The sequence below is a fragment of the Magallana gigas genome, chromosome 4 (genome assembly GCF_963853765.1).
Source record: "Magallana gigas chromosome 4, xbMagGiga1.1, whole genome shotgun sequence".
Taxonomy (NCBI): Eukaryota; Metazoa; Mollusca; class Bivalvia; order Ostreida; family Ostreidae; genus Magallana; species Magallana gigas.
The window spans coordinates 25582972-25724501 of record NC_088856.1 but is presented as its reverse complement, the minus strand read 5'-3'; the positions used below and the strand labels follow the sequence as shown (position 1 = coordinate 25724501).

Sequence of the window (141530 nt, the reverse complement as noted above, 5' to 3'; positions counted from 1 at the left end):
ACTAACGACTCTCAAGTTTAAAAAGAAAGTACCAATTTGCTTCTTATGAATAATGAATTTCAAGCGAACGGAAATGTTCAACGTCAAAATGTGACCTTTAGTTAAAAAATAAATAAATACAACATTGTTTAAACAAAACGAATTCAAGCGACAAGGTTTTTTGTATACTGCGCCTTTAAGAACCCCCCTCCCCCCAACAGAAGAGAAATATAATGAACGATGAAGCATTTGAAATCAAATGGAAATGTGTACAACGGCTAGAGTGTTTTAGCTGGACATACAGGAAAAACACCTTTAGAACTGTGTTTGATCATAAATAGGCAATGAATGCGAGAGTACACAAACGGTTTTCAGCTGCATTGTATTTGTTAAACCTTGTGTCGATACAAATTTAAAGTTAAAAAAATCTCATTGCTGCTACCTGAAAGCCTTCTCCGTGGCAGAGCTGCGATGGATATTCGATACACAGATGTACTGTGCAGTGCAATATTTTTTCTTTCACCGTTTTTAAAAACATCTTTTGACGCATGTTCAAGCATACCCATCTCAAATTAACAGTAAAGCCCGAATGACAAAAGGCGCTCTTAAGTCTTTTAAGTTGCCTTTTACAAGAATTGTATACAAGATGATAAAAAATTGGAACCAATACCATTGCCGTGACATAGTTACATGTTTGTTAAATTATCTCATTATGCAATTAATTGCTAAATAAATTGGAAAAACGTATTCTCTGAAGAAAGATCCCAAACAGAAACTGTAATAATTGCATTTAAAATGTCTAAAGGTCGACATAATTCAGAAAGAACTTGAACCAAAAAATAATGAAATTATCTAAAATAGAAAACATTTTTATTCTTTAAACAGGGTGAATTGCAGGAGCAATGATCATATATATGTACAAATGTAATATAGATAATTGTTGATCTCTACAGTTTACAACTATATCAATATATCCTGCTTATCATTGATAAAAAACAAAACTCACTGTATAGTCATGATCAAGTAATTGGTATACCAGGACCATAGGGTAAGAAATAAAGCGTCAAAGTTCTGCAGCGATTAATCAAGAGATCGAGTTAGCATAATGTAATCTATTTGTTAATCTTTTTTAATCCGCTAATATAATGTAGTATTTTTCACCTCAGGTTAATCATCATTTTTAGTTTTGTTGATTTCACTAATAAAAAACCACTTGATGTTTCATTTAATTCAACTAAAATGCTTGTCCAAAATCACGCACTGTAAATTATTCAGAATGCATCATTTGTAATGATAATTTATGCTATGATATCAATGTTTGATTACTTTAATTATATGCTCATGCAGGTTATTGGTTTTTGGAGGGTTTTTCTTATTCTTATCCGAAATTATAAAACATTTTATTGTTTAAAGATACCAATATTAATGTCTTTAACTTCCGACTAAAGATATGGCTATGCCATAAAGCGACAGTTATAAAGAGATATAATTTGAGCTTTGTTTATTTTCAAATAGAAATTTATTAACCAGATATTAATGGTGTGAATGTGAATTATTTTTATCTTTACCCCTCCTTATATTAAATCCATAAATATATGAATTTGTCATCTGCAGGCATGTTCACGAAACTTTCCTAAGAAATGACCTAAGTGTGTTCCTAAGATATGACTTAGGAAAAAAGTTAGGAACATCCTAAGATCAACTTAGGACACGTCTTAAGATGTAGCTCGACGGTTACTTAGGAACATCTTAAGTTAGGATATCCTAACCTTCTACAACCATTCTTATTTTTCACATTTATTCATTCAGATCGAATTTGAGAGACTTGTGTAGGGATGAATCATTATACATTTTGCAGGAGAAAATTGTACGTCTCGGTAGTTAACACAAAAGGCCTAAAACCAGTAATTTTTATTTATACATTTTAATAATTTTACATTTACCTTAATATAAATCAGTTACCAATAACAATTTAGTTTGTTTTGTTTTTTTAATGAACCCCCCAAAGAAATATTAAAATAAAAAATGTCACAAGCCCCAAAAAATTCAAATAACTGTTCTTTTTTTTCTTTTTCTTTTTTTTTCTTTTTTTTTTTTTAGATATGTATCTGGACAGAATTGGCTTACAAGCAGATAATTATGTAAACAACACTTGTGTATTGTCATTTGATAATTAACATTTGAGAATCTTGTCATTCAAGTATATGTAATACATATATAAACACGCGATTTTCATAGAATTTGAAACGTTACATGGGGGAACACATGTACTCGTACAAACACTACCAGTTTCCCTTTAATCTGCAATATATAGAATACACGAACATGTTGAATAAGAAATAAGTTGTAATATACCTCGAAAATATATAAATACTATTCATTCAACATTACACATTTTTTAAAGATTATTTTTTTTTCAGAATAGAGTGATAAAAATTAGGAATGATCACGCATGGCTTATATAACCCGATGTAAATTTACTTTTTATAGAAAAGGGCATTTAAATAATTGTCATTAAAAATTATTATAATCAAAACAATGAATGTAAGTCATTTAGTGTACAGTGTAGATAAAAAAAAATAAGTAAATAACTTTCATTCGTCAAACAGAGATACTATTTGCGAAAAAAATAATTCTTAATTTGTCAAGTCCCTGGCAGGCATGTAGCAACGGGGAAGTGGTGAGAGTTCGGAGTCCCCCTCCACATCATTTTGTTAAAATGAACATATATGATAGAATAATTGACTATGCCCCCCTCCTCCCGGATTAGGAATTTGATGTTTGTCGAAAATGCTGGAACTGTGGAAAATATTGCTTTATTCTACCGGTCTTAAGGAAAGGCTTCACAACATCCCAATATCCCCAAAAACGTAATTTTATAGCTTTAGGATGGTCTTAGGACAAGGTAGGTGATGTCTTAAAGTTAGGACAAAGTTATGGCGGTTCCTAAATTTAGGAGAGCTTCGAGAAACAGACTTAAGACTAAGACGTATCCTAAGATGTACTTAGGACACACCATAGTCATAAGACAGCTTCGTGAACATGCCTGCTGGTTCCTAAAACTCGCTATGTGGGTCATATTATGTGTGCTATAATTCATTAGATCAATTCCTTTGACTTCCATATGTGAAAGATTTAAATGGATGTAGGTAAAATCAATACCGAGTTCTGCTGGGATGACCCTCTATTTAAATACACGAATTAGATCAAAATAGGCATACAAAATAGATCGTGTCTAACATGGCGGCCAGTCAGCAAGGTAAACAACCTACAAAGTATCCCTTTTCCCCTTTTAACCTTTTTGAAAGTCCTGATTTCTTATTTCAGATCGGTTTCATTTGTTTTTGCGGTGAAGTATGTTTTTGTTTTTTTTTAATTTTATAAACCTTCTTAATTAGCGTATACATGTACTTTCGTTTTGAAAATAATCAATCGTTTTATCACAGAAAGTGTTGTTTCTGTTCATTTTTATCAAGTATAATTATACTCCTGAAATAATTGAACCACATCTTTATAAATATTGATTAAATCGTAAAAATTGAAAAAAAAATAAGTTTACATCTGCCTAATTGAACTAAAAATATTCTTTAAAAATTTATAACGGAAATTTATCTTCAAAAACATAATTAAATATTCATTTATTTCCGTTTACTCATTTTTTAGCGAGACCAGGAGGTCATGACATTTTTATAGTTTTATTCTAAGCTTCAAAAAGGAAATTGCGATAATCCCAATCAAATTAAAACAATAACCTATCAGATTATATGAATATTTTATCGACCCTCTGAGTCTCCTATGAGGTATTCTATTTTTTATCTACAAAATTTTGAGCCACATTACATTTGATATAGTGCGTACACTTTAACATTCAGATCAGTTTTACAATTGGACAGAGACGTTTGTTTTTTCTTTCATAGCAAAGCATCAACCGACCGTACCTGATACTAGTACACATTCAACAAAAAATAAGATAGTTGTTGTGTCCATAGATGTTGGAACCGCGTACTCTGGATATGCTTTCTCATTCCGCAACAGACCTCAAGAAGTATATGTGAACAATTGGAAATCGCATGCAGGAGATGGCTTATCTTATAAGGCACCATCTTCGATTCTTTTAAACGAAACTTACAACTTTGTAGCGTTTGGATATGAAGCCGAGGAAGAGTTTTCTAAAATACTTCAAAATAGAAATAAGGATAAATTTTTCTTTGTAAAGGATTTCAAAACACAGCTTGCAAACGACCAGGTACATAAAACTTTATCATCACTGTTGATTTACAACTAATTACATATTAAAGTTTAATGCATATTACAAAAACTTCTTCTTAGTTTATTTTGGTTAGTTTTAAAACAGGTATGGGACACAAATATCAGCGTAGATAGCAAAGCAAACTAGATATAGGTACATTGTAATCGAAATACTTTTGCTGAGAGAAAAATAATAAAAGCCCTGGCAGGATTCGATCTAATGACTAAAAATGTGTAGCGGACGCAGTAACCCATTGCTTTACGCTCTTATGACGTTGTTTACTCAGGGTTTGAGTTTTCAAATCGGGATTGTTAAAAAGTTCAATTTCATGAGTAAAATTTGTTTTAAATACAAAAAGTATTTATGAAATGAATTATTATTGACATAACGATCGATATTCTTACTAAATTATGGAATAAAAAATTAGGCTCTGACAAAGTTTGACTTTTAGCAAAACAGAGGAAATTCGGACTAAATTTTTCAGATTTTGTTTTCCTCTGAAATATTTTTGGTAGTGCTATAATGTTTAAAGTTCAGATTTTATTTGTTAGTCAACATAATTTTGCATATTTTCTGTTGGTTTTATCTTGCTTTTTCGTTTAGATAATCGTATGGCACACACTACAAAAATATATGAAAAATGCTTAAAAATGATAAAAGACACCATATCTCAAAATTTTGATCATTGACCGCATATAAACTTTTTGCCAGCAGAGAAGGGTCAATATACTACATTTTTGAAAGTGAAGAATAACACTACCATGTAAGGTCTATAACACACAATAGTTGGTTTTTCATTATCATCAGTGGAATTTTTTTAATTCTGAGTAAACGTCATCCTTAAGTAACATTTCCAAGCAAGTAAAACTGTAAAAAAAAAAATCATAATTGAGTTGTTGTTTTTTTTTGTTTTTTTTTTTAGTTTTTTTTTTTATTTGTTTATTTGATATGAAGTGCGTCACAATAAAGAGGTGTACCATTGTACCTTATCTTTTTTTTTTTTCTTTTTTTTAAAAGAAGGTCATTTTTTCATATTTTAAAATTACGTCTGTTTTTGTTTTATTTAAATACAGGGTCTTGAGAGGCATTTGTTGGTTCAGGATATTTTAAAGCGATTTGTACCAGCCCATGGTCTTTTCATGGAATCTATCCGCTTCTTAAGGAAACACTTCCTGGAAATCGTGAAAGCAAAAGGGTTTGGATTTGAAGAAAATGATATTCATTACATTTTAACAATACCTGCCATTTGGTCAGATGTTGCCAAACAAATAATGCGAGATTCTGCATGCATGGTAATTGAAAATTAGTAAAAAAAATTAAAAAAGTAGAATATATTTTCATTTACTTTCCCCCTATTTAACTGCATTGATTGATTTGAGTGATATTTACGCATAAGACAGAAGACCCAATCACCAAATTTGGTGCGTATAAATACACTATTTCTTCCTTCATTTTTTTTTCAAACTTGACTGACTCTCCTGTCCACTTCAAACCTTATCACGACCAGATATTGTACATGAACTAACGCTGATTAATATTTCATTGATGTAAAAATTTCTAACAGTTAAGTGTGAATTTGTCAGCATAATACGGCTGTTCCAATAGCTCTATCGTTAATTTTGCATTGTACGTTGAATAAGGTAGAGTTTTTTCAAAATGAATCATATCTGCAGAAAGGAAATAAATGTTAAAAAAAATTAATTATAAGCATTGAATCAAAACGCACGTTATCTAATTTGTATGCACACACCGTTGTACTTATGGGACAACAATGCTTAGATACTTTTATCAACAGTATTGTTTATGGTGAAAATGAAATATATTTACATTATCCAGTGTCTTTGTCTGTGATAACACTACGTATCGATTTTGTACTATATAACCCATAATACAAATGACGCCAAATTGAGGCGCTGGCGGGGTTTGCTTATTTATATTTAAAGATTTAATCGTACGATGGCCTAAAATTATATAAATAGAAGTAATAAATAATCATTCTTTGAATATCATGTGGTGATAATTTCGGTCGGGGCGTGATCAAATCTACCATAAAGCCCGATCACGCCCCGACCAAAATTATCACCTCATAATACTCGAAGAATGATTCCTTATTCCTTATATAACATCGGCCTTTGCCTCGCCAGTAAATAAAGTTGGCTAAATGAACATAAGATATTATTGTTATCTTCGAGAGCAATTATTCCCTCGGCTCCAAAGCCCCGGGAATCTTATAGTATCAAATGTCTCCATAGCCAGTAAATACGCATAAAACATTAACATTGCATATAGGCTGGCATCAAACCAAACAATTTGGAACTGGCGTTTGAACCAGAAGTAGCAGCGCTTCATTGTAGAGCAATTCCATCAGAGAATCTAAGTGGGTCAACAAAGGAGCTAGAAGAAATGTTTAAACCGGGAATAAAATTTGCTGTTCTTGACTTGGGAGGTAATATCGATTTCTTCTTTCCGTATCTGCTTATCTGTAAAGTTGCACAAGATATTTTATTCTTTTCAATTAAATTGTTGGGGTTTTTTTCTCAGACATAGCTGTTCATATGATTAATATTAACCTAGTATGATGAAAGCAAAAATATATTTTTTTTATCACATCTGTTGATGTCACTGGGCTTTTGTCAGTAACTTTGGCGTTAGTGGTTTTACATTTCTTTTTCCTAAATCACCGTTTCAATCAAAAATTTGAAAACAAAGTATCCTAGCATAATGACTGAAGTTCTGTAGTTTGTTTGTGCCTGTTTTATTGTGTAAGATATAGGAAATTACTTAACTTGGATCCAATTTTGTGGCATTCAATCATGCTTGAAATACAAATGTATTTTGTGGTTAAAAACGATTAGTTTTTCCTAATTTCAGTGTCTTTGGGTACTGCACTACGATTCAAATTGGTTACGTGTACTTCAATACATTTTATAAATGACGTAAATGAGGCACAAGCGAGCACAAGCAGGATTTGCCAAATTATAAGAATTAAAAATAAAGTTAACAGGTCAAAAAACTAATATCTACTCGTACAATTCCTTAAAATTATAGAAAATGGGTTCAAAAATAAAAACAGAGAAACTTTTTAAGTAAGAAGAAATCATTCTATTATATTATGAGTTGATCATTACAGTCGGGGCGTGGTCAATTTTATTATAAATTCCTTCGGACTTTGCTGGATTCGATCACGCTCCGACCAAAATTATTACCTTATAATACACAAAAGATTCCTCATTCCTTAAATGCATGTATCATTGCTGTAATATCATTTCTTTGGTAGTCTGATATCATCACGAATGGCGTCTAAAAGAACTATATATAATATGAGTCAAATGTAACCCCATTTTTTTAATGTGTTTCAGATACAGTAAATCATTATGTATATGTGACTCAATAACATTATATGCACTCAAAAGTGACGCTATTTTTATAATCAACATTAGTCAAAATTCATAATTTTACTTTTTTTTCAAATGGGAAATATAAAGAGACAAATTTTACAAGGACAATTTTATTTGGTACATATTAGTCGTGGATAGATTCTTTGCTGAAAATGTTTTGTTTGCAATGTTTTTTGACAGAAAATTGCTTAAAAACAGGCCTTTGTATGTTAAAATTGCAAAAATAGCGGGAAAAGGTTAAATTTCTGATTACTTATCTCTCAATTATGGGCTCTTGAGGCAAAATGAAAATTATGAAACACCTTCAAATGTATATTTGTAAAAAGAAAACAAAGAATTGCCATTAAATGATAATGTTCATTTTGGGAGGCCATTTTGGGCTTAAATAATGCATAGTCCTTTGACTAAATACTAAACTTTTGAAGTTCTGATATCATTCAAAATTAGATTGTGTCAATTATATTAAAAAAAATAAATAATGAAAGAATGAGGTGAAATTTGGAAGTTCTCGTTCATTTTGCGTATCTTTATCCTTTCGTGTATGTACTTTTATAAAGCTTTTTTTTTTTAATTTAAGTTAATACAATCACATTATTTATTATTATTTATATCATTTATGGTGAAGTGGTTCACTGTTTACATTGCATTCGATCCACGTAGATGTATTGCATCGCCCCACTTTTGAAAGCCTTTAAAATACACATGCGCTATTAGGTGCATTCTTTTCTTTTAGCTGTTCAATTGTGGAGTGTAAAATCATGTATAACCTCTTTAAAAAAACAATTTTTGTGTGATCCGATATGACCTTGACACTTGATCTGCAAACATCATTTAAGATGACTGCACACCCTGTGAATCAAGTATGAGCCAGATTGGGCCAAGGGGAGAAACGATATGCCCAGGACAAGCGATCTCGGACGGACAGACGGACGGAAAGACGGAGAACGGACGGACGGACTGATCACTATAAACGCCCGCAGAGCGGAGCCCTTATTGTGTTAAGTGATATTATTCTTTAATGGTGATGTTTTAATTGCGATTCATTTCCAATGTATCCATTTAAGACGGTTTTAGGGACATTGACAAATTATCTTCGTCAGGTCAAAGATAGGTAATGTTATAATTACTATAGTTGTAAATATGACCCATGATCCTTTTGCTTTCTTTATGTTAATAGGAGGAACGGCTGATATGACAATTGAACAAAATACACTTGACGGAAAATTAAAACACGTTCACAAAGCAACAGGCGGCTTATGGGGCGGAAACAATGTAAATCAAGAGTTTTTCAAGTTCATCTCTGACGTAATCGGCAACGATATTTTTCAAAGCTTTGTAGAAGAAAATTTAACTGATTACTTTTTTCTTAGCGGTCAATTCGAAACCAAAAAGCGTTACATTGGGAAATATACAAAAGAAAAAATAGTTATACAGCTACCAGTTTCCTTTGTTGATATTATAATGGATAAAACTTGCAAAACTTTGGCACAGACGATAAAAGGGTCCATTTATAACAAGGACATCGATGTAGAAAAAGGCCGGCTTGCAATATCTGCTGAGAAATTTCGTTCATTTTTTAAAAGAACAATTCAAGGAATTCTAACTCACGTAAAAACGATTCTAAACAAACGAGAATGCAAAGATGTAAAATATATTCTTATGGTCGGCGGGTTTTCTGATTCACCTTTGGTCAAAGATGAAATGCAATCTAATTTCCCGGACATGAAAATCATAAACCCCGTAGACGCAGGATTGTCTGTTTTAAAAGGAGCTATCCTGTACGGTTTTAACACTGAAACCGTCACAGCTCGTGCCAGTCCACTTACTTACGGAATATCGCTGTACGATAGCTTCAATGAAAAGAAACATGATTTCTCAAAAACAGTAACGGTGGGAGATGAAAGAATTGTTCTTGGTTGTTTTGAAAAATTCTTCACGATAAATGAACTGGTAGAGGTTGGAACAAAGCGATCCATTTCTGTCTATGAAAGTTACGAAGGAAAATCCGATGCCATGAGAATGATGAGCAAAGAAATTGAAATTTTTTCGTCATATGAAGAAAATCCCAAGTACGTAACTGAGGAAAGTTGCTCTCGCCATGGACGTATCATTGTTTCTCCGCCTAATAGAAGATGGCCTGATAAAGTTAGAGGTAAAATTGAGTTCGAGTTTGGAGGAACAGAGCTAATGGTTCGTTACATAGATAAAGCTACTCAATACGTAGTCACTGGAAGTGTAGACTTCTATCAAGGTGACAATCAATTTGACTTATTGCGGTCCTCTGTTCAAAAGCAGTGAAAGATCAACGAAGAAACTGATTTACATGTATGTCGTCACATGCCCCGTGTTCGTACACTTATATTGCCCTTATATTTAAAATCGTTTTTGATTAAGAAGCATGCATGTATCTGGCATTTATTTTCATTTATTTGTATAGGATTCAAAGAAATTACTTATCGAAAGTTACGTGTATATTTTACAAAACATTTATGTGGACTCATAATGTCGTTTAAAAAAAATCAATTTTGAAAACAATTTCTTTTATTTTATTTTTTTTTTAGTTGTTTTTGTTGTGTTAATATTTTTTTTTTTTGCAGATTCTTGCCATACATTTGATATTTCAAATTGCAGAAGTTTCAAATTGTATTTTCTTATATTTTATAGATAAAAACCAAAATCATGCAAATCGAAATCAATGAAACAAGACATAATTGCATGCATATGATAATTTTATTTAGAGCCTTAAAGTTAATAAAGAACGAAATTGTTTAACCTGCGATTAATTAAAAATGATTTTGGTATGTATTTTTCTATGATTATATTTTGTTTCAATATCAGTTAAATATTTACGAAGGTTTTTCTTCTAATGACACAACATTTTTATCGATTTAAGTATTTGTTATTATTTGTTTATTCATAAATATATTGTTAAATGTAACCTAACAAAGATATCACGTTTTCATAAACAAGAATATTTTGTAATAAGGAATCTGCAATGATATTTCAAACGTTTTTTGTTTCTAAAATATGATAATAAGTTGTATATTGTCATTATGTCAATATTTAGGGGCATCTTATTTCGTGAATTAATTAGTATTAACATTTTCGAGGAAATATATTTGAATAATTACAACATTTAAGCATTTTATTTTCACAGAATATCATCATTCTTTGCTTTTATATTTATTTTTTTATCCTTTGTTAACTGTTTCATTTCAGTCAGTGACGTAATCAATCATAATTAAATATCAACGAATTTCAATGAAACCACAATATACTCATTTATGTGTAAAACTATATGCCTTGAGTTGTTACATATAGTTTTGCTTTTGAATAATAAAAATGGTGTCAGCAAAAAACATTTGATTAAGGTCTTCCGCTATTATTGTGAAAAATTTTCAGATGTCTTATCATTATTTTTTTCTTGTAGACGCCAACTTTGATCCTTAATATCTCGCTCGTTTGTTCACCGATTGTTTTGAAATTTTTAGGTCTGATAACATGCCGCGTGATGTCCGGGGGGTTTAGATTTAACGATGACTGGCAGAGTCTTAAAGATGGGCTGGTTTGGAAGCTAATACATTGAATTTGTGCGAGATATATTTTATTTATTATTTAAATGCAAATAAAAGGGGTGGTATAGATGTTGAAACAGAGGTAAGAAAAAAAATCAAAAAAATTCGCGTATTTTCCGTGTTAGTTTTCTACCTGATAAAAATTTGTTATAACATGTATTTTAAAAGTTCTTGGTCTTACCCAGACCTTTCATTTGGTATACAGAAAAAGGGGCTGGCTCCTAAAATTAGGGAATAAGAGGCGTCAAAAGTTTAGTAAAATTTAACGACTTCTTTTGTCCAGGAGGTTTAGCTTTAACGATAACTGGCAGAGTCTCAAAGATTGACTTGTTTGGAAGCTGATACATTCAATTTGTGCAAGACATACTTTATTTATTATTTAAATGCAAATAAAAGGAGTGGTATAGATGTTGAAACAAAGGTTAGAAAAAATGCAAAAAAATCGCGTATTTTCCCTTTTAGTTTTCTACCTAATAATAATAAATTGTTATAAGATGTATTTTAAAAGTTCTTGGTCTTACCGAGACCTTTTATTCGGTATACAGAAAAAGGGGCTGGCTCCTAAAATTAGGGAATTAGAGGCGTCAAAAGTTTGTTGTCAATAACTTGTAAAGGAATAAAAATTTCTTATGCATTATTGAAGCAAAGTTGTAAAGAAATTAATTCCAAATCCTTCCGTAGTATTCAATATGATGTTTTCGTAATTTATAGTCAGTATTTGCAGAAACAATTGTTGTCTGTTGTCAGCGCGTAAAGATGATTCCACATAAAATTCCAAAATGTTTTTATTCATATGTACATTTTCATTTCATAAAGATGAACCTCTTTGACCTTATTTTTTGTTGTTTGTTTCGTAACTGTGCCCCTTTCTGTATTTAGATGCATTACGAGACTCAGGTAACCGATCGATGGTTGAATCGCTAGGTATTCAGGCCGTCGCCCAGACGACAGTGCATGTGCTTGTAGAGCTGGACGTACGCATGTTTAACGCCCGACTGTTTTACTGTAACGGAGACATTTTGAATTGTTTCACTACTGGGAGATGTGTTAATAAAATGGTTCCAATGCATGGTAATTAAACTCAACTTTTCTACAATATACGGCCGTCATATAAAGCACACTTGTATTACTGACATGACAAATGTACGCTGGCAATTTAAACGAACACGGGATTGCTTCCGATAGAACCTTTCTTTTAAAGCAAAACAAAACACTGATTTACGATGAAGATAATATTATCATCGTGGAGCTGACTTTAAATAGTGAATTTAATATTCGTATACGATTATCATAATAATTGAATCCAAAGCCGCTTATTTTAAGTTACGGTTATTAGGGATATTAATTATGACTTGCCCCGTGTTTCGCGTTTTTTATTTGCAAAACATCTACAAACAAAAATACCAAACAACCTTCAGCAGCAATTTATAAATTATTTATTACATACACAATTCTAAAGAGGTAATTAAATATATTTTATAAATGCTTTATAATTGTACTCGCTATCTTCTATGGAAAAAAGTGGCATGGAAAAAATGTTGTTCAATATTCATCAAATACGCTGTAGACTTAGCAATCGAAAATAATTTACAAACTGTATATTGATAGATTGACACAATAACAAACATTCAGACCCGCAATGTGGGTTTTTTCTACAAGTTCTATAAAATGTAGACTCAATGACTGAATTCTTTACCGTTTTCCGTCTGGGTTATTTTGAATCACGTGTGTACGCTATGTGTACATATAGATTAATAGCCATATAGATAAACACTTTAAGTGTTTAATTTCAAAAGAAATTGTGTACATGCAAAGCAATGCAATGCTAAGCCAATTAAATTCGAACAATGTATATAGTGAGGGTCGGACAGATACTGGTTCTGCTTGTTCTACAAATAGCGAATGTAAAACGAAGTATTGGGGTGTTATTTTTTCAAACAAATATAAGTATTGCTTTCTTAAAAGCTTGCATTACTAAACAGAGTATTTCATTGGAAGCATTATTAGTTACCTTAGCTGCATATATGTAGCTCCCGTATGGATCCCGGAAAAATTGACTACCATCCGAAATTTTTCATACAAGGGCTACAGACATGCAGCTAACAATACCTTTAAAAATTCATTTTAGAATTTGCCGCTGTTCAAAAATTCATTGAAAAGTCTATTTATATTGTTTTCATTAAAATTATCTCATTATTTCAAGCTTGTGGGTGGAATGAAAACAGTTTCAGATGTTATATGACATAAAGATTAACAAAATATTTAAGGTTTTCCCTCATTTCCAAGCAATGATAAGAAGGACTCTCAAAATAAGAAAATAGACGCAAAGTAAACTGCATTCACGGTATATGGTCACATTGTATGATGTGTCTCAAAAGTTCCTTTTTTGAACTCGTCTACTATTACTGCGAAAAATTAATGAAAGAGACATTCTGGCGCGGAGTCTTGGAAATAAAATTTCCATTGGTCAGAATTAATTCTTTCGTGAGGGTCGGGGTAGGTATAACAACCAATTTAATCGTTCAAAGTTTTGAATTGTTAACAATGATACATGTATATCAGATCGAATGATTTAGAACGATTAATAAGTATTATATAGAGTACTTTTTAACGAGTGTATCTTCAGATAACAGACGAGGGGGCTTGTCCCCCGAGTCTGATATCTGAAGATGAACAAGTTAAAAAGTTAATCTACATGTTTTGTATCATTATTTTCAATGCACCCATGATCTATCAAAATTTTATTATGTACCATTTTATATCACGAATGAAAAAAAGAGCACGTGATTCTAGAAGGTTAGCGCACTACATTTTATGAAAGTTCCATCTACCTCGCCTTTTTAAGCCAGAATGTTGTTGATGACGATTGTGATTTTATGCTCTCGCAATTCTTAAGATATAGTGGAAACCGAATTTCTTAGTTTAATTAGGAATCCTGAACATACTCAATCTGTTGATATGCATTTCCGGAACGAACATCCCTAACGAACGCAAAGATGCTGAATTACCGGTTACGACGCTTTGTGTTAGAGGTACATAAACTGGATGGCAGTGAATAATCCCCCCCCCCCCTCGCGTCCTCTATTCATTCTGTGCGGATTACTGCGTCTTTTGCGTGAAGAAAACATTCAAAATTTGAATTTTCTTGATGAACATGACGACCTCTCTGCCGTTTTCCGCAAAGTTTTAGACGTTTGCTTGAAGGAGTTATTACCAAAGGGCTCAGGTACCAAAGTGTGACAAGTTGATTCGATAATGTCGGAAGATGAGGAAAAAATCTGGACTCGTAGAGTATTCTGGTTAGATTCTTCTCAAGAACGAAAGTATACAAATATTCGGTCTAAGGACAATTGACGAATAACGGATTTAGATAAGTATGTAATTTTTTTTTCGAGGTATAAGTGGCTGTATTAGCAGTGAAAAAATGATCAGTTTTCTTGTAATAATTTTCATAGGTGCTTTAAACATTTCACAGAAACTGTTATGATCTCTGAACTTACTGAATCACATGAATTTGTTAATGATATGTACAATTTTCTTATTTTTTGCTAGTCTTTATTTTTATTTTAAAGTGTGATATATATCAGAAATTATTGAGTGTGATCTATCACAGATACACCACAGAAAACTGTTGTGTATCAAGAAAAATGAATTGCTGACATCAAAGGAAAAGCTTACAAGCAAAGATACAAATCCATAATACAGTCATTTGTAATCGGTTGACGTATGAGCATGATTGCATATTTAGTAGGTGCAGGCATCCTTACACCCTAATATATAGATTTAAGACAAATGAAATCGTCCAGCAGATAGAGAAAACAAAACCCCCTGGCATTTTAGTTCTTCCAGGTAACTTTCCAGACTGCATGTTATGATAAATTAATGATTTTATTTGTAAATAATAATTCAACATCAATTATAAATTAACAGTGAATGGAAACTCTAGTACGCTAGTACACATCTTGTTGCGATGACACCCCCCCACCCCCAACCCCCACCCGGTCATGATACCTATTTCTAAATCAGGATTACACATGTGCTTGCATGTGGCAGAAGACAAGCTGGATCTTAACTGTTAAATGAACTATAAGTTACCGATATCATCTCTTTGAAAATGTATTTCTCCTTAGTAAGTACGGGTAGAAACTGATAGATGTAATTGTGAAAACCATAGAGGAATGCATGCATGATCTGCGCATAATAATTACTTGATACAATATTTCTTTTTTCCAACATGCTTTAAGTCTTTGATAATAAGAAAATATATGCTTGACTTCATATCGGAAAATATGCTTGACTTCATATCGGAAAATTCGGGGAGGGGGGGGGGGTTCCCCTTCTCCCCACTTTTTCTCGCAGCAACTAATTTTTTAAAATTTACAGATAAAAAATTGAATTATCATGGAGTCCCCCCCCCCCCACCACTATTTTGGGAGTATGTAAAAAAATGGTATGAAAATCTTGAAATTAGGAGTGAAATTGAAGTTTTACATTACTAAGACCCCCCCCCCTCCCCCCGCAAAAATTTTTTCAATTACGTGTACATTATAAAATCACCAAAAATATGCCTCGGACATCCCTTGGCAAACTCAAATAACCGCAAGACCCTCAACCCCCTCCCCGGAAAAAATTTATGATCCGCCAATGCTCCCCCTCCTCGAAAAACAAAATTATTCTTCAAAACCCCCTGTAAAATTTCCAGAATCTCCGCATATATACTAAAAGATTCATTGGCGCTTGCGTTCGATAAAAATGCGTGTACAATGTTTGCCAATGGTCTTTTTACCTTTATACCGGGCATAACCACAGTCCCACTCTGTGAATAAAATGCGGCGAATCAAACTATAGACAACGTGTTAAGATCTGTATTTGCTTATAACATGAAGTATAATACTTTGTTTCTTTTACTCAGTGTTTATACATCTAATGTTGTACCTTGGTCAGCTATCAATTTTTTGTATTACGTCACAAGTATGACGCAGCTACGACGGAAGACCTAATCGTTGCTTGCAACGAGCTCGTCTCTAGTTTAATTCGTTTTATAGATCAAATTCACAAGCTCTTTGATCTTAAAAGTATCGAGTTAACAGAGAGCATTACTTAAGGAAGGAGTCTTTTCTGGTTTTCGACTTGTCAAACGTAAATTTGATTAATTGTTCATTAAATCAAGATGAAAGGAAATTAAAATAGTATATTTTTCTTTCTTATTTACTATCATACAACTTGGCATAGAAAAATGTAATCAATGTTTAGAATGGAACAAGGACTATATTTTTGGCGTAGGAAAATATCACATGTTGCGCAATTCAGAATTGCCGCAGATTATATATATATAATGAGTCTGTTTTAGAATTTTAAAAACAATAACAATAATGTTGGATTTTTTTTTACTAATGTGAACTAATAATATGAAACTTGGGTTTCAGAATATGTTTTTAAAATATGATTTGCCTATCAAATAATATTTGTATAAGCTTTTTAATGCGCCCATTCTATACATTGATTTTTGTGAAAAAATCACTAAAATCAGTTTTTCTCTCTTATGAAACGGTCAATATATTAGCTTTTCTGTCAATTTATATATTTATATAAAGTCTTCATAATACATAAAAATTAGAAATATTTTATTATTGGAAGCATAAAAAAATAATCAATATTTCTTCAAAATTTAAAAAAATTAGAGGAAATGCGGGCTAAGCAATATCAATTTTAGTATAAATATTTATTCCAATTTAGTAGTATAACCTGATAGACACTCTCATGGTCTATGATTTGATTGAAGATTTGAATCTTCAAATCTTAAACAAATGTCTACAGAACTATAAAGAGCTACACTCATTTTTATCACTCTTTACGTTGAGGAAAAAAGTAGTGACCTTGACCTGACCTTTATCCGAAAACAAAAAGGTCAAATTTAATTAAACTGATAGAGTCATTAAGTAATATGATCCGTTTGACTGTGTCAAAATTTCATGCATTTCTTATTATAAGAAGTATGTTTGATAATAAAAAGACTCCTTCCTTAATCTATAGAAAAATGTAGATAGTGTAATGTTTGTAAACCACGTTAACAACATAATATCCCGGGTTCTATTAATAGGTGTTCCTATAAGGAATGAATTTATTGACATAGCTGAAACAACGTACTAAATCCCGAAGTGCTTAATGTCTTTTAAGTTCTACAACGCTTAAGTATAAACTGTTATCGATAGGATGTGAGAAATAAAATAAAGAAGGAATAAAACCCTCTGCTCAATACTGTCAATATACCACATCCTAGATCTTCTGCTAAAAACAGCATTCTCATTAACATATACAATGTCGTTAGAATTTCATTGAATTTAAAGCCATGGTAGGTATGCAGTGAAATAAAAATGTTTTAACAAAATTTATTTTTGATTTTTTTCCTCAGATTTTATGAGAGTTGTTGAAGCCAAGGTTAAGCTATTTATAATTGCAAAATAAAAGTTTATTATAAATTCTACTTTCGTTTCAATACAAGCTATTTTATTTTATGAGTTAAAAACAGTATGTAATATATTTTCAACTTTTTTTTTTATTTTTCCATAATTTAGATTTATGAAATTGCATTCATTGCGCCCCAAAACTGATCTTCTAATAATCATCATATGAACATTTCAATTCACTAAGTATACTAAGTATTCGGAAAAATTCTTTTGTAGTCTGATGTACAATTTGTAAGACCAAAAATCTATTCTTAAAAATGTTTAAACAATTATCTTATTGCATTGTTATATTTTTTTAATGCAATGTGAAAAAGGAAAACAATATTAATGAAATTGATTATCATTGCATTGCATTTTTGGTATAAAATGTTTAATGTATCTAATTAAATTGTGTCTCTACAACCACAATACAAAACAAATCCAAAACATTATCTTTGTGTAATATAACGTTACGTATTTTACAAGATTGGACAGAAAAACAGGACACAAAAGCTGTCTTCTACTCTTGAGATTTTTCAGACCAAAGATCTTTTTTTTTCTATCAAAGTAGAACACTCTTTAAAAAGATTCGATCGTTCAAAATCACCCTTATTCATGAGAAGACAAGGTTTAACTAGTTACAAGTAGTAACACGGTATTAGAATTGATAGCTTTGACAAGTTAAAAAAAAAATCTATTCGTTTATTTTCAAAGCACATATTGAAACATGGCAGCTTCGGATAACTGTTAATAGAAATGTTCATGCATGTACGAGCCTGACTGACAATTTTTTTATAGATTCGATAGCTTTAAAAAGATAAAGAATTCAAAAGTTCCCTTTAAGTCAAGTTTGATCAAGCTGAACAGATTCAGGTTGAATACATACATTAAATGCAAGAGCTCTTTTATAGGGACGGTAGGGGGTGATCCGAGTGATGATATAATTTCCAAGGAAGGGGGGTGTTCCAGGCGGTTTTATTTGTCGCTCCATTGAACAGAGATCGCTATCATCGATGGACACAGATTGCCGTTATAAAATTATTTATTTTTTTTTATTTTTTTTGGTTTCGAAATTATTGTAGGGGTGAGCGCAGTCTCTATATCTAAATCTGTGCATGAAATTATATTGAAGCATGCTTGTTTTCTATTATAATTAATAGATGAAATCTCTCTCTCTCTCTCTCTCTCTCTCTCTCTCTCTCTCTCTCTCTCTCAAAAAAGATAAAGCCATTCATACATGAAGATTTTTTTTTCATACATGGAGATTTTTTTTTTCATACATGAAGATTTTTTTTCTGAACTGTTTCACAGAAAATAAATGTATTATGAATTGTCAGATTACTTCAATGATCAACTATTGTACTTATCATAAGATATTTACTGTTCTTATAATTTATTCCATACTATTTTGTAAAGCACTGCCTGGGAAATCATCACATGTACCCTTTTTAATTTTCTCTGCAAATAACAAAGTTTATTATGTGACGGTCAGTTCGAATAACGGCGCCAGATAGCTCAGTTGGTAGAGCACCTGACTAGAGCACCTGACTAGAGATTCAGGAGGCCCGGGTTCGAAACCCGATCTGGTCCGTCATTATTTCTCCCACCCCGTTACAATTATATATTTGTCATAGAGTGCATGATTTTTGCACCCCTGATATGAACAGTGGCACGCGCTTTTGTCACATCACCTGTATCTTCACCCTTTATTACACCTTTCAGGAACACTTTTGCACTTTTAATTTTGAAAAACTTGGATCTTTTTCTCTTTTTGTTTCGAACATATGACGTCATAATCTGAATATTTCATATCTAGATGACGGCACAATACATTTAACCGTCAAAAAAGGGATGCAGTACATGTCCATTTTAAGTTTCTTTTCAGATTAAAAATATAAATATGTATTTAAGTTTTGAATCCTTATTTTTTGAAAGAAATAGTCCCATAACTGCAACGGTGTGTGCATACAAATTGAATTACGCGCGTTTGCGCGTTATGAAAATTTATTTGCACACACTGTAACAGCCACAAGCGTGATCTTTGATTTTCGCTTGTGACGTTGTATTTATCAGCGTTCAACGTTTGTGACGTCACGATTAAAACTCGTCAATTAACCTTTTAGTACCCTTTCTGTGTTATGGTGCTATATCTGCAGTAGCTTTACATGCAAAATATACGTGGAATGTAAATATTTAAGAAATGAAGATAATAATTTTTCTATTGATCGACGTATCAAAGAAAAAATTGACCGGAAAACTTCATCAATGCGCGTAGCGCATTGATGAAAAAGTTTTCCGGTCAATTTTTTCTTTGATACGTCGTTCAATAGAAAAATTATTATGTTCATTTCTTATCATTTAATAAAACATTTTCAAATAAAAAAATGTGAAGTGTCATTGATCAAAAATGTAAATAATGTAAATGAAGCGGCGTGTATGAATACAAAACAACAACAGCAACAATATTCAAAATGGATGCGCCTTAAGCTGATGCAGAGCTATTGAGCTGAATTTAATCGATTAAACACAAATAGTGAGTTAAAATCTGAACCGGCTGAATTGAAAACGAAAGGAAAATACATGCGATAGCTTGTGATATTATTCACTGTGCAGAAAAACTCGTAATAAAACTAGTTTTCATGTGAGATCGCTGGAATATGCAACTGGACATAACCATCCAATTGGCCAAGGAAAGGCAATCGTGGACGAAAATAGCTGGTATGTCGACAAATAATAGTATGTATAAGCAACTTTTGTAAACATTGTGGTAACTAGATAGCCAGTGATGTACTAAATGGTATATCTGCCGCTTGGAATGCACCGAAGGAGTTGATGCATTACTCATAGCTTTTCTTTACGACGCTTATTCTGATGACCGATCATGTAGGCCTACGTGTGTAAATTTAGAAATCATTGTTACCAAATTTGAACAGCAGTGTTACCGTGAAAGTTTATAGGCATATATATGTTCGCTATAATATTCCTGGAAAAAGGAACAGTCAGCTTAGCTGTAAATGTTGATTGATCTCAAGCAGACGAAATCGTGAGAAGACGCTTAATTTTCTATTTCGTGAATCAAATAATGTGTTTTGTTTATTTTTGAAGGTTAAACTTTCAAGTTTTTATATTCACAAGGTTGCATTTTGTTTGGTGACAATAAAACAGACACAACTTTGCATTTTGTTGACAGTGTTTATCTTGGAAATTCCCGTTCTATAAATAGTGTTAGATCAAAACAGTTGAGAAAAGTAGATCCGGCAAAAATTTTATTGATGCAGGTATCAAAGAAATTTTTCAAACAATCAGAAGCGCCGATATCTCATCAAACGAATAAATATTAAATTATATATATATATATATATATATATATATATATATATATATATATATATATATATATATATATATATATATATATATATATATATATATGTAACAACTAATATATATATATAATATATATAATGGGGCGGAGGTGGAGCTCCAATAAGGTGAACTTCTCTGTGCTTTATGTATATCTTTATCATTCACTATGGGCAGGTATATGTGAATTTGAGAGTTATTGCAATGTTTGTGCTTATTATATGTATGTATCTATGCAATGTGTATCGTCCCGATCCTCTCATATTTTCGTTTAACTGCATTCCACCTGTATCTCTAACCACCGTGTAGTGAGCGACCAGCGCCCTACTTTCCCTTAATCGTCATCGAAAGCAAGATTTTTGTCTTGCCTAGATGGCCCAGTGGTTAGCGCGGTGGCCGCTCACTGCTAGGAGAATGGGTTCCAGAGGTCGTGAGTTCAAGCCCCGGCTGGGCGGAGGTGGAGCTTCAATAAGGTGAATCTCTCTTTATATATATATATATATATATATATATATATATATATATATATATATATAAATATATATATATTTATCAAATATACAGTACAATAAAAACAACAAAACACGTCAAAATCTGTATCACACACACCATATCAACCCTCGACCAATATGATATCAAAGTATCGGGTTAATAAGAGATGTGATACAGATTTTGCCATCCATTATTCTCTGGGTATTTATGGAAAGCTTTACATTTTACATGCATGTGTCACAGTAATTTATAACATTCTGTTATACATGTAGCTAGGTCTATTTTGCACGGATGGGTAAAATGACTAGCACTGTAACTGAGTATTTAAAAGTTATACATACACATTCTAAACAAGTATGCATGTAACTGTACTATCATTTAGCCATGACTATGTAGTGTCCTCATTTAGACTAATCAGATGAAGCTACAATTACTTGATAATTGTTTGGCTTATTATAAGTGATACATGTAGTACAGTAAAAATATATAAATTTGAATCCATGTGACAAGTTCTTGTTCTGTTTGACCAATTTTCAACAAGTTGATAATTTTTGTTCTGACTGATATAAACATATTTTCTAATACATGTGGCAAGTTATGGTTTTGTTTGACCAATTTTCAACAAGTTGATAATTTTGTTCTGACTGATATAAACAGATTTTCTTGTTTAATTACATGTAATTTTAAAAAGTGCATTTATATCCTATGTTTATTGAAAATTATGTTTAACTTTTATTATGATATTATTGTGTTGCTGAAGTACCATCGCGTATTACGTCATCAGTTTTTGTGACGACATGGTTTCTACACGTTCACTAAACTTGTAGAGTGTCGTTAGCACAAATGTGTAGCTTTTTACAACAAATAAAATTTTATTGATGAGTGAATGTATTCTTGTGATACATAATATAGATTTTTAAACTTCATTTGCATGAAAATTGATAAGAAATTTACCATTTATTTGGAATTAACTAAATAAATTCATGTCACAAAACTGCGTCGATTTACGTACACGTTTATATCCTACAAGTTAAGAAATCTCAACTGATAAATTACAAAAACGTGTACGTGTAGTTTTAACACGCGTACCCGTACACGTTTTAAATCTCAACCTCTCTATTGTGTCAATATACCAGATGGTATATCTACTGCTTATAGACAGCCTTCTCATGCCCGGGTGTTTGTCATGTATATTAAAGTTAGTAGAACTTCATTGAATTTAAATTCCGTGAGCATATCGAAAAACGCACATCTAACCGGAAAGTTGTCAAGTAGGTATTCACTTTTATAAAGTCAAATTATTTTTTCAAATTTCCGATTTTCATTTTTTTTTTTTTTTTTGGTGAGACCTTTAATTTCTTCTTACCAAGACAACAATGTTTTTAATTTGAAATTTTATGTATAATTCTACTTTCGTTTCAGTGTTAGCTACTTTAATTTTAAGACTTAACAGTATCTCATTATTAAATATTTTCAACTTTTAATCCTTTTTTTTTTAAATATTGTATGCTCAGTTATCAATTTCGTCCTATACAATTTATACATTAACGTAGCTCGCGGGTTTGCTGACGTCACAATAGGATTCGACGTAAAGAGTTGACCGTCATAACAAACTCATACAATTCTTTTAGAAATAACAAATGATCTTTAGAAACATAAAATGAAATATTTCAAAAAGCTAAATTGCAGTTTATAGAAAACATTTATAATTATCAAGTGCTAAAAATTTAAAGATGACATACATTGTCGCATTGAGTTATATAAGGTATGAGTGTGCGTTGGAACTCTTTAATTTGTTGTTTAGACAAGTACATTGTAAATAAATTGAACCGTATGCATTAGCTTCGCTCGTTTCACAATTATGAATTCTGTATTTTCAAATACCGATCTAACTATTAAAATCATTTTGGCTTTAGCTAGTTATCGTAATTATGCGATTACAAACTTTTTTATATGTCAATACGTGTATGGTAATTATTTTTGCATTGAATGCATGACTGACTCATTGAAAAGATAAGTAGGCATATTTCTTCCCTTCACAACCTTACATTAATTTCCTTTATGCATTCGAAAACATTCATAATAATGTTAATTAGATTTGAATGTTCTAATATGTGTAAATCAGCTAGTCTTGTCAACCAGCGCATTTTCATATTTGATTCTCAGACGAAAGAAATTGATAACGTCGGGCTAACGTCGTGATAAGAATATAGGATTTTGTGAAATCTTTTAAATCTTTAAAGTTGTTTTACGAAAAATTGGCCGAGAACACATATTGATTTTTTTTTTATGAATTGATTCATAATAATCTCTTCTGTTATTGTGTTGAGTAAAATTAAGTTCGTCTAGATCGTTTAAAAGTTTGAAGCATAGTTTTGAAATGCGGTTTTCGACTAAGATATGCATTTTACTATATATTTCATTGAAATGGCGTTGCTTGATTTTATCAGCGACACTGTGTTTGAATCACGATAAAATTATTACTACGCAGACGAATCTCAAATAAATTTTAGAAATAAATCATTGAAACCTATCGATCACGCGGACAAATTTTCAGGGTAGGTTTTCTCGCAAGCAGTAAACCCGCGAGCTACCTTAAGTGTTAATGCCAATGTAAAGTAAACAGATCTACTAATATTTATAATCTTCAAATATTTTAATTCATTGCATTATAAAACACCTGTTTGAGGTGAACACTCGTTTTGGACGCTAGTATACTCTGATGTAAAAAAGATTTCCAAATTAAAAAGCTTTCACATTAACTATAATGCATTGTTATAACTTTGATACGATGTAAAAAGAAAACTCCAGTAATCTAATTGAATTTGATTATCATTGCATTTTTTGTGAATAATATTTTTAGCAATTATTAAGATTTTGTCTCTATACCACATAATACAAATATAACGGTAACAGCATTATTAATTAATAAAGAGTCAAATATTTGACCAGACCAGGCAGAAAACATTAATTGTCGTCTACTCTTGATGTGGGGGTTTTTTTCAGGTGTTTTTTTTTTTCCAGGTCATTGATCTTAGTTCGTAGGACACTCTTTTTTCAGCCTTGCTTGTCAAACACATTCCTTATACAACAAATGAAAAGACTATACTAGTTAAGGACATTTAAATTGATCTCGTGGACAAGAATTTTAAAAATCTAATAATAATGGATAACTGGTTCAAAGTTGTTTTTCTTCTTGCATTTAAAAACTTAACGAACAATTATTTTTGAAGCTTTTAGAGCTCTTTAAAAGATAAGGTATTTAAAAATTAGTGCAATGTGGCAACAAATATAGTAAGTAAAAAGTATATAAAAGTAGTGTCTAATTGAAACAAGATGCATATAGGCCACATCGCTCACATGATCAACAATGCGAACATCAATCAAATGTGTTTCCTTGATATTTCTCTGATAGAAAAAACTATTTTTTGGTATCTCTGTATCAATATAATTGACAGTATGTTTTATCAACCAAAAAGCAAATCAAATCAGTAGATAAGATTATCCTGTTTTATCAAATATATTCATCAGTTTTCGATCATATAGAATTACAAACTTTTAATACTGGTACATTTTTTTTTCAAAATAAAAACATTTTAGCAGGTAAATATTACATAGCATGCTAGACAATTCGTTTTGCATGATTTCCAACGTGATATCTGTTACTTTCATAGCATGTTATAACAAACAATGTACCTCTCCAAAACAGCAGACATCAATAGTCTAGTTGAAATAAAGTTTAACGTCAAACTTATTGCAATAAAAGAAATTTTTTGCAGAATTTAAATCATGTAAGTACAATGCATCTACACAACATATTAAAAATCCACAAAAATGGATCGGCTAGTTTTTTTCTTAATATCAATTAAAAATTTGCAATTTGTGTAAATTATGTAACGTAACAGCTGCCATAGAATATAATAGCTCACAAAAGCAATATAACAGACGAATTTGCCGGTATTGATTATCTTTTCAAAAGAATATAATAGAAAAATCAAATAGTATTGTGAGTATGTTTATAGCGTGGTATTTGTCATCGTACAATGTACGTCAGAAGTCCTGGCATGGGTTCGAGTCCCAGTTGAAATTTGACTTTTCAACACCTGTTACATCAGCAATGACAAAGGTTGGTTTGTACGGTCTCTGTCTCTACATTGAACGCCTTTACTCTTTTAAGGCTTTCTAATGCATTAATTTTCATTTACTATTGTAATGCAATGTAGTCTGCGCTCTTCTGTGGAGAAGGTAGACTAGTCACAATGTTGACCTAAAAGTTCAAGTTCGGGCCGAAAATTGCTGTGAGTGTTTTATGTATATAATGTCATTCAATGATTTCAATGCACAAATATTGTCCCATCCTGTGAGTGTTATTTATTAGATGCTGTATATAAAATATCTGAATTTGAATTATATTTTTATTTCGACTAAACAACATCATCATCAGGAATTGTGTCATGGTGCGGTACTTTTTTCTTTGATGTTGCCAATTCTTTAAATCAGACAGAAAGCCTTTGCCATAATTCCAACATACTTTTAGTAGATGGGGCTTAGCTATACAATAACTTCCACAGTACTGTACAATAACTGGCTTGTCACAAACACGAAACCCAATTCTTAAAATCATTTTAATCAATTTAAAGAAAACCCAACAAAAGTTTATTACATGATGAAAATTTCCAGCACCAGTATGTGCATTGAAAATTATAAGACAAAACATTCATGTGCTCAGATAAGACCGAAATATATATACAATACACAAATCAACAAAAATCGAATGAAATCTGGCAATTTTGGATTCTCGGATATTTATTTTAAAGCATTTCCGCTTTGTTGGGGTACAAAACATTTCGGCTTTGCAACATCAGCACACACTTTTGTAACAGACACATTCTCAGCAGTAGAACAGAAGGCGGTGACTCTGGTTTAACCTTTTTAGGTGCTGGTAGATCCGGGACAGAGCTCACTTTTTCTTGTATTTCATCAGATGATCTCTTGTACTTTCGATTTGCTTTTTCGGAACGATGGCCTGTACGCGACATTATTTCTTGTTCGTCGGTTCCGGATAAATACATCTGTGTTGCGCTTGTTCTTTTCCCCGAGTGATTTGTGAAGTTGTCCTTTTAGCCTCCGGCTGCACACATCTCCTTCATCATAGCCTTTAATTTGTAAATTTCAAGTGCTCGGGTACCATATCTACACTCAGGACCGGATAAAGGTCGTCGGTAATTAAAAGTAAGATTACAGTGTTGCCCAATATTTAGGTACAAGTCGAAAATAGTATATATATGCTTCTTTCACCTGTAATTAAATATTATAAATTGAGAAAAAGATTAATGAGAAACCATAAAATTTACATAAACCATGCGCAAATCTAGAGATTTGTTGGGGTGTATGGAAATAAATATATCCCCCCCCCCCCGAAAAAAATTTTCTGGATTCGATATGCATACGAATATACAGTATAAACTTTTCAAAGGGTTAATGGAAAGAAACTTACCTGATGCACAGTAATGCTTGATGTTTTTATTGCTCAGCTGCATCTGTCGTAGTCCTCCCTGGTAGGTTTTTCTTTGTCTGCCCACGAACTGAATGAATTTCCCCTATCGTCGGAGTTGAGAATAAACTGTTTGCACATAAGTTTACGGTGTTCATCACATTCACGAAGACCAAACACTTTATATGCGTAGAAAAACACAGTGTTTTGTATGGACTTAGCGAACCTGCTGCAAAATACTTCTTTTTCCCACAATATGTCCTCTTGTTCTAGCAATATGGGGTCAGCCTGTCGTTTGGTTGTTCGTATTCCTTGAGCGACAAGGCTTTTCATTCTAACGTCGAATATCTTGCGTGTTCGTGCAAATCTATCGTCAATATTTCAATGTCATGCCAATGTCGAAGCAAACCGCATGCAAGATAATATAATAACTTAGGTGTGTATTCACTACCCTTCTGAATTTAAACTTCAATCAAAAACCTTTGTAGCCAGAAATCCGTGCATGCCGCATCTATTTTTGACAATTCAGGAATAATATTTCCAAATAACAGTTGAAAGTCCATTTTGCTCCTCCCGCCATTTTCTCCACACGCCGACGGCCCATCTAGTGTTTGCCTTGGTGTTTTTGCACTCTTGATCCTCGGTGAGAAGATCATATTGTACTCTTCATTCTCAACCTCCTCACATACTTGTGATAATGTTATATTATCGATTTTGTTAGAGAATTCTAAAATGTCAGGCACTGTGTCATTAATCTCCATATCGACCATTTTGTGTCGGCGGCAAAAACTAACTGCGTACTTTAACAAACCATGTGCTGTACAAGTATGGACTTTATAACGTCATAGCGCGTGCATTTATGCAAATTGACCATGAAATGATTTTTTTTCCAAGAAAAAAGCGTTAACTTCGCAAAAATAATGCTTTGTAAAATTTAAAAAAATCTCAATTTACCGTTAAATTTATAATTTTTGACGATCCAAACAGTTAATATTGCTAGCTTAATCTTTTGATCAACAGAGTTCTGATCAACAGAATTTCATGCATATCTTTTACAAATTTATGCTATGCTATGGTATGCGATTTTAATGATATGCTATGAGATATGTATGCTATGCTATGAGATTTGTATGCTATGCTATGAGAAATTGAAATGAAGGGCTTAATGATATGGTATGGTATGGTATGGTATGCTATGCTATGAGATTTGAACAAAAACGCCTCCATACACAGAAAAGTTCCACACATTTCGAAGTAAAATAATAAGAAGCCAAAGTTTAACACAAATCTATTATGTAAACATTTATTTTTTCAAATAAAAATATTTAAAACCGAGTTAAAAGAATGTTGTATGCCATGCAATGGTATGCTATGGTATGATATGACGAATATGATTCTATGAGATTGTATGCTATGGTATGAGATTCCAATGCTATGGTATGAGATTTCAATGCTATGCTATGAGATTTCAATGCTATGCTATGCTATGGTGTATGTTGTAAAAGATATGCTTGAACCGACTATATATATATATATATATATATATATATATATATATATATATATATATATATATATATATATATATATATATATATACATGCAAATATATATACATGCAAATATATATATATGCAAATATATATACATGCAAATATATATACATGCAAATATATATATATGCAAATATATATACATGCAAATATATATATTTGCATGGTACAAAACAAGGAGCAAGTGATGTCACTTTTTAATATTAAGAAAAATAATAATCTCTCGACCAGCACTGCTGACACAAAAAAAATGAAATTAAGGGTATATGTGGCGTATTTGGAGTGAAACATTCTACAATATGATTTTCTGTAATATCTAAGTTTTGCAATTTGATATTTTTATAACTCGATATTTTTTTTTTAACTCATCAACACTTATTTCATTTTTTTCCAAAGAATACCTACATTCTTATGAATTTTACTTTCGTTTCAAAGTTACCTTGTCATTTTTTTTTTTACCAGTGTTTACATGTTCACACATTTTTTTGCTTTTGAAAAACGTTTTTGTTACTTTTTAGCTTACTGAGACGAACCCTGGGTAGCTTCTGTTATACCCTTAGCGTCGGTGCCCTTACCTGGTCAAACTATTTTGACCAGGTCCTGTATCTAACTTATTAATATTACTAGTCTTATTTTCACCAAACTTACATGGATGGTGCATTTTGGCATACAGTACCGACTAGATCAAACCTAACAGAAAGGAGACCCCAACTGCTAGGGCAGACCCAGAGGTGACCCAAGTAAACCTAAAGCTAACGCAGAGCAGACCCAAGGAGCAGACCCCGATTTCAGAAGCAGGCCCTTAAAGCAGACGCGGGGTCTGGTCTAATTAACAGACCTGCTAATCAGGATATCGTGTTGACCAATCAGTGTGACGCTTTATCAGATCTCTAGTTGACTACTCATTTGTAATCTAATTATCGTGCAGGGGAAATCGTCGTTTATGATTAATATTGTACAAAAAACATTAGGAACTTCAAATATTTAAGTAGAGTGTACATAAATTTTTATAGATACACTTTATGTATTTTTAATAAATAAGTATTTGGTTAGTTATGTATGTTTTACTCGGTTGAATTTCACCATAGCGTTTGTACATATAAATATATTTTTATTTTACTACCATAAAGTATCGTGTTAAGTGACCTATTTTTCAGCCAAAATTATGTAGATCAAAAGGTTTGCTTGCGAAATTTACACGAATATTCACTTAGAAACACACTTTAAGCCCCATTTTTATTCAGAGTTAGTTTTTTGATACCGCGGGAGTATGACAGTCGATATCGTGTGTACTGCAAATAGTAGAGATTATTCTCTAAACTGAACTTTTATTCTGCAGCCACATCAACTTCTGACCAGACCGGCCATTGTGATAGCTAATGTTAAACTCAATTTCATTGGTTAATATTCCTGATGACCCAATCAGAATCAGTCTTTCTCGAAGACGTCAAAATGGCTGGCCCTGTCAGAAGTCTATGTGGTTGCAGAATAAAAGTTCAGTATAGAGAGTTATTAAAAATTTTATCGGACTTTTTGTATATAAGAAGCGTGCGTTTGACGTAAGATTTTAAAAGATTGGTGCGAATGTTTCTCAACTTGTTGCAATACTGCTGTTGTCATAGGCAAAATCCCATCGTGTGCCTGGATCGGTAAATGTCCGAGTAAAAATAAACTGTCGATTCCGATAGAATAATGACGTATATCTCCGCTTTTTAAAGACCCATCAACTTGAAATTCGGCATGAGTGTATCTCATACATTACTTTTCTAAAAAAAAAAATACATGGATATTGCGAGTTTTATAAAAAATAAATGATTTATTAGGCTTTTGAAGCTAGCTGGTAGTTCGACCTCTTTATTTATTTATGGTTACATTGAAATTAATGTTAAAACGGGCTTGGTCCCTGTGGTACATCCTATGATACTCTACCACATGACCAGCTTAAATGCTGAATTTGAGCGATAGGTTCCTGTTGATGGAGGAAGTTTTTGGACATGATTGGTGCAGGTTAAAGTTCTTGGAGTAGGTTCCCACTGATGTCCACGTATATGTGATTATTTGTTCTATCTTCACCAAGCTTGGATGGATGATGCATCTTGTGATACTGATGTATTTGATGAAGCTTTGATATTAGATTTGAAATATAGGAAACGGATGCTGAAGGAGGTTAAGATTTTTGGAGGTTGTTAAAGTTTTGAAGCAGGTGCCCTTTGATTGTCATGTCTAAGTAATTATTGGTTCTATATTCACCAAGCTTGGACGAATGGTGCATCTTCTGATACTGATGCAAACGACAGGCTTGGATGCTGAATCTAAAACAAAGGTATTGAATGCTGGATGAGGCTAATTTTTTTTTAGAGCAGGTCATATGTTTAGGTAAATTATGGTCCCTAGTTATTCAAACTTGCATGGTTGATTTAACTATGTTAATGAATCACCGAGCTAGCTTCAGGTACTGAAAGTGATCTTGATTATTTATCCAAATTCTTAGGCATGTTCAAAATTTTAGATCAACTCAAACTTTGTTAGGGTCTTGGAGCTTTTTATATTATAAAGTAAATTAGGTTCATACCAAATCAGACTTCCACAGTTGATATAACTTAATATGTGTAATATAGAGGTAGCTTTAGATATAGAACTCGATCTATATTATCAAAATGCTAGAATAGGTGAAAGTATTTTGAGTAGTTCAAAGCAAATTTCAAATGTTAAAGAAAATGCTGTTCTAATCAACTTTCATAATTTGTGTAACTTTTGGATTTTTGAAACATAAGGTAAGCTTCATGAACAAAATCAGAACTCCATTATCAAGGATGCTTAGGTTATACCTTATTTATATTTACTTGATGGATGCAATTGTTGATATATGATATATCATATGATCATATATGATAGCATATGATTCATGTTTATATGATTTTGCATCATATAAACAGTCTTTATCTTTAAAATCATGTTTAGAAGTTTCACTCGTCAATGAAAATCTTTTGTACAAGAAATACTATATTGTAGCTCATACATGTATGCTGGTATTATGTATGAAAATCGATGAATAGATATAATTGAATAGATGTTTAAAATATTTCTACTGAAAAAAAATCACAAAGCACAAATGAAAGAAGAGAAAATCTGTCAATGTGACAGCAATCGGGGTTTTCTTTTGTGTAAACAGTAACCATAATCTATTAGTCAACCCTTAATTGATAAACATTACATGTATCTATCCAGAGAAATGGGGTACTCTATATGCAAATTTTTGCAAAGAAAAAGTTCAACACTGGTATTTTTGCAAAACTTATCAAAAACCAAGTTGCAGGTAATATGCACATCTCTGATACATGTACATTTGATCTGCAAACAACAACTCCCTATTTTGAAAACTGTAGGAGGAGTTATTCGTACAATAGGAGTACCCTTTTGGCAGCCGCCCGCCATTACTCTACTGGCAGGAAAATAAATAAAGTTGTTGTTCTGTCCGTGCACCAGCAGCCAATCAGCGGTAAGCTGAATCCACCAATAGGAAAAGTTTGTAGGTTAAGGGGCTGATATTTTTTATGCATGAGGTAGCTTACAGAATTAAACGTGACGCTATCGGAAAAAGGTTATAAACAAAGTGTTTGTAAGCAGATCAGTTAATTAGCTACATCAATTGATATCCCGAATGCAGATCTGCACAGTGGTAGTAGATGCAAACCATTTCTGGACCGTAACAGATGGCAGTGCCAAAGATCGTTGTTTCAGTTTGAGACTGATTATGCAAACAGTTTGAATAATGCAAAAACTCCCCATTCTTTAACTTCTTCGAAATTCTCTATCATGGACTGCCCAATTGGGCAAGGTTTTCCCAATCTATGCAAGCGCATTTGAAATATCATTCGTACGTACAGTTTAATGTTGTATACTGTGGGATGTTCATGTTTGAAATTTCCTTAAATATTAAAAGTTAGCTGGCCCACAAAAGCGAGAGTATTGTAAAACCATTTTAATGTGTCAGGTCTCAATTTTAGTGATTTTTTGGATACGAATTATGCAATCAATTCATTTGAGTCCATGAAAACCTACAAAAAATGAGAAAGTTGCATCCGTTTACTACATTAAGAGAAAATATATTATCTCTCTCAAATCCATAAGGTTTAGAATACATACATGTGTACAAAACCATCACTGACAATGAATTTACGTCATATTGTGGTTCGTGATTTCACATAATCAGCATCATTAGAATTGTTCAAAAAACATGTTAATTTAATGACATTTTCTCTACGAATTACCAACATGACGTATTTTTGACGTCATTAATTATTCCTAAACAAAGTTATGATAGAATACGTTATTATTTAGTATTTCTTAAACAAAATCCTGAAATGGAACCCTAATTTATTCAAACTTTAAAATACTTTTGATTATTAGCTTCTGCCAGATGTCACTAAAGGGGTCGAATCCAATTTTTTGTATTCACATTGGGCCTTTGGCTTTTCGTCAATACGTGATTATTGTATATAATAACTTTTATGTAATATTTGCTGTGTATTAATTTGATTACCCCACTTTTTCCTGATTCTTACTACGTTTATGTAAGGATCTTGTGCCTATATTTAACACACCCTTGATTTGTACATCTAATCCAATCAGAAGTATACAATTTGTCATCTGTCACTTATTGATCGGTTTATTTTGGACAAGAAGCCACGCTTTTGCTGTGCAGTGAAATTTGTACCAACTGTCCACCCCTTCTATTTCCATAGATAGTAGTTTATAGCTGAATATTTGGCCATAGTCTTTGCTTGGCCTAATTCTAGTTTATTTTAGTGACTACGTACCTTTTTGTGGGCAGGCATTATTTGATGCTCATTTTACATATGTGTCTAAAGTATAGGGGGTCTGTCATGTATTTTTGGTATAATCTTTCTAGTCCTTTGCCCCCTATCTTGTGTTTTATGAGATATTTATTTTCATATGTGTGTATAATAGGGGGTCATGATTACATTTAGCAATACATGTACATTATATGTACATGTACCATAGTAACATGCTTATGAATGACCCCTAATAATAAATAAATGACATTATTTATTCCTGTACAAGTGATCGGTTTTCGCCTGCTCTGGGCAAAAAAAACAAGGTCAGTCTCATTGGCAAGGTTACACAAGCAAAGGAACATAAATGTAATGGAAACCAAAAGAATTTTCTGAAGTGCACAAAACAGTCCGTATAAAGACTCGGGTATAGCTAGAACTGTACTCAAGTCATCATGCATAAAATCGAGAAGTGGGAGAACGTTAACGTCAAACAAGTTTATTCGTTAAGAGATTTCTCTAAAACTCCACATTGCTTTATTTAATTCTTTATTTATTTTAAACAAAAAGGCATTTAAACGTATCTTATTCAACAAAACAGATACATTTTCTTTTAGCTTGAGCCCTCACAAAAAGACGATAAGACCCCCCCCCCCATTTAAAAACATAAAAGATGGAGAGAATGGTAACCCTGTCAACTCATTTGTGCCTCAGTGCCAATATGTATGGACTAAACTTATAATAGTTGCAGGTCCAAATGTTCGTTCAAACATGTACCAGACCAACGGATCATTAGTCATTTCTAGCACAGTTGAGGGGATTAAGATGGAAATAAATTTGTATTACAAAAAAAATTAACATCAATATGTTTTTATTCAAGTTTGCGTGATTTTGGTAATTATTTTTACGCATTCCATCTTACCTAACTCGGGAACGCACAAAAAATGCCTAGTACATGTATCATACAAATTACGAAAATGCGGATCACAAAAGAGGAGTAAACATAAAATGTCCACAACCATAACTGCTGTCACCAAGCATTTCTAAATTTATGTCAACATCAATCTTACATTGACATTTTATTAACCTGCCTACCCCCATGAATTACCGAAAAAATCGCTATTAAAATACATGTATGAACTGTGTGGATGTCTTTAGAGAAAAAAACATATACTTATTCTTAATAATCCAGTTTTTTATCGTAGTGCCCATAATGATGTCAATCATGAAACTAATGAAAATAATGGAATAGAAATCTAATTTTTTTTTACGGTTCTGATTCAAGTACTTTTATAGAACGGTAACAATCACATAAACAATACCAATAAATTGTCAAGACTTGACTTTTTTCGTAGTCGAAACTAATTTCCCCATATAAATGTTAAAAATTAAAAAATTAATTGTTTGGAAGATAAATGACACAAATACATCTTCTTTAAATAGAATACCGTTTGTTTCCTTTTTAATTTCGAACACAAATTAAAAAATAATAAAAACATTCGTTCCATTTAAAACTTTCTCTTTCGTAAAACTGTTTTCAGCTTTTTATTTGATCGCTTTTGAATTTTTTTTAAATTTATAATTCATTATTTTTTGTGTTAATCACTTTTTTCACATCTTCCATCATTGCGCTCTTTGCCATTCATCGACAGTACATCAATGAATGAGAGGTTTGCGACCTACTCTCTGCACAGACTCAATACTAACCCACTGGCTGTGCATCAATACTATACTGATTTTTAGTTTTTTATATACCATACAACAAAGAAATACATGTATGAATGGTGCAGAAGATTAACATTTAATATAGCTATAGTAGATTTTTTTTAATTTTGTATTTCACACCCCTAAAATTTTTATTTGAACAATCATTCATGATTTGTTTTTATACAATTTTATTTATTGGATATAATCATTTAATATAAATTCTTAAATTCTTTAATTAAAAATTAAAGCCTTCGGCTTTCATAAAGTTTGCATGCGGTTTTTATATTCATTTGTCGATGAACAAATAAAATTATACAGTCAATCCTATATTGATCTTTTTTAACGAGTTTCAGGTTTATCACTACGGAACAAGCTTGTACCACAGAAACATTCCTTACACAAGACTAGAAAACATAAAACCAGCAAGAAATGGCGACTGATCTCTTTGACATTACCTCTGCGTTTATCTTCTGTTTTTTTGGAGAGACATTTCTTCGACAGCCCAAGATTCAGACGGCATACATCAGATTGATTCTTGTTTTTTGTAGTCTATTTATAGAGATTTGCTCCCTTGCGGTTTCATTTAAAGGAGCTATTCTAGACGACGACGTGTGCAAGGCGATGTTTGCTATGATAATCATTTTTTTAATAATAATGTTGTGTTCTCTTTGCATCTGTGGACTTGCAGTATTTGATTCAGTGCAAGATGACCCAGATTGGGCACAGGTAATCATGATCTTGACAAAATTTATTGGATCTTCATCATCTGGATTTCTGTTTGGGTATTCTATCCATCTTCTTGAGAAATATAATGCCGATGTACTTTTGCTTGTATTTACTTCTGTTGATTTTGGCCTTGATTCACTTGAACTTATCATTTTTATTATTATATTATGCAAGCAATGTGTATGTAATGATTAATAAGAGCTTTAGAAATAAACGTTTGTATCATTGATGATAATTTGGTTCCCTGCAAAGTTGCATAGACGATATTTTAGATCAAACAGTAAATTATAACTGTTTACAAATGTAATAGCAACGTGATCATTACTTAACTCTTGTACAAGATGAGCGAAACCTTTTCCCCAATTAAACACTTTGTAGTCAACATTACAAGATGTATTTGATATCTTTAAAACTATTTTAAATGTCTTATTTATCTTATTTATCTTATTTAACTTTGATGAGCAACTGATTCGCATAAAATAAAGGTCTGGCCTGTGGGTATAGTTTATACTATATACTGGTTTATATAGTTTAACATTTTTTGATCGTACATTGTATGTTTAGATGTAGAGGAGTTTATGAAATGAGCAGTCAAGACAACATTCACTTTTGAACAGTGAACTATCTTACGCATAATTTCTGTCCGTTACAATTACAACCACAATCATTTCAATTGAACTAGTTAAAAATTATACGTTTTATGCTATTACATGTACATGCGATGTCACACGGACCGCATGAATGTTTGATAGATCGATCACTGAGGTTTGCATTAAGTTATCATCGCGGCGAATTTGTGAATCTTCAATCATTTTGTATATTCATATAATATAAATCAAAAGACGAAAGAATTTTAATAAAAAGTTATTTACTAGATGTCACTAACTAGGAACAATGCATGTATCGAATTACTTTTACTAGTAACAAAAATGAAGTCACTTGTTGTACATAGTAGATTGTTTGTTTGTTTGTTTGTTTGTTTTTGGGGTTTTAGTAACTATATTTTCCTTAATAGTTATGTGTTTACAAACATATTTGACTTATCAAAATTCGATGTATCAAATGATTGTTTATGTTTCTTTAACTTTAGAATTATTTTACATATCTTTCAAAACTACCATTATGATAGTAGATGACTGTTTTGCTTTGGCCATGCAGGAACGTACAATGAGAAGTCAATAGTCTACATTGCTCATCTAAGACTACTTATATAATTATACAACGTGTATGATATTTGTAGCTTTAAACAATTCAAATTTTTTAATAATTCAATTACGTAATATACATTTTCTAAAAATATTATTATTGTAATTTAAATTGACGATTCCATGAATAAAGTGATTTCCTGATTGTGTGTCCAACCTTCTGCTAGTTTTAAATGATGGGTGAAAAATTCGTCATACAATGAAACTTCAGTTTTAGGAAATTTTGGCATAAATGTAAAGTCTGATGAATATTCTTGTAAAAAAAATATGTAAATCCATTTTTGCAGTTTATCTAAAAAAAAAAATGAGAGACTGATATTCTTAACATCTGAATAGGATAATGTTAAAGGGCCATGGTCACGATTATATAGTCAAATTCTATTTTCATGTTATTTTTTACATTGCTTTAGAAATGAAATTCTAATAACCATATAAAATTTGAGTCATTCGTAGTTATGAGCAAGATACAGGGCTCACAACTCTTTTTCATGTAAACAAGGCTTGTGCCCTGTTTTTTGTTTACATAGGTTCAATATACCAGTCAAAAATCTTTTTCATGCCTATTTGTCAATCTTTTTTATTTATTTTAAGCATAGATAAACAGTTCATAACGTTTAAACATTCGTTTTAGGTTAAAAACTAAAATGTTTACTTCAACGTTCAAATTTGGTTTACTCTTTAAATCCATTGTTTTAATAGTCATAATTGAACTTTATGTTTAACAGGGTATAAATATGGAACTTTGAATTACTTATTTTAGTTTTAAAAAGCATACGTGTTGAATGTTAAATAGAGAAAAAATGGGGGTTTTTTAGTCTAATTAAAATCGTTTTATAAATCAGTCACAAACTCTTTGATTTTAAAAATATCGAGTTAACAAAGAACAAAGATAGTGTAATATTTGTAAACCACGTTAACAACATAATATCCCGGGTTCTATTGATATGTATTCCTATAAGGAATAAATTAATTGACATAGCTGAAACAACGTACTAAATCCAGAAGTGCACAATGTCTTTTAATTTCCAAGTTCGACAACGCTTAAGTATAAAGTGTTATCGATAGGATATGAGAAATAAAATAAAGAAGGAATAATACCCTTTGCTCAATACTGTGTCAATATACCAGATACCTGATCTTCTGCTTAAAAACATTCTTCTCATTAACATATACAATGTTGTTAGAATTTCATTGAATTTAAATTCCGTGAACAGACCAAAAGACGTACACAAGCGGAAAGTTGTCAAGGTAGGTATTCATTTATTAAAACTTTTGATTTAAAATGGACAATTTTTCAATTTTAGTTTTTTTTTCAATTTTATGAGATGTTTCATGTTTAATTTCTTCTTTTTTCAATTTCAAGATTAAGCTGTTTTTAATTGGAGAATATATGCATTATAACAAATTCTACTTTCGTTTTAATATTGGCTTCTTTGATTTATGAGTTGAAAACAGTATCTCATTGTTAAGTATTTTCAACTTTTTCCCTTTTATTCGTATTATACAATTAATAGATTTGTATTCATTGCATCGTAAAATTGATCATTTATAATCTTCAAACAAGCATTTTAATTTATTTCACACTGAGTAATTTTTTCGGATCATCTTCTCTGTTTTGACATTTGAACTGCGATGCAAAATTCGTAAAACCAAAACGATATCCTAAAAAAGCCTATATATTAATTATATTGCATCGATATTTTTTTAATTCAATAAAAAAAGAACTAAATAAATTTTATTATCATTTTATTTTTGTGTAAATTTATTGCATTCAATAAGATTCTGTCTCAACAAACCACGATACCAATATATCATTCTAATGGAATATAGATTCCCGTACTCTGCAAGATTGAACAGGAAAACAGGAAACATAAGTTGTATTTTACTATTGAGATATTTTAGACCAAAGAATTTTTTTTTTTATCAAACAAGTTGGAAGTCACTTTTTTTAAAGTACCGATCGTCCAAAACAATCCTTATTCAAGAAAAGACAAGGTTAAACTTGTCACAAGTACAATGTAGCAACTAGGTTTGAGAACCGATACCTTTAACAAGATTGTCAAAAAAAAAAATATTTGTTGATTCTCAATGCACATATTTAAACACTGCAATTACGGATAACTGTTAAAAGACATTTTTTTCTGTATGTAAAAGCTTGACTGACAATTTGAATAGATTCTATAGCTTTAAAAAGATAGAGAATATAAAATTGGTACATGTACAATGTGTTAAAAATGAATAAGTTCTATCGAATAGAAATAAGATAAACAATCTTGCGTGATAAACTTCTGTCGTCGTCGCCGAAATATCATTATTATTTAACGTTATTGACAATCTTTAGAATCAGAGATGTTTCTAGTTCGGGCAATAGCATTTTAAAATTATATATCATCAACACTTAAAATATCGTTTTTATAAAAAAAAAAATTAAAATTTTTTTTTTATTATATATACTTGTGTTTTGATTTCCAATTTTCATGTGTGAAGCACTGCTCCATACTGTGGTTTTAGTGTAATACATTTATTTTACGACGTTTCATTGTAGAATAAAGTCAATTGGACCACATTTATCAAAATAAACATATACTTTAATGACAAAAGATGACGTAAATGCTTTTTGTTTGTAATCGTAAACAACATTGTAAAATTATTTCAATGTTTAGTACATATAGTGTTTCAATTTTAGTGGAGTTCTTTGATACGATTGAAAACCAAATTCAATCGAGTCCATAGATATATGTTAACAAACACGTTAAACACATTGGTAATACACCGTGGTCCCCGAACATTTAAACTTATTTCAAATACCTTCTGTTCAGACGATCAATAACATTATATACATTTACTTAGGAATTCAAAAACCTGACAGGGTTTTAAACATAGCTAACTGGAAATTTTTTAGAAATATTTCAATTGTTGGACATATATACAAAAAATTAAACCAAGTCTGGCATATTTAATTAAAGGATTCAAATATGTTGTGTGATACAGTGCTGCTATCGTGAAAGTTGACAAAACTATCCTATCCTATCCTATATCCTGTATCCTGCATCCTATCCTGCAAAAAAGCTCTATCCTATCCTATCCTATCCCATACCTTTAAAATATAGGAATGCAGGTTTAATGAAACGAAATTTAAGAATTAAATGATTTAATCAATTAATGTAGTACTCAAAATGAATAATTAAATTTTAAAACCGAATATTCTTCGAGCGGGATAATTTACTTACCTGTGCTACGGTAAAATTAAATCGTACGCGGGATGGACACAATAACGTAAACAAACAGGTAAGCGATTCGATTTTTGATTTTATTATATTTATGCATAGAAAACAGATAAATAACTTCGATGCACTTATTGAGGAACTGTTTAGTCACATATTTTTATCAAATTATTTTCTTATCATATATAACTGAGCGTAATTATCATTATACGAGCGATTCGTTCGGCGATAAACGTAAACGCGATCTGGAAATGAATAATTTTTTAGGAAGTTTATAGTTAAATCACTCTGTATTATTTTTAATGTATAAATTCTTAAGCATTTATAGCTAGCTAACATTTATTAATTTGATATGTTCAGGGTAATATCGGACAGAAATATGCGTCCCTGTTATTGGGCATCGAAGAAATTATATGAAACGTGAAGCAATGTCTGTTTCTTGTATACATGTTAATCTTTTAAAATGCCGAATTGGTCGTTTATAAATTCAAGCTTTAATTACTTTGCAGACTTTAGATGAAGTAAATACAGAAATCTATATCTGACGTTGTCAAATGTTTCATCGAATTCTCGCAGTAACTCCGTACTTGCGTACGAATTGACAAAGGTGTAGCGCCGACATTTTAATGCGCATCAATGTTATGCACCGCGTTCTTGATATAACAATTATTCTTAAATGGTTTAACTTGTAAAACTTATTAAATTGACATTGAAAATACATTGTTACGCCAATTTTCGTTTCGCAAAAAAAACTCTGAAATTTATACTCGAATCTGATTGGCTACAGGATGCAGGATAGGATAGGATAGGATAGGATAGAACTTAACCTTCATATTTCTATCATGTATCGTGCATCCTGCATCCTATCCTATCCTATCCTTGTCAACTTTCAGGATAGCAGCACTGTACTACGTACATGTTTTGCGATTATATTCATATGCTGATCATAATTCATCTTCTGCCTATATTAATAATAATAATAATGTGTAGGTCAAATCAATACCATCCATACGGTACTGTGAACGTATAATTAGCGGGCCTAAAGACATCAAGCTATTTGAATTGATTAGCTTTGTTAAATATTATAATTTCAATTTATTTGTAATTTAATCATTGGATTTGTACACGAAATCAATCTTTTAACAAGAGGTCCATGGGTCACATCGCTCACCTGAACAGCAGTTCTTTGTAACATTCTATTTCGTAGCATATGTTATTTCTATTTTAAACTCCTTTCTGGGGCCTCAGTATTGGTCCGAGGTTTATAGTTGGCTTTAACGACATATATACACCCCTGCGAATGTGTTCGGAATGTTTTCTTTAGCGTTGCTAAGTATGTAATAAATCCAGAGGTGCTCGAATGAAAGTTCACGAGACTTCACCGAGATTTATTCAGTTCCTGTGAAATTTCAAGCGGAAGTATACGTGTTCGGATAATATTCTCAAAATACGTAAGTACTGGTCGATTTTCATATCATATTCTAGCTTGATTTATGTTAAAACATCAACATCTTTTAAGATGTATGTCTTATTTCACCATCTAGCGGTTTTTTAAATTAAACGATGATATTCAGAACAGAGTTATCGTTCGTGTTCAACCACGTGTAGAGTGGTTGATAATATAGACATTGGGTTGCTTCATAAAATCATAGCCATGTTTGATGATTGTGGTGTGCAATACCATGTTTTTAAAAAATTAATGGGTGAATGTTTTGCCTAAAAACTTAGTGTATAGAGCCATTTTCAAGGAACCTTCTGCATAAAATAGTACAGTCTGTTTCACTATTGATATTATTACTAGGTCAGGTGCGGATCGAAAATTAATTCTTAGAGGGGACGCATGTTAATTTTCGCAACAGCAGAAAAAAACTATTTTTTTGTATTGTCTTGTTTATTTCTAAAACATATTTTATCCACCAATTAATGAAGATAAAGTATAAAATCAATAAACCTCTAGAATTTATATTTGGCTACAAGTACCTAGATTCTCCAAAATAGACTATAAACACGAGGCACGATTTTTACTGCGAAACAGAAAGGGTCAAATAAAACCACGTGTTCTAAAATTTAAATGACAATAACATTCGCAGGGGTGTATAGTAACACAAGAATAAAAATATGTAGCACTGCGGCGGGATCACACGTAAACAGCGTGAAAAACTGAACGTAGAAGAGTTCCTAATAAAGAGAAATAACTTTCTGACTGTACAGAACAACATCAAAAAAATTACATTAAAATTTACACTATTTGAGGATCCGTGCATAGTAGTCTCACAAACTGTAGCATTGAAGTTCTAGAGAAAAAAATTTAAAAACATTTTCAATATATCTTTCTATGTTAAACTTTGAACCTCTCTTGGGGTCCCAGTATTAGTCCAGTGCAAAAGCTTTATTGATTTGGAATCTACATTATTTAAGGATGCTTATATAGTAACAAGTCACAATGTCTCACAAGTTGAAGCATTGTAGTTCTCTAAAAAAAGATTTTTAAACATTTTCCCTCTATATTTCTATGTTTAACTTTGAACACCACCTCCTGTGGCCCCAATATTAGATCGAGGGTCACGGCTTTTATAATTTCGAATCTACACTATTTGAGGATGCTTACGTAGTTATCTGACAAATTGAAACATTGTAGTTCTCGAAAAGAAGATTTTTAACATTTTCCATATATACTTCTACACTAAACTTTTAACCCATCTTGGGTCCTCAGTATTAGTCCAGGGGTCACTACTTTAAAACTATCGAATCTACATTATCCAAAGTTGTATGCATAGTAAATTTACAAATTGTAGCATCCAAGTTCTCAAGAAGAAGATTTTTTAACATGTTACCTATATATATCTTTACAAATTTTTGATCCCTCTTGGGGCCCTTGTATTAGTCCGGGGGTCTCTATTTTACAAATTAGGAATCTACATAAACCAGGGATGTATGCATAGTAATTCCATAAACTCTAATAACATCGTGGTTCTCGAGAAGAACATTTTTAATGTTACCTATATATTTTTGAAATGTAAAAATTTTGAACCCCTCTTGGTGCCCCAGTATTTATCCGGGAGTCACGATTTTTACAAATTAGAATCTACATTATTAAAGGATGTATGCATTGTAATATTCCAAACTGTTGCATGATAGCTCTTGAGAAGAAGATTTTTAAACATTCTCCTTTATTTGTTAAACTTTAAACCCCTCCTTGGGACCAACATTTTGTCCGGGGTCACAATTTTTACATTTTAGCATCTTTCTATATATACAACCTTTTGTGTAAATATTGGAATTTCTGGTGCAGTGGTTCTTGAGAAGCAAATTTTTAAACATTTTGCCTATGTATTTCTATGTGAAACTTTGAACCCCCTGGAGCTCTCCAGCTTTGGTCCTAGGGTCACGATTTTTACAATTTAAAATCTTCACTATATATAGCAAAGGCCAGAAAGGCCACAAAGGCGTTGAGCTGACATTTACTTTAATATAGATATCATTATTTAAAATTTCGGTACCAATAGTAGTATATCAATTAATATTAGAATAAAAATGTTTTGTAAAACTAAATTAAATTCGTACATATTATAGTATTTATTGCCAAGCAGACAACATACAAATATACACATAAAACATGGGCTCATCCACAAGAGTTCAAAATAGACCACGCCATGCACCGATGTATAGAATAGGCTATTTTTATACACTTTAACCAGGCAATATAACCAGCATGTGCGCATGCATGAACCAACTTTCCATCGGGATCGGTAAACGATTGGGAGGAAATTCGAAAGCTAGTTGGAGAAACTTCGAACTAATATAAGTACTATTTAAAAACGCGATTTTTATATGAAAAATTCATTAAAAGTGATAAAAATGATATGTACATTAGATTTACACTAAAAACTTAAATAGATAATTGAGAGAACAATAAAAAGCAGTGTTACAGGAAAACAACAGGCACTTAGCATCGGAGGGGAGGGGGTGGAGTGGGGCAGGGACAGGGGGCGGGACTGCCCCCTCCAGCACACGTTTTCTCGCAGCAAACATTTTTCTTGAATTTACTTATAAAAAAGTAAATTAACATAGAGTTGCTACCCCCCCCCCCTCCACCATTTGTTTTTGGGACCATGTAAAAATTGAAATGAAAGGGAGGGAATAAACTGTGAAATTGAAGTTAAAGGTACACTTAGCACCGTACTCCCACGGATTAGGATTTTCGATTTTATTAAATTATTTTGGGGTTGTTTATTTTTTTTTGCAAGTCAAGTTTGGATGAGTCTGTCCCCACCCCACTTTGCTACGATGCTACGTGCCTGAACAAAATATCATGGTTTCATGACATATATGTATGCTAGTATAAAGACTTTATGTAAACCAATATTATTTCGTGCATTGTGTCTGTAACAAGGTTCTACAAACACTTTAAACCAAAAAAAAATAAAAATCCAAGGCTAGAAGGGGGAGAGAGAAAAATATCTATTTTGCTTTTCTTTTTTTTTTCTTTTCTTTTTTTTGGGGGGGGGGGGGGGGAATTAGGGGTAAACATGTCACTGACCCCTTGTAGATCTATCCATGACCTATCATCATGGTCTGTATACACATAACCAGGGTCAGTATACCCATCATCAGGGTCTACAGGGTCAGAGTACGTATCACCAGAGTCTGTGTGTCAGTCACCAGAGTCTGTACACCCATAACCAGGGTCAGTTTACCCATCACCAGGGTCTGTACACCCATAATCAGGGTCATTATACCCACCACCAGGGTCTCCATACCTATCACCAGGGTCAGAGTACGTATCACCAGAGTCTGTGTGCTCATCACCAGGGTCTGTACATCCGTAGCCAGAGTCAGTATACCCATCACCAGGGTCTCAATACCTATCACCAGGGTCATTATACCCATCACTAGAGTTTGTGTGCCCAACACCGGGGTCTGTACACCCATGACGAGGGTCAGTATACCCATCACCAGGGTTTCAATACCTATAACCAGTGAAAGTGTACGTATCACCAGAGTCTGTGTGTTCACTAGGGTCTGTACATCCATAGCCAGGGTCAGTATACCCATCACCAGGGCTCCATACCTATCACTAGGGTCAGAGTACGTCTCACCAGAATTTGTGTGCCTATCACCAGAGTCTGTACACCTATAACCAGGGTCATTATACCCATCACCAGGGTCTCCATACCTATCACCAGGGTCATTATACCCATCACTAGAGTTTGTGTGCCCAAAACCAGGGTCTGTACACCCATAAACAGGGTCAGTATGACCATCAAAAGGGTCTCATTACCTATCAATAGGGTCAGAGTACGTATCACCAGAGTCTGTGTGTTCATCACCAGGGACTGTATACATATAACCAGGGTCAGTATATGTATCACCAGGGTCTGTAAATCCATCACCAGGGTCAGAGTACGTATTACCAGAGTCTGTAAATCCATCACCAGGGTCACAGTACATATCAACAAGCTCTGTGAACCCATCACCAGGGTCTGAATACGTATCACCTGGGTCTGTAAATCTATCAGCAGGGTCATTATACCTATCATTACTGTCTGCGTGTCCATCACCAGAGTCTGAACACTAATAACCAGTGTCAGTATACCCATCAAAAGATCTCAGTACCAAATAGGGTCAATGTTCGTATCACCAGGGTCAGTATACCAATCACCATGGTCAGAGTTCGTATCACCAGGGTCTGTAAACCTATCATCGAGATCAGTATACTTATCAACAGGGTCTGTGTGACCATCACCAGGGTCTTTATACACATCATCAGGGTCAGAATACGTATCAACAGGGTCTGTAAACATATCACCAGGGTCTGTAAACTAGAGTTTGTGTGCCTATCAACGAAGTCCGTATGCCGTTAACGAGGACCAGTATACCCATCATCAATTGGTCTCAATACGTATCACCAAGGTTCGTATCACCAGAGTCCTTGAGCTCATCACCAGGGTCTGTATACACATAACCAGGGTCAGTATACGTATCACCAGGGTCTGTAAATCTATTACCTGGGTCAGAGTACATATCACAAACCTCTGTGTATCCATCACCAGGGTCTGCATACGTATCACCAGGGTTTGTAAATCTATCAGCAGGGTCATGATACCCATGATTAGTGTGTGCCTATCACCAGAGTCTTTATGCCCATAACCAGGATCAGTAAACCAATCATCAGGGTTTCTATACCTATCACTAGAGTCTATGTGCCCATCACCAGAGTCTGTACACCCATAACCAGGGCCAGTATACCCATCACCAGGGTCTCCATACGTACACCAGGGTCAGAGAACGTATTACAAGAGTCTGAACACTCACAACCGGGACCAGTATGCCCATCACCAGGTTCTCAATGCCTTACACCAGGGTCAGTGTACGTATCACCAGAGTCTGTGTGCCCATCACCAGGGCCAGTTTACCTATCTCCAGGGTCAGGTACCTATCACCAGAACTGTAAACCTATCACCTTGGTCATTATACATTTTACTAGGGTCAGTGTTCGTAGTACTAGGGTCTGTGTGCCCATCATGATGGTCTGTATATCCAAAACAAAGGTCAGTTTACCCATCACCAGGGTCTAAATACTTATCACCAGGGATAGTTTAGATAGTTTACGAATCAATAGGGTCTGTGTGCCCATCATTAGGGTCAGTATATCTATCACAACATTCAGTGCACTTATCATCAGGGTTTGTACATCCATTACCTTGGTCAGTAGACTTTCACCATGATAATTGTACCTATTACCTATCACCAGAGTTAGTTTACCTAACGGCCGTGTCAGTGTACGCATCACGAGGGTCTGTGTGCCCATCTCCAAAGTCAGTATACCTATCACAAGAGTCAGTACATTTATCACCAGTATATCTATCACCAGGGTCAGTATATCTATCGACAGAGTCAGTGTACGTATCACAAGGGTCTGTAACCAATCACAGGGGTCAGTATGTATCTATCACATGAGTAGAGTATATATAAACGTGTAGATATTCTAAGGATCGGCATACGTAACACCAGAATCTCAAAATCTATAACCAGGGTAAGTATATCCATCAACTGAGTCAGTAAAGCTATCACAAGGGTCATGAGTGTACGTATCACCAAGGTATGTGTGCTCTTCACCAGGGTAAGTATACCTATCACCGGGGTCAGTATATGTCCATCACCAGGGTCACTTTACTTATCAACAGGGTCAGTATTACCTGACTTAGGCAATGGATGTACAAACCCTGATGATAAGTGCACTGACTGTTGTGATAGGTATACTGACCCTGGTGATGGGCACACAGACCCTATTGATGCGTACACTATCCTGGTGAAAGGTATTAGGACGTTGGTGATGGGTATACTGGCCCTGGTTATGAGTGTACAGACTCTGGTGATGGGCACACAAATTCTTGTGAGACGTACTCTGACCCTAGTTATAGGTATGGAGACCCTTGCAATGGGTACACTGACCCTGGTTATTGGTATACATACCCTGGTGATGGGCACACAAACTCTAGTGATGGGTATAATGAGCCTGGTGATAGGTATTAAAACCCTGGTGATTGGTATACTGACCTTGGTTACGGATGTACAGACCATGGTTATGAGCACACAGACACTGGTGATACGTACTCTGACCCTGGTGATAGTATGGAGACCCTTTTGATGTTTATACTTACCCTGGTTATGGGTGTACAGACCCTGGTGTTGGGCACACAAACTCTAGGGATGGGTATAATGACCCTGGTGAAAGGTATGGAGACCCAGTTGATGGGTATACTGACACTGGTGATGGGCACATCGACTCTGGTGATACGTACTCTGACCCTGGAGACCCTGGTAATGTGTATACAGACCCTGGTAATGTGTATACAGACCCTTTTAATGTGTATACAGACTCTGGTGATGGGCATACAGATTCTTGTGATACGGGTGATAGTATGGAGACCCTGGCGATGGGTATACTGAGCCTGGTTATTGGTGTACAGACTCTGGTGATGGGCATACAGACTCTGGTGATACGTACTCTGACCCTGGTGATAGGTATGGAGACCCTGGTGATGGGTATACTGACCCTGGTTATGGGCGTACAGACTCTGGTAACTGACACACAGACTCTGGTTATACGTACTCTGACCCTGGACACCCTGGTGATGGGTATACAGACCCTGGTAATGTGTATACAGACCCTGGTGATAGGTCATGGATAGATCTACAAAGGTTCAGTGACATGTTCACCCCTTTAATAACCCCCTCCCCCCCCCCCCCCCCCAAACAAAATAGCTCCTGAGTAAAAGAAAAGAAAATATAGATTTTTCCCCACTCCCCCTCCTAGTCTTGGATTTTTTATTTATGGTTATGTGTATACAGACTCTGGTGATGGGCATACATATTCTTGTGATACGTACTCTGACCCTGGTGATAGCATGGAGACCCTGGCGATGGGTATACTGAGCCTGGTTATTGGTGTACAGACTCTGGTGATGGGCATACAGACTCTGGTGATACGTACTCTGACCCTTGTGATTGGCATGGAGACCCTGGTGATGGGTATACTGACCCTGGTTATGGGCGTACAGACTCTGGTAACTGACACACAGACTCTGGTTATACGTACTCTGACCCTGGACACCCTGGTGATGGGTATACAGACCCTGGTAATGTGTATACAGACCCTGGTGATAGGTCATGGATAGATCTACAAGGGTTCAGTGACATGTTCACCCCTTTAATACCCCCCTCCCCCAAACAAAATAGCTCCTGAGTAAAAGAAAAGAAAATATAGATTTTTCCCCTCTCCACCTCCTAGTCTTGGATTTTTTAATTGTGGTTATGTGTATATTGACACTGGGCACACAAACTCTGGTGGTAAGTATTTTGACCCTGGTGATAGGTATGAAGAACCATGGTGATGGGTATACTGACCCTGGTTATGGGTGTACAGACTCTGGTGACTGACAGACTCTGGTGATACGTACTCTGACCCTGGATGCCCTGGTTATGGGTATACTGACCCTGGTAATGTGTATACAGACCCTTGTGATAGGTCATGGATAGATCTACAATGGGTCAGTAACCTGTTCACCCCTAATACCCCCCCCCCCCCAATAGCTCCTGAGTAAGAAAAAAAAGGAAAATAGATTTGTCCCCTCTCCCCCTCCTAGCCTTGGATTTTTTATTTATTTTGGACTAAGGTGTTTGTAGAACCTGGTGAATGGCACAATGCACGAGATAATATTGGTTTACATAAAGTCTTTATACTAGCATACATGTATGTGATGAAACCATGATATTTTGTTCAGGCACCTAGCATCGTAGCGAAGTGGGTTGAGGACAGATTCATCCAATCTTGACTTGCAAAAAAACACAACTCAAAAATACTTTTTAAATAATTGAAAATCCTAATCCGTGGGGGTAGGGGGCTAAGTGTACCTTTAACTTCAATTTCACAGTTTATTTCCTCTCTTTCATTTCAATTTTTACATGGTCTTAAAAAGGTTTTTGGTGTAAAATCTAATGTACATAACATTTTTATCACTTTTAACGGACTTTTCCTATAAAATTCGTGTTTTTAAATTGTACTTATATCAGTTCGAAGTTCCTCCAAATAGCTTTCGAATTTCCTCCAAATAGTTTACCGATCCCGATGGAACGTTGGTTTACGCATGCGCACATGCTGGTCATATTGCCTGGTTATAGTATATAAAAAGGAGCCTATTCTATACCTCATGCACCGGGACACATCAGTCCTCGACAAGGGAGTCTGCGAGATAAAGATCAGTGCGCAATTCGCGCTGTCTGACGTCAAGCCTTAGTTAGGTCGTACGTATGATAAGTCCATATATACCACAATATGCAACTATATTTTTATATGCAATCTTAACATCACCATGTGATTGTATACTCAGTATATTTCCTTATAAAACACGTAATGATGCATTTGTAATACATTTGTAATACAATGAATCATAACTCATCATGGTTACAAAAATCGAAGAAATTTTAAAGTTCAAAAATAAATTATCTTCTTTCTGCTTTAAACAGTCCTTGAATAAATTTCACGGGTTCATCATTTGTATACGAGAGTAACACATAAACAGTGTTTCCCTAATTATAAAAAAAAACATACTTTTATATACTTATGCAATGAGTTGTTAATAATCAGTAAGACACAGTTGGGTTTTTCGGTGCTTAATTTAGTTGAATAAATGGAACACAAATATTGTAAACATTTTTCCTATGTATTTCTATGTTAAACTTTGAACCCCGCCTGGGACCCTAGTTTTGGTCTTATGGTCACGATTTTTACAATTTAGATTGTTCACTATTCACTATATATACAAGCTTTGGTGTAAATAATGGCATTTCTGGTGCAGTGGTTCTTGAAAAGTAGATTTTTAAACATTTTTCCTTGGTATTTCTATGTTAAACTTTGAACCCCAACTTGGGCCCCAGTTTTAGTCTGAGGATCACAATTTTTTTACAATTTTAAATCTTCACTATATACACAAGCTTTTGTGTAATTATTGGCATTTCTGATGCAGTGGTTCTAGAGAAGATTTTTTAGGATACACACCCTATACTCACTGTTTCACAATTATCTCCCTTTTAAAAAGTGTTGTGCCCTTTATTTTAACAATTTATAATTATCTTACCATAATAATGCTTTGTATCAAATTTGGTTAAATTTGGCCAGGTGGTTTTTGAGAAGAAGTCGAAAATGTGAGAAGTTCACAGACGGACAGACGGACGGACGACGGACAACGGGTGATCAGAAAAGCTCACTTGAACCTCGGGTTCAGGTGAGCTTAAAACTACATTCAAAGGGGTATATGTAATAAAAAAAATATATTGCGATCAAAATACTCCCGTCATTCTTTGAAAAAAAAAACATGGTGATGATTTGCAAGATAAATGAGTAATTCTGCATTTTCCGTTTAGATTACTTATTTCAGCGTCCTATTTCCTCCCTATTTTAGATTTAATTGTCAGATTAAATGACTTTTATTTTTAAAAAATTCCAGGTTAATTGTTTTACTGAAAATACAAAGCATCTAAGATTTAACAGCATCATGGAGACGAATATCTTTGACATATTTACTGCAATATTCATCCATACTTGCGGAGGGAAAATTTTGAAACAACTTTATCTTCATACAGCATTTATTAGATTGCTAGTCGTTGAAGCATGCCTTTTCATAGAAATTGTCACCGTTGGAACCTCTTATGGAGGAACATTTCTAGCTGACGACATGTGTAAAGCAATGTTTTCTTTTATTATCTTGTCCTTTGTATTCATTGGATTCGCAATTCTCGTTTGCGTGAACGTTGCTTTAATTAAGGATCCAATGCGACCAAAAATTAAGAATGTTCTGAATTCAAGAGATAGATTGAACGAACAAACAGACGAAGATGAAGAGACACTTGCATTAGCAATGAAGATCTCTGTTGGGACTAAATTGTTAGGATTTATTTCTGGTTTTTTCATGTTTTTGTATTGCTATCGTCTATTTGATCGATACAATGCAGATGAAATTTTAATCATTTTTACTTCCATTGATTTTACTCTTGATTTTCTGGAGATTATCCTTGTTATTTTAAAAACATCCGGTATATTAGCTTTCCAATCCACTAAAAAAGGGAGTGTGGGCACCAGCGACGGTGTTTAAGGAAATGGAGTTCAATGGATGGTATCACAGAACAAAAAGAGGAATTAAGGATCAAACACCAAAATGAATATTACCTGTATGTAACTCTTGTACTTAAGTGTTGAATTTATTCTTTACAAATATCAGACTTTGTAGTTAGAAATGTTATTTTACAGCATATCTTTAAAATTGTATTTGAAATGTCTTATATAGAAATGTTTTCCTTAATCTAACTGATTAAAATCCTATTTGCATAAAATGTAGCTCTGACCTGTATGTTTAATTCAACACTTTTGTTCGTACATACACTGTACGTTAAGATGTAGAAGGGTCTAAGATAAGGGCAGTCATGAACATCACATCATTGTCTTGTTTCTCTTACATTTATTTTATATGTATAACATTAATAGCCACTAGACTTTGACCCGTGCGTGCACGGGTTGACATTGCATATTATGTCGGGCATTTACGAAATAGATACATCAAATTCGCACACTATGTTGACATTCAGAAATCTTGGAATTTTTCATATTAAAATCACTGAGTTATCTTTCTTTTATAAACAGAATATATATATATATATATATATATATATATATATATATATATATATATATATATATATATATAATATATATATATATATATATATATATATATATATATATATATTTATATATATATATAGATATATATATATATATATATATATATATATATATATATATATATATATATATATATATAGATATATATATATATAGATAGATATATATATATATATAGATATATATATATATATATAGATATATATATATATATATATATATATATATATATATATATATATATATATATATATATATATATATATATATATATGTAGCAAGTTTTGAGTGAAAATTTACACGTATTTGTATTACATGTATCGTTTTTTAGTTTATCCATGCAAATGTGATATTGTGGAAACAAAAACTAAAGAGCATCCCGTGATTTGGCTTGAATGCGCATGCGCAAGATTGTAAAATCCGAAAAATTCAGACGATTTCCGGATTTTTTAATGGAATTTTCTTTGATTATTAATTAGCGAAGCATGATTGTGAAAAATAAAAACAAATTGGTAATCTCCAAGTACCAATGATATTAAAAAATATATAAAACAAAAGACAGTAGTCTTCCGATTTCTCGCTATTAAAGCTAAAAAATTCGAGTGTATTATTTTGATATAGTAGTATAGATAGCCATTATTTTCTTTTAAAAAAAACTTTCTACTGGCCTTTTAAAAAATTACATGTGTTGTTTTTGCTCATTTTTGCGATTTTATAATGTCTAGCAGATTTTATTCTCAATTTTACACCGAGGATTGCTTAATGATATCCTCGCTGCAAAATTGTGAATTATCATTTGTTATGTATATTCATATTAATGCATCGAAATAAACAAGAATTGTAATAAGGAGCTCACGTAATTCAACAGGTGTTTATTTAGGTACTAGTAGATGTAAATAATAGAGAACAAAACATTTTACTAACAAGATGAAGTCGCTATATATTGTATGTTTAGCGTGGTTTTCTTTTCGTCCTTCTTTAATAATATGTTTTGAGACATATTTGACGTATTAAAATTTGATGAATATATATGATTTTTCATTGTGTATCCTTTCTTCTGCTCTTCTTGGATTATGTTTATGAACTTCTTGATACAGAGTAACTTTTTAAAGGAACTTCTAGGATCATGGATTTAAAGTCTTAAACATTGAATTCTGTTTATACCCACTTAAGATAATATTAAAGATAAAGAGCTGCAGTGGCTAAAACTCAGAGTGACTGTCTATGTACAAATAACAATATGCTTACATTAAAGTTAGGTATATCAGTCCGTAGAAGAAGAAAAAGGTCGACAAATAAATCGTTTCTTTTTCAGATATCTAAAGAATGTTGAACAATATCAAAACAGTTATTGAGCAAATTGTGTTTAAAAGAAGCTTTCATTTGACATTGAGAAAAAGGGGTAGGTCTTTCACATTTGAAGCCCAGATGGCTCTAAAGTCTACACTATATAGCTCATTACTTGGGAATATTTTGTAATATGTTACAGAGGCAAAAATGGTCTGTAATTATCTTGAAATTATAATACATGCTTAAATGTTCCTTTGCATAAACATAGAATTTCAAACACATTTTCTTCGACACGTTTTTAGAAATTAAAACAAATATTTGTTTTTGATATTTTGATTGTTTTGATAGTTTGAAATTTTTAACTTTAATCTTGAAATGTTTGCCAGATATTGTTAAATTCCAATAATGTCTTACAGTAAATAGAAGAAGATGAACAGAGAACAGAGTATTATCTGTGTATTGTGATATCTAATATACTCCTCACCATTAAATAAAACATCTTTAATATATTTGTTTATTTTATATCATAATACTAAGTATTTTCGCAAATGGATTTGAAAATATAAGAGCACCCTGCTCTTTCTAGACTGAATTATTGGGATAAAACAATTCTACAAGTTTTTAATATAAAGATTGATTTTTTATTACTTTTCAAAAAGTGTTAACATTTCTAAGATAAAGGACTAAGTGCGGTTTTATGCAATTTTTGCCCCCCAAAATCGAAGTTTTAGAAAGAGCTTTAAAATAAGGTGAAAGATAGTTAAAATCATATTGGAAATAAAGGTGTAAAAGGTTATCACCACAGTGACGTCATAATGTAGAAATGACGTCATGAATATTGCATTATTTTGATAAATTGATGTTTTGTAGCAAAATATGGGTGTTTTCCGATGGTTTTTCGACTGGGAAACATCGAGCGCAGGCTTGCTCAAGTACCATATTTTAGTATAATGTGTATAACTATCTGAAGAAAAGTATATGTTAAAATCGCACTTGAGCAGACCTGCGCTCTATACTTCCGAATGCAAAATATAGAGCAAAAATGAGAATATTTTCATTTGTTTGCAAATTTGCGGGAATTGGGCCATTTAGGTGACGTCATAGATACACAGCGAATGAGCAATGATGACTGAAATCATTATTAAAGTTATAGGCATCCTCTATACAATGATTTGTGAAGATTTTATTTTTATACGATACTATTTAAAAATTGGTTGAAATCGGGGGCAGATAGTTGACCATACCGCACATAGTCCTTTCCAGGGAACTGTATTACAAATGAAATGTTATGTTAACGAATAGTGTTCAAAATCAAAAGTCTAAAGGAGAAATACAAAACAGGAGCAGAGCAAACACGGACCTCTACAAAAACAAGAGATGTTTTGAAAACTAATGAAAAGGAGAAACTACAAAAATGGACAAATTAAAACAAAATTTATGAAACATATAAAAAAAATTACATTACAAAAAGAACAAGAAAAATAAAGAGAAATAATACTGTTAGCAATTCATCAATTACCGATTTTACTCATTACCCCCCCCCCCCCCCCCTTCCGAGTAAATAAACTATTTAAGGAAGGAGCAAGTATATGCGAATATTAAGCTAATTATTTTATTTATTTATCCCTGCTCTTTTTCATCCGCCACATCCCCGTCCATCTATCTAATCACAGATTTTTCTTAAAAAACATACTCTGAATAAACTGCCCGTTCCTTAAAGCTGAACACTACTCGTAAAAGGCACTGTCCGCCGTATTTGTATTTCATTGCCGCTACCCTCTACAACCCCTATATAAGCGGAATTTTAATCTCTTACTTTAGCAGTTCAAAGTTTTTCGCTTTAGATCTCACCCGCGTAGAGGTACGTCTTCACATCGCCGTCCTGAGGAAATAATCAAAATTTTACGCACTTTTTCCAGCAGAATTCTAAATTCAAATTTACATGTTCATGTTAATGCAGTATTTACAAACAAAAAATGTTCATAAAACAAGGAAAAGATGCACAAAATCAAAGACCACGAAAGGAATCCAACAAGTCGGCCACGAGTTTAAGGTGCCCTTTGTGTGTAACGAAATGAAAGGGTTTATTTACACAATAAATTGCTTTTTTGGTGATTCATTCAAATTCATTCTGTAAATTAAAAAATTAATACATTGATCGTAAGTATAAATTAAAAAAATTGTTGTGAATGTCAACAGTATGATAAATGTTTTTTGGGGTTTTTTGGGGTTTTTTTTTTTGTAAAATTTGAGAAATGAGTTTAAATATATTGTTTCATTGTTGATCTAAGCAGCTGTTACCTGAACCTTTTCAAATACTTGGGAAAAGATGATTAACCGTTCCCGGGGTCCACCTAACACAGTCATTATTCCCCTTTATGCAAACTGAAAGTGGTTTCATTCCACAATTTAATTATTCGATTGCATATGGACGCAACTGATAATTTGGACATTGGTCAATCAGTTGATTACATGTAATTGTCACGTGGTGTTATTGTTTTGCCATTTAAAAGGGCTGGATGGTCGTAGCCATTTTAGGCTATATTTACCTCCTTATGGAGAAGAGCTTTTAATAAATATTGAGGAAAATGCTCAAATTTTAAAGCTAAAATATTTAAAAATTTGTCTTTACTAAATGTTAGTTTATGTCCAAAACTAACATTTGTCAAAGATTAAGGCAGATCTGATGGTTAATTTGTTGACAACACAACCTCCTTAACCTGCTCAATAAGTTGATTTCAGTTCGTTTGTAAAATGCGTGTTTAACTTTGAAAAATAGGGTTCGTGAACAAATTGGTAGTTTATGCTGTATTATTGTCTATAATTATAACTGTTCTTTCAGACAATCTTAACCTACATGTATATGGTTGACTGGTATAATTTTAAATAATATGTGATTTGATAAAAAAAAAAAAATATAAAACCACCAATAGTTTCAATAATTGTAAACTTAGTTACAATACTAATGCAAGTGGGTTACAGTTATAATGTTCGATATGTCGATGAATCGTGACTCTTCTAATAGATCTCGAATTAACGAATAAATTATTATTCCAAGACGGTTGAGAACATCAAAAGCTACTAGATTGAACTACGCTCTGATCAAAGAAATAATATTGTAAGGGACAAAAAGTGTCGTCAATGAGTTGACTATTTTAAATCGTTTATTCTTCAGATTTTTTTGTTTGTTTTTTTTTTGCATTTCAATTCTAATGAAAGCTTTAGAAAGTCGTATTTACTTTAGGCGTGTGCTACGACCGTGACAGTTCAAAGTTAAATTTACAAAACTGTAGAAACATTATACGTCACCTAATAAGAAATTGTGTATCCTGAATTTCAAAATGATCAAAAACATATGTTTTAAATGAGGATGATTCGATCTTATTGGAGATGCATGTAACACAATACACACCTCGCAATATTTTAATTATGGATTTTAATATTTATAAAAGCAACAATTACATCAATGGTTTATTGAAATAAGCTTTCTAAAATTGCAAACAGATTTTGTCGTTTTTAATTCGTCTTCAGCATTAGATAAACATATTCAAACACATTTGAAACGTTTGCATATTTGCTAGCTTCAGCTGATGATATTTGTTTGCAATCGTTTAGTTCGACAAAGACGAACTCGATAAGCCACAATATTTGCAGCATTGTGTCATGGTCTTGCAAAAGGTCCACCAGTTGTTGCATAACCTTGCTAAGTTGCAGCAAAGACTCCAAAAACTAAAGAAGGTACGATTACATCCTGTTTCTCCTTCAGTTACTTCTGGGTTCGTGTTAGTTGTTACTTCCTCTTCTTCTTCAGTTTCTGTTGTTGTAGTTAACGTTGTTGTTGTTGTTGTTTCTTCTCCTGTTTTCATAAAATTTCATTTATTTCATTGTTGGAGGATGGAATGTCGCAACATATAAATTTAATCCCCAAATCTAACTTTACTCAAATTAGGTGTTAGACAACAGATACAAATTAAAGAGAAAAAAATTAAATTTTAACAAATTTATTAAAAATAAAACGACCTTATTATAAACGTTGGAAAACTATTTACAATATTCCAAATCCACATTTTGCAAAAAATGAATTGAGTTATTTTCCTTAATTAGTGCGATCAACCCAAATATTAAATAAAAAAATATATTAAAATATTCGTTTGTTTTATGCTACTACACGGCTAATTGTGCCACGTACGTGTCACATATGTTTGAACCTAACACATGCACATGTACAACATACGTTAAACATACGTTATACACGCGTAAAGCCAAACCGTATGTTACACATACGTTGATGAAGTATATCAAGAATGAACTTAAAAATTAAAAATATTCAATAATTCAATTTAAAGCAATATTCATGTGATACGTATGTAATTCATATGGAAAACGTACGTTGGATCCACATACGTAAAACGTATGTCATGTACCAAATATGTCTGACACACGTGTAACATATGTTTCACATATGTTCATTAACGTACGTTAAACACACGTGGTACTTATAAATCACGTTAAACGTACGTGAGGTCACTACGTATCACACTTGATTAACGTATGTGAAACGTATATGGCACATTTTGCTGTGTATTTTAACAAAATTCTTGTTTTTAACTAAATTCTAGTTTTGGCCTTTTTCGAAGAATCTTAAAATTTTGATTTGTTATTCATTGTATTGGTAACTCCGATCCGGGAGATCCAAACGTTTGTTTAGACGGTAAATAGTAATTCCTTAAAACGACAAAAAAATCATTGTGACATTTCAAATATGCTGTACGAGTTTTCTAAAGAAAAATCCTGACAAATTTGATAATCATCTGTGGTTTTTTCACAAAATATCGAAATTTGAGTTCTGATGGGAAAATAAACCCTGTTAGAAAATTCTTAATATCCGGTAGGAAGAAACCTTTAATTATATGTTGATGGGATAATAAGGTGAATTGTTTATTTCATTTAATGGTAGAAATCAAGATCATCGATGCCTGGTGCCATTTACAATTTTTGTTAAAAATTTAACTTTAGATAAAAAAAAAACTGCCACTTTCGCAGTGGCATTATCATATGGCTTTTTATTGAAGGCCTCTACTAAAAGAAAGTAGTAAAAGTGAAAAAGCATCATCTAAGATGAAGTCCCCATCACAATTCATAAATTACAAAAATACTATCCATGAGCCGCGGTAAAACTCGGATTGTTTTTTAAGGTCTTCCGTTTCCAACGGAAGACCTTATTGTTTTCGTACTGTTTATTATTATTTTTTTTCCAAATTTTGTGCACGCGATTTCTCGAAAACTACTCAACTGATCTCAACAATTTGTTCACAGATGATGGGACATTATCTGAATTTTATATGCTTTAGAATTTTTTGTCGTCATCACTTCCGGTCCGGATTTACGGTCGATTTTGTAATTTTTTACGACCAATTTTGTGCAGAGCTGATCTCAGAAACTATCAGAGATATGACCTTGAAATTTTCAGGATAGGTAGAGCATGGTTTGAAGTTGTGCACTATTTAGTTGTTTTGCACCAGTGGCGCTATTCCTTGGAGCTCCCTTAGGCACGAAAATGGGGTTAAAATTTCGAATCAAAATTTTCATATGTTTTGATCAGTATCTTTTTATCAGTAGATATTATGTTAAGACATATAGAACAAAAGTAGTAGAGAATCAAAGGTTCTATCCAATAAAATCAAGAAAAAGGGGCTGGCCCCTTTAATTAGGGACCAAGAGACTCGAAAAGTCTATTACGAATAACTTGAAAACGATAAATATTTTGTTATGCATTATAAAATCAAAGTGGTTGATCTCTACATTATCGGTTTGAAAAAGTCATCGTCAGGCCCATGTTTGACGTAATTAGGGATTTTTATTCTTTATCTCATTTTTTTTTTGGGGGGGGTGTTGAAATTGTATCGATATTTCATGGTATCATTTAAACTTTAAAAAAATCGGACGGAAGACTTACTCGTTACTCGTAACGAGGTCGTATCTAGTTTTCTTTATTACCGTATGTCAATTTAAGCTAATTTTCTTACACATGTCCTATTTCCCTGTAGTTGAGATTGAATTAACTTTTATCTTGAATAAATTCTCTATGATTTCCGTTGAGACTTATCGCAAAATATAAGGTTTAAAATTAACTGGTACGAGCTGTAACAGGTATTCAGTTAAACTAATATGGATATGAAAATAAACGTACCTAAAGTAAAGACATTAGCGTAAAAACCTGCTTGTGGCGTCGTTGCTCGCTCATCAGACTCAAAATGAACGGTAAGAGAAGGACCTGTGGACGTGAAGGACTGTACAGAGGGAGACGTTCCACATAACTCCGCCAGAACAGTAGAGGATGTAGAGTCTCCTGTAATAAGATTTTTATTTAGTCCCAATTGAAGTCTCATCCCAACTTAATTAGTCAGCCTGTGGGCTGACTAATTATTTCGTGCAGTCCGTGATTTTTCTCAGGTCAATGAAGGTTTCGGTCAATCGATAAACGGGGCGTGTACAGCTTTCAGTAATGTCAGTTTCTACTGAACTATGAATTACAGCTAGTTGATGTCCTTTAAAAAAGTGGATATACTTAATTTTGATTGGTCAATAACCTGTAATCCAAAGGTGTAGGGTCGTCGCTGGAAATCTGACCTCTCAGTCACTTCCATGTGACGCTTCTTCGAATAAACTTGTATAAATTATTTTAAAGTATTTCTTCTACTTTGGATTGCAGGTATGTCTATCTTTATTTTATTTTTAATTGCTAGTTCATAAAAGTTTCAAATGCAAAAGATATTATAATAATTCACTGTTATATATATATTATATGTATGTTTGCATAAATATTTTTTACTTTTTATTATCAAGTTTCTAAATTTGAGCTTTGTTATGCATGAAATAAGTCATTATTTAGATTAGCTAAGGGTTTTTTTTTAATTGGAAAACCGTTGCGTTTCTTTATAGTTTTTGTTAAGGCATGTGAAGTAAAAGTAGTTTTGAATTTAGTAGTTGTAGATTAAAGTTTGGTTTAATATATTTGTTTATTGCATTTGATGCGTGGCAAATCATAATTTAAATTTAGCGCAATTTGTTTATTTAAATGACTCTTTAGTAAAAGAGGTAAATAAAAGTTATTATTTTGGGAAACAAGTAAGGGTGTCACTACAGTATTTCACAGAAGGTTCACGACAAAACATGGCTGAGGCAAAATAATTCCCGAATTTTCCTTTGAATATGGGTCGTTTCCGCTCGAGACGGGAGCTGATTTTTTTTATGAGATGAAAAACAATGTGTAAGAGGTCTAACTATCCCAGTTTTGTAATAATGCGAGGTCATTTGAATTTTTGATGCGTGTTGTTTCCGGAGGGGGTGAAAAGGCCCGGGCTTGATTTTTAAGCACATGTGTAAATTCGAGGTAAACAAAGTCTCACGCCTTGCTGGATGCACGTGTGTATTTTGCTAGAAAATTGTAAATGAAGCTTTGTTTAAAAAGCTGTCAAGGGGATTTTTTCCAGAAGTTCGTTTTGAATTTTTAATCTGTATATAAAGTTGTGCAATTTTGGTAAGAATATATAGTAAAATTTAATACTGTAGTGCAACCTAAGGGAATTATGTTTCGAGTAAATTGTAAGTGTTCATTACGTTTAGACAAAGGAATTAGGTCACATTCTTATGCTGACGCTATTTAGACCTTTATCTTTCAATATATTAGTAATCGCTTAGGTTTTATTCAAGTTTTATACAATGATGTACCAAGTTCGAATTTTCTCTAATGTTTATCGTTGATCATTTTATTTCGGTATAGATAGATTTGAAATGTTTTTCTTTTGCGTTAAATATTATAATTTTGTAAATTATCCTCAATTATAATTGAGATGTTATATATTATGATTGTTTATATCTCTATTACGGTCACCAGATTTTAGAATTATTATACTTAACTAAAAATATAAACTTGTATAAATTATTTTAAAGTATTTCCTCTACTTTGGATTGCAGCCACGACAGATAGGTCACGGATCTACGTCAGTAGAGCTGAAAAAGCAGAAATAGTCACACCAAGCGAGTGTTATTCAAGAACTATTTTCCCCATTATAAGTGTAGTACACGTTAATCAAATAGAAGCGAAATCAAGACGTTTCATCACCAATAAATTGATAAAGCCTTCAAATCTTCAATCTCGATCAGGGCAAATTGAATGTATATCACAAAATCCAAAATCTTTTTGAAGAAAATGGAAGTGCTGAATTCTAACAATACCTTGGGGTTTTTTTTTTATAGTTCCTATCCTAATATTCTTACCATCATACAGTTTAACAGAATCGAAACATTCTGTTTCATCCTCCAGGTCTATGTAAACCATGTCAAATTGTATTTGATCAACGCCATTTTCAGCAGTAAAGGTGTAAGTACAAGTCCAATCGCTTTAATAAAAAAAAGGTAATCAAATCATATTGAGTGAGAACCAAATAATACAGTTATTTTGATTAAATGATATCTTTTTTGTGCGCGCTTAGCGTAACTATCTCTCTGTACGAAGTCAATTGGCATCTTTAAATCATTTATATCGATTTTTTTTTATTTTAAAAGAAATATGTCAGATTATAAAAAAAGAGTTTTAATATTGACAGAGTAAGTTTCTTTTTCTTTTGCGCCGAGAAATTTTTGTCTTTGTCCCATTGGTTTTTGCGGTTTTAGTCAGTTATATTGCCTACAAATCAATTGTCATTGAATTGCTAATAAATTACCAATCAATTCTACTTTATGATACTTTAGGCTATAAACGAATTATTTGTAATGAAATATTCCAAGTATGTAAGGATTAAAATATGATTTTTTTTCTGATATTACTACACAGAGCTCTTCTTCAAAAAGAGATCTATATGCTCTAAAACAGGCCAAGACCACCCAGTCTTCACAAAAAGTCAACATCTCTTTTTTTAATAATGGATACTCACTCAGGATAATCGTCTGGAAATTTCGGTGAAGTAAGGACATATGCATCTGCAAGAGATATTGGTTTTGTGGTTCCAGTTACGCTACAGACAGCTGAAACACCAAAAGATTATTTTTAAATAGTATTACTAAGTGGCATAAATATCTACAAATGTGAATTTTACCAATATCAAATTAAAATGAGCTCTTCTTATTTTTTGAAACTCATAGATATTTACAAAGGTCTTTTCCGGCAATAACTTCTAATGTAAATCCTAGCTCGTTAGAATTGTCGGTGGAATCTGGGAAAAAATCAATGAATAGATTTTTTTGAGTAGTTGTGACGCCGGGTATGCTACTACCATCGCCGCATACGGGATCTATCGACAACTTAGGATCAGTTTCGCTGTCTCCTAAATTAAATAAATTGGAACACTCCTTAATTATTAACATCAAAATTTTCAAACTATTAAATATCATCATATAATGTAGCATCACTGGAATTCATGGTGGGTTACGAACGAATTACGAAACATGGTCTACATCTGTTAAAAGGACTTGGAAACGATTTGAGATCAAAAAAATTATTTTATTTTTTATGTATAAAATGGTTAACTTGTGCATTTTAAATGATTGACCAAAATATTGAATGTTAAAGTCAAGTTACAAGCGAGATACAGAGGTAAGAATTGGTTGTAATGTAAACAAGAGTCGAGTCTTATAGTTGTTTACAAAAATGTAATGTAGAGAATTACCATTTCGTAGACAAAATGACTTGTAAAATAATTTAAACTGATTCAATATCTTCATAAATACTATTATCAACTAAAGAAAGATATATTTGATTGAAACTTACACCAATACAACACATATGTAAAAATTGACAAAATTCAAGCTTTGTTTACAAAACAAAGAATTATGAACTCTGTATCTTGCTTATAACTTGATATTTGACATTCAAATTTTGACATAGCATTATAAACTTCTATATGTATCAGTATAAACATTGAAAATGAAAAAATCAAATTCGAAAATTTTAAGTCAAATCGTGTCCAAGTCCCTTTAATAATGAAATTTCATTCCCAACGAACACTTCATGATCCACGAAAAATTTCAACAAACACCCATCACAAATTTAAATGATTTAACACAAAACAGGAGAAAGGACTGACGATATGTGCACCTCACAAGTGTTCTTTTATTATACTGCCTGTTCATATAAAAATACTACATTCTAAATATCCTCACAATCCAGTGATACAAAAAAGTAGCGATATTTCACTTCCTTTCTCATCGTAGTTGTATCTTCGTTTTCTTTGTTACATATCGCCGATAACCCACGTTTAATTCAGCTAGTGTGCTCAAAACCGTGTGTTGCGACGATGCGTCTTCATAGATAATTTCTTATGTAATAAGGTAGTATGAACAACCCGTAAAACTTAAAAATTTGATTTTTTTTTTCAAATACACAAATTAATTGCTTAATTTTGTGTAAAAGATAATTTAAATCCATTATCTTAAGAAAATAATATAAATCATACCTGTAAATTACTCATAGCTGAAAAAATTGGAGTACAGCGTATTTTGATGGTTTTAAACCTAATAGTTGTACATTGGAATGGTGGTCATTTAATATTTGTGCATTTAAGCCTTCAATCATTTGAAAATGTGTAACTTATGTTCCGTTCATAGTAAAGACGGGGCCCGTTTCACAAAACAACCTTATGACTTAAGATCTGTCTTAAGACCAAACTTTGCGAAAAGTTTTCATCTTTGCTGTTTCACAAAACTGTCATATCTTATGATTATCATCCGTCTTAATCTTAAGACAATCATATACATGTCATAAGTCCAAACTTAACATGGCGGCAGCCTTTGTTTTGATTCAAAACAGAAGACAAATAAGAAAAAAACGGGTGTTTAGAGATAGAAATAATCACTTTGACTATATGGACGACGTAGATATAAAAGATAAGTTTCGACTTCCGCGTTTTCTGCTCGATACTAGATTTTTGTTTGGAGCTCAGGGTCCATCTGGAACACCCAACCGTAGGTAACTTGCCATACCCTCATCCCTGCAAGTCATGGTGGCACTCAGATTTTATGCCAGTGGGAACTTCCAGACTGTTAACGGGGATGTCCATAGTATAAGCAAACCTAGTGTGTCTAGAATTGTAAATACTGTAACATAAGCACTTGTAACTTTAAGCCCAAATTATGTAAGATTTCCACGCGATGACAGCAGCATAAAAGACACTATACTGGGCTTTTCCCGCATATCCAATTTCCCTAATGTCATTGGTGCCGTAGATTGAACTCATATTCCTATAAAAGCTCCAAAAGATGACGAATATCTCTTTGTCAACCGGAAAAATTTTCACTCTATGAACGTTATGGCGGTTTGTGATGCTAGTTTGAAATTCACCAACTAAGTTGCTAGATGGCCTGGTTCATCAAACGATGCTTTTGTGTGGACAAATTCTACGCCAGTGCATACCCCTTAAAAAATATTTGTTGACCCCTGGCTTGAACCCAAGTAACGCCAACGAAGAAGCGTATAACGAGGCCCATGCCAGGTCGAGAAATTCAATTGAAAGATGTTCTAAAGATGCGTTTTCGTTGCATCGACATTCAGGGGGAACACATCTCTTTCATCCGTCAAGAGCATGCCGAATCATTACTGCTTGTGCGGTTTTCCATAAAATATGTATTATTAAGCATGGACCGGCACCACGACCACAGAACCCTCAGGGAAATCGATATATTTCGCCAGACAATTGTGTGTATCAAGGCCCAAATAACGATGGGATGGAGGTTCGTCGAAGACTGATCCATATTCGATATTAAGGCCTTAGTTCGAAGAAAGAATTTGTGTAACTTCAGTGAATTTTTTCCTAAAACCATGATGTCATTAATGTGTATGATTCCTTACTCCGCTTTAAAATGAACCTGTGACAAACAAGTTTGTTCACTTATTGGACTAATTGGATTGAAATGTGTATATTCGTGTATATTTATATATTTTTAATTAAGGGATGCTTAATGAACAAGATATAAAATGAATCAAACACATATTTTCAATTTATTACTCATTTTCAGTCAAAGGGTGGCATTTGGGGTGGCATTATTTACTATTCCGAGTTGACACAGGTGAATCGAGTGCTGCTAACGCTGTATCTGAAGCTGTTGCTCAGCAATCGAAAGACGCCGGTCCTCAATCTTGAGACGCTTCTCCTAGGTGTCAAGTCTTCTTTCCTCTCTCTCAAGTCTTCTTTTCTCAATACTCATCCTCTTCTTCTTTCACAAGTCTCGTCATGAGGTCATCCCTTTGCTGCGATTCACTACTAACGGTTCTTTGTGTGCCCTTTCCGCTTAAACGCGAGTTTCCAACTGAAGGTTGGCATTCTGTAAAAAAAATTCTATATACAATGCAAAACAATGTAAATATTAATATTACTTCTTTAAGTATTTAGAATATAAAATTATGTTAGTAATTCCACGTCAAAGAGGCGTGTTTCAAAATAGCTTAGTGCACATGTAATTACCTATTGAGGCATGTGTCATGTTACTTGGAGATACTAATAATGCATCCGTGGTCGTAAAAGTGTCTAGGACATTAATGCCACCTTCAACTCCGGATATGAACGTTTCTCCGATAATTCCCTTCGTCTTGTCTATGGGTCGTACTGTAGCTTCTGATGGCAAAAACCCAACTCCCGTCTTTCTCTGCTCTCTCCTATTCAAAGCTAGCTTTTTCCTACGTTCACTGCTCAAGCAAATCCACTTCTTCTTCATTTCTTCCCCCGTCCTAACGTACCCTGTTGTGTTCTTTCCATGCATCTCGCTTTAAAGCATTTGAGACAGCGGAGTTTTGTTTTGAAAATAAAATGTCAAACACGAGGCTTTGGGTTTTTTTTCGTGTATAGACACAAATGCAGGGGTAGATCACATTATGTGTATTGCTAAATGTATGATTACAATATATTTTATATCTCTTATTTTCGGTTAAAATATCATATTTTAATTTGTATTTTTTTCAAAATGTTATCAAATGTGCGTACATTGTATACTAGTATAGCAAGACAACAATTCCTTTACTTCCGAAAAAAGCTTAAATGCAACTGAATCTAATTTTAAAAACTTAAAAAGGTGTTGGTTTTTTTTAAAGTACAACATATGAAAATTGTTTAGATAAGTTAAATATGTTTTAAAAATCAACATAAATTATAGATAAATAATGAATTGAAAATAATCCCAGTGTGAGTGCATTATTTTCAACGTATCGCATTAAAAGTTGTATATGTTTTAAAAATATATACACGTATTACCATATCTTAAGATTTATAACACTTAAGATTATTTTTTGAAACGCAAGTGATAGATCTTATGATTGTCACAAGTCAGATCTTATGACAATCTTAAGATCCGTCTTATGACAAATCTTATGATACTTTTGTAAAACCCAGCCCAGTCTTTTGAAAACAATCATCGTCAGTGTTCAGACTTTACGCCCATTAAATTTGAAGGTCATATCTAAAGGTCAACGGTAAAATATGAAGACAGGATTTTTTTCAATTTAAACATCCGTCAAATATACTTAAACCTCAATGAATCTAAAACCCACAGTCAAATTTTCATTATTTTGATAATGTTTCAATTACGGGGTGATGACAGTCATACTGCTTAATTTCATTCAAATTTGAACTATACATATTCTTTTTAGAAACTGTCAAGTGTTGCAAGTTTTCGTCTTAAAAGATGTTTTACAAGTGCTATTTTTACGTATTTTTTGCACCAGGATATTAATAGTAGTAAACGCACTTGTAATAACTTAAAGTGGAATGTCCCTCTGATAGGAGAGATAACTTATGTAGAAAATATTCACACCTTGTTTCTGTTAACTCCTAATTATTAAAGCATGTAAAAACAAGATAGCGGTGCAGGGCCCCATTTTATGCCGGAAGGCGACATTTATTTAAATTCAAATACAGAAAGAGGAAAGAACTAAACCACAACTTTAAGCAGACTTAGTCATCATCATTTGAAACTTACAGCTTTTCAAATGTCTAAAATTGAATAAGGGTTTTCTATTCTGAGAGAACAGATATGAGAAAACAAAATTATAAAAGGAACAATATCACATTTCATTTAAGATAATATGTTCCTATATTGAGATTATACCAATAACTTGAGTATCATTCATTTGATCCCCTTTTTGTGTTATAACAAAATGCTCTGGTTTTCATTTTTATCATTATAAAACGTATGGATCCATTTATTACTATCGTATCCAAATTTAAGAACAGAAAACCTTTCCTGAAAAATTAGAAACTATTGTAATTTATCATATACTGTATGTAAAACCTTCAGTAGTTATAATAAAGATAACTCTTGCTGATTGAAGCAGTTTTTGCTACAAACCTATACAACAAAGTGCTATTTTGAACTAAAACTCAGCGCTTCAATATGTTTTGTAACACGGTTTGACATTGTATATAACTACATATTATTTTCATATACACATGTACATTGAATATTTTTAATTTTATGCTGCGATGGTAAAATTTTGGATTTTTGAATCATTATGTCTAATTTTCTTCATACTATGATCACATACGGTATCAATTTTTGAGAAATCTAGCAGCGCTTCATCGCAATAACTTTCTTTCATTTAAATCTCTTGGTATTGACTTTGATGAAAATAAATACGAAATGTTTTTTTTTAAACATATGGTAAAAACTAATAGCAGAGGGATATTACAACTTTAAAAAAACAAATTCGAACAATGACTATTTCATTTTGCACTCCACTGAGAGGGAATTCAAATGGTAGGTTTGAGGCGACGTGGGCAAAAATTGTCAGGGTGGATTTTTTTCCTAATTTTACATATTTTTAGATTCCATTCCAAATAACAAAATATTAAAATATCAGAAATTCAAACGATAGGGAAATTCTAGCTTATCTGTTTTATACTACCTTAAGAGTCATAAAATTTCTTCATTTAACATTTAATGTACTCACCGTCATAGGCGTTTAATACGTCACCGCAATCTACATTTATGGTAGTAAACCGATATCTTATTTTCAGATCTGTCTCTGGAGCACTGAATAACCACCTGCAGCTTACCCCTCTGTAAAAAAAGGAAGTTCTGACACAGAGCTGCATTATAGACAAGAGTAATTCTACAGTACTCATTAAGCTTATAATTGATGCTGTATAGTTAAATGATATATCAATAGATGTACACAATCAGGTCATCGCTCGGCCCTCTCTGTCAAGTCGAGTAAAAACCTCGGATGTAATAATACGTTACCATGTTGGACCTCTTTCGGTCATATGACAATAAAAATGGCGACGACCGTTTGCACGTTTTGTTGTTAAGGTCAGACGCGACCTATCTTCCTTTTTTTTCCCTATCACCACAATGTGAAGGTTTCCACAAAGTAATTCCATAATCATATTTTCATGTTATATGATACTGTTTTTTTATTTAGATAGAAAGTATTCAGTTGAAAATATATACTATGACTTTATTTATAAACACTCAAATGCATTTTGCATGCTATTTTAAAGAAAATTCTAAATATTATAGTTCCAAAAATAGCCTGATTATGAAACATTAACAGGTTTATATGTTTATAAATAAGCAATAGTATATCAAGGAAAATTATATAAAAATGAAGAACGTTTCGTGTGTCCTTAAGTTCAAAGAAATCTTATATGGGTAACCAGTGCTATATAGTGCCTTCCCCCCCCCCCCCCCCCCCGTCAACCACCCCCCTCCCCCCCCCGGTAATATGGCTATTTAGCAGTTTTTCGCTCCGAAACAATTGCTACATACCAGTTTTTCCCCCATGGAAAGCTGACTATATATTGGCGTTTCCCCTTTTTATAGCCAGATTACCCAAACGGAAAACCTGTTATATTGTAGATCTTCCCCTGTTTTACATTCCGGTCATGTTGACGGTGGACCATTCGTTGTAATAATTTGCAATATATATATATATATATATATATATATATATATATATATATATATATATATATATATATATATATATATATATATATTTATACTTATGCCGATTGTTGTAAACGGATAATAATCAAATAAATGCGACTCGAGTTCATATATATATATATATATATATATATATATATATATATATATATATATATATATATATATATATATATATAAGAGAGAGGATATCTATATTGTGTGATTATATATTTGCTTTATCCAACGAGTTGAAATGGTGTATATATTCGCGAGGCTTGCCGAGCGAATATAACCATTTCAACGAGTTGGATAAAGCAAATATAAAATCACACAATTATAGATGTTCTATTTATCTCATACAATTTGATTTATATTATGAAGCTTTTGAGACAGTCCCTTGTGTGACCCAAATTGGATTTTTTTTTTCAAAGATTAAAAACGATGATGCAACGTTGTGTTATGCGGCTATTGTGACCTTGCGCAATACAATTTAGTACGTCATTCCTGAGATAAATCTAACTGTTTTAATGTAAAGTTTCACTGAAATAAACCTTAAAATAATTTTTTAGCTCTAGATAATTTTTCTTAGAGCTTATTCACTTGATTAAATGGAAATTCCGATTAGAAGACTTGAATAATCAGTTTTGTTGACATACACAAAGTTGCGAATGCTCGTTAGTTTGAATTGACTCGAACGAGGAACAGTTGTTGATGCATGATGTTTATAATAAAACAAACACTAGGCTAGCCTTATGATTCAAGAATAAGGATGCTTACTGGTGGTGGAATAAAAGTCTTATGAAACATTATTTCGGTAAGTTCTTGTATATAAACACAACCAGAGCGCTCTGTTTTCATCGCGTCGTCAGGATGAACTCGATCGTTGACAGTTAACGTAATTTGTAACTGTGTTCGTTTTATAAACTTCACAAAGCAAATTGAAAGTTGGAAGTGGGCTAAATTTATCAAAAATCTTGACAAACAAGAAAAAAGGGTCTTGTGGTTTCGGTTTTGAATATCTAACCTCCCCCCCCCCCCCCTCACAATAGCCCCCCGGTTCCGACGCCTGTGCTACGCAGTTATGTGTTTTCCTTCATATTTGTAACTTTGACAAAATCAATTTTATATTAATTTTTGTAGTAGATGTAGTTATGTTGAAAGTACTAGCAAATTTTCGAAAATAGGTTACTGAAGCGTTGAAGCGAGGGGCTGTGTCAAAAGTAGTTCCGACCGGAAGTATTTGATATAGCATCACCCGTGTGATATAGCAAAGGTTTATCACACGGGTAATATACACCACACGTATGAGATAAATATATATATATATATATATATATATATATATATATATATATATATATATATATATATATATATATATATATATATATATATATATAAATGACCTTGAAAAATGTCCTAGACCATTGAGCCTTGTTGAGTATATAAGCCTTGTTTGATTGGTGCCTTAATTAATATACATTGTATATTTTATTTGGAAATACATAATTTAGGATCCCATGCCTTACGCGACATACGACCTTGATTTTTAGCTCCATATTGCGACTAGACTGTTTTAAGCTACTTTAAGCAGAAAAAACAAATTTTGGCATTCCACTTTGATCAACATACCGCTGGTCAGATTAAATATGAAATATACATATGATTATGAAAACTTGATAATGAATCGGAGCAAAAATTTTGAGAATTTCTTTATGGTTTTAGAAAACATTATCGAATGCATTCAAATATATAACATTACTCAAAGATGAGCATTACTTACCAGCTATAAACTGAGTTTATTAACTTTCCTTAGGTCATTATATAAGTGATTAATTATATCTATAAGTGATGAATTTTAAACGATATGAATAATTATCAATATTTCAGGTTTTGACTGAAATACAATGTATTTTTTATAGTTCAATATTATTGAAAAAAGGTACCAAAAGAAACGAATACCTCGCACTCACTGGTAGAAGGAATAACATACTCATTGTAATGCTTACTGTTGATATGGTCCGGACTCTGGATATTTAAAGACTTGGCGCAAATTGTTCAGCACAGTTTCCTGCGTTGTGGAACTGCATGTTAACACTGTTTCCTCTGCAATAACAAGGATTTCTTGAGACAGAGATTATATTGATACCACGGATCTATTTACTCCTTCCCAACAACTTCCCTAAAGATATTCAAAATATATATTCTTTTAAATTTGTATAATTTAATAATAAAGTTAACAGGAAAAAAAATTAAAATTAAGGGACAAGAAAACACTACATATCTTCTTCTATAAATTAGATTAGAAAAAGCATTTCTGTCAACTTTCTGCGAAGTTGTAGGTGATATGAAATTGAACAGAAAAGAAATCTTACCTTGGGAAAGAACGACATTAATCAAGTAAAGAATACAGAGAGTGATTCTGACGTTCAGCCTTAGTATTCCCATGTTTCTTCCTGAATAAAGTATTTGATCAGACCTAGTTTAATTTCATAAGAAAAGAAGCTTTTGTTTGGTATCAGCATAAAACATATTTATTTAAAGTCATAAAAATTATCTAATTGGTCCATTTTTACTTCTACCACTGCAGATAGTGTTTTGTATATTCTTGTCATTCACGGGTAAAGTTATTTCTCAAAAAGATTGAAACTTTTTTTCGTTTCAAACTACATAAATGAACAGTTAAGCATGCATGCATGTTCCTCATATCAAGAAATGTTCCGACTTGCGTCTCCTCTCCATTGCTGTTTGACCACAAAGTGTATCATAAATGATTAATGTGAGTTGAAGTTAAGATCATCGCTTTTTTAAATTTATATTCTTCATACCGTACTGTTATTTTACCAGTAATTTAAGGACACATCAACGGCCCATCATTTATCCGATTAAGCATGCTTAATTGCTTGCATAGGTCAATATACGATGTGTTTTAAGCAAAGTTGTTTTTTAACATGCTTAAGCAACCGAGGTGGCAAAGGGGGTACATTTTGACCTTGTTATGCAGCGATTATATTTTATACAGTTAATGACTGGGTATGAGGGCAACATATGAATCATTGGTCCCCAAGGTAAAAATGTTATCTGATGCCGCAGACCGAACCCTACAATATCAATTTCAGGTCCAACAATTCATACGTTGCCCAAATCCCAGTCAGTGGCTGTTTTGTTATACTCTTCACTTAAAATATATGACTTAAATATGCCTGTGACGTCGTCTTTTGTAACATACCAAATGCAACTCTTTCGGCACTAATCTTCGGCTATTTCCGATCTCCCGAATTTGGACAAAAACTCAAACAGTTTTGACGTTGGACTAGTAGACCGGTCATCATTGAAATTGTCAGACTGGTTGTAAAAAATTCGTTTAATTTGATTTTTCATACGTAAGATTCATATAGAAAAATATTTATAAGGGAATAGCAAACAGTTATAGTAATAATATACTACTGAATAATACACACACATACAACACGCACCACACATATACACACACACAGAGAACTATTTAAACACTAAATGATAAAAGAAAATCTTTCTTTTATCATTTGGTGATCAAATAGCTCATGTTTTGAATCTTCGTTATTCCTTGCAAGCTAGTGAGATATTATTTTTTGTACAGCTAATAGAGTTAATGTGGTTTATTACCTTAATACTGAAATTAAGCACAGAGTTGTTGGATTGTGTTTTTGCAATGTCTGTCCAAAAGTTGAAAACAATTGAAAATTGCAAGAACCGAGCGTGAAAATAAAAGTATGTTTACTGATAGTGTTTCTGAAAATTAAGCCTTTGAGCAAATCCAAAATTTATTTTAGAAAAGTAGAAAATTTATAATTAGTATCATATGAGTTTCATTGTGAGATACATGTGTGTATTTTACAGTTTAATTTTTTTTTTTACTTAATTAAAAATGTACGCTCCTTAAACGCATCAAAACTATACGATTTTTAATGAGTTATATTTACAAACATCAATTGAAAATACAATTCAAACGCAATTTGTACAACGTTTTTATATGAGTGACTTGGTTATCTTTTTATTCTAAGAGCCAAAAACTTGTAAAAAAATTCAGAGGGACCTTTCCTTAAAAGAATGTGTTTTGTAAGGTAGCGAAACGGATAATTTTGTTATGTCATATAGATTGTCAAGACGTCCACTGTAGGAAACATATGTACAGAGACATCAACACGTGTTATTATTATTCATTGTAAGAAGAAGTCGATTAGGACTGTATACGCATGTACAAGTGTCACTTTTAGTTCATAATGAATCATTGCACCCGGTATCTTGGTTAAGTGATTCATAACATTATGAGTCTGTCTCGTCTTCATACAGTCTTCCTATTCGGGGGTATATGTGGGCACAGGGGCTATCTGGAAAATTGTCTAAGGTTTATGTTACCGTTTAAGAAAAGCAGACCATATAATGAAAATGCAAAATGTCACTCATTACAAATGTACAAATATTTAAGTCAGCCACATCATAAGATCGTTTCACCTGCATGAAGCATTTTCTGACTTATGCAGCATCATTTTAATGCTTCGTTTTGTTGGGTTTTTTTTTTATCTTTTAAACACATTGACAATATAATTAAAAGAATGAAAAAACATTTAAGAAAGCCAACTGTACACGGGCTCTGTATTCTTTTTCGTAAATAAAATTTGTACAATTGATACATGTCATTGTAATCTAAAAAGTCTCCTAAGGTTATTCTGCATGTAGAACTGTTGTATTAAATTAGGTCAAGTGTTAGAAGAACTTCCTTTTTGTTTAAAAAATCAATACGACTTATATACTTACACCTTTCACCGAACTGGAAAAAAGCTTATTGGTCTGCAATGATAAGGTGTTTTCCAAAGATTTTATAATTTGTCAGCTACGCCGCTTTTGGCGTCAAAATATTATGGCGTCTCGGTATTATAGAAATTTATGTAATACACATACACTTATAATTATATATTGCGGTCAATTTTTCAAATCATTCTAGTTTTGACTTCTACAACAGCTCGCTACAATGAAGACAAAAGGGCATATTTATATATTGATATGAATTTCCTATCAAATCTACCTATCTTGTATGTCTATTTAGCAGCTTTAAGTAGTAGTTTCAGATATCTTTTCTTTGAGCATGCGTTCTGCACCAGGTGTTTATGTGCCGTTTTGAAAAAAAACAACAATTTTTTATCAACACTTTATTGTCTATTTTATTCAACGTCTATGTCAAATTTTACTGAATACTGTCGATTAGCAAAAGTAAATAGAGAGTTGATATAATTTCCGAACATCCCTCGTATACGAATATTTTATTGTCAATTTTTCATTATTATTATAATGTTTTACAATTTTAAAAGCTTTCTTTTTATTAATAATTCGATTTAACTATTAATTTTTATACTGAGTGGTTATTTCTTTTCAATCATTGAAAAAAAATTATAAATGACAGGACTACCCACATATTATTGCAAATGATAAACAAATTAAACTTATGCAATTAATGCCCCAGTGAGACCAGAAAAAAATGTTTACATGAGAGAGAGAGAGAGAGAGAGAGAGAGTTGCCACGTACCTGTGAAGACCACGGAGTTTGATTTGGATCAAGAAGAATTGTACCAGAATATTTATCCTATTCACGTCATATGTCAAACTGCTGTTTGCTTCTTTCTCAACACAAAATGGTTATTGCTAATTTGACGTTATGGGGAAAAAAACAGAAAAAAAACCAAGCGAGCATTTCCTGTTCCATGTACATTCGTACATAAACCTTGAGGGTATACGTATAACTAACATAAGTCATCAAGTTTATTATATATATATACAAGTAATCCAACATAATTGTGAAAGAGAAACACAATAAATATAATATGTTGTACAGTCTTTTGAATAGATAAAATTCAGAGCAGTCATCTTGTTGATACATATCTATGTAAAATTAAGTGGGCCGGGTGGTGATGGCCTCCTTTAGGCTATATCAATCTCGTTCTGAATAAAGATAGTATAATATACACCTATCTACTTGCTATGTCGAGATAGTCAGGTTATTGTACCCCTCGACAGCAATTATTTCGCCAAGGGAAAAGTTGCTGTCGAAGGATGGAAAGTACACTTGTTATTATCCAATATACAGTAAGTAGGTACAGTGTATTTCATTATACCGAAGAAAAATTTACGGCGATGCTGATTTTTTTTTTTTTGTAAACTAATAAGAGTAATCGGACATTTAATACTCTATTGTACGTAGCGCGATTTGGATTACACCAGAAGAGTTTCGAGCTTTAAAACAAGGGAAATCGAATGCCGCCGTTGAATAGTTCCTGTGACTATTTACCATAGTCCGATACCACGGATACTCATAAATACTATTTCACTATTAGGTAGAGTAGTAGTAGTTCATCGCAGATGTAACCAGTAGGAGGCTTAGTGAATTAATTAGTGAATTAATGAAAAGTACACGTAACTTAACATTATTTACTATTTAAACTCGAGTTTTCAGACATAAAATGACTGCCGTCATGAGAAAAGGGCCCTTAAGGTCAAAATTTCACAAACTCACTTTTTTGTCAATTCTGATTAGTCAGCTCTTTCTGAATACAAATATACAAAGATATCAAAGATCTTGTGTATTTTAAGCATTTTATGACAATTTTAGTAAGAGATGTTAACACGACTTTGACGTAGCTCGTCGAAAACGTCAAGACGTCACGAACGTCAAAGTTTTTGGCATTAATTTTTTTCTTCTATACTTCCTTTCATCATCTTTAATTGTTTGAAGTAGGATTAATTACTACTTTTCTATAATTCTATATTTCTTACAATTTTCACAAAAGAGATCAAGACATTTTGAATAACCAGATATAGTTAAAGTTCTGCGCACTTCTGATGGCTCCACATGCAATACCCCCCCCCCCCACCCCCACCCCCCGAACATAAGATAGAGAGATAAAGGATATCTAAGGAAAACAAATATCAGTCCTCTCCCCAACCTTTGAATACATCAAAGTTATTTAATGAAGCTGCCGAGAAGCAAAAAATCAAACATGTAACAAACATAAAGATGGTCAAATTCGATGCCTATGTTTCCACAATTTCGGGGCATTGTCAAATTGCATACACGAATCTATTTTCAAAAAGAGAAATGTTTATTCTTTTTAATTAACATTTTGCACGGAAATTTTATCGCATATTTACTGATATTACTTTTTAAGTATTTTCATAGTTCTGAAGCAAGTTTAAAATCAATTATAGCTTTTTTAAACTCGGATGTTATGGTGTTAAATTATTGTCAAGATTTTTCTTCTCTTTTGTACGTTATCAACACTTAATTCTTATGAAATGAACGATGGAAAAAAATTGGCTTCGACTGTCTCACTGAAAAGTAATTACAACTACAAGAATGTGGACAGTTGATTTGAGAGAAAAGATTTTAACAAAAATGGCATCTTATATTTATAGATTAAAATTTACATCCACTAAGTATGATTCCCTCTATTTCGTACGAAATTGATTGTAATTCACAGCTGTATAAAAACAGACAGGGCTGAAATCTACTCGGTCCAGTTCTAACCATACAGTTTATCGATTGGTCAAAATCTTTAGCAACCTAAGAAAAATCACGGATTGCACGAACTAATCATGATGATACCAAACTCAAATTCCCATAGAAGACACTTTGGCTACAGCTTTCATATATCGTTCTGGTGTACATTAACAATAATTTGATGACCTTAACTTACTTTTTCGATCAATTCAATTCATTAATTAATTAAATGAAAGATGTAAATATAAACAATAAAATGCTTTCTTCGGCGATACATGCGGGCTATATAGATAGCCACATTACAGAACGCGGGTTACATTATTTTTTTCGGTACTGATCGCTACATATGGTTTATGTTTATTGTTTAAATATATTCGTGCACACCTAATTAAGTGTATCAAATACGACAGACCAACAAAATACAAAAGCCATCCCACGTTCTGAATCTACTCTTCTATTCAATCGCTTTGTAAGTTCACGCATACCGTTGTATTGTTGTGATGCGATTTTTATAAACCATAATCGTTTAAATAATTAATTATATTTAAGCATTATTCACTTTTTTTTCAAAATGCAAGATTGCAAGTAAATTTCAATAAGGCTTCTGCATTAAATATGTCCATTCTTTTGCACTAATTGGTAGTACAGTGCCTATAGACGTTGCTTATACTCAGTGAGAAGTAACATTTTTTACATGTTGACTAAATTTAATTTTCTTATTATCGATGTTACATGATGGATGAATAAATCTCTCTCTCTCTCTCTCTCTCTCTCTCTCTCTCTCTCTCTCTCTCTCTCTCTCTCTCATTGAATACAACAAATATCGGCCGAGTGATTAACAATTTTAAATAAAATGACAAATTAAATGGTAGACGTTTATAGAGTGCATAAAGTTGCATACGGTATTCCAAAGTTTTAAGAAAAATCGCGATTCTCGGATTTTTTTTTATTGCTGTACATTGTAACAAATACAGATAGACATTGACTTCAGTATCATCGAAATTAGTTCCTTGTATAAAAAAGAAAAGATGAGAAACCATCATCTATGAAGGTGAATTGTACGGCCATGCATGTTATTAATTGTTAATGTCGCACATGTAGTGTTTATATTTATCGATAAACATGAATTGATTTTTAAAACGGCAATTTTATCGACTTGATATCAATCGTACATAGTAGTATAATGATTGAGTTTACAAACCTGTTTCATTTAAGGAATTTTGAATCATGTACGTAACTGATTTGAGATGAATATAATCATATATAATGCCATAAATCCATGAAAATGTGGTGAGTTTTCAGGCATGGTATGACTGATTTTTATGTACGTTAGCTCAAAAAGTACACACAAAAAGTGGATTTGGGTTGTTGAATTGCACAAGAAAACAAAATATGTTGCGCTCAAATAATAAAACAAGTTTTTCATTCGTACAGGTGTACATGTATATACTTTGATGTTGTTTCATTAAAGGCACTTTACATGAAAATGTCACTTAGATTCAGATTTTCCATGAAATTAAATGCGATATATCAGAGTAGTTTTTAACGCTGTCAAAATATTTCTCAAACTCTTCTAATCTGTTAGTTATAGCTTTTTAACTCGTTAAGAAATTTCAACATTTTATCGCAAATTCTTAAATTGTAAAATATATGTAGAATATGCGAGAATTTATTTTGTATGTCGGCAGTAGCACTATAATAGAGACATAGCCGCTTCTCTCGTGTTCCTTCCGACTAATTTAAACAAGAGGCCCAGGGGCCACATCGCTCACCTGAGCTGATTGCCTTAATTCTGATCAAATTAGCATTACAGTATCAAAATATCTTGACAACTGAGTACAGTAGACCTTGCTAAAAAAAATTGAAAATCTGCCAATTTTTATCCACCTCTTATTTTTTGGTAAATACCAAGCCCCTTTTGTTGTTGTACCTTTAAGATTTTTCTCTATTCCTATATACCCCTCCCCCCCCTCCATTTTGTGGCCCCACTATTCTCTAGGGAATCATGGTTTCATCAAACTTAAATCTACCTTTAAGGTGATGGTCCATACCACCCTTTGAAAATATGCAGCCTACAGATTTCTACCAAACTTCACATAACTATAACTGAGTATATGTGCTTTCAATATAAGTGTAAATTTTTAGGTCAACCGGGCCTCATTTTGTTCGGGCAGTTACTAAAAATAGACATTATCTCGTGAATTTGCGTCTAGGCCATATTAAAACTATTAAGTGATTAATTTTAAAACTTAGGAGTTTATAAATAAATTGTCATATGCAATATAGTCAAAATATGCTAATAAAGCAGTTTTATCATTTATTTTAATCTACTGACCCAATATCTGGAATATTTGGGGGGAATTGCAGATATGCAACTAAAAATTGGGCATGTGATGTCGTTAAAAATCAAGTTGCTGCTAGATATTTTACGTACAGATTTTTTTTTAAAATGAGTATGTTTTATGCCAATGATATGTACATATTTTGGCATACAAATTAATTGGAGCAGCGGGTGTTTTACAAGAAAAATATATAATTTTAAGTCAAATCCAGTGAAAAGTGTTGAAATGAAAAATCTCATTAAAATTCATACTTTTTATGATTTTTTTACAATAATCGTTTGGAAAATTAAGGTTTCCATAAATAAAACAATTATACGAAATTTATAAACTGATTGTTAAATTACTTGAAGTATAGAACGCAGTTAAATACTTTCGCGGGCAATGTGCTTAATAGCCATCGGGTTCAATGTTTAGAAAATTCATATTTCCTCAGTGCGCATGCGGACGGGAAATGTTCCCGGGATTTTGAAGTCATCATGAAATCAGAAATGATGATGAATGAGAATAAGCAGTGTTCGGTCAAATATGATGCGAATATTAATAGAAAAGGCAGTTTTACAGATCAACAAGTTCGTTCCAAACTATATGTCAGATTTCCCTAAGATGACGAAAGGAAATACATCGTTCTTGATTTGAGATGAATGAGCCATCGTCGGTAAACCACGGGTGATTTACATCGATTCCAATATTCCCTCTTTCATCACTTGTGGTCTCAAAACCATGCTATGCAGCACCTGCCTTACAGCTTACCAAGTCAAGGTAAATTTAACTAGTAGTGATATGCTATCGTGTTTTAGATGGCATGGGACAGCTTTTGTAAAAATAATTTACTATTTAACTGTTTAACCTGTAGACCTATCGATCCGCACTTCACAAAAATTATGTCCCTTGGTCGCCATCTTGTGGGGGTAGTATTAACCGTAAAAAATCCATAGATTTTTTCACAGTAGCCTTGTAGTTTAGAGGTTTGTTACTCTGTCATTTGATGTTAAAAGTCCGTTTCCGTTGTGCATTTTTATTGCCCAACAACCTACATGCAGAAAGAATAATCTTACCGTGACCAGCAACCAGGTGAGGTTCAAGTCACAGCAGAAACATAAATAACATTGTTATTGCTATGTTATTCATGTCTCTGCTCACAGTAAGAATTTGTCCCATATACTTGCAATGTAACAACCACAAAGCAGTTCTTCTTACAATACAATATAGCAATGAGCTGGGTATTCACTATCTTGTGCAACAGATCCAAACTATGAGCTACCTTGTTCTTTTCATTATCCAAGTTCTATATAAAGCTGTTTAACTCGATAAGCAATTAATAACAAATGGTTTCAGCACAACTCATTTAAATTAAAGAACTCTAAGCAGATTCATTTCACCTTTATTTGATTAAAACACATGGGCGCCCTATCGAAGCTGTTGCTGTTAACACTTGCGCTTGTCACCTATTTTCTCGGACATTCCGCTATGGCAAAAAAAAAAAATCAAGTTTAGTGTTGTTACGATAGTTGCTGACTATTAAAAAATCATTGATGAAGTTGGCGACAATCGATAGTCATTTTTATCATTGATTGTCGCTAAAATCCAGTCACTTGACTGATAACCATTTTGCGTAGAGTATACATATGACTGAGGTATTATTATACAGTGACGAATCAGTAAATTCCCCAGAATTTCCTCAGAAAAAGAAGTTGAAGTGACGACTGTCTTATCTTTATGGGTTGATATAAATACGGTTGATGCAACCACAATGACATTATACAGTACATTGTGCTGTTATTACACTTAGTTGGGAACTTGTAACTAGTTAATAACTCTGCCAAATTAAAAGCATAAATAATCGTCAACATTAAACAGATCTAATACATTACAATTGTAATTGGGTCAAATGGTTGAAATTATATTTCCAAAATACACATTAAATTCAATTTTGCCCTCTGTTGGTCCCTAGGTATACATTCAATCTGTTTAAAGAAAAGTTCATTCAATAAATCAATCTATCTCTGATTTATAAATAAAAAAGCTCTTTTCATTTATGCTGATATCTTTTACTCAGGAGGAAGAAATTTAAATTTGTTGGAATTTGAAAGTTTACATTATTTGTTTTATAATCTATTGTGTGCCTTTGATTCAATTTGATTATCGATAGAAAAATTGGTCTGATTATTACTACTCTAATAATTATATAATTGGCTATATGAATTAATGCATAAATTATACACTTGCTAAAGACTTGTTGTATATGCACAAAAAAAAATCAAAGTCAGCTTCATTGAAAGTCTACAAATTTTTATTCAAGACATACTATTGAATTACACATATATTCATGCTGATTGTTTTAATAACACAGATGACTTATTAGGGTCTTCCGTTTTCAACGGAAGACCCTCTTGTTATTCTTCGGTTTCTTTTTATTATTAAGGTCTTCCGTTTCCAACGGAAGACCTTATTGTTTTCGTTCGGTTTCTTTTTCCCTATTCTTCTTATTATTAGGGTCTTCCGTTTTCAACGGAAGACCCTCTTGTTATTCTATTGTTTTTTTTTATTATTATTATTCTTCTTGTTTTTCCTTCTGACTTGTTTTTTGCTTTATATCTCAAAAACTATTCAACCAATTTGCAAGAAATTTTCAGGGATTATTTTAATTTCTTGTCCCTTGAAGCCTTCAAACTTTTAGTCATTAAGTCACTTCCAGTTTCTAGTTACGTCATTTTAAAAAATTTCAAAAAGTGATTTTGTCCAGCACTTTTCTCGTAAACGGTTGTTTATAAAGACTTGAAATTTTCTGTGATTGTAAATCTGCAGATTGACTTATGGCAAATGTACAGAAAAAATTATTTTGTCACTTCCTGTCGAAACTGGAAGTGAAACAAAATTTTCGAAAAAATGAATTTTCTGATCAAATCAAAAACGAATATGTGTTTTGTAGAGCTTATCAAGCTGAATCTAACACTGAAAGCCGTTTTAAAATCGGACGATGCATTACAGAGATATCGGGGTTTAAAAATTGATTTTTCCGGAAATTTTGATTCCGCGTCCTTGGTTTAAAAAATAGCGTAACGTTCAAAGTAAAATTAACTCGTACCAAAAATAATTGTTAAGTCGTACTTGAACACATTCGGATTTTTTTTGTTAAGTCGTTCTTGAAATCGGAAATGTTTTTGTTAAGTCGTACTTAAAATCATTCGGATTTTGTTAAGTCGTACCAGGAATAATTCGATTTTTTTATCTTTTTATTTTAGTTACTCTTGTTATTGGTTTAAGAGCTTTGCTTCTTACAGGAACTTCCAGCTTTACTTCCGACATTAACGGAAGACCCACTCGTTGCTTTGCAACGAGCTTTGCTCTAGTTATTTTTCTTTTTTTTTCTTACAAATTTTGTGTACGCGATTTCTCGGAAACTGCTTGACCGATTTACACGAAACTTTCAGATTTGAAAGATAGTGATCTGAACCTTATTGGAAATTTTTTTTACCGATGACGTCACTTCCGGTTTTGAGTTATTCTCAATTTAACGATTTTCAGAGGGTCGGCTTGTCCAGGGGTAAACTCCTAAACGATTTAAGATATTGAGTTCAAAATTTCAGGGATTGTAGACAAATGGTTGTAGATCTGACATGTGGTATATACTTTTTCCTGTGACCAAATGCGCCGAAGCTCGCCCGAGCTCGAACATTACGGTTAAAAAAGCGTTGTGATTTTTCGTGGTTTTCTTTCAATATCTCTTTCCTCGATAGTATTTTGTTATAACATGTAAAACAAAAAATCTTTATAAAGTTAAGAGCTTTCATGTGACATCACGAAAAAGGGGCTGGCCTTTCAAATAAGGGGCTGAGGGGGCTCTAAAGTCTTTTAATGATAACTTTTTACTGTGAAATATTTTGTGATACATTATAGAAGCAATTATGTTTATTCTAACGTTATTCACCTATACTTGGCAATCATTTACTCTTATATTACGTAATTAGGGATTTTAAGGGGCCAGAAGTCCAAAACTTTGATGCTCAATATCTCAAAATGGAGGAAAATTTTGAAAAGCAATATTGAACAAAAGATGCTCAAAATATTGAGCTTAACAATAATCAACCATAATTTCTTTGTTATGCGGTCCTTAAAGGGAGTTACAGGGTCGGCCCTTAAAACGACCCTCTCAAGATATTTCGAGAACGGTACAAAATTTGTGAACACTTGTTGAACAAAATGTGTTTGAATTGGTTAGAGCTTTCATTTAAAATCATGAAAAAGGGGCTGGCCCTTCAAATAAGGGGCTCAGGGGGCTCTAAAGTCTTTTAATGATAACTTTTTACTGTAAAATATTTTGTGATACATTATAGAAGCAATTTTGTTCATTTTAATGGTATTCACCTTTACATGGCAATCATTTACTCCTATGTTACATAATTAGGGATTTTAAGAGGCCAAAAGTCCAAAACTTTGATACTCAATATCTCAAAATGGAGGAAAATTTTGAACAGCAATATTGAACAAAAATGCTAAAAATATTTAGCTTTACAATATGCAGCCATAATTTCTTTGTTATGCTGTCCCTAAAAGGAGTTAAAGGAGCGGCCCCTAAAACGACCCTATCAAAATATCTCGATTACGGTACAGAATTTGTAAACTTTTGTTGAACAAAATGTGTTTGAATTGACAAGAACATTCTTATGACATCAAATAAAAGGGGGCTGGCCCTTCAAATAAGGGGCTGAGGGGGCTCTTAAGTTTTTTAAAGATAACTTTTTACTGTGAAATATTTTTTTTGATACGTTATAGAGGCAATTATGTTCATTCTAAGGTTATTTACCTATACATGGCAATCATTTGCTCCTATGTTATGTAATTAGGGATTTTAAGGGGCCAGAAGTCCAACACTTTGATCCTCAATATCTCAAAATAGAGGAACATTCTGGAAAGCAGTATTTTACAAAAGATGCTCAAAATAATGTCCTTAACAATGTACAGCCATATATTGTTTGTTATCTGGACCCTATAACGAGTTTTAGGACAGGATATTAAAACGATTTTTCCTAGATGTCTCAAACGGTAACCAATTTCTAAACACTTATTAGCGGTACACAAAAATATAGTCTTTCATTAATCTTAGATCCCGCCTCCATTTCCAGATACGTTTCGTTGACGAAGATCAAGAGTAAGGTATTTCCATATTCTAAAAATCGGACGGAAGACCTCCTCGTTGCTCGCAACGAGATCGTGTCTAGTTATTATACTTTTTCTTTTTTTTTCTGACTCCTTCTCGGCTTTATAACTCAAAAAGTTTCCAACCGATTTTAATGAAACTTTCAGAGATATTGTGTAACTATTATATCTCAAAGATGTTAAAGTTTTCTTGACAACGTCACTTCCGTTTTGACGTAACGTCATTTTAAAATTTTTCAAAAAGTCATTTTGTCCCGAACTTTTCTCAAAAACGCTTTAAGATAGAGGCTTGAAATTTTCAATGGTTATGATTTGGTCGATTTACCTCTGTAATAAGGCTCGAAATGAAAATCTGTCACTTCCGGTCGAAACCGGAAGTGAAACAAATTTTTCGAAAAAATGAATTTTCTGATCAAATCAAAAATGAATATGTGTTTTGTAGAACTTATTAAGCTGAATCTAACACTGAAAGCCGTTTTAAAATCGGACGATGCATGACAGAGATATCGGGGTTTAAAAATTGATTTTTCCGGAAATTTTGATTCCGCGTCCTTGGTTTAAAAAATAGCATAATGTTAATCGTAAAGTTAACTCGTACCAAAAATAATTGTTAAGTCGTACTTAAACACATTCGGATTTTTTTTTGTTAAGTCGTTCTTAAAATCAAAAAGGTTTTTGTTAAGTCGTACTTAAAATCATTCGGATTTTGTTAAGTCGTACCAGGAATAATTCGACTTTTTTCATCTTTTTCTTTTTATTACTCTTGTTATTGGTTTAAGAGCTCTGCTTCTTACAGGAACTTCCAGCTTTACTTCTGACATTAACGGAAGACCCACTCGTTGCTTTGCAACGAGCTTTGCTCTAGTTCCTTATTATTAGTTTTGTTCTCAAGAATTCATCAAATATTGATCTGAAATTGCCATTAAACAACTATGAAACCATTGCATTGGTATTAATACATGTATTTGAAACAATTGACTCAGAGATAGTGTCAATTACATTTGAAAGAAATGAATTAAATTACAATTACTTTTACCATTACAAGGATTTTCAAATATAAATAACTACGGTAAATTGCAATTACTTTGCAAATGTAATTAAATCAAATTGCACATTACATTTTAGAATGATACTGATTGATACACTTATTGAATTTATAAAGCAGATATGACATGTACAAATTTTGTCATGAAAATCTACTTATAATTTAAACATATTTTATTGAGTAATTAAATGGATTAGGCAACAGGCAAAGCCTACATAAACCCTCTCCAAAATATAAAGTCAAGAAGTGGTGTTAAAAAATAATCATAGAATATAGTATATAGTATTATTTACCAGTTTATACAGTGATATATTATTACTATTTTTTTGTATACAAGACCAAGGATAATTGGATATTAAAAATAAGCTTGACTTTTGTCATATAATTATAAATTGCAAGTTAATTTGTTGTTTAACATATACATGAACACAAATTGCTACATTTATAAACCCATCACCTTATTCATTCATATGATTTAGCTACAACCCCTGCATGTGTTTACAGTTTCATTTAATGATTATTAATCATTCAGTATCTATATCTATCATGTTTATAGGTCTTTTATGGAACACTGAAAGTGAACAGCTATCTCCACTAAATCTGTTTCAAATTGAAAATATTTACAGGTTAGGTAAATCTGCGATCAAGAGCAGACTATAAATGTTATCCAATAAATATTCAAATCTTTAGGTAAAAGAGATTAAGCATACCATAAAACATATTTGGTCCCTAACAAATTCATAAATTCTACAAACTTTGATATTCATGTTTGACATAATTTTGGGAACCTCATGATTAGATAGTGCAGAATAAGTGAAAAAGTTTATATAAAAAAAACTACAAGTATATTTGGTTCAATTTAAATGCAATTAAGTACTCTTCCTAATTTGATCTTGTATTGTTTTATACTTTTGTACTATTGGAAGTGTGGGGTTGGATAGTGGAAAGCTTTCTTATTCATATAATATACAGTCATCAGTGTGTAATTGAAAGTATTAGTGACTGAAGAGTAATTTGAATTGCATGCCTTTTTGAAAGTAATTAACTAAATTACAATTACATGTAATTGAAAAACATGTCAATTATACATTACTTTCAATTGCATTTGTAATTAAATATACTCAATTATAATTACAAATTACTATTACCCCATCCATGCAATAGACATACCACATTCAAAAATATTAATCAGAAATCAAACAACTATGAAATCACTACCATTGCATTGCTATTGGTAGGTGAAACACCAGATATATAACATTAAAAATAGTTCTTTAGTAACTGTCAAAAATCATTGAACAAGTGTGAAAAATTAATCATGGAATGGCTATAATAGGTGAACCACTAGACATACACATTAACCAAAATCAATCTAAAATTGTCCAAAATCATGTTAATCAACTATGAAAGCATTTATTATCTTTGTGGCTTTATAAATACTAGACATACTGATTATGATACCATGTACAGAGTATTTACTTTACATTTATGAATCATATTTAATTGAATTTACAGATTCCATCAAACAACGTCTATTTTAAGGGACATTCCTAAAGTAAAACAATTATCAATATACAAAAATAAATTTCAATAAACTGTTAAATAAAAGAATTAATTATTAAATTGAAAGACAGTTTCTTTTATAAGTACATGTATTGTATGGGGTTTGGATACAGAGCAGACATGTGTTGAAAGGGGCATTTTCTGTTAACTTGAACAATACAAAATATTTATGGGGTCATTTTTGAAAATAATAATTTTATCAAAACTTAGTTAATTGTTCAATTAGTAATATTTTTACGAATCATATTTTTACAGCACAATTTTGGAAGTATTGTTAGTATCTATTAGATGTAGTATACTATTGTTACAATTCATATTTTAAGAAACACAATGACCTGTATAAGGCTGAAGCACAATGCTGGACATGCGAAATCACAATTGTTTTACATGTATATTTCAAAATTAGCATGTTTCTGAAGAAAAAAACTCAATATGACCAAATTCAGTTTCAGTAAAAATATTAAACAATATTTTTGATCATAAGAAAAACATTTCATTCTTCTTTCAGGTACTGGCAAATTTTGGATGCGACTTTCTTGCTCAGAGATGCACTGCGAAGAATAATTTCAACGCCTGAAGACGAATCTCTCTTTTGTGCAATCTGCAAATGACAAAGTCTAATCCCTTGTTGAGCAAGTTTTCTGGCACTTGTTGAAGACATACACTTTTTTTCAACCAGAGGTGTAAATGAAGAAAATAGGTCCTTGAAGTTGATGTGATACAGATCATTCTTGGACAGGTTTTCATTCAGTACACCCATGAAGAGCTCTTGTAGCAAAAGTACATCCTGCAGTGCGTCATGAGCTGAATATTCCTTCTTGAGGAGAACTGAAACTAGGGTTTGTTGCCTGAAATTTCCAACTTCTTCTTTCTTGAATAATTTTCGGGATAATTTTAATGTGTCAATGCAAAGATGAACTGTTGAAAGAAATTCGTTCAGCAGATGAAATTCACTTAGTTTGTGAAGGAGCACAGGAATGTCAAAGGAGATGATGTTATGTCCAACTAGCACAGGATTCTCAAAGCCTTTCAAGAACTCGATGAAGTCTAGGAGAGCAGCATGGACATTTACAGTTTCAACTCTTTGACCTTTGCAAAACATTTGGTTGTCATTGGAGGAAAATCGAATTCCAGTGACTCTGCTTGCAGCTAGTGACATCCTCTTCCTGGGCACTACGTATTTGTTCATGACAGCTGTTCCACACACTGCAGATAACTGTACAATATCAGAAGTTCTTTCGAGGCCTGTTGTCTCCAAGTCGAAATGGACAAAACTCTCTGTTCCTTTGAGGGTTGGTCTGGAAGGAATGATGCAATTTTCCTCATCTGTCATAGGGGAACTCAATTCAATGTTTTCAGAGTAGATTGTGCCCTCTCTCACAGTACTTAAAGAAGCTTCGGAGGATTTCCTTTTTTTCAGTTCAAGACGTCTCTTTTTAGTTTTTCTTAGCCTTTGTCGTGTGTTTTGCCAGAGACGGTTTCTGTCAAGACGCTTGCCAAGAATACTGGAATAGTGTCCTGGAGAGAGTGTTGCAGCTTGACATACCTGTAAGGAAAAGAAATATTATAAATATATGAGTCTATTATTTTATGCATTTTTTAGACCAACATTTATGTATTTTAAGAATTAAAATATTGTTAACAGTTAATACCTTGTTAATCCAAGTATGCCCTTCATTTTTTTGCAGAACTGCTGCTGATACTCTGTGCATCAAAGACCGTGAACGCCCATAACATCTAAAAAAAAAAAGTTATATGAAAAGGTAAAAAACATTTCTAATATGGTATTTATTTTTTGTAATTTATTATCAATATCTAGGTAAACATTTTAATTGTTAGTCAAAAGGGTTCTGAAGTGCAGTAGATGAATGTAAAGGGAGCAATCTTTTTGATTCAATGACTAGATGTTCATGATTAGATTCATTATCATTTGTATATTGATGTTCATGTTAACCTAAATTTTCATATCATTTTAATGATAGTGTACATACTTCAAAGTTTCCATTAATTTAATAAATTTATATTGAGTATACTAACCGATTTTTTGGAGCTTTGCTGGAAACGATAAAGTTAAAATTTTCATTTCCTTGGGTTGATCCCATTTCAACGAGTTGGTCAGCTCTTTTTTTATACATTTCTACCATTTCTTCAAGGGCATGCCTGAGACCTTCCTCCTTGAGTGGCTGTCCATTTGGTAGGTGTTTGAACCTGGATTTTAAAAAAAGTTTTGTTATCTTTTGTCTTAGAAATATATGTATACGACCATTACATATTCAGCATCTTCTCTCAAACTACTGAGGTTATTTTGAACAAATATGATGTAAAGCATCTGAGTCTGATTCAGGAGGAAGGCCATAGGGCTTCCAAGGCCAATATGGCCATATTGTGAAAATGTATAAATCTAAGAAAATCTTATTCACTTCTATTTTAAACTTGCTGGAGGAAGGGGGGGGGGGGGGTGGTTGTCATTGTTTTTACCTGTTCCCCAGCCAGTCCTAATGTTTAAAAAGTACAACTCCTCTTACACCACTGCTCAGAATTTTGTAAGTATTTAAGCCACAATGTGTAGATATGCATATTACCTAACATAGATAAGTTTAATTAATCTAAGGGCTTAAATTTGATTAAACACTTATAAATTTTTCATTTCTTACCTGAAATTTGAAGAATCTCTTGAGAATGAACACCAGTCGTCACTGCACAATTTATGTTCACCAAAGATGTGAGGCACAATCTGTGAAAGTCCTTCATGGACATCATCACTGGTGTTGGCCTTGGCAAGAGCATACATAAAACACCTCACTAGGTATGGAATCACAGATGACTGGGACTTAAGCTCCTTCCACTTTGTGGCTAATGTGTACAGCTTTTTTGAAATTCCCTTTTTTATATGATTTTTGTCATCTTTTTTTCTGATTTCAGGAAACTCCAATTTCAAAGAGGAAGAAGTGGTGGAATCGTTGTCACCGTGAATGATCTGCACTGGATGGCCACTGTCTTTCATTTTGTGGAGCATAGACATGGCCATGTCTGGCTCCATGGCCTTGCTAGATCCATCCCAATTTCTTGTACACTGATGGACTGGTATTGGACCCTCTGCATGGTAGTCACAGACACTGCAACTTTTACTCCTTGTCTCAAACTGCAGAACTTTGCCAGTTTCCTTCCCAATCAGTGTTCCATGTCCTGTAGAAAAACATGACATGAAAATTACATTTGAAGATTGAACATACAAAGTATCATGCGAAGTAAGTGGACCATTCTTATATCACATTATATAAATAGTGCCTGTTTGGGAGGGTAACAGTTGAAAATGACAACCCGAGAAAACCATTGTCAACCGATGCGAAGCGGAGGTTGACAATGGTTTTCGAGGGGTGTCAATTTCAACTGTTATCCTCCCAAACAGGCACTATTTATTTTGTTATACTGAATGTCTTAATTTTTAAGAAAATTTTACTGCTTTTATATAGGAATAAGATGAATTCTACAGCGAACCGTACACGCATAATGTTCGCGCATGTAACAATTTGTAATGTTACCCGTTGCTAAGTGCATTGCTAACGCTGAGGGTAATAGAACGGATTATGAACTGCGTCTTAACCAATCAGATTTCAGTATTTAACATGAAAGTACATGTATAACAATACACTATTGTGTTCAAAATTAAATTTACTGTATTTGGAAGGTCCTCTTACTCTAAAGAAGAATAACAACAACTGTACACTGCACTACAATATAATGTTGCACATAATCTTGTTTGTTACCTTTTTTCATTTGTAAAGGAACTAATATTCATTATTTCAGATAATTTTAATCGATCACAGACTGATGAGGATCGGACACTACTGTACTTGCCTGAAATGCTGTTGTAGTTCCACCCTGTGCCACGAGTCTGCCAGCCGGCATCATAGCTGCACTCCAAAGTATTGGAGGATTGAATTTCTTCCTCGAGTGATCTTGCACAAGATTTTTTGGCCTCCTCTTCAATTACCTGCCCAATGATGTTTTCTTTTTTGGCTATAGTTTTATGGTTTATTGGCGGAATATCACAGGCCGTTAAAAAAGTATTTACATGTCTGGGACCCATACCAGAATTGATCATGCCTGAAAGGAAAATGCAAGACATTATTTTTTATTCAGAGGAGAGTCAAACTAATGCTGAAATCTTTACATAAAGTATAGCTAGATTTTTATATTCCTGCCAACCAGTCTATCATTTTTGTTTATTTATTTTTCTTATATACATACACATATTCATCATCAGCAGAATTTTAGAAAATTAAATAGTTTACCAGGACATAATGAGAAGATGTGCATCTTAACAAAAATGGTAATCTATTATTTGTGGGTCAAAAAAACTTATTTTCTCTTTCCAACAGATCAGGAAAAGACTTTAATTTTCATTAAGTTTGTCAGTCACATTTTCCGGGTCCAAGGGATATGAGATGGGGCTAAGCACAAAACCCTGTGGGTGGAAATTGTTGACTCTACTGTATATAGTTATAAATTAAAAAACGGTCAGACATATTGACACAGTATCTTGAGAAACATATATTAGGTCAAAACCCCAAGGAGTTAGTTTGAATAAACAATCACATGGATGACTTCAATAATTTTCTATTGCTTGATATTGGACTTAAAGCAGTGCATTGTGAAGATGAAAGGCCTCTACTGAGATTTTCAAATCCTTGATCCCTGTTTAAATAGTTAGTTTTAGGAATCAATTACTTTGTGCACTAAATCTAATGATAAGTATTCCACTTAGTAATGGGCATCTAGCAGGCAACTTGAACCATTTGGCCAGGAAAGCTGAAACTTATGTTGAAGCATTCTAAACTAGTGTAGATTTAAAGTTTTTGAAAATCATGACCCTTTGGGGTAGGATGGGGCCATAATGGGGCATCAACTTTTTACATAGAAATATATAGAGTAAATCTTTACATAGGGATATATAGAGAAATATCTTTAAATCTTTTTTATGCCTCCCTTGAAGTGGGGGGGGGGGGGGGGGGGCTATAGCTTTGCTGCTGTTGGTCGGTCCACCAACAGTTTCCATTCATTTTCTTAGAGGCTGAACTTATTGAGATGAAATTTAGTATACAGATTTATCATAATACATGTAATATCTAGGTCAAATTCGATTTGGGGTACGATCAAGCAATTTTCAACAGAGTTGTGCCCCTTGGACATACATGTAGGAAAATTCCATTTATTTACAGTTTCCGTTCATTTTCTTTGCAGAGGCTGAACTTATTGAAATGAAATCTAGTATTGAGGTTTATAATAATAATATTTAGGTCAAGTTCGATTTTGGGTACAAATGAGCAATTTTCGACAGAGTTGTGCCCCTTGGACGTAGAAAAATTCCATTTTTTTGCAGTTTTCATTCATTTTCTTTGCAGAAATTAAACTTATCGAAATGAAATTTAGTATACAGATTCATCATAATAATATTTAGATCAAGTTTGATTTTGGGTACAATCGAGCAATTTTCGACAACGTTATGCCCCTCTGACGTAGAAAAATTCCATATATTTGCAGTTTCTGTTAATTTTCTTCCCATAGGATGTACATATTGAAATAAAATTTGGTATACAGGTTTATCATAATAATATCTAGATCAAGTTTAATTTTTGGTACAATCGAGCAATTTTTGACAGTTATGTGTCTTGGACTTAGAAAAATTTTAATTACTGGGGGAGTATTTGTAGTTCCCATTCATTTTCTTAGCAGATGTTTCCAAGGGAGGGGGGCAGATTTTTTTTTGTGTATAAAGGACCTATTCTACATGTTTAATACCACATCCAGATATTTTTTATAAAGACTCCATGAAGCTGATTTTATCATGCCTATTGTTGCTCAGGTGAGTGATGTGGCCCATTAGCCTCTTGTTATTCTTACAAGTGTACACCTTGTATATTTAAAGTTTATTAGAAATGAAAAATTGCCATGGCCTATGGCTTTGCTAACAAGTGATTGAATATGAAAATTTAGTTCGATTGGATTATTATTATTGTGGATGTTACTTTTATGTGTAAAAAATTGATGAATCTGCACAATGAATATACATTATACACTGTTTAGATATAGGGTAGTCAAATGAAATTTAGATTTAATAGTAGTTTATTTGCGTATACATTACATACATTGCCATAACGTACAATTTAACAGAACTTTACAATAATTGTGGGTACAGGTGGGAGGCAGGTTATATAAATATATATAAAAGTTATAAAGTGGATGAAAAAATATCAAAAAGACCAACAAAGCAGTAGTTATATATAAACTTAATTTACGCTTATTCACGTCTGATGGTAAAGTTGGTCCTTCTCAAATTAAAATCAAGTTATTTACTTAAACCATTTTAAGAATGATTAGGATACTACTAATTTTTTTTCATTTAAAAAATAATTAGTGTTTCTATATTCTGATATCGTTTTTGAATTTGTTACAAGGTAACTTAAAAAATTCATGGAGTTTTTGTTTTGACCAATCCAAAATGGTTTATACTAAATATGTTAAGTTTACTTAATTACTTTGTTTCCAAAAAGTGTTGGAGGAGCAATACATTTTTTTGTGCTTAAAAATTAGAAGAGGATCATTTGAAAAAAAAATATAGGATTTAACAAAACATGTTGAACTTTGGGGAAAAAATGGCACTTTCTTTTAAAGACAGAATCTGAAGTTGTAAAGAAGGATCTGTCAAAAATATTGAGGGAGTGAAATGTGAATATTTGTTTTTGGTTTTGTTTGCTAGTCGATCATTAGTGAAGCCTACCCCCCCCCCCCCCCCCTTTCTTTCAATTTGCTTCCGATGCCACCGTTAATTTGTGTGTGAAGATTTCAGGGTAGTCGTGGACAATTATTTGATTCAAAGACCTTCATTTATTTTTTTTTGATAGCAAATTGCCTATTGAAAATGAAATGTAGAATAAATTAAAATCTTTATAGGAGAATTTTTTAATGCATTCGTATCTGCGCAATAGATGCAAACTAAGATGTTTATAGTGGTATAATCTTTACCCCTCCCTCCCTTTTGCATACTTGCTGGTGACGTACAAATATAGTTCATGATAAATAGTTTTGAAATTGTCAGAGTGTGTGTAAATCCGTAATTATGGTATTTGACAAAATATTAACAGCATTTGCATTTAATAAATTATTCCCCCTTGCAAATTGTGTCCCCCTGATCACTGACGTCATTTCGTAGATTTTTCATTGTGAGAAACAGTCGCTGGGAATATTTCTTTCAAAAAGAGTGATTTATAAAGCTTTAATATTTTCATTATTCTGAGCGGGTCATATGGGGAATCGACTTGGCGGAAGATATGTAAGAAGAGTGGCAATATTCTAATTCAATGTGTTTTTGTGTACTCATAACCGTTAAACGGACCTGGAATGGATGCGGTACCCGGAATGGCCTTTAATGGATGTGCCCAAGGAAAAAATAATCTGTAGGCTAACCCCTACTACAGATTACGGAATATATATATTATGAGATAATTAAAGAGGGTTAGTCTTGATAGGGTAAGTTATAAATATACGTTTATCGTGTACTTTGTGACCTTTAGGGTAAGCACCTTTTTTGTACTTGATTGACATACCTATCGTAACTTTGTAGTTAATCTCGAATCCTCCACAGCCATCTCTCTTTCCACTTGAAATTTTTCTGATGGTGTGGCAGGAACGGCACAACATCGTAAACACACTTGCCAATCCATAATTTTTTTCTGAAATTATGTCCCGAAGATGGATCAATGTTCCACACTGTTCACATACCATTTGGTCTGCCATATGATGAATATCGACGACACGTCGGCCCAATAAGTATTCATTATTGTCGTTTATTTTTGTTTCGGATTTGGACACCAGAAAGTCCTCGTGAATTTCCTCTTTGTTTTCTAATTTATTTACGGGTTTTGAATAATTGTGATCTGTTATTTCATCCTGAATTTTAACATTAAATGAATAAAATTTTTGAAAGTCTTGAAGTTTCTTAGCCCTTTTTTTAGATATGAATTTACCGTTTTTGTCACGGTAGGTGACGTCTGCCATTACTCTAAGCGTCGGGCACGGACTGACGTAATGACGTGACGCGTGAATAACGTTAGGCAGCGTTATTTCGCGTGGTATGGATCATTACCTTAATCTCAAAACCTGTGCTTTCACACTAAGTACTGAGTTTTGGACCAAAAACTTTCCCAGAATATTTTTAAAGATTTTCTCTATATATTCCTATGTAAAAATTCAAACCGCCATCACGGTCCCGCCCTACCACTAGTGATTTTGCAAACTTTAATTTACACTACCCGAGGATGCCTCTACACAAGTTTAAGCTTTTCTGGCCAAATAGTCTTTAAAAAGAAGATTTTGAAAGATTTTCTCTATATATTCCTAAGTAAAATTTCCTCCCCCATTGTGGCCTCACCCTACCCTTGGACTATTATTTAAACAAACTTGAATCTATATGATCTGGGGATGCCTCCACTCAAATTTGGGCTTTCCTGGCCTAATACGTTTGAGAAGAAGACTTTTAAAGATTTTCTCTATATATAAAAATGTATCCCCCATTGTGGCCCCGCCCTACCCCCAGGGACCATGATTTGAACAAACTTGAATCTACATTATCTGAGGATGGTTACATGCCAATTTGAGATTTTTTGGCCAAATAGTTAGTAAAAGAAATTTTTTAAACATTTTCTCTATATACTCTTATGTAAAAATTGATCCCCCAATTGTGGCCCCACCCTACCCCCGGGGACTATGATTTGAAGAAACGTGAATCTACACTACCTGAGGATGCTTCCATTTTAATTTGAGCTTATCTTGCCTAATAGATTTTGAGAATAAGATTTTTAAAGATTTTCTCTATATATTCCTATTAAAAACATGATCCCCCTATTGTGGCCCCACCCTACCCCCGGGGACCATGATTTAAACAAACTTGAATCTACACTACCTGCGGATGCTTCCACTCAAAGTTGAGCTTTCCTGGCCTAGTAGTTTCTGAGAAGATGATTTTTAAAGATTTTCTCTATATATTCCTATTAAAACTTGATCCCCCAATTGTGGCCCCATCCTACCCCCGGGGACCATGATTTGAACAAACTTAAATCTACATTTCCTGAGCATGCTTCCAATTTAATTTGAGCTTTTCTGGCTTAATAGTTTTTGAGAAGAAGATTCTTAAAGATTTTCTCTATATTTTCCTATGTAAAACTTGATCCCCCAATTGTGGCCCCACCCTACCCCCGGGGACCATGATTTGAACAAACGTGAATCTACACTACCTGAGGATGCTCCCATTTTAATTTGAGCTTTTCTGGCCTGATAGTTTTTGAGAAGAAGATTATTAAAGATTTTCTCTATATATTCCTATGTAAAACTTGATCCCCCTCTTGTGTCCCCTCCCTACCCCCGGGGACCATGATTTGAACAAACGTGAATCTACACTACCTGAGGATGCCGCCACACAAGTTTAAGCTTTTCCGGCTGAATAGTTTTTGAGAAGAAGATTTTTGAAAAATACCAATTTTTTTTAATAATTCTCAATTATCTCCCCTTTAAAAAGGGCGTGGCACTTCATTTGAACAAACTTGAATCCCCTTCACCTAGTGGTGCTTTGTGCCAAATTTGGTTGAAATCTGTCCAGTGGTTCTTGAGAAGAAGATGAAAATGTGAAAAGTTAACAACGACAACGACGACAACGACAACGACGACAACGACAGACAACGGACAAATTGTGATCAGAAAAGCTCACTTGAGCCTTTGGCTCAGGTGAGCTAAAAATGCAGAATCGCCTCCCGTGAGATAAATTTCCAAACCTATAATTTGAAATATTTTACTTGTATTGTTTCACAGTAATTAATACTGCACAGATACCTGTTAGATTTGAACAATACTGCTCTGTATCGATTCGGTATGTCTCAGCCTTCAACCCCTCTTATCAACAACGAGTGTGGAGTGTAGTTTTTTTTACTTAAATCGTACATGTATATATTGCTCATGCAAACTAAAGTTGTATAATTTTACTCAGATTACAATGTAAATCATCATCGGAAATCCACGACCAGTTTTGCATTCAATTATACGCGTATGCGAGACGGGTCTTTGGTTTCTAACAATGATTTATTAAAAAGTGATTTCCCAATTAGAGCATATTTTCATCACACACTGGAATGTAAAATGTGGTGTTTAATTTTCATAGCAGATGCATTTAAAAGCAGCAATTTAATGACGTCTCAGCAGCAACTTGGGTGCAATATTACACGTTCGAAATGTGTAGATATTGACGTTACATGTGTATATTTCAGTTATCAAATGTTTATTTTTTAAATCAACATATAATATTTGACTGAAAAAAAAATGTTAATCGGGGTATTAAAACAAGGACAGACTCTAGTTATACAGAAAACACAACGCAGACGCAGAAAAAAAATAGAAACAGAAAAAAAAAATGCGTTTACAATGCCGCAACTTTGACGTCGTTTTCTGAGCATTGTGACGTCAAAAGATAAGGGCCCTTTTCTCATGACGGCAGTCAAATTTGTTTTTTGTGCCCCTACCGGAGGTTCCCACTTATTAATCTCAATTTAGTTTCATACAATGTTCACTCTACCGCATGTGCGATAGATTTTTTTTCACAAGAATGTGTAAAGAAATACAAAATCCTTATAAACAAACATAAAAGAAAGCAAATACTGTAGATTCCTTATTTTACGCGAGTACTTATATCCGCGATTCAACGATTCTCCATCAAAGCGCGAGAACATGAAATCGCGAATGCCGAAATTTTATCATAGTTTAATGTAGTTTACATGTGTCGGAATTTTAACTGAATTCGCGAGACGAGCTTCTCGCGATTTTACGCTGAAATTAATTCCTCGCTTTTAATTAGGAATTTACAGTATTACTATGAATATGCTGATGTCAATGTTGTACTGTGAATATTTTGTACATTATCATTGCACAATGTAGAAACAGTCTGGTTTCCATTTTACCAATTTACGTTGAATAATAAGGCTTGAATATTCCACGGCCTGAAAGCGGCTTATAATATCACGTAGTTTATATTTATTTCATTTCGTTACAATTATTCCTCATTTCAAAACATGCATGGAGGTGATTTGTGTTTATTTATTGCTGCCATTAAACGCGATAACAACATATCAAATAGCAATAGTTAAGAAAACCTTATACCAAAAGAAATTTTTTAAAATGCTTTCAGATATTTCTAATAGTTTTCATCAAATGGTAACAAATTCGTTAAATTCCTAATCAGATGAATAATCTAGTTTTGTGATCCATTTTTTAACTCAGGTGTTCTCATCAAAATGTGTTCTGAGGTACTTTCCTATCCCTTTTTTTTCCTTTTTTGCATAAATTGGAATGATTATATATTTTTTAATGTTAAATTTGATCTTAGAAAGTAGCACCTGTATGTAAAGCATTGAACTGTCATAAGTTGGGATCAAGGTAAGATTGTTGGGGATGACATCGCAATTCAGAATTATGAAAAACAACAAATTTTTAAAAAAAAATCTGATAAGATAAACGAATACATTTTTGTTCTATCATTGCATGAATAAAAATTTCGTATATTTTGTAAATGACAATTAATTTTAAATTGATGGAAAACTAATTTCCCCAACAACCCACTTGAAAGAATGCGCTACATATATTCTTCCGTATAATTAATGCCTTTTATACAAAATTGACTTTTGAGTTGAAATCACAAATTCGCTTTGAATTGTAGCTATACAATCCGTGTTGCAGTATTCTTTATGGATATTTGATAGGATGGTGCTTTGTTTGACATAATTACAACACATATTGTTTGAGGAATTGAAATGGTATTTTATTAAGCCTGCATGAATAATAAAGTATCATGCCAAAAAAACTATTAAAACAGTTCAAAATACAACAGACAAAAAACACAGTACAGTCATGTGTTAGAAAGGATTGTGACTAAATAAACATACAGAATTTGCCACGATCCTAATTATGCAATATAAAAATGGAAAACTCAGTATTGTGGCTAAAATCGATCTGAACTTATAAAACATGATAATTTGGCAAGTAGTATGCATTCACAAAGTGTCAATGATGGGATATCTTCCGCCAATTATCAAACCTGTGATATTCAACAATATGGCATGCCCCATCCGCTGGTTTTTACGGTCCTTGTTCAATATTCTTTGGCATCAATTCTTGCATTTTAAGTGTAATGTTTAGTCTCATCTTTAGCTTGTTTGGCGATACCAATAATGTTCGTTCAATTGGATGTCGATTTGGGTTACTGCTAAATCTGAATAGATTTATTATTATCGAAAAATTGTTGATATTTGACTGGTCGGATTTATAGTAAGGTATATCTGTGTATTTCGCGTATCATCAACAACAGAAGCACCACGGATATTAAAGTCCCACACGATAAGATTATAATCCGTTTTAAATCTTTCACTTCATCTGGTACATTAATTGTCATCATTTTTGAAGGCTCTTGTGTCATTGTGTCTAGGATACAAATGATATTTAACAAGATTTTTCCTAAAACTGTAAAATCCTGAGTTGTTGCTTTCATTTTATGCACCGCATTTATGTATAGGAAGACAAGGAAAACACAATAGGTTTTTGGATGCAATCAAATAAGAGTCTCTAAAAGGCACTAGATAGGCATGCTACAAGTCAATATTTTTTGAAAGTTGGGATGACTAATAAACAGTGAAAGTAATTGTCCTTTTCGATATATTTCATTTTATCAGAAAAATGTACAACATGACTACTTTATATTAAATGAAATATATCGGAAAGGACATAATTATTGGCAAGCCCTTTGATATTTACTCCCAGTTATCACCGTTTGAAACACGTTTTGTCAAGTTTCTAATTAGCACTCATTTTAGTGAAGACTTTTGTGAGTATCTTATATATAAAGCTGCTAGTGCTAGTATAACCACACGTAATACGGTGTACTAACCGTAGCAAAATAAACATGTATCTCTAAATTGTGTCACTCTTTATGCAAAGAAATTGAAGAGGCGTTGATAATTATAAGAAGCATTTCTATTACACGTGTGCTTGTAAAAAAAAATGTTTTACCCATTTTAGTCTTGGAATCATTCACCTCATCTGATATAGAAGTTGATATTTCGAAAGTTCGAAAAGTCTGTGTTGCTGTATCTAGCATAAAAATCAAATGATTTTGAATTTTTAAAAGGTCAAAATATATTTAGTAAAGGCTTTGTAAAATTAAAACTATGATAATATATAATGATATACTTTACCGTTCCTTGCATCGCATCCATAGACAGGATGACAATGGGAACAAGAACATATTTGGGTGCAGCCTGAACCATACATTTGTGAAGGACACGGTGTGGAGCAGTTCTCTCCAAAATAACCAGCTGGACACGCTACATGAAATATATAATTGTTTGATGAAAGAAAACAAATATCACTTTGAACATTTAAATGTAATATAATGAAAAAAATTAACTATTGTTTAATGTTCTTTTTTCAATTGTTTTCATTTGCAAAAATCATAATATGATATACTAACATTATTGGTGTTTTGAGGTCAATTCGATGCATCTAGCTACACAAGAAGTACAATATTCACGAAGCCCGAAGAGCGAAATGAATAATTATATAATTTGTTTTTCGGAGGCAGCTAAGTCATCGGATCATTTGATCAAAACAGCAACAATTGGGGTTTTTTTAATGGTTTTGCGACTTTAAATAGACATCAAATTCAGTGTTATCTCATCATCTTTACTTCGGTGTGTTTTTTTTTTTAATGTCAGCTGCTTAAAGTCATCGCCAGTATTATCTTATTACATTGACTTTTTTTAACCGTCAGATGGTTTAAGTTATTTAAGCATTGAATTATTATTTTTTTTGAAAGATATGGTCTCATAACTGCAAGGGTGTGTGCATACAAATTGAAGAACGCGCGCTAGCGCGTTATGAAAATTTGTTTGCACACACTGTTGGAGTTGTGAGATTACATCTTTCAAAACATAATGATTCAAAGCTTATATTTTCGTTTTTAACATTTATTCTCTTTCTGGAAACATGTTGATTTTTCAAAACGATTTATTCAACGAGTAATGTGCAATTAACGGAGGAGCCATTGGAACAGCCGAATCATGCTGAAAAATAGTGCTCAGAGATTTGATAACTTATAAGAAATTTTTTTTCACTCTGTAATTTGATGAATTTACTTTTGATATACTAAGAAATAAATCAATTGAATTCATTTTACTGTTAAGATATATTTACATCAAGAAATATTAAACAGCGTAAGTATGATATTAGGTCGTGATCTGGCATGAAGTCGCGAGGATCTTCGAGATATACTAAAGGAAGACTGTATTCATACGCACCAGATTTGATGATTAGGTCTTCTGTGTTATGCGTAAATATCACCCAAATAAATCAATGCAATTTGATAAAGGGGGGGGGGGGTAAATGTAAATTATAGTCAAATGTTTTGTTCACATCTTAGGTCACGCGCAGGTAATACACATTGTAATATCAAAGATGTTTTATATGGGTAACATCCACCGCCTATTGAAGCAAACAAAAGCAGTGTTCCGACATTTCATTTTTCAATTTCAATATAAAGAAATAAATTTGATCATTGTATTAATTATTCTAAAAATCAAATTGATGTTTTTTACCTTTACAAATGTTCCCAATTTTGACTAAACCATAGCAGCAGTCTTCAGCTCCATCGGTTAAAGTACTGAAACAATTTTTCTTACATACAACTTCCTTCAACAAAATAACAATACTATAACAAATTAAATTTAAAGCTCTATAATATGATGATTAGTTCAAAATTCGATCCGTCAATCTGTTTACACTTTTTCAAGAAATCGGAACTCTTAAATTGACATACCCTCGGATGATTATTTAAATGAAGGATACAGTGTTTTGCATCTCAAGAATTTAGGGCAAGTGTGCCCCCCCCCCGCCCACTTTCAAAACCAATGATACGTGCCTTTCTTATTTGTCGTAGTAAGCCTTTATATAAATATACAGCTGTTTGATAAATAATCATATTAGACAACACAATTGTAAATATGCAGAAATGTCACTAGAAAAGATAAATCACTTACTTTAAATTACTTACTTTAATAAACGAATCACAATTTGAATAAATGAAGAAGATGAAGCTATCCACAAATTTACAGTCGATTTAAGGTCATGTATATAATCTAGCTTATATGTATGTACATGTAGATAACAACATTTTCACCCCTGCGAATGTTATTGTCATTTAAATTTAGACCACGTGGTTTTATTTGACCCTTTTAGTTTCGCAGTAAAAATTGTGCCTCATGATGATACTCTATTTCTTAGAATTTATAGGTACTTGTTCTCAAATGTAAAATCTAGGCATTTATTGATTTTAAACTTTATCTTCATTAATTAGAGGATAAAACGAGTTCTAGAAATAAATATGTAAATAGAAATTATAATTTTTTTCTGCTATTGCAACAATTAACATGCTAAGTAACGGTTCTCCTTTTAGGATTAATGTTTGATCCGCGCCTGACCTAGTAATAGCATCAATTGTAAAACAGACTATAATATTTTATGCAGAATATTCCTTGAACATAGCTCGATATACTAAGTTTTTATGCAAACCAAACACCCATTCTTTTTTTTAAAAAGCATGGTATTGCACGCCAAAAGCATCAAACATGGCTATGATTTTATTAGGCAACCAATGTTTATACTTTCAACCACGTGTAGAGTGGTTGAACACGAACGATAACGCTGTTCTAAATATTATCGTTTAGTTTAAATAACCTCTAGAGGATGAAATAAAACACATATCTTAACAGATTTTCATGTTTTAACATAAATCAAAGTAGGATATGATATGAAAAATGACCAGAACTTACGTATTTTGAGAATATTATCCGAACACTTACACTTCCGCTCAAAATTTCACAGGAACTGAACAAATCTCGGTGAAGTCTCGTGAACTTTCATTCGAGCATCTCTGGATTTATTACATACTTAGCTACGATAAAGGAAACATTCCGAACACATTCGCAGGGGTGATTTTATTAACTGTTTTTGATTTAGCGCTTGGGACACTTTAAAATACTTTAAACTTCTTACTAAACGCCATGAATTAATATCCGCGTAAAATCTGTCGCAAATTTCAAAATCTCGATCGCTTTTATTTTTCAAAAAGTTTTGGGCTATATGGAATTATAAGAAAAAATTGGTTCATGTGATTTTACATGTTGCGATTTGATGCAAAAGAGCGGAATTGCGAAACTGAGTCCTCGCGTAAAATAAAAAGAAAACAATAGTATACATCAATATTAAGAATCAGTAGCATATTCAGTATCATGGACATTTGGAATCAGTCTTTGAATCAGTTTTGATTCGATTAATTTTGATAATAGTCTGATTTTGATTTGATGTTGATATATAACATGATTAGATGAAATGTATAAATAGAGATTATAATGGACAAACTTACCCTTCGGAGCAACTTTCTCCTTCAACTGGGAACATCAGTAAGACTGTGATTGTGCAGCAAAACACGAAACAAGCAGACATTCTTCAATGATTGTGTAGGGTCAGCAATTAGATAAAAGCTACATGAACTATATCAAAAGTGTCCTCCAGAAAAACTTTCCAATGTATATTTCTTCCCGGTTAAAAGTTCAATTGTTAAATATACATGTAACTCTTATAAAACTTTATTAGAGACTAGCAGGAATAGTTTTGTGTTATAATCATTATGTTTCAATTGCCATATTAGTTTAAAATCAATTTGGCGTAAACATTTTTTAATTGTTTGTGAGTTGCACATATAATGCTACATATTAGTGTGTATAAAAAGGCAAAGTTACTTGAATTAAACAGGAAACGGGATGTTTTATCCTTAATGTTTCATATCATTAATGAATAAAAATATGTTTTAAATAAAGTTAAACAGACTGAATAGCCATGACCATGTGCCATTTATTGACTGTTTTGGTCTTATTTTAGAAGAGCATGCACTGAATCAACATATAGATATATACTCAAAATTGTTGATTTTGGTTTACTAAGTACATGTATATATAGTTTAACGAATCATATCTAAAACTTTTAGGCATTAAATGTGCACCATCCAACCTTCTTAAGATGTCAAATGTTTGGGGGGGAGGGGGGTTATTATTTTACTTTTCTGTTTACATGTAACCCCACTTATCTCATTTAATTTCCAGAAATTCATTAAAGCTCTTGGTAACTAGGAAGTTAACAAAGACCTTACATACATTTTTTATGGTTTTACTTATCAAACGTGAATGTGTTTTCTCACTTTTATCATCAAGTCAAAAATTTCATCAAACTTTAAAAGCATTTGCAGCCATTAAGTATATTTGTATGCTTTTCAAAATATTCTATTTCAACTAGAAAACAGCTTGACATATTCTCTTAACTCTTGTGATGTGCTCTTTAACATTAACGGACGCGAAGCGGAGGTTGACAAAAGATCTATCGGGGTGTCAATTTCAACAGTTACCCTCCTAAACAGGCACTATTTATTTTATTATGCTGAATGCCTTAATTTTAGAGAAAATTTTCCTGCTTTTATATAGAAATGAAGTGAATTCCTCGGCTAACCGTACGTGCATAATTTACGCGCATGTAACAATTCGTTGTGTTACCCGTTGCCAAGTGTGTTGCTAATGCTGAGGGTAATAGAACGGATTATCAACTGCGTCTAAACCAATCAGATTTCAGTATTTAACATGAACGTATGCCTATAATAAATGTTAATGATACAGTTCACAGAGAAGATCACCGCTGTTATACATTATTACCCAATACTATTGAAACTTGCACTGAGAGGATCACAACAGTCATACATTTGTACCCTAAGCTATTGATAAAGCGTACTGAGAGATTCCCAACAGTTAAACATTAGTACTCTAAGCTATTGATACAGTGCACCGAGTGGATACCAATTTTTATTCATTAGTACTGTCATGTTGTAAATTTTGAATTTACTGGGTGGCAGTAAATACAAAATTTATAACATGACAACTGTCGTCATGGTTTAAATTTTGTATTTACTGCCACCCGGTAAATTCAAAATTTACAACATGACAGAACACAATCATGTACACTTTGCTATACATGTAGTCTCTCCCAAGTTATTGCTTCCATCACTGTTTGACGATTTTTAATAAAAATACACATACCTGTGAAAGAAATACAGTTGAAATCGATAAAAGGGAATATATCCAAGATATATATATCTTCATTGAACAATTATCATTTTTCACTCATAAAAGTTCACAGGAGCGAAACAAAATTCCTTACGGAGATTTAAAATGGGAAATGTTTACATCTTTTCTCCATTCGGAAGTAGTCGGGATATCTCGCGTAATTTTTCACCGTTATCATGCGGGCCTATTGATGGCTGATGCAATGCAAAATCCCCGTAGACTTTCTATTTTTGGATGTGTATTGCAACCTGAAGCGGTAGAGGGGCGTTTCAAAGTAGATAATCTGGATATTTTTCATATTAGTGGACGAACGTAGTTTGAGCACAAAGGTACATGTATTTATGATTATCGAAATATCAAGCAAAAAGTGGTGGAAGTAAAAACTCGGGACAGAGTTTAGGCGATCGACTTGCTTAGACTCCCTATTTTAGAGTATGATTGGGTCTACTCAGCGCCCTGGTCCCATAAATCGGTGCTAATTTTGCGTCTTTTAAGGCCGGTATTCCGACAGGACACCCGTGCCCCCAAGAATCCGGTGTCATATGGGCGGCACAAGTCATACTTTGGGCTAGGGGTCATGTTTATATTTTTTTTCAATCGGGATCGGAAAATTCCGTTTAAATAGTCGATAAACGTAAACAAATATCATTATTGCTGAGCAGTTTTTTGCTGCAGAGTAGCTAGACTTTGGTTGCTTATTCAGTTATTGGATCTTGTAAGACAGTGCGTTTCATCAGGAAACGGTATATATTCTAATACACAAATTACGTACATTATATTTTAAATGCAATTTATGTTCGAAGTCTTTTTGTTTAAAAAATAATATGATTTACGATGTGACCGACTGGAGAGCGAAGCCAGTGAGCATGGTGAGTGAATGTTACACTTACAGTTACAGCGGAATAATGGGGCAAAATTTATTTTAACTCGACTCTTTCGTCGTCTCAGCTCTGGCCTCATCTTCGCTAGCCAAGGGTTTCTGATCCGCACCGCTTCTCACGAACGTTCGTGAGAAGCGGTGCAGATCAGAAACCCTTGGCTAGCGAAGATGCTCTGGCCTGTCATCTATGAAAATAAATATAATGTTTGTTTTATTTTGGACTCTTGATATTATAACCTGAGACAGACACTAGAAAATAAACATCCTATTTGTCTTTTTTTCCCTGTTATACCAGTAACGTTACAGTATGATTTTTGGGAGTTGATTTTGATCAACTCTCCTATGTACTTAAACGGGAAAACCGAAAGTGAAACAATGTTTGGACCTAAGCACAAATCAATACCGCTGACAACACTTAGGTCTTCAAAATTATCGATAAATTCGAGGCAATGTATTTTGAAACATTGTTTTTCAGGAAAACCTTGTGAGATTTTAAATGGCACAAACAGTTTAGATATTTTTTGAAGTCGTATGTATTCCTCCGCTAGAGTTCAATGAAGTCTCGTTCAACCAGACGCTCGGCTGTCTCCGTTAATATCTGACAAACATTTAATCTCTCTTGCTTGTCTGAGATAAACGGAGACAGCCGCGCATTTGGATGAACAAGACTAGAGTTCAATCTTGCCTGGGTCCATACCATTTCTCAGAAATATTTCGATTACTAATACTACTTGCCATGAAAAATCAAATATCGTTGATTTTAAAATAAACGATAATCGATAAAATCAACTCCCGTCAGTACTTCAGTACTTTGATTAGTTAAATAAGATTAAGTTCAGTAAAGAATTACTAGTAATTATTTCATTGTCACACGGGACTGATTTTGGAAAAGGTCTCCAAAAGGTTTGGTCAAAAGGGAAGTGCTCTGTCAAAAGCACTTGACTCTCCTAATATTATTGCTGGCCCAAGACCATTGGGCCCTTGTTAAATTTTTTCAAGCCCTGATACTACTATAGACTATAGTCTGTCCCAATTAAGTTACCGTTTCCATCACATTTTGATGGTTTTTATCTGCTAAAGAAATACAATATATTGAAAGCATTCATTGGCGCGTTATCTCGGAGATTTTCACAGGAATGAAAAACAGATTTTCGTATGGATATTTATCTTTTTCCATTCCGGCATTCGGAATATTCTCTTGGAACACCTTTATTGCACAATTTTTTAAAATTGTTATCATCCAGGCCTTATTTTATATCAATTGTAATACGAATCACCATCCCAACAAGGGAGAGTGAGAGGGCGGGCAATTGAAATACAAAAATTTGTATTTTTTTTTCCATTCTAGTTAATGCATATTGTTTGAGGTATTTATGAAGAACAAATAATTAAGCAATCTTTAAGAATATTGGGACAGCTAGATTTTATCTGCATTTTTTTTTTTTTTGTTATTTTGATTCTATCTGCATATGTCTTAATTATTGACTTTAGAAAAGTAGACAGACAAAACCTCTATCCTGTGAATGAAGACTTGTGTATATGACTGGCCACGTCTCTATAAAAGAGAATGCTAATTTCAATTGCCAAGATGTATGGTCTATTTTTTTTTTTTATTAATTTTAAAAGTAGTTCATACATATAATGGATGATACAAGTATGTACATCAAAGATCTCCAGATATTTTTCAGCATGAAGTATTTACTGACCCTTCTTTCAAATCAATGCAGAATTTTGGTTTTTAGATAAAACATGAATTAATTTTAAACTGTAAGATACATGTATTAAAATTTGTAATTAAAAACAACTCTATTAATCTCAAGAATAGTTCACTTGCATGGACTGAAATAATTGCAAATAATCTCCCTATCTGCATTTAGTTTCATGGCAGATTGGGGTGGTTTGAACATAATTCCATGTTTATTCTTTATTTTAAGAGACATGGAGTCATTTGTAAAAACAGAATCGAAAACTGTTGGTAAAAAGAAAAGAAAACTACAAAACGAAGAATACAGTGAATCCTCATCATCAGGAGTTCAGGTAAATAGAAATATTTTCATTATGTTATCTCTGAATGAGCACTGTTGTAATCGTTCTGTTCATTCATTAGCCTCTGTTACACAGGAACCCCATACCCCCCCCCCCCCCCCATCCCACATGTAGACCCCGAGGTAGTTGTCTCTCCTTTTGATAGAAATTTCTGTAAAGTCATGTACACAACATACAGCATGTTCATTCCCCAGTATAATGTATCTATCTAAAAATTAACAAAGAATAATACAATTGTTAAAACATTCCCCCCCCCCCCCATCTGCATTTTAAATGAGGAAAGGCATGCCACTTCTGTTGTTTACATAACCATGATTACTATCCTTCTGTCATTTTAGGACTATCAAAAATGTATTCGCTTCATATATCCAACCAGCATGACTTGATATTATCGCATTAAATATATATCTTTCTTATAATGCTTTTAAACTAAATGTGTGTTCTTTGGTAATTCTACTATACCACACCAAACAATTTTTTTAAACTCTATTCCCCCTATAGTGATTATCCCTTACCCCCTAATGCCACGATATGACGCGTCTGGCCATTTCCCTAATGACGACTTATGACGACTATACACATTGCCCTTTTAATCCTTGTTTATTTCACATATCTTATTTAACATTGGTACCACCTTACGCAGGAGGGAATAAACAATGCATACGTAATCATTCCATATATGGTAATGATTCGTGGAACTGGCTATCACGTGATACAAACACCTGTTAATGAAGTAAAAAAAATGGCGTCGTCTGATGAGTATGATTCCAATTTGGACCGTGTTTTTGACATTTTAAATGATTCCTCTGGCTCTGAGTTTTCTGGATTCCATAGTGACAATGTGGGATCAAGTTCCGATGAAGAAGACGACAGGAATCCAGCAGATTGGCAGCCGAATAACCGCGAAAATCCTCAACACCTTGAAGATAACAACAATGGCGATATACCTACATGTGCTTTACGTCCCGGTCCAAAGTTGCCAGATGACTTCAACAAAGACACCGCTGGACCTTTTGATTATTTCAGTGTGTTCGTCCCTGATGACATCTACGATCGCATAGCGAGGGAAACAAATGCTTATGCAGAACTTTGCCAACGCGAGAAGAACGAAAGAGACTCTGCGTGGTCCGAGACTTCCGGCGAGGAAATTCGTGCATATCTTGGACTAAACATCGTTATGGGCGCCTCACCATGACATCAATACGAGGACTATTGGAGGGACGATGATTTCCTAGGATGTGCTGGGTTTAAAACTGTGATGACTAGGGACAGGTATGCTAAACTAACACAGTACCTTCATTTGAATTGTGCTGCCGCCCGCATACCAAGAGATGACCCCCAGTATCACCCCATCAACAAGGTGAAGCCGTTGTATGATGTGACAAGAGCCAACTTCAAATTGTACTACCAACATTCCACAGAAATCTCAATTGACGAGGCCATGAAAGGGTATAAAGGGCGGACAGAACTAAGACAGTACATGCCAGCCAAACCGGAGAAATTCGGGATCAAATTCTGGGCACGTTGTGATGGGAGGACATCCTTTATGAGCGATTATGTGCTTTACACAGGTAAACGAGACAGAACACCAATTCAACAGAGATTTGGACTGGGATACAGTGTTGTTCATCACCTAACAAGAGACTTAGCGGGCCTCAATCATCACTTGTACCATGACAGGTTTTTCAACGGTGTTCAACTTGCAAATGATCAGCTGTTGGAAGAATACATCTACACCTTTGGAACAGTGAATCCAAACCGAAAGGACTTGCCACCACCCCTAAGACAGAAGAAGTCAGTCCTGAAGCGTCAATTGCCTAACCGAGGAGATTCGGTGTCTTACATCAAAGACAATCTCAGTGTGACCGCATGGAATGACAACAACATTGTGATGATTGTGCACAACAACAGCACCAGTGATCCTGTCCGATGTGAACGTCAGGTTGGTCGACAGCGTGTAATGGTTCCTCAGCCCAAGGCCATAGCAGACTACAACCAGTTCATGAACGGTGTAGACCTCCATGATCAACTGAGGAAAAAGTATGCCTGTGGTCGACCAAGCAAGAAGTACTGGAAATACATTCTCTGGTTTATCTTGGACTGCTGTCGTGTGAACGCGTACCTCGTGTACAAGGAGGCATCATCGAGGACCATCCGGAAGAAGCGTTACACCCACCTGGATTTCGTTATTGAACTTGGACGTGCCATGATTGGGAACTTTACCTCCAGGAAAAGAGTGTGTGTACGAGAATCCTTGGCACCTATGTTCGTCGAGAACAACCGAGTTAACCATGTGTTTCTTCGCCTGGATGGAAAACGCTGCAGATGCAAAGGATGCCATGTGTTGAATATCTGCAAAGAAGTTGTGACGGGGTGTCCTACCTGTAACATTCACTTCTGTAAGAACTGCTACATTGCAAGGCACTGAGTCAAAAAACTAGTCGAAATCAGAAGTCCAAATGTGATTGATTCCTCGGGTGTGATAAAATTGTGATTGTGATTGTGACAAGCTATTTTTACCTGTAATACCTGATTAATATACTGTACCTGATCTTGTGATATATATGTGAGACAATTGAAATACTTATCTGACAATAACAAACTGTTTACTGATCATGAGTCTTTTCTCTAGTCTCATAAAGCCACATTTATTATGTCTTTGTTCATTGTTCATTGTTCAGTTCTCTGTTTACGTATTTTATATTGGTAAATAACAATGTGATAGTTTTATTTTTGCATGTTTTTAGATAGATATTTACTTATTTAATTATTTATTTATTTATTTTCAACAACAGTGTTATAAAAAACCAATGTAATTCGTACTATGAATTATATTTGATGCACAGGTAAATTTACCTGGATATACCTGCATTATGTTTTGCAGGTGCTGTTTATGTAATAATAAAGGCTAGAAATGAAAACATCTATGAATTCTGAATTCAATGATTAAAATTTATTTATTGTTGCATCTTTATACAAAGTAATTTCCGTTCAGTGTATTGATCTCAGTTTTCAGGTAAAATACCTGACTTTTTTATATTATATTGAAGGAAAATGCTTAATTGATTGTTATTTGTTTATTACTTCATGAACAGATCAGATTTTATCCATGAATTAATCTATACTTTGTATTTCTAATAGTGCACAGGTAAATTTACCTGAATAAACAATTTATATGAAAATGTTTCCGCAATATGACATAATATTGTTAAAGTTCAATCTTTCCCGGTTCTCATGATGTATCATATGTTATGTTTTGATGATGATTTAGTTTAATAAATATGTTTTCAAAACACCCCTTGTTTTCTTTCAAATGAGCTAAAAACCTCTAGGCCTAGAAAAGCCTTTAGGGAAATGAGAGATGCGTCAAAAGGTGGCATTAGGGGGAAAAGAGTTAAGACAAGTTACGTAAAACCCCTGTCACACCGGAGCTGCTCCCTCATGGCGATCACACTGCATCCTTAAATGATGTAAAATGCCAAGGTAAACACAGTAGTCTCCTACAGCACCGTAACATCGCAACGGCATCTTCGTCCGTGGCGGTGGGATCGCCTTGAACATTTTAAAACGCCATGCGACGGCGCGCACTTTGAACATGCACAAAGTACGCGCTGTTGCTCTGTCTGCGTTCTGATAAACATGCCGTAGAAGCGTAATGAGGTCCCCGTGACAGCGCCGAAAGATCTCCGACAGCGCCACGAGAGCTCCATCGGCGCGCTCAAGGAACGCAGCTAATCGCAGTGTAGACGCAGTGATAAGTCAATTGCCCTTGCAAGGAGACCTTACGGAGTCCTTTGGGATCTCACTGCGTCTTTATCGCGCTCTCACTGCGCATCCACAGAGTTTGAACAAGTTGTTTTTCATTTGGCTGTGTTCACACAGCGACCCAAAAGAGCTGTTGCTGCGTTTATTGCGCTTTCGTGACGTTTCTTCTGCGTTGTCATCAAGACCACGAAAACTCGAACAATGGTTGTTGTACAATAGCAAGCAATGTAATAATTATCAAACTGGATGTAGATGACTATGTAAAAAGTAGCATTTGCTAATATTCCAAGACCTATCAGTGGACGTAGATGGAATTCATGCCATTTGGTGTTGATGTTTTCACATCTTTTCTATGTTTTCTAACAACTAATAGCGGATCTTTTTGGTAGACCTGACTACTAAGAGTTTTGTCCTAGTTCTTCACAAATTGTTTAGAAGTAGTTATGCTTCAATTACAATGTACCTTTTCATAAAATCAAAACAATTTTTTAATCATTTATTTACCAGTTGTAAATTCTTGTTTGTTCCCCATACAATTGTACAAATTAATATTAACCAACCAAGTAGTAAAGAATGTCTTGTGCACGCATTCAGCGCGCAGAGCATGCCGTGGACACGCAGTAAACACTCCTAGCACGTCATGAGCGCACGGAGGAGACTCAGCAAGAGCGCAGTTAATCGATAAGTAGAACTCCGTGGAAACGCAGTTACACGCCTTGGGAGCTCCATAAGAACGCCTCAGTCGCCGTCAGGACGCCGTGACATCTCCACTTGTGAAATTTTCAAATAAAACTGTACATTTTTTCTGAATTTTCCTTGCGATCTTACGGCGATTCCATGAATTTTACAATGCCATAAACACGCCGTGGGGACGCAGCTTGGTGTGACAGGGCCTTTACTGAGACAGAAGCCAACATCTTTCAGTGACGTAATGTTCAATCTGGTAGGATAAAATCCAAGGAGTCACTTCATGTGTCAATACATGTAAACTCGATTTTATTGGATTTTATTGTACCATAGTGACCAGAAGATGTTTACTTCCATCGCAGTTACCTAGTGGAGTGGCATACCTTTCTTCTTTTCATAATTATGTGCAGGTTGGAGTGAGTTTTACACAAATCGATTATTTTCTGTTGATTTTCATATATTTTGAAAGGAACATGTTGTTTATGTGATTAAAGGAAGTTCAATTAAAATGAGAATCAACTAACCCATGGGTCTAAATCGGGGGTAGGGTGGGGGGGGGGGGGGGGGGGGGTTCTGTTGTCAAGCACCTGTGGTCTGTTAGTCACTCAGTCAATCTGTTCATCCATCAGTCTTATTTCATGTGTGAATTAATCAGTCTGTTCATCCGACATTCATTAGTTAGTCAGTTCATCCATTATTCTGTTCATCCATCAGTATGTCTGTTTATACAAAAGTTTGTCTGTTCATCCATCAATCTTTTAAATTGAACTGATAATGTCATTATATAACATAACAAGAGGCCTACAGGCCTTGATGGTCACCTGAATACCATAGCCCTTATGCTAAGTGGCAGAGGGTCTCATTTTTGCATTTAAAGCTTCATTTTGGAGTCTTGACCCTAATCTGTGACTCCTCTGACTGTTACGTCGGTCTTTTATTATCTGATGTTTGAGAAACATCTATGCCATAAAAAGGGGGGGGGGGGGCAAAAGATTCCTAGGAATCTTGGATTATCTATTCCCTAGCTTCAGGGACCAAACATTGTAAACTTTTGGTAAATAAAAAAACCTGCAGGCCTTTAATGGTCAATCTTTTATAATATTCAGTTTCATGTATAATGCACACAATATGCATACACTCAGTTTGTTTCTTCATGAAAAAATGACAATAACAAACCGTGAATATTTTAAAGTTCATGCAAGCATACAATGAACAGGAAATTATAGTAGCTAGATTTCTGTAAATAGAACAAACGGCAATAGGTTACCCGAGTGACTCAATCAAGTGACCTAAAAAAAAAATACATAAGGCCAAAATAAATTAATAGTGTGTTTCCTATTCCAGCTTGAAAAAAAATAGGGTAGGTAGGTAAGGAAAACATTTTATTTTATTTAAACATTTTATTTTTTTTTCACTTCAACAACAATAAAAAAGTTGGAAAAGATGAGTTTATTTTTTTCTGCCAAAAGGGCGGCTTACAACTGGCAATTTTCCCAGAGTATAGCAGTCATTGCACAGAGAAAGAACACTTTTATATTGTTTTTTATAACCTCCCTCTGCTCCACAATGGCAACATGTGATCTTTTCTACCAATGTCTCCACTGTAGTATGTTACTTCAACAGCGGATGCACATGACATTTGAGATCTCGTCATCACAACTCCATGCAGTAAATGGTGTGGCGGTGTAATAGGGGCACCACAAGTATAATCAAATTCGCTGAGTATGATTACTAGAGAAACCTTCTGTCTTTCGGTTAACACATGCTTGGAGTATAATACTCTTGGTTTTCTGCACTCTACACAAAGAATTGTTACTCTTGCATGCTGAGGCGTAGTAAGGCGGTAGTCTGCAAACTTTGGCTCTTCCATGACTTGAAGCTCTGGTTTGGATAAATTACTGGGTTCATCTACATCTAATACCTCCTGATTCGACTTCTGTTTCATCATCTCCCTCCGGTGCCTCCATGACGGTCTCTTGGTCCATCTCCTGAATCTTATTTGCTTTCTTCACTTTCACCTTTTAATGAAGGTCTTCCTTCCTGTGTATCCTGAAACTTGACACTTGACACTGAAATCCAACCAAATCTCCCACCGATACACAGCGTTGGACCTCATATGGATCTGTGTCTTTTGTATGTGGCTTACTTGGCCAGCACAAAATCGAAGTTTTGCTGCCTTTAGGCCAGTCAGATGGCCCCTCGTGATACATCTCAAAAACACTGAACAATGATGCATCCTTTTTTACCGTTACATCAAGTTTTTAACCCCCCTGGTGATGACACTTTCGAATTGTTATTGCCAACAATGTGCTTGGCAAGCAAGATGCCATTTTCCACAAGAAATCGCTGTCAAAATAAATCTTTAATTTGGTGTAGAGTATGTGTTTTCTTAAACACGGAAGTGACTAAGATTGGAATTTCTAAAAGTAAAACCGGAATCGTTGATCAATATCCAGATTAATATATCGATGATAAAAGGTTTAGGGTCGGGGCATATTTTTAGGGTCGGTCGGGGAACCGGAAACACACTATTAATTTATCTACGCCTATTCACTATACAGCCATGTTTGTCACTCTCCCTCAGCCTCAAGCCCCCTCCACCTCCCCTGCCCATAGACAGTGAATTTCTTAATTTAAGCACAGGACATTATATACATAATAACAATTTATTTAGTTTATCTCCCTTGGCTGTGAAAGTACAGAAGAAAATATTTTAAAGTTCAATATATGTTCACTTTGAGATCATATTGGCCCTACCCAAGTGTCCTGAATCTCATAATTTAGGTAGAGAGCTTCATGAATATCATGTCCATACAATGTCATTCAGTTTATCTCCCCCGCTGTGGATGAAGAGGAGAAGAGTTTCTAAGATTATAAATACATTTTCAATTTAGTACATGGATAGAGGGAAGAAGTTATTCTAAGATTTATTAGATTTTCACTAAAGGGCTATATTTGCCCCGTCCAAGGGCCTGAAACCCTGACTAAGGGACCATTAATTGCACAATTTTGGTAGAGAGCTTAATAAACATCATTATGGTAACCATGCATTTAGTTTTTCTAAATTGTATATGAATATAGTCAGAGAAGAGGATTATCTAAGATTTAATACAATTTCACTTTAATTGGTTATTTTGGCCCTCCCATGAGGCCCTAAGGTGGTATGGTCATAAATTTCACAATTTATATTCCTCTTATCCTAGAGATGCTTCAAACCAAAGTTAACAATTGGCCTTGTAGTTTTCAAGATGTTAAAAATCTGAAATTGTTAACTGATGATGAACGATAAGGGACGAAGACCAATTGTAATAAGTCACCTGAGTGACTCAGACAACCTAAAAGTAAACCGAACTGGAAAAAATGGAAAAAAGGTTTTAATTAGTTTTTCTGATCTGGCCACGGGGCCATAAAACTAAGACAAGCTCACTTTTGCTCTTAGTCTCACTTTTCCACTATATATTCCTTATGTAAAAGAGAGACTGAGATCAAAAGTGAGCTCGTCTAACTTTTTATGGCCCAGGGGCCTAAACTAAACACAAAGATACCTGAATTATGGCAGATGTAATATGTCTATAATGTATAGTTTTATAATTTTGTTTAAAGGTTGAAGAGAGTAAAACAGCACAACTGCAACACAAGGAAAGCTCTGCAAAGAAAAGGGCATCATCTTTAAGGTCATCTTCTTCAGCAGAATGGTTTTTTACATCTGATGAAAATGATGACAACACTGACGAAAGTTCTTCAGAAGGAGGTTTAACGGATGAAAAGGAAGGAACTTTTCCTGCCAGTAAATTAAAATACATAGATTTAAAAAATATCAACATTTTTTATAATGAAAAATTTGACCCTCTCGAGGAACTAATGCAGAATATTAAAACTGACATTTTGGAGACATTTCCAGACATTCCAGATTTTGAAAACTCTGTGAAAAAGTTTAGCAGACTTACCAAGGAGAGTTTGTTGTTTTCTTGGGACTTTGATGAAATTAAAAAGAGGATCAATGATTGCTTTATGCTCAAAATGCATCGGGAATACAAAATTGTAAAAGATATAAAATCTGACTTCGAAAGGGCAAAAGAAGTGGACAAAAAAATGGATCTCACTGATTGGTAAGTGGTAATCATATTCAACTTTTATTACTGGCTATAAATAATAATAACATTTATCATTCATTTCCGTTGCATTGTATATTAATTTTACATAATTATTTATACATAAATGGGTTGAGCAGGGAATTACCGTATATCAGGTTTTTTCCATGTGTATCAAATTTCCCCATTGTTTGCGACAATTTCCGAATCGCGGAAAATAAATCAGCGTAAATTTGATACAAAGTTTTGTTTTTGTAATAGAGTTCTCTCTTTCCTGATAAAGAAAACAGGTAATTAAAAGTACAATGAACTATGTTCAGTTAGTTTAGTTAGAGGTACAAATTGCGGGATCGGAGGACAAGCACCAGATAATAGATTTGTAAGCCTCATTGTTTATTCAATAATCCATTGACAAGCTAATTATAACGGTCACTTTCCTTGCGTAAACCAATGTCTAATTACACCTGAGCTACTGGTATATGTAATGGTACATGATCTATTTATTTATGACTGTTTGCGTCTATGAAAATAATAATTATCGGTATTCACATTAAGGAAATCATGTAAATGGTTTCATTGTCCAAATTTTTCATTACAAAGAGCGACAATTTAGATACTTTCCCCCACTTACCTCAAAGGTTTAAGCAATCGTGAATTATATTTTCAATGTGACTGTGAAATAGTGAAAATTTGATTGCGTAAATTTTATATACCGTTTCAGGTTCTGATTTGCGGAAAAAACATGACTTGGAAAAAACCTGATATACGGTAACTTCCTTGTCCAATGCCTAGTTATTATTGAACCTTGGTTAACCAGCATCCCCTGGTCGAATAGTTAATAACATCATCTTACGTTCAAGGTTTCCGGTATTGCGAACAAAGAAATACATGGTAACATAAATAAAAACATCAGAGAAAAGACTTCTAGCTGATTCTCGATCAGTTTTTAGCAAATAAGATACCGAGTGGTATAGAGTTGTTTTAAAATGCAGTTGCACTAAGTGTGAAATAAAGATAGGGTAATTTAACAAACTGTATATATATACATGTACTTCTTCATGACGTCATGTTAACCTGTAACTGTGCTCCATGGTGACAAAACATGCTGCTTTTAAAATCAGGTCAAAAAAATACCTTTTCAACAAATGTTATAAAACTCTACATAATAACACAATACGTGTTGGTGCATAATTTAAAGTGTTAGCTGTGAAAACTATATGACAGACAATGACATTGTCTTTGTATTTTTTGATTGACCCTCATATTATGAAGAATTTTTTTTTTAAGGTTGGACAGAAAATGGCTCCTAGGTGTTAAAACCTTTTTGTCATCAACGTTGTCGGTTATCAAAACCACTTTGTTTCCAACTGATGAGGATGACTCTGTTACAGAAAGAAAAGGGTCTATCAAAAAGAAAAGGAGAAAATCTAAATATATGAGAAGGAAAAATGCAGAAAGAAGCACTGAAATAAGACAACCTTCTGAGAGTGTTTTCAAACATAATTGGGCAATGTTTGGTGGGCTTTTCTTTCTGGAACAAAAGTATGTATCTATAAAATTATGAATATGTATGTTTGCCATTGTAATCCTGATATGTCATCTAGTTTTATCTTAAGACCACCTGCGTTCTTGAAGCTATTCACATTACAGAGGGTTCCACTTAAAGAGGTCGATCTTTAAACCTCTGCTTTTAAGTAGACATGATTTTGGGTCACCTCTAGTCTGAAAAGTATGCATCATATATTAATTCTATTTATATATTTATATCATACAATACCAAATAAACTATATTCGGTAAAATAAAGAAAATTACATATCTAAAGATTTTAGTAAAAAACTAAATTTTGTTGCAGAAGGTTTTTTATTGCTTAAAAGAACAGTTTTACTTAAATCCGATATATTATTTTTAATTAAGAGCATTTATATTTTAATATGTGTCGGAGTCTGTAGCTTTTCTGATCAGTTATGGCCATTGTTGCTCAGGTTAGCGATGTTGCCCCTGGGCCTCTTGCTTTCAGAATCCTTACCTATGTCTTATTTACACAAGCAGTACTTATGTATATCACAATCATGTACTTATGTATATTTATTTGAATTCAAAGAAGAGGCCCACAGGCCTGACATAATTTTCCAAAATAATCTTTGATTGTCTACAGCCTTTTTTATTGCAGAGGAGTGATGAAAAAAACCATTGTTATTGGTGATAAAGTAGTGAATAGTACTCCAGATTTAGCATACCCATTAACACCGGTGCCACAAGAAGGACGAAACATACAGAATTGTACACTGCTGTTTGTAGTTGAGGTATTTGATTAAGGTCTTCCATTTCCAACAGAAAAACAGACTTAATTTTAGCCCACACACATTGTTGCAGGAGATATAATGTTTTTTGTCCTATTTGTCACTCCTGCTGTAAGCGCAATTCAACATTAGCAGCTGCACAGAATTTCAAGAAACATTGTAGAGATTAAGGACACAATGTGTAGATGTGCATAATACATGTACCTGAGAATTCCAGTGCCATAATTTTTCTTGAAATTTCTTCTCTTTAGCACTGAGACTTTTGACAATATATTTAATGTAGTAATGAATATATTATAAGATTGAACAAAGTGTGTGTTATAAGATTACACAAGCTTTTTTCTGAAATCAAGTAAAAGGTGCTGGCCCTTCAGATTAGAAAGACTTCTTTCTTTGTGTATTTTGAGGTGATCAAATACGGTTTGGGTTATCAAATCCAAGCATGAAGGGCTTTATGATAGATTTGATCACTTCGGCTGTATATGATCACCTCATAATACTCAAAGAATGATTCCGGATTACTAATATTTATATAATTTCAGCAATTGTACAATTAAACTATTGAGATAGTCATTGGTGATATGTATCGGACTATACATTACAAAATCGATTCATAGTGTTTTCACAAACAAAGACACCAGAAAATGTTAATATCATATTATGAAGCAAACATGTTCATCTTGCATGTTCAACTTAAACCTATTCAGAATAAATATTTTCTCATATGTTACATACAGATGACTCTGGATAACTCGACCTCCAAGGGGCCATGATCAAACTTTGAGAGATCAATAGTTTGAGCGATGGAAAGATTTTTCTGGAAATTTAAATTTTTTGTTGTGGTCATTTTGGTTCCAAAATTATAGTATCCAGAAGTTTATATCCATTACATAGAAAAATAGTCCAACATTAAGTTTTATTCATATTTTCTGTAACTTTACTTCAATTTCAACAATATAAAACTTAGTTTTGGGTAGATGAAATGTATTTTACACTTTAAAAATCTTTTAAGTATAGGTAAATTAGATACAAGTTTGGTCAAATCATGATCCCCAGGGGAAGTGTGGGCCATAATTTGGGGGATGGGGGGCAGGTCAAATTTTTACATAAGATTATAAAGTCTTTAAAAATATTCTTGTAAAAAAAAGCAATTGAAAAGAGATGTACTTAACACAGGTATACAGTAACTATAGTGTATTCAGTATATTTATATGTATGTCTGAATAAAATAATTCTTAAATTAAATTTCTAAACATGATTGCAGATAGTTTTCATGTTACATATTACTGTAAACGTATTACATTTGGTTGTGTATTCTATTTAGCGTTTTTGGCGGAATGTGGCTTCCGCTAAATCAAGTTCATCACTAAATGCCATACATATATGTAAAAGAATAGTCACATTCAGGAATACGCTAATTCAAATCTACGCCAACTTGTTCAAAAACTAATTTCCGCCAAATATCGTACACGCCAAATATAATATGTTTACAGTGGTTTCCTTCCAAAGTATTGCCTTAGCTACTTTTATGTTTCATTATATATATATATTTACATTTTTCAGTGTCTTTGCCTGTGATAACACTACGTATCGATTTTGTACTATATAACCCATAATACAAATGATGCCAAATTGAGGCGCCACCGGGGTTTGCTTATTTATATTTAAATATTTAATCGTACGATGGCTTAAAATTATATAAATATAAGTAATAAGGAATCATTCTTTGAATATTATGAGGTGATAATTTCGGTCGGGGCGTGATCAAATCTATCATAAAGCCCTTCGGGCTTTATTAGATTTGATCACGCCCCAACCAAAATTATTCCTGATTCCTTATTCCTTATATATTGTCATATTTTTAGGTGAAAGGAAAACCATTCAACAATCTTTCATCTGAATGTCTGGAAGATCAACTTGACTCTTGTGTTCTTGGGCAAGTTGGATCTGAGCTCATTGCAGAAACAGAGAGCTCGGCATTGTATCCAAATTCCCTGGGAATAGTATTTATGGAAACCACAGTAAGTGTCAGTTATTTTGTTTGTCATTATGTTATCATTGTTTGTTGACTGACTTAAAAACATTAATGACAAGCGAAGCACTATCACCAACTTTCAATGAGAGAGAGATATAAACTCCAAAGAAATAGCATTGATTTCATACGTTTTTAGCTGACTTGTTTGTGTTAGACTGGATAGCCTGTCTTTGATTCCAAATGCTGCTGCTGCTTGCTGATAAGAGTTATGACAAATGTTACTCAGAAAAACGATGAAGCTGCTGGACCTGTGATCGATCTAAATTGATAAGTTTAAAAGTATGTTACTAGATAACCAGTGTACATTCAGGTTTAGCCAAACAACCATTTTAAATTTGACCTTGAAAATTCAAAAAGTAGGTCAGGGTCAAATTTTTGGTAGGGTCCAGCTAAGTCATATTAAAAACCTAGAGGAGAAGGGGAGACATGTGTTTGGGTTTTTTTGTGGATAAAAAATAAATACTTGTTTGTTTATGACTCCATAAAGCTGATTTTATTATAATAGGTATTGTTGCTCAGGTGAGTGATATCCCCCCATGGGCCTCTTGTTCTAGTGGAAATGGATTTTGGACTTTTTCAATATATTTCTATATTTCTTAACTTTGCAGTTCATATTTGTCTACCTGAAAATGCCAAAAGAACATCATAAAGCAGGTTCTCCACTCAAAAGTCGAGGAATCATTCACTATACGAGACCTTTTGAAATGCTGAAAGCAGCAGATAGAGCAGAAGTCAGTGAATTTTTGTATTGGCTTGGTTGCATCCAAAACCGTCATGGAAAAGAGCTATTCTGAAAAAAGCAGGATCAGGTGCACATCTTAAGGAAGAAGTAAGTATATTTTACTTATTCAGTCTCCCAAATGAAGTTTGGAGACATCGGTCTTGCATATAACTCAAAAAAAGAAATAAAGCTAAAGACGCTTGCTGCATGGCAATAAAATGGTCTTCCATTCTTTTATTCTTGTATTAATGTTTGAAATTGCTCTTTCATGTAGAAAAGATTCATGCATACAATATTTACTAAAAAAGAAAGAAATATTCAGAAATTACCCTATCATAACCTAAGATTTTACTGACCAAACTCTTTAAAAAATATTTTTGTAAAAATAATTGCCACCTGGCACATTTGCTGATTGATAAGGACCTGACACCTGAATCGGTGTCTCCGGCACATTTAGGAGATGACCATCATTAGTCCCGGGGTCACAATTAGGATCAGATATTTACAAAGGGATATATAGAGAAAAATCTTTTAAAATCTTCTTCTCTAAAACCAGTTGGCCAGAAAAGCTGTCACTTTTGTAAAAGCATCCTTAGGTAGTGTAGATTCAAGTTTGTACAAATCATGATCCCTGGGGGTAGGGTGTAGGGCCATAATTGGGCTGGGGGTAATTTGTACAAAGGAAATAAATTTAAACTCCAATGTTATATAATTCTTTAAGCATCTTGTTTTTTTCTTTTCTTCAGAGGAAAAAACACCTAGAATGTGAAAGCCGTTGTCATGTGTTGTCCCTTAACAATTTGACATTTTTAACTTCTTCTTGAAAATTAACTTTAATTTCCAGTGCATTGTTTGCTTGTGGCAATAAACTGCATGCATATTGCATGAATTATATATGAAACTGAATATTATAAATTATGTTCTTATTCACCAGTTCAACAGAACATAAATTATTTATAAAATAAAACACAAACACATAATTTATAGGATAAGCTCGCATGCGCGAATGCAACAGGCTTTAATAATCGTATAATGTATAATATAGTACAAAGTAAACGGCTCTCAGTCTCTTTACTTTCATAAACAAGTACAAGCATACTCATTCTACAAAAGAAGAAAAAATCATGTAGAAACAAAAAACTGACAGAAATTCAATGTTATCATTTGGGAGGGGTGGGTGGGGATAGTCTGTTGCAAAGTGGCATCGAACTTCGAATAACTTAAAAAACCCCGAATTCTACTTTATATGTGTACAATTCATGCGTAGCACGGAATAATTCACCCTATTCACCCGTAAACACCCATAAACAGCCAATCGATATGTAATATCGACACGCCCACTTAATTCAAAACAAACACACGTGTTTTCAGTAACTTTTATAAATATACAGATTGACCATTTACTATTAACCACTCTCAACAGAAAACTTAGCTTAGTCATGAATTGCATTGAATTAATTGTTGACCACACAGCCACCATAAGATGTCAGATTTGTCACTTTTCCCATCATACTTGTTACATGTACATGGAACCTCGCATATTTTATGTTGATGTTAATTTCCGCTGGTAAGGAGATTAGACGTGTACAAAAAGAGAAATTGGAACATGTTCCCCAATTCGTTTTTCTGCATTAACAGTTGTTCTTCAGAAATCCATTTAAGTTTTTGATAACTAGGACAGTTAAGAAAGACCTTACAACCATTTTCTTGATGGTTATATTTATCAAACAAACGTGAATCTGTTTTCTCGCTGGTATAATCAAGCATGCAGTGACAAGAAAAAAGCAAGCTACTCAGTATTGTTACGTCTTTAATCAACTACTTAATATGTATATTTCGGATGTTGTACATACATATTTTATCAGTGGTATTCTTCGAATATTCCACTTTATCTGGTAAATTTTCGAAACAACTGTGTTGCCTCCATCATAAAAGTAAAATAATCTAAAGAACATCAGACTGATATCTTGTAATTCACGGAATTTAATCATATGATGTTTTACCGTTTCTTTCTTAGCATCCAGAGACAGATTGACAATAGGAACAAGTGCAAGCTTTAGTGCAGCTTGGACCATACTTTGTTAAGGACACGGTTTGAAGCAGTTCGGTCCAAAAGAAGCAGCTGTACCTGCTACCAGTAATGCAAGATGAAGATAAAAGAAAAAAATAGATGCTTTAAATAAAAAGACTAATTGTTTTTAAATATCCAGATTTTAATTGCTTTGCAAAATATCCAGCATTTTGGAGTTTTTTCATTACATAATAAATTGGATTTTAAGTCGAACATTCAGTAACACGTGCAATTGCCCGGGTACGAAAGGAAACGTTTTCATAAGCTTACATTTTTATGGTGATTTACGATATGTCTGATGCATGTTTCCTTTCTTCCAAGCTCTTAGTGTCTTAAAGAATCGCATCATTAATATATATATTGGTCCGTAATTCAAAAACAACGAATGGGATATTGTTTTTTGGGTTTTTTTAAGCGATCAGCAATAATGGGTACCGGCAATAATAGATACTCACACGTAAGCCTTTGAGTTTTACGTACCCAAAGTTAATATTTTCAAATCTACCTACATGCATCCGAAAGTTTCCCAGATTCTTTTTAACAAAGTTTCTAAGACAAATTTCAGGAAAATTGAGGTACATCCTAAGTCAAACTTAGGTTATCTTAGTATATGTAATATGCAAACCTAAGATGTCTGAAATCATTTATTACATAGAGATATACAATGTTTAAAACATGTGTGAATAACGATAATATATTCAAATTATGATAATGATAACTCGTGTGTAAAAACAGCGTTGTGAAAAAATGATATTTTTTACCTGATGCAATAAGTTCCAGTATTAAATAAAATACAGATACATGTATTTTAAACTGCCCTATAGTTATACATGTATTTGGTAAGATTTCATTGATTACACTCAGATTCTTTAAACATAGTGAGATCCCATTAGATCCTTTAATTTTGTTTAATCCTGCACGCCCTTTTATAAACCGCTGACTTTATTCTTAGAAATATGAAAATCTAAGGAGAAAAAAAAATGCTAGAAATTGTAATAAAAAATGTTAATATTGAATTGGTTTTCCTGGTAACATGCATTATTGGTGTCAATTTTAGACTTTCTGTTTAATTTGTTTATTGATTGCGATATAAGTAGATATATATCCGTTCAATTTGATAAATACGTGTATACATTCACTATACATTTCCCGTAATGTTTGCATTGGAAACCTGTGACAATTGATGTTTAATAACACGTCACACCTGACTAGATGTACGAGTATGATTTACATGTTAACAGCATGACCGATCTAACATTGTGACCATTTTTTAAAGATTACATTAACTTTTCAGGATAATTAGTATCATCATTTCGGTAGGTTCCAATCTGTAATTTAAAATTAGCAATTTGTCAAAGCTTCACTGGTATTATATCTATGCATCTAGAGTGTAAAAATAGTTTGCTAAATCTAGCTAAATAAAGTTCATCTCCATACTACATGTATGTCGCACAACGTCTCATGCATGGAAATAAAAAGAAGATATCCAGAAGTAACATATCTAATACAAATGTGATTACATGTATAACAAATGGTTTACCAATTGCATTCTTCAGATAATCCATTTCATTACTAGTAGGTACTTGCGTCAACATCAAATTTCGAAACGCCTGTGTGGCTAACTCTATCATAAAAATAAAATATTTTTGAATCAATTTTTTATATCCTCTCCCTCCTTCGAAAAAAAAGGGGGGGGGGATATTGATTTGCTGTTGTCGTCTGTCTGTCGGTCGGTCCACCAACAGTTCCGTTCATTTTCTTCGCAGAGGATAATATTGAACTGAAATTGTGTATACAGGTTTATCATGATAATATCTAGGTCAAGTTCGATATTGCGTACAATTGTGAAATTTTCAACAAAATTGTAGTCCTTGGACGTAGAAGAATTCCAGTTATTTGCAGTTTCCGCTCAATTTCGCCGCAGAGGATGATTATATTGAAATGAAATTTGGTATACAGGTTTAGCATAATATAATGTCTAGGTCAAGTTAGATATTGGGTACGATTGTGAAATTTTCGACAGAGTTATGCCCATTGGACTTAAAAATATTCCAATCATTTGCAGTTTACGTTCATTTTCTTTGTGGATGTTTCCAAGGGAGGGGGCCATAAATGTTTCACAAACATCTCTAGTTGACATTTATCTTCTGACAATAACACTTACTGGTTGATTATTCACATAACTGTATAGGATTTTTATAATATTCAAGAAATATGGTATCATCGTTGGATGTATATCGGGATATAAATACGGACTGGTCACGTGATCAAATTCCATAAAGCCCGAAGCAGAAGTCGGTTAGTTTGAGAACATAGAAAAAGTAGTGACCTAGATTATTCATGCGCTACTTTGACCTCTTGACCCATAATGATGTTATGTTGCAAACAGTTGCGCAAACAGTGTTATATAAGGGAAAACATTTGCAAGTGTAAATATAAGTACTAAATATCATTTAAACAAAAATTTTGTATTTATAATTACGATTTCAAGCAATCTTAATGCGCTGAATTTTGGAAAACCACTAGAGAAACCGAAAATAAATTATTACGATATAACGGTGGAAGGAAAGTCAAATCTGTTTTAAGAAGGAAATACATCAAAGCATGAGATAAATTTGATAAATCTCTTAAACGTACTGAACGCGCGTATAGATCAGTTGCTAATGATATTGAAAACATGAGCTCTAGAAATCCCAACGACTTTTGGAACAAAATACAAAATCTAAGACCCAGGAAACATCACAGTATACCGATGGAGGTATTAGACAACGATGGCAATATTATAACAAACGAAGAGGACGTGTTAGAAAGGTGGCGACTCGATTTTGAAAATTTGTATAATGGAGGCACAAGCACCGAATTTGATAACGACCATTACAATATTACGAAATCTGATAAATATACTAAAGAAATCAACATGGAAGAAGAGTCTTTTCAGGTTAATGAAGAAATAAATTGCGAAATATCTTTTCAAGAAATATCTAATGTTGTGATGTACGCCAAATCTAAATCATCACATGGATTCGACGGAATTCCTTACAGTGTTCTAAAATTCCCCGTAGTCATCGAAACGTTGCTGCATCTTTTTCAACATATTTTTGATTCAGGTATTATTCCGTCGGTGTGGCGGAAAGCAATAATTTGTCCGATCCTCAAGGATCCTACATCAGATAAACGTCTCCCTATGAATTACCGTGGAGTGAGCCTCTTGTCCTGCATCAATAAACTTTACAGTTCTTTTATAAACAAAAGAACCGTGTGTTATTTAGAGTCGAAAGACGTATTAGCAGACGAACAGAACGGTTTCAGAAAAGATAGGTCATGCGAGGATCACTTATTTACTTTGAATAGCTTAATACATAACAACTCAAATATTTATGTTGCATTTATTGATCTACAAAAATGTTTCGACTTTGTCGATAGGGATATGATGTTATATAAATTGTTAATCAATAACATAGATGGTAAAGTGTATAATTCGATAAAAAATATATATCAGAGCTCAGAATCATGTGTACGAATTAATGGTGTCCTCACAAATTGGTTTGATTGTAAAACTGGTGTAAAACAAGGGGATAATTTATCTCCAACCTTATTTACAATTTTCATCAATGACCTTGCTAAGGAAATTAATAATCTAGATGTAGGAATATATCTTGTAAATCGTAAGTTATCCATGTTATAACACGCAGACGATAGTGCTTTGATAGCCAAATCTACAGAAGATTTACAATGTATATTAAATAAATTACAGGAGTGGTGTAGACGTTGGAGTGTACTTATAAACCCCAACAAGTCAAAATGTATGCATTTTAGAAAAAGTAAGGCAAGAGCAACGAATTTTGAATTTACTATTTGGTCTAATAAACTAGAAACAGTTGATAATTATAAGTATCTGGGAATAACATTTACTTACTCAGGAAACTTTATAGAAAATGGAAAAGGCTAGCAAAATGGGGGCGTGTTCTTGGGAAGATTATTTCCTCAATACATAATAATAAAGACTTAAGGTTTAACTCATACGAGAAATTATTCTACTCTTGTGTTATTCCAGTTTTGGACTATGTATCCAGTGTCTGGGGGTTCAAAAAATTTCAATCGATAGATAACATTCAAAATAGAGGTATTCGTTATTTTCTTGGAGTTCATCGTTTTGCGCCAACTTTGTCAATTTTTGGAGGCACTGGATGGATACCTAGTCAATATAGACGTTGGATTAATGTAATTAGATATTGGAATAGAGTTTTGTCCTTTGACAATGAACGGATCGCAAGAAATGTATTTGAAATTGATTACAACAGATGTAGGAATAATTGGTGTAGTGATTTAAAAGGAATGTTTCACTGTTTAGATTTAGATTACTACTCTGACTCTAGAATGACCGGAGACACAAATATAGTTCAATCAAAAATGCACTTCTTTTATTCAAATTTCTGGAACAGTGAGATTAGCAATATTCCAAAACTATACGTACTTAAGCACTTTTTAAAACATATTTTGGTAGAGAATATTATGTAGTTTTAGATATACCTAAACAATTGCGATCAATTTTGGCTCAGTTAAGATGTGGGATTTTGCCATTGAGAATTGAGACGGGTAGATACCACGGTACGGTGAACCTGTTGAAGAGCTAATTTGTACTTTTTGTTGTAAAAATAGTATAGAAAACGAAATTCACTTTTTGGGAGTTGATTTTAATCAACTCTCCTATGCAGTTACTCTATCAAACCGAAAGTGAAACAGTGTTTGAACCTTAGCACAAATCATCACCGCTGACAAGACATAGTTCTTGAAAATAATAAAAAAAATTCGATGTAATGTATGCTGAAGCATTGTTTTTCAAGAAAACTTATCTATATGAACACTTTGAAAATAGTCAGATTTTATATAATACGAACAATTTAGATATTTTTGTAGTCTCATATGTTTCTTCGCCAGAGTTTAATAAAGTCTCGTTCATCCAGACGCTCGGCTGTCTCCGTAAATCTCCGACAAGCAGAGAGGCTCTCTTGCTTGTCAGATATTAACGGAGACAGCCGAGCGTCTGGTTGAGCGAGACAAGAATTCGATATCAATAGTGCTTGGATCCATACGATTTTTAGAATTGATACATAGATTGAAAACTATTTTTAAATATTACACAACTTGATTCATATGGGGTTTCTCGAAATTCTTGTCGGAAAAGTTTAAAAATTCATAGAATAAAAAAGCGCGTAATTCAAATACAGACTAGAAAATAATTGCCATGCAAGATAAGTTGATTTTAAAATCAATGATAATCGATAAAATCAACTCCCGTCAGTTCTTCAGTAGGCCTACTTTGATTATTACATTGTCCTTTATATAACGACTATAGAAGAATCATTTTCGAAAATACTGGGTTTAATCAATTACAGATTTGTCAGATACAGATGCACTAATTGTTCTTATTTCAAATTATCCTCGGCAGGTTGCCAAATACTTTTATTATACTTTCATGTTAAATACTGAAATCTGATTGGTTAAGACTCAGTTGGTAATCCGTTCTATTACCCTCAGCGTTAGCAACACACTTGGCAACGGGTAACACAACGAATTTTTACATGCGCCTAAATTATGCGCGTACGGTTCGTCGTAGAATTCACTTCATTTCTATATAAAAGCAGTAAAATTCTCTTTAAAATTAAGACATTCAGTATAATAAAATAAATAGTGCCTGTTTGGGAGCCAGGGTAACTGTTGAAATTGACACATCTCGAAAACCATTGTGAACCTCCGCTTCGCGTCGGTTGACAGTGGTTTTCTCGGTGTGCCGATTTCAACAGTTACCCTCCCAAACATGCACTATCTATATAGTATCACTCTTTTACACGTAGACAATCTTTATTGGTTAGAAAATAAACATACACTGTATTATATAAACTATACAAACTCAAGGTTCTGAAGAAAGTTTTATACTCATACATGTATATTTTCAATCATATCTTTGTTTACCGCTTGCATTGATGCTGTGTTATTTTCTTTTCTTTTTTCGTGTATTATGTGTTCAAAGTGGCATATAGTCCCGACGGGCCGGGTGTTTAATCTATGCTGACTGTTATTAATATTACACCTGGAAATGTATACACATGTCACTATAAATAAATAAATTCCTTACTTACTTACTATTTCATTTGTAAAATATATCTCTTATAAAACTATAATAGAGACTAGCAGGGAAAGATTCGTGTTTTTGTTTGTTTGTTTGGGGTTTTTTTGGGTTGGTTTTTTTTTTTGTTTTTTTTTTTGGGGGGGGGGGGGGGCTTGTGCGTTGCTTGACACTATACAGTTACAGTTAACTTTTACAACATACTCCAAACACAAACATACACCATAGCATAGCATTTATATATCATAACATGGCACTGAAATCACATACCAAAGCAGTGGAATCTCAAAGCACATCGCTAGTTTTTAGGTCACCAAGCTGAAAGCTTAAGTGAGCTATTCTGATCACATTTTGTCTGTCGTCCGTCCGTCTGTCTGTAAACTTTTCACATTTTCAACATCTTCTCTAGAACCACAGGGCCAATTTCAACCAAACTTGGCACAAAGCATCCTTAGCCTAAGAGAATTCAAAGTTGTGAAAATTAAGGACCACGCCCTTTTGCAAAGGGAGATAATTAGTAATTTATGAAAATGTTCGAGAAATTTTTCAAAACTCTTCTTCTCATGAACCATAAGACCAGGAAAGCTGAAACTTGTGTGGAAGCATCCTCAGGTAGTGTAGATTCAAAGTTGTGAAAATCTTGACCCCCGGTGGTAGGGTGGGGCCACAATGGGGGGTCGAAGTTTTACATAGGAATATATAGAGTAAAGCTTTAAAAATCTTCTTCTCAGAAACTAATCAGCCAGATTATTCTTTATTATTGTTAAGACTTTGGCCCCAGGACAATTCTCTGGCCTCACAAGAAGGTTCAGAGTTTGATGTAGGTTTATATTCCATATATAAACTATTGTTGAGGATCTTTTTGAGAACTGCAATACTCAACATATGATATGACTATAAAATCATCCTGTTAGAAAAGGGACTTACATGTATGATCAAAACAAAAGAATATCCAGGGGAAAAATGGATTTTATTTATACAGGATCTACATGTATTATTGTACATTGTCCAGATAGTTTGTATTATGACTCCATTAAGCTGATTTTATCATACCTATTGTTCCTCAGGTGAGCGATGTGGCCCACGGGCCTCTTGTTAATTCATCATAGTATATCGCGCAAAACATAATTTTACCTCAGATTTTAATGACTTCATTTGAAGAAAAAAAATACACTGCAGATTAAATTAGTGGTAACTTTGGTTTTTTATTATTTTACTTCAAAATTTTTGAAACTCTCTTATTAATCTCAATGTTGCTTCGTCAGAGATATATATATATATATATATATATATATATATATATATATATATATATATATATATATATATATATATATATATATATATATATATATATATATATAGTTAATATAATCCTTTTCCGCATGAAGGGGTGTATTTTGTTTACATAAATAAATAGAAAATCATCAAAAAGGATTTCAGTCATAAAAATAAAACAGGAAATGTCAATATTGTACTGAGAACATTCTGTTTATAATCATAGAAACAAACTTGAATATGGAAAACAATGATCATTATAAAAAATAATTATTTTGATAAGATACAAGATTACGTTACGTATCATTATCGAAAAAAATATACTTCGTTTAGTTTGTGAATTAAAATGATCTTCACAAAAGCAAAAATATTTCCTGCAACTTGCTTGACGAAACGCTCAAAATATATCTATTTATATAAAAAAAATCGTCTATAATTTTCCGCTTTTCAATCAAAATTCATTTTTAAATTGAAATCACAAATCACAAACGTGCTCTTAATTTTGGCTTTAGACTCCAAGCTGCAGTATCTATTAATATTGCAATATTGCATTAATATTGAATTGGTTTTTGTTTGTAATATGCAATAATTTACATGTCTCAGTGTCTTTGCCTGTAATAACACTACGTATCGATTTTGTACTATACAGTCCAATAACTTCAAATGGGGCGCCAGCGAGGTTTGCTTTTTTATATTTAAAGATTTAATCGGATAATGGCTGAAAATTATTTAAATATAAGTAATAAAGAATCATTCTTCGAATATTATGAGTGATCAAATCTATCATTATTATTGGACTTGATCACGCCACAACCAAAATTATCACCTCATATTACTCAAAGAATGATTCCTTATTCCTTAATTATCAGTGTCATTTTTAGGCTTATGGTTTATTTATTAGTTGATTGAGATTATATATTTTCATTCAGTTTGATGTCACGTTTGGTTTCTGCTATATCCTTTTAGATATTTTATCATCAGAAAAATTGTTTAATGTATCCGATAGATCAGAGTATTAAGATGTATTCGCACATTTGTTAACAACAGAACAACTAGACATATAAATGTACCACATCCGCCTTTCAAACAAAATTCATTTTTCATTTGAATACGAAAAGTACCAATACGTTCCGAATTTTGGCGATAGACTCCGTGCTGCAATTCCTATTGCTTCAACATTAAATTGGCATTGGTATATAATTAGCATTTTTGAAGTCATTATAAACTCAAGCAAAGCTTGTTAGTCGATGCCGATAATGTTCGTTTACTGTGGAATCATCACTGTTCGTGGGGGACCAATGTTCGTGGCTTTCATGGGTAACCCTTGCCCTCGAATGTACACCCCACGAACCTATACACAATTATTTGTTTAATATTTATTAAAATTACCCTAATTACACTAACAACAAAATTACATTCCAACGAACTAGGAAAATTTCGGCTGACCACAAACATTGACCCCCATAAATAAAAATGATTCCACTGTAATTCAATGTCACTTTTGTTTCCTGTCATATCTGATTAGATATTATCATCAAAAACATTTTGGATATCCTACAGATCAGATCTATAGTAGGATATATCTGCGTATTTCGCGTACAATCAACGACAGAAACACTAGAGATATAAATGTCCCACACGATATGATTATAATCCGCAAGTGAAAAGAAGACACTGAATGCTTGAAATATTTCACTTCATCTGGTACAAAAATAGTCGTCAGTTTTGAAGGTTCTTGTGTCTTTGTTTCTAAAATGCAAATGAAATTGAACAAATTTGGTCCAGTATAGTGAAAAATCAGAAGCTGTTTTCTTTTCTTACAGCACATTCATGGACAGAAGGACAAATTTTACAACAAGTAGTTTGAATGCAACATAGAAAGAACAAAAACGCACTATTTACTTTTATGTATCTTGTACTTATAAAAAAAGATTGCGACTGCAAGGGACCGAAATTGGCTGATATTTTTACCGTTTCTTTCATTGCATCCATGGACAAGATGACAATGGAAACAAGTGCATTCTTGGGTGCAGCGAAAACCATACATTTGTGAAGGACACGGTTTGGAGCAGTTCTCTCCAAAATAACCAGCTGGACAAGCTACATAGAAAACATATGTATGCTGAAAAATATAGATATTACTAAAACCCTGATAATTCTGATTTTTATGTTTCTTGCAAAAATAATTCTATATTACGATATATCTTCAACAACTATTATCAATATATTTAAGTGTATTTATACAGTGTAATCCCTCTTTCTATTTCAAAATCATCGTATTAACTGTTTGGTCTGAACATATTTTATTGCATAAACATATACAAATGGTTCGAACACAAGTTCTTACAACTTACGAGGTTCTTACCAAGTATAACAATTTACAACTGTATAGTAGTTTACAATGGAAAGTACATAGAAATGGATATTACTAATAAAGTTAAGTTATTGAACAAACGTACATGTATGGACAGTTCTGTTGAATTTGGTCTAGCCAGTAAAAAGTATTAATTTAACTGTTTAAAAATCAAATTGATGTTTTTACCTGTACAAAAGTTCCCGATTTTTACATAATCATAACAGCAGTCTTCAACTTCATCTGTTATATATCTGAAACATTTTTATAATGTTTTTGTGTTCGAATATATGTCACGTAAGTATCTATTTTTGGGAGTTGATTTTAATCAACTCTCCTATGCAGTTACTCTGGCAAACCGAAACTGAAACAGTGTTTGGACCTAAGCATAAATCATCACCGCTGACAAGAGGTAGTTCTTGAAAATAATCGATAAATTCGATGTAATGTACGCTGAAGCATTTGTTAAGGAAACTTATTTATAAATACCTAAGAAATAGTCAGATTTTAAACAGTACGAACAATTTAGAAGTGTATTGTAGTCGTATGTATTCCTACGCCAGAGTTCAATATAGTCTCGTTCAACCATCGGATGTCTCCGTACATCTCCGACAAGCAGAGAGTCAGTCTATATTTAGAGCTTGCATCATCAAGCTATCACGTGACCTGGTATCTCTTACTTGTCGGAGATTATCGGAGACAGTCGAGCATCTGGTTGAACGAGACTAGAGTTCATTATTGGTTGGATCCATACACTTTTTGAAATATTTCGAATACCGATACACAGTTGGATGAAATCAATTCTATTTTTTAATATAACACAACATGAGTCATAACGCGAAGAGGTTTTCTCGAAAGTCCGAGAATCCATATTATAAAAATGTGCGTAATTCAAATAGAGATTATAAACTACTTGCCAAGCAAAATAACATATCGTTGATTTTAAGATAAATAATAATCGATAAAATCAACTCCCGTCAGTACTTCAGTACTTTGATTATATAAATCATGACACTCCTTTTTCTTATTTTCAATATTTTACATTTAACTGTTTTAATTGTTCATTTGTTTACAAAAAAATGTCTTTCATTCATATAAAGTGTGACTGAAGCACAAAAACTTAAGCCACATGTTTATGTTCGGCACGTGGATATGTAAATGAAGGGCTGCTTTTTTCTATTGTTTGTTAGTTACATTTAGCCTGTGGTTTGATATGCTATCATCACTGTACAACTTGCCCGAGACAGACGGCTGTCTCGGTAATTTAAGCTCTTCAAGTCATGTCAGTTAGTTTTGTAACTGTTTATTCGATGAGTTTATTTTGAAAAATAATTTTTTTAATCGATTTGGGTCAAGATCTTGTAAACGATTCCAAAGTGTCTTTTTGGTGCTAGAACCATTATGACGTCATAATTGATTTGACGACGTTAAAAATTTAAGCTCCGGTACACCCTATGAAACAAAGGTATTGTAATAAGGCATTATTAAAAGAATTTATATCTTGTAAATCATAAACCTGTAGGCACCTTTCATTTACTAGATATTGACCTTAAAAGTCCGTCTTAAATTAAGTGTTAAAATATATGAATACTTGAAGTATAGGTAATTTATAGAGATCATAAGAGACAAACTTACCCTTCGGAGCAACTTTCTCCTTCAACTGGGAACATCAGTATGACTGTGATTGTGCAGCAAAACACGAAACAAGCAGACATCCTCCAAAGATAGGGACCAGCAATTAATTAGATAAAAGCTACATACATGTACTGTGTAAAATTGTTTCATCAAGCAAAACTTTCCAAAGTTTATTTCTTCCCGGTAAAATGCTCATATATGCCATATGTAGCTCAGAAAATTAACTAGCATGAATATTTTTGAAATCATTATTTTTCAATTGATATATGATATTTAGTTTGTCGTAAACATTTATTTTTATTGTTTGTGAGTTGCACATATGATACTTTAAAACACATGTAGTATATACAAAAAAAACACTTAAGGATACACGAGACATTCCTCAATTTTATATAATTTTCCTTGATATATTATTCCTTATTAATTGACATTTAAACCTGTTATTTCCCAAAAATTCAAAGTACATAACCATGCTATTTTCGGAGCTAGAATATTTCGAATATTCCTTAAAATACCATGCAAAATGCACTTGAATGTTTATAAATAAAGTCATAGAATGTATTTTTAATGAACACTCTATATCTAAATGAAACAAGAGGCCCAATGGGCCACATCGCTCACCTGAGCAACACTAGCTTTATATGGGCGTTCAAATGATATTGTGCCATACGGCCCCTGGGTAGATTAACTAAAAATGAATATCCGAATTTTACACTTATTTCTGTATATACTTAATCTTTGACATATTTACCTTTATGGAATACCATTTTTACCGAAAATAAGATCATATGCAATATAAATAACTAAATTTGCAGTTGGTGTTCACGGTTAGCTTCTAGTTCCCTTTATTTAGCCCCCCCCCCCCCCTCCCCCATCACTTTATAAAACGATTAAAATACATGAGAACATAAAGTACATTTTCTACCTCCACTACTTACTAGTTATTGTATTTTATTTTCAAAAACCTATATGTGAAAGACGAAAAGTGTACATCAATGCACAAGAATGAATGCGCTCAATTCCTCAAATCTAAAACATTGAAAAATTTAATTGGCCTTCTCCATTATAAACTATTGTCGTTTACCAGGCACGATTTCATTTTGTTTGACGTTTCATATCCTTACTCACTTGTCTGATGAATAAACTTAACTGAAAAATGTTGTAACATATGTTAAAGAGAACATAAGGCCCGAATACACTGCCTCCACCTGTTTCTGTCTTTGGCTGTTGCCTTCGCTGACCCCCAGCTATTCCACCCCAGCTGTGATCTTTCTTGCTCTGTGGTTCTGCGCCATGTTGTTTTTGGTCGGCCTACTTTCCTTCTTTCTTCTGGATGCCATGTCAGTGCAGTGGTACAAATTCTGTTGTTCTGCAGTCTTAGGACATGGCCAATCCAATTCCATTTCCTCACAAGTATGGTGTCGCTTACTCTGGTTGTTCATGTAAAGTTCTTCATTTGGAATTTTATCTGGCCATCTTACCCTTAGGATTTTTTTCAGGAATCTATTCTGAAAGGTGTTAATCTTTTTCTTGTCCCTCTCTGTTGTTTTCCATGTTTCGCTGCAATATAATAAGACTGACAGGAACAGGCTGTGAATAATCTTACTTTAGTTTGAATGGAAGACTTGGACGAGCTCCAGATTTTCCTGGGCCTTCCAAATTTTGATTTGGCTTTTCCAGGTATGTTGTTTATGTCCTCGTCAGCTCCTCTTCTTGTTGTTATTATGCCCCTAGGTAGGTAAATGTTTCCACATCTTCCAAGTCTTTCTCGTCAATATTGACTGCCTCACTTACATCTGTGTTGATTTGCATTACTTTGGTCTTCTCTTTATTAATTCTGATGCCAGCTTGTCTTGCAATCTTAATAAGTTTTTGTGTCTTTTGTTGAATGTCATGAAATTTTGAAGAAAGTAGGGCAAGGTCGTCTGCGAAGTCCAAATCTTCAAGTTTTATAGTAAAGTTCCATCTTATTCCTGTTGGTTCTGTTTCTGTGGTTCTTGTCACTACGAAATCAATTACCAGCAAGAACAGAAATCCGGACATTGTGCAGTCCTGTTTCACTCCTGTTGTTACCTGGAACCAATCAGTTTCTTCACTATTTTCAAGTACTGCACATTGGAATGTTTCATATAGTAGCTTCACTATCCCGACCAGTTTGTCTGGGATGCCATAAAATGTCATAATTGACCAAAGGCTTTCTGTATGAATGGAATCAAATGCTTTCTCAAAATCGACATAATTAACAAACAGTGTCGAATTCCACTCTGTACATTGCTCTATTATGTTGCGGAGAGTGAATACTGTGGAATCATTAAAATTCGTTGGGGCCAATTTTCGTGGATTGCTTAAATTTTAACGGTTCGTGGGGACGTTATTTCGTGTATTCTCTTATATCTACAAAAAGAAATATGACTTTATAGCCCTGATTTATTGATTCGTAGAGGATGTTAATTCGTGGATGAGAGGAACCCACGAATTCCACCAAAATTGAGCCACCACGAAATCTAATGATTCCACAGTAATTGTTCTGTTGTATTTCTTCCACTTCTAAAACTGCCTTTTTCTTCACGTAGCTGTTTTTCCACACCTTCTTGTATCACTATTCTGAAGAGAATCTTTCTTTGTACAGATGAAAGTGTGATACCTCTCTCCTTCTCTAATTGTCACATATCGATCTTTCACCTTTCTTTGGTATCTTCACAATCAGGCCTTTTGTTCCAGATCGATGGTTGTGTTTCTTCACTCCAGATAGTTTCAAACAGTTTTTCCAAGTATTTTGTTGTTGCCTCTATGTCTGTTTTTAACATCTCAGCTGTGATACCATCTACTCCTCCAGATTTCCCATTCTTCAGTTTCTTTATAGCCCTGATGATTTCAATTTTCCTTATGGGGCCTGTGTCTATCTCATCTGTAAATTGTCCTTGGAGTTCACTTTCCACTTCTAATGGGTGGTCTGGTTGTGGCCGGTTTAGTACATGTATATCTTGGAAGTGTTCTTTCCACCATCTCTTTCTTTCCTCTTTGCTGCTCAGGATCTTACCCCCTACCTTGTCCTTTATTGCTGTTGGTGTGCCTCTCCTCTCATTTCTTCGCACTCCATTACTGGCAGCTCTCTCTCTCTGCGTCTGTGATCATGTCTTCCGTCCACTTTCTTCTGTCATTTCTCATACTGCGTTTTACCTCTCTGTCTTTGATGTAATATTTGTTTCTTAGACTTCTTTTCAGTCTTTCTGATTTGCTGTTGATGAGCTGAAGTTTTATTTGTTTCCTTTCCTCTTCTACCTTCCAAGATTCTCTACTTATCCAGGATTTTGTCCCTTTTCTTTTATTCAAAGCATACTGACTGCTGTCTCGTTGTAGCCCTTGCTTATGGTTTTCCAGATGTAATCTAACACTTGGAATCTATTTTTCAGTTCTAGTGTAAACGCTTTTCTTTTCTCTGGCTGTTGGAGTTTTGTGAAGTGTATTTCTTTCTACGACTGTGTCTTTGTTTCGATTCTGAATCTTCGGCTTTATTCTGATTTTGCTTCGTACCAGTACATGATCACCGCTCCTCTCATTGTCCTTGTATCCAAGATGGATGTTCTATGTTGTTTTGATATAAGCACATGGTCAATTTTGTTTTCGGGTTTTCCATCAGGAGAGATCCAAGTAATCTTGTGTCTTGGCTTGTGGGGAAATAGTGTGCCTGTTATCACCAAGTTGTTAATCTTGCATACATCTGAAAGCCGCTCTCCATTTTCGTTACTTTCTCCTATACCATGCTTCCCCGTAGCTTTTTCGTGGCCTTTGATGCTACTGCCAACCTTTTCAATGAAATCTCCAATAATAAACAATATGTCATGATTGGTATCCCTTTTTATGGTTTCCTGTAACTGCTCTATGAATGCTTCCTTTGCCTCTTCTGTGCTTTCGTTTGTTGGTGCATAGACTACGGTGAGGCTTATCTTCAGAGTTGATGTGAAGAATCTTGCATACATTATTCTCTTGTTTATGGATTTTTATTCAATCAGAGCCTTCTTGGCTTTCTTTGTTAGCATTATTCCAACTCCTTCTTGATGTAATCCATCTTTTCTTCCTAAGTATAGCATCAGTTTGCCCTTTTGCAATGTAGTTGTTCCATTCATGGGCCATCTGACTTCGCTCAGCCCAATAATATCCAGTTAGTATCTGTCCATCTCCTTTTCTATATTGGCTGTTTTTCCAGTTATATACAGAGATGTTACATTCCAGCTTCCTATGTATATGCTGTTTTACATTTGTGAAGAACTCGGTTTGGAGCAGTTCGGTTCAAAATAACCAGCTGAACACGCTACAAACAGTGGCGTCGGAATCAAATTGAAAGTGGGGGGGGGGGGGCTAGTATAATTTTTCATTTTCAATATTACTATTGATATTTCATTCTTTTTATGTAAATCTAGGAACAATTATGTTTGCTGCTAGAAAAAGTGGGGGGTTGCTCCTCCCGGATGCTATGTTTCTAATGGTTTGGTCTAACTTTGCAAAAAAAGTAGGGGGGGGGGGGCTAAGCTCCCCCTAGCCCCCCTCCCCCCCCCCCCGGTTCCGACGCCTATGACTAATATGGTGGGGAAAAAAATCATCATTTGCAATTTGCAAAACTTAAAAAATTGGGCGTTTTGAATATTTGGGTCTTGGTTTTTTCTGTTTGTTTGTTCCTTTTTCTACCCGTTTGCGATTTTATGGTAATCACAACAGTATGCAGTCTTCATCATGATCATCAAGTAGATATTTAAAAATGCGAGTTATGTATTTTTTTTTCTTTTTCCACCTTCATATCCCGCATGAATCGCCAAAGAAAGTATTTTATTGTTTAAGTTAACACATTTATCATTACGGCAGTCAAAACGATGTAGTTCTAACGCATCCGGATGATCAGTCTAAAGGTAAAAATGATTTTGTTAAATCTTCGTATAATTCTAATTCGTCCTTAATTATTTAAGGCGCATAAATTTATGTTAATTGAATTAGATTACACCAAATGTATATAATGTACTTCTTGTGCAAATCAAAATACATGACTTTGTACATTCAGACTCATTGAATCTCGTATATCATGAATCTTTTGAAGATAGAGAGGGGTGTGGGAGTAAAGAAGATAATTTTTAAACATTATATGCATTAACACCTTTACATCCAATTTGGACCTGCCCTAGAGTCAAAACCCATACTTCAGGGGACATGAAATTTAAAATTTTAGTAGAGTACATCCTGGTAAACATAATTATGAGGTCAGTTTTTCATACAAATGTGTGAGAAAAGAAAAGAAGATTTTTAAACATTATATGCATTAACACTATATTGCCATATTGCCCCCCCCCCCCCTCCTCATGTCCTGAACCCCTGACCCAGGGGCCATGAATTTCACAATTTAGGTAGAAGAGTTAGTGGACATCATAACCATGTATTCAGTTTTTTGCCCACATGTTTGGGAGCAAAGAAGAAGATATTTTAAGATTTAATACATTTTTACTATTTGGCCATATTGGCCCCACCCTAGAGCCTGAATCCCTGACACAGGGGTCATGAATTTCACAATTTTGGTAGAGGGCTTCATGGACATCATAACCATGCAATCAGTTTTTTCCTCGCTATTTCATATTTGGCCCCACTTATAGTGCCCCGGGGGTGGTAGAGCCACGATTTTCAAAAAATGGTAACAATTAGAAGAAATTAACGCACGACGCACGACGACGGACGAAAACGGATAGCAATAGGTCACCTGAGTTTACTCAGGTGACCTAAAAATGAGGTTGTGATGATCATGATATAAATGGAACCATTTTGTCAAAGCCTTGGACTTTCAAAATGACGTAACTATATATTTCTTGCGTCAAAAGAAGTTAAAAATGACGCTCGTTTCAAGCGAAATTATAAGGTTCTAATTACAACAAACAAACTCCGACCAATACATCTAAAACTGTTTCATACTTGTGTTATATCCAATAAAAATAGAAATACTTTTCAGTGA

General features: G+C 33.2%; 5 protein-coding genes and 2 long non-coding RNA genes across 11 annotated transcripts; 4 read left to right on the top strand and 3 right to left on the bottom strand.

The window, feature by feature from the left end:
* Positions 1-3900: 3900 nt before the first annotated feature.
* Positions 3901-10973, top strand: LOC105321037 (heat shock 70 kDa protein 12A). Its single transcript, XM_066081760.1, has 4 exons — positions 3901-4225; positions 5302-5520; positions 6518-6674; positions 8804-10973. The coding sequence occupies exons 2-4, from the start codon at positions 5368-5370 to the stop codon at positions 9922-9924; spliced, it is 1431 nt and encodes a 476-aa protein (XP_065937832.1). The 5' UTR covers positions 3901-4225; positions 5302-5367; the 3' UTR covers positions 9925-10973.
* A 46202-nt stretch (positions 10974-57175) lies between these two features.
* LOC105331799 (CUB and zona pellucida-like domain-containing protein 1) lies at positions 57176-75363 on the bottom strand. 3 transcript variants are annotated; one of them, XM_066081758.1, is made up of 9 exons: positions 75220-75363; positions 72032-72112; positions 71666-71762; positions 68674-68783; positions 62891-62953; positions 62675-62765; positions 62019-62140; positions 59929-60087; positions 57177-57594 (listed from the first exon to the last, which is right to left on the bottom strand). In XM_066081758.1, the coding sequence occupies exons 2-9, from the start codon at positions 72102-72104 to the stop codon at positions 57350-57352; spliced, it is 960 nt and encodes a 319-aa protein (XP_065937830.1). In that variant the 5' UTR covers positions 72105-72112; positions 75220-75363; the 3' UTR covers positions 57177-57349. The 3 variants fall into 3 exon arrangements, with proteins under 3 accessions (XP_065937831.1, XP_065937830.1, XP_034305305.2); XM_034449414.2 differs by having other exon boundaries at positions 57186-57594; positions 62891-63064; positions 75220-75362; XM_066081759.1 differs by lacking the exon at positions 59929-60087 and having other exon boundaries at positions 57176-57594; positions 62891-63064.
* A 3868-nt stretch (positions 75364-79231) lies between these two features.
* On the top strand, positions 79232-94245 carry LOC109620060 (uncharacterized). The gene is made up of 7 exons (XR_010713024.1): positions 79232-80288; positions 87803-88842; positions 88983-89057; positions 89448-89488; positions 89962-90100; positions 90217-90542; positions 91102-94245. It is a non-coding gene; the product is annotated as an uncharacterized lncRNA (long non-coding RNA).
* Positions 86207-90499, bottom strand: LOC117686900 (uncharacterized). The gene is made up of 4 exons (XM_066081757.1): positions 89949-90499; positions 89332-89502; positions 88947-89031; positions 86207-88840 (listed from the first exon to the last, which is right to left on the bottom strand). The coding sequence occupies exons 1-4, from the start codon at positions 90497-90499 to the stop codon at positions 87788-87790; spliced, it is 1860 nt and encodes a 619-aa protein (XP_065937829.1). The 3' UTR covers positions 86207-87787.
* Positions 94246-99018: 4773 nt separating the features above from the next.
* On the bottom strand, positions 99019-103945 carry LOC105321035 (uncharacterized). The gene is made up of 5 exons (XR_010713680.1): positions 103808-103945; positions 101982-102046; positions 100584-100712; positions 100399-100479; positions 99019-99813 (listed from the first exon to the last, which is right to left on the bottom strand). It is a non-coding gene; the product is annotated as an uncharacterized lncRNA (long non-coding RNA).
* Positions 103946-106172: 2227 nt separating this feature from the next.
* Positions 106173-124218, top strand: LOC105321034 (uncharacterized). 3 transcript variants are annotated; one of them, XM_066081756.1, is made up of 9 exons: positions 106173-106294; positions 108366-108468; positions 116533-116716; positions 116831-117038; positions 118308-118562; positions 119192-119324; positions 121187-121342; positions 121965-122185; positions 124095-124218. In XM_066081756.1, exons 2-8 carry the CDS (start codon positions 108370-108372, stop codon positions 122148-122150), a joined length of 1221 nt encoding a protein of 406 aa, XP_065937828.1. In that variant the 5' UTR covers positions 106173-106294; positions 108366-108369; the 3' UTR covers positions 122151-122185; positions 124095-124218. The 3 variants fall into 3 exon arrangements, with proteins under 3 accessions (XP_065937828.1, XP_065937825.1, XP_065937827.1); XM_066081753.1 differs by having other exon boundaries at positions 116533-117038; XM_066081755.1 differs by lacking the exon at positions 106173-106294 and adding an exon at positions 106299-106420 and having other exon boundaries at positions 116533-117038.
* Positions 108959-111782, top strand: LOC136274586 (piggyBac transposable element-derived protein 3-like). Its single transcript, XM_066081745.1, has one exon. It carries the CDS (start codon positions 109736-109738, stop codon positions 110903-110905), a length of 1170 nt encoding a protein of 389 aa, XP_065937817.1. The 5' UTR covers positions 108959-109735; the 3' UTR covers positions 110906-111782.
* Positions 124219-141530: the final 17312 nt, after the last annotated feature.

What these genes read in the sequence shown, in the direction of transcription:
- LOC105321037 (XM_066081760.1), top strand. Translation starts at nt 5,368, where the DNA reads ATGGAATCTATCCGCTTCTTAAGGAAACACTTCCTGGAAATCGTGAAA. An exon ending in TGCGAGATTCTGCATGCATG is followed by an intron (nt 5,521 to 6,517) that starts GTAATTGAAAAT and finishes CATTGCATATAG; the next exon opens with GCTGGCATCAAACCAAACAA. An exon ending in TGCTGTTCTTGACTTGGGAG is followed by an intron (nt 6,675 to 8,803) that starts GTAATATCGATT and finishes TTATGTTAATAG; the next exon opens with GAGGAACGGCTGATATGACA.
- LOC105331799 (XM_034449414.2), bottom strand. Translation starts at nt 72,104, where the DNA reads ATGGGAATACTAAGGCTGAACGTCAGAATCACTCTCTGTATTCTTTAC. An exon ending in TAATGTCGTTCTTTCCCAAG is followed by an intron (nt 71,763 to 72,031) that starts GTAAGATTTCTT and finishes TTGTTATTGCAG; the next exon opens with AGGAAACAGTGTTAACATGC. An exon ending in TATTGCCGGAAAAGACCTTT is followed by an intron (nt 62,766 to 62,890) that starts GTAAATATCTAT and finishes TTGGTGTTTCAG; the next exon opens with CTGTCTGTAGCGTAACTGGA.
- LOC117686900 (XM_066081757.1), bottom strand. Translation starts at nt 90,499, where the DNA reads ATGTCATGTTTTTCTACAGGACATGGAACACTGATTGGGAAGGAAACT. An exon ending in AGAGATTCTTCAAATTTCAG is followed by an intron (nt 89,503 to 89,948) that starts GTAAGAAATGAA and finishes TTTAAAATCCAG; the next exon opens with GTTCAAACACCTACCAAATG. An exon ending in AGCAAAGCTCCAAAAAATCG is followed by an intron (nt 89,032 to 89,331) that starts GTTAGTATACTC and finishes TTTTTTTTTTAG; the next exon opens with ATGTTATGGGCGTTCACGGT.
- LOC105321034 (XM_066081753.1), top strand. Translation starts at nt 108,370, where the DNA reads ATGGAGTCATTTGTAAAAACAGAATCGAAAACTGTTGGTAAAAAGAAA. An exon ending in CCTCATCATCAGGAGTTCAG is followed by an intron (nt 108,469 to 116,532) that starts GTAAATAGAAAT and finishes TTTTGTTTAAAG; the next exon opens with GTTGAAGAGAGTAAAACAGC. An exon ending in CACTGCTGTTTGTAGTTGAG is followed by an intron (nt 119,325 to 121,186) that starts GTATTTGATTAA and finishes TCATATTTTTAG; the next exon opens with GTGAAAGGAAAACCATTCAA.
- LOC136274586 (XM_066081745.1), top strand. Translation starts at nt 109,736, where the DNA reads ATGACTAGGGACAGGTATGCTAAACTAACACAGTACCTTCATTTGAAT.